Below are 144,179 nucleotides of genomic sequence, written 5' to 3'. Positions count from 1 at the left end.
TCTCTAGATTCCATGGAAGACAGAAACCAAGTACAAGCCACCAAAAAAGGTCTGCTCCCTTGAATCACAAAGGAGCCAAAGTGAACGTTTGAGTTTTATGTAAGTAATGATTTTCCATGTTTTGAGAAAACTACCTCTTATTTTCTAACCTTGATTTTTTTACCCTAAAAAATAGAAATCTCCATCCAGTAATTAAAGCTGGTTATTTTGTGTAGTGGCCCCTAACCCTTATGGTTCTTGATATCACATATCCCTATGGTTCTCAATATTACATATCCCAGACCCTATGGTTGATGCTACATATCCCTTTGAGAATCTGATGCTCTCCCCCAAGAAATCCACATTCTTGTACATCACTCCAGTGGATTGTCCAAACAGCTCATGGAAATGGGTACTGTTATTACCATTATTCAGTGGTAGAACTGAGGCTTAGTGAATTTGTGTGACCTGACCAAAGTCACAGAGCTGGTAAGCAATGAGGTTGGGACAGGATTTTTGTGTAGTAGCTGAAGGAACAGATAGTGGATTTCACCTGCCCAGGTTCAAATCCTACCTCGATCACTCACTATTTGTGTGACTTTCTGTCCCAATTTCATCATCAATAAAATGGAAATAAGAATAGTACTTCATGGATTTTTGAAGATTAAATGAAATAATGTATATACAGAACTTTGAACAGTGGCAGGCATGTAGTAAATGCTCAACAAACCTATTGTGTTATTATGATGTCTATAAACATTGTGTTCCAGATCCTATATTAGCAGTTTCAATCACAAAATGTTTTAAAGATAATGTTCAAGAAATATCCAGGAGGCACTTCCCTGGTGGTTCAGTGGTTAAAAACCTGCCTGCCAATTCAGGGTCCATGGGTGTGATCCCTGGTCTGGGAACTAAGAGTCCACCTGCTGCAGGGCAAGTAAGCTGGTGTGGAACAACTACTGAACCTGCACTCTGGAGCCTGTGAACCACAACAAGTGAAGCCACTGCAATGCAAAGCCGGTGTACCACATCTAGAAAGTAACCCCCATTCATCGCAACTAGAGAAAGCTGGCGAGCAGCGACAAAGACCCAGCACAGCCAAAAATAACTAAATAAACAAATAAATTTTAAAAATAAAACAAAGCCATATAAATTTTACAAAGAGAAATATCCAAGATATCACATACTTTTGTTTTCATAGGTTTGTTCTATTGATGTATCTTAGTAAGACTAATAGTAGTTTGTCTATGAGAGTTTTCTATGTTTAATTTTTCATTATTAAGTTTTTAGTTTGTCTACCTATGGAGTCTTTATCTGATCAAAGAATGCTTTTATGGCATGGCACTACATATAACTTGTAAGAAACAAAGCTTTCCATTTGTTAACTTCATATTAAAACTGATTTTAAACGGGAAAGTCAAAATTTCAGTGATCGGTTAACATTTGATTGTATTTTTCTTTAGTATGTAATGGAATCATACGAAATGTGTTAAAAGTCCTGAGGACTAACATTCAATAGCCAACAAAAGTTACTTCTAACAGGCAACTACAGAGTAAAAACACCATGCATGCATGCCAAGTGGCTCAGTTGTGTCCGACTCTTTGTGACCCCATGGACTATAGCCTGCCAGGCTCCTCTGTCCATGGGGATTCTCCAGGCAAGAATACTGGGCTGGGTTGCCATGCCCTTCTCCAGGGAATCTTCCCAACCCAGGGATCAAACCAGGTCTCCCGCACTGCAGGCAGATTCTTTACCATCTGAGTCATCAAGAAAGCCCCAAAACACCATAGCAGAGCTCAAATAGTAGTAGAATATCAATCAGGAGACCTAGATTCTGGTTTGGTTTTTTCTTCTAACAAGTTCTGTGATATTTGACATACATATATCACCTGTCTGGATTTCCTCATCTGCAAAATATAATCTAATACTTGGAGCTAACTTCTATAGTGGATGCTATTGAAACTCCACTATGGTGGACAATGGTCTCAAGCTTCCTCACATTTTCCCTCCGGAGGTGGAGTCTATTTCCCTGCTCCTTGAATCCATATTGGCCCTGTGACTTCCTCTGATTTGGAGAATTGAGCAGAGACATCTTTGTGCAGGTCTCAACTTGGGGCTTGTACTTTGGCTCCAAGATTGCTTCCCTCATTGCACAACCATCCTGCTGGATCAGGGATCAACAAATTTCATCTGCAAAGAGCCAGACATGCTAGTAGGGGAAAGGAAACTGAAAGTAGAGTCTTTTGAAATAAAATTAATTTTCAGGTTATTTTATTCCACTTCGTATCGTTTTCTTAAAAGTAGTGGAGTGTGGTTTTGACACAGATTTTTGCATTGTTCCCCTAAAATCTGTCCTATTAGACTTTGCCCCAGCATCATGTTTCTAGATGAACAGTGCTTCTGAATCCTGTCTCTAATTCCCCTCCTTTTCACTCACAGAGAGAAAAAAACACACTGATCCACCATCTCACAGAAAATTGATACTATTAATGAATTTATGTACATAAATTACATTGAGTCCACCTAATGAAGGATAATTTATAAATGTAATATATCTATCATCATTATTATGCAAACAGCATTCTGAGTATTTTGAGTAAAAAATAAAAAAGAAGACAGGAATATTGCCATCCACAGGTTCCCTGCAAACTGGGAACTGGGTAGCTGACAAAAGGGGACATCTGAAGGAAATCTAAAGAACAAGTAATGACAGCAGCAGGGTGTCCTTTCAAGAGAAGACATAAAGAATTGTCAGGGAGGAAACGTTAATAACTAGCAGAGTGAGGTGTGTGGAATGAATCGCTAAGAAATGTGAGAGAAACAGAAACAGCTCAAATCTAAAGGCTAGAAAGAGAAAATATAAGAACAAGAAAATATATTTATTAGAACAGATGACAATGATTCTTCTTGCTGTCTTCTGGAGATTGAAATGCTCAGAAAAATAATTCAGTGAAAAATAAAATCAAGGATGCCCTGAAAAACATTTATTGGAATGTATAGATTCTTAGATACTGCATAGTTTTTAAAAAATGAAAATTTAAGGTTAATATTTAATTTTTAAACGCTATCATTTCAAATGCTTGATTTCTTTACTTCTTCATTACCAGTCAACCAAAACCATGCTGTTGCGCTTGCTTTCTAAAAGGAATGAAGAAAGCAGAAAGAACATCCTAAAATACAGATTTCCTTTTGAAACCCTGAGCACTTCATCCAATTTTCTATATTTCAGTTTCCTCATCTCTAAATAAGAAAATCATGCGATGTTATACATTCTGTAATTCTTTGGCTAAAACTGAGTTTTTATTACATGAATGCTAACTGGAGGAAACATGCTAAATGGCATTTTAAAGTCAGATTGCTGTTTGTAACCTTAGAATACAACTTAGTAAAGCAATACTGTCTGAGTTGCCTGAAATCATAAACTAAAAGGACTCAGAAAAAGCTAATTTGGTACAGCTGGAAAGAAATCTAAGGATGCATGTTAATCTAATGACTGTTTAGGGTAGGAAATTATAGCTTAAATAATTTATATGAATTTGAATGTTCATTAAGGTTTTATAGCATTTCAAAGTGAGTTATTTTAAGACTGGGAACTAAAAATGGTGGCATTTTCCTTCACAGAAGCCAGAGCTAAGTAAATGGCAAAGCATAATTAATATACACATTACTTCATGAGTGTTTATCCAAACCAGGAATTACAGAAAATAATAAAGTATTTTGAGTAACATGTGTGTGAATATTTACAGGGAACGAACACTTGTTCATACAAGGTTGAAACAAGAATCAACTAGACACCCTTTAAAATTAGGAAAGCTTAGGGAAGTGTTTTCACAGATAGGCCTGACTTCATCATAATCAAGAGGAAGGAGGTAAACAGGAGAATGAGGATAAAGATGGCAAAAGAGACAAGAAACAGTGGTCCAGCTGTAGAAGGCAAAAACAGTGAGAACCCTGTACTCACATTGAGGGGGATCACCCTGGAAATAAATGCAGGGAAACAATTGTTCTTCAGAGACAGGAGGGAAGGGGGAAGGGAAGTACAAATAAAGTTAGTTACCAGTTGTCAAGACATTTGCTTTTTCACAGACTCCAACTGTGGTCTTTCCTCTTTGGATTTAGGGCTCCCCAGGTGGCGCTAGTGAAAAAGAACCTGTCTACCAATGCAGGAGATGAAGGAGATGCAGGTTCCATCCCTGGGTGGGGAAAATCCCCTGGAGAAGGAAATGCAACCCGCTCCAGTATGCTTGCCTGGGAAAGCCCAGGGACAGAGGAGCCCGATGGGCTACAGGCCATGGGGTCACAAAGAGTTGGGCACAACAGCAGACTTATTTATTTTTAATGTTTATTTATTTGGCTGCACAGGTCTTATGTGGGCTTAGTGGCTCAGTCGTGTCCGACTCCTTGCGACCCCATGGACTGTAACAGGGCAGGCCCCTCTGTCCATGGGGATTCTCCAGACAAGAATACTGGAGTGGGTTGCCATGCCCTCCTCCAGGGGGTCTTCCCAACCCAGGGATTGAACCTAGGGTCTCCCGCATTGCAGGCGGATTCCTTACCATCTGAGCCACCGGGGAATCACCAGGTCTTAGTTGTCTTCATTGAGGCATGTGGCATCTTTAGTTGTGGCATATAGAATATAGTTCCCAGACCAGAGGCCCCTGCACTGGGAGCTCAGAGTCAGCCACTGCACCACCAGGAAAGGCCCTCTTCTCTGGTTCTAAACCACTCCTCCTCGGCCACCAGCATGCAGAAGTGCTTTCAGGCCTCTTACATTCAACCTTGTGCCCCAAGCCCTATTTCCATTTTGATAACTACTCTCTGGACACTGGTACACATGGATCTGATTGGATTCCATGACTGATTTCTGATTCAGATTCCCCATATCACCATGGATATTCACATCTGAAATTTTCTCTATTTTTCACTTTCTTAAAACTACACACTTTTATTCCCAAGGTTGGGACTATTTAGTCATTAAAAAATGTTTGAATGGCCTAATCAATTGGCTATTTGATATATGTTACAGTCTAGAGCATTTTGATATAAAATACACATGAAGTAGTGGTATTAGCTAAGTCTTCAAATATAAATATTTGTATTTAGATTGCTTATTACTTAGGCATCAATTCCTTATGTTATATTTAATTCTGAAAAATTATGTATTATTAGATGAAAATATATGTAATTATATTAGTAACACAGGTTTAAAATAAATTAGCACATTATTAATATCAAAACTAAATATTTGAAAATTACTTTAGTGCATGGCTGAACATCTTACTCGAAGCTACTCAGTAAATTTCTACTAAATGAAAGATAACATTCTCCATCTCCTCTGATTATTTTGTTGCCAAATATTAGCCATTGTCACTTCAATAAAAAGATGAGGACTACTTTTCTAATTAATAAAATGAGTAAGTATAATTTACGAGTCCTTATTGAAACAGGTATAAAAGATTTGGGAGGGAATAAACAATAAAATGTTATTTTAGTTTCAGGAAGAGTTTGTTTCTTATTTGCTGTCCTCTGGAACAATTTAATTGCAACTGACCTTATGAAATTGAAGTTTCTGTAGCATCCACACTCTTCCTTAGGGCATCTACGAATCATTTAAAATGGATCAAAGTAGAGTGAATCCTAACTAACAAATCAGTTGCACTATTATTCATAAGTACTGTTTAAATGTTAGTGGACATTTTCTGTGAATGAAAAGAACATGGCTTAGTTAGATGATGTTATCTTTATAATTTTACTGGCAGTTTAAGTAAGAAAATGAAACACCAGCTGAAAAACAAAGGGTCATTTAATTTCCTTTGCATTGTTCAGTAATCTTTGTTTAATACTTTAATGAGAACATTCATGCCAAATTTATATAGATTTTTTCCACTTTGATCTCTCTACCTTATTAAATATACTCATTACTGGTATTAAATACAAAAATAAACTGCAAATGACCCACATATCACTTCTTTAAAAATAATTATAACTTAAAATGTTATAAATGCAGAAGAAATCTATTTGAGTCCTTGATTTTTGTGGCAAAGAGTAACATCTTTAAACTATTTGTACAAAGAAAAATGTTGATTCCTATACATATACATGGACAGTACAATGTCATACAGATGGGAATTACAACAAATGTAATAATATGTATAACCCTTATTTTTATTCAAGAACAATGATTTTTCACTTATTTAATTACATTATATTGAGTGTCTACAATATACTATAGTCACTGTACTGGGAAAAATTATTTAACACTTCAGATAACTAAAGATCTGATATGACTAAGCCTATTTATATAACTTCATTGTCTTTGAACTCCTTTTAATGAAGACAATTAATCTTCACATTTTGTATATGCATCATGGTATAGTAGACCAAGGATGGGTTTTAACACCAGATTGACTTGCTTTCAAATGATAGTTACATTACTTACTGGATATGTGATTTATGTAAGTTATTTAGAACTTTCCAAGCCTCATTTTCTCATCTGTGAATTATAAATGATAATATAGTTGGGCTTTTATAGGGTTGTGGTTTGCATGATGATTAGACACACACACACACACACACACACACACACACACACACATTGTTTATCATGAAACTGAACACATTATAAATACTCCTCAAAAGGGAGCTTTTAATAAATCTCAATGCTGTGATTCAGAAAGACCATGTACAGGGACACTGCATTAGTTTCCTCTTGTTGTAGTAACAAATTACCACAAATTTATCAGGGTAAACAACACAAATTTATGATCTTACAGTTCCATAGATCACAAATCCAACACACAGGTGTCACCAAGCTAAAATCAAAGGCACTACTACGTTGCTTATTGGAGGCTCAGGGAAGATCTGTTTATTGCCATTTCTAGCTTCACAAGGTATCTGCATTCCTTGGGTTGTTACCCCTTTAAAAAAGACAGTGACAGTGGATTGAGTCCTTCTCTCATCCATCTTTCTGTTTACAACCAGAAAAGGATCTTTGCTTTTAAGACTCACGTCATTAGATCTGTGCTGAGTTGCTTCAGTCATGTCCGACTCTGTGCGACCCTACGAACTGCAGCCCGCCAGGCTCCTCTGTCCATGGGATTCTCCAGGGAATAATGCTAGAGTGGGTTGCCATTTCCTCCTCCAGGGTTTCTTCCCTACCCAGGATCAAACCGGCGTCTCTTATATCTACCTGCTCTGGGAGGTGGGTTCTTGACCACTGACACTGCCTGCGAAGCATGATTAGATTGGACCCCCATTAGGTAATTCAAGATAACCCCCCCTAACTCAAGGTCTGTAACCTGAATCACATCTTTGAAATCCCTTTTGCCGTCTAAGGTAACAGTTTCTGGAGGTTTGAGACTGGACATCTTTAAGACCCATTACTTTGTTTATGACAGGCACGCAAGGACCAGCTGGGAGGCATCTTATTGTGGCGCAAGTGGCAAGAAGTCAGACGTAAGTGCTGCTCGTCCTGGTTATCCTTGGCAACATGTAAATTGATCATAAAGAAGCTATCGATTCTTCTTCAGCCTACATGAAAGCACACTTAGAATATCGTCTATTAAATTATAAGTGATCATTACACTCTTTGACTACCTATAAGAGAGCAGTGTACAAGTGGAATTCAGAACTAAAAGTCAGTCCATTTACAATGAAATCCTCAAGGTCTCTGGAACTACCTTCCTACCAGAATCATTATAGCCCATGAATGTAACTATCTGGAGCTTTACTGTTTAATCACTTTATGCTGTCTGAGAATATCACACTATATGTTCCTCTCATTCACTCTCAGGTATAAGTGACTAATAATATCTTAAAAACAAACAAAAAGATGCAAGATGTCATGGACTGGTTCCAGCAGCTTTGTCTGGATAAAGTAAATGGATGATTCTAAGTGGATCTACCTAAGTCGTGAGGTCATGCCACTATCTCACATTTTCTGGCTTATGAGCAAAGATGTAATCAACAATTCAAGGAAATCATTTGGCTGCTATGATTAATTCCCTTCATCTTATAAAGGAAATAAATATTTGCCATTTTAGTAAACACTAAAGTAGAGTGGGAAATCTATTTGACTTAAAGAATTGAATGCAAATTTATTAAAAGTTTACAAATAGTTTTGGTATATCTACAAAATTCCAGACACTAAGTTAGGCACCAGAGCCTCAACAGATGAAATCAACGTTGTCTCAAAGAGCCTACACAGTAATGAAGGTTGAAACCCTAGAGAATACCGTTCTAGGCCCTCATGTAAGCCACAAGAAACTGAATTCCAAAGAGATTTAACTGCAACTGGTTCAGCCTTCACATCCACTAAAGTAGAATTCATTAGCAAGATTGGATTTTTGAGATTAGCGAGATCAGGGCATTCAAGAGAATATTGACTCCAATTACCCCAGTAATCCAATAGAGCAAGGGCTCGAAAGACACCGATCACATTAGTATTAGAGAAGCATTAATAAGGACAGCTAGGATTCCCTCAAAAACTCTGGGTTTTCACTCCATCCAGCAGGTTAATTTGTGATTTTCATTGAACAGTTTGACCTTTCTAAGCTTCAGAAATTTCACCTGCAAAGAAAGGAGGCAACATGGCACAGAGGGTAGGAACCCAGAATCACATGAGTTAGAATTCTGTTTCTCCTAACCTCAAACTGAGTGACCTTAAGCACAGCACATCCTGCAATGTTAATCCCCTTACACGGGAATAATAACGCCTGCTTCAAAGGCTTGTTACAAGAAGGAAATGTAGTATGTACAGCACTTAGGACGGTGTCTGGATAACAGCAAACATTCAATTGATGGTAATTGGCATTATTATAAATTGCAGTTTGCAAATATATTGTGAAGATTAACAATAAAGGCAAACCAGTTTCTTCATAAATGGCAATATTATGCATTTCTGAATTTTAATAATGCAACACTTCAGAAGTTTTTATAACCATGGACCCTGCCCTCTTGCCCCAACATCTGTATGGTTAATTCTTCCTCAATTCACAAATTAGGAATTTGACTTTCAAAAGGTCCAAATGGTTCCGCATCATATACTAAAGTGGGAATGGACAAAGAATTCAAACTCAGTGACCCATGGCTCTCTAGTCATTGCTCTTCCTGTTAAATTATATCACCTTGGCAGTTTAACAGTGTACTGGAAACATTTTCAAGGGAGAATATTTATATACACAACTCTTGGCACCATAAATATTTGTTTGAATTTATCCTGCTCCAGGCCAATCAACACCTTATGAAACTTGTGATTTAAAAGGCTTGGACTTTTATTCATGCAATGTTAATATAATGGAAAACAATTCAGTATCTCCAGCAGGAATGAGTTTACAGGCATCAGCAGGTGGCAGACTACATAAATTTTACCTTTCCTGGCATTTTAAAGCAACTAATAGAGTTTTAAAGCATGTACATTTCGTATCATTTAAATAGTGGAACTAATGATAAACAAGGTTTATAAGAAATGTGAATTTGAAGCATTTTGTTTACATTCAGTTGGGTACATATAAACGTTGATGAATGCTAATGGGAGTTACCAACATGCATTCCATTCATAGCAATGGAAGAACACTGTGTACAATTCCAAATAACCCTTTTAACCTTGTGAAAAATGAATAAGGAACTGGTGTGTATAGAGCACTAAAGCATAATAAGAGCAGAAAGAAGTGAGTTTAAGCCAGTTCATCGTCAGTCTAGAGAGTAAGAAATAGCCCCAAACAAGTACGTTTCATGAGGGCTTGAACTTTCAAGGCCACTTTCCTCCTGGGCCAGTCAGGGGTGAATGCCTTTATTTCTTGCTAGTCATTTCTCTGTAACAGTTGTCTGACTTACTTCCTTACCTCATGTGCTTTCATAATACCATATTAAATTAGAAATATAATTAGGAAGTACCTACTAATCTATTCCACAAGTATGTATTTAACACCCAGTGCCTATAAAACTTCTGTCCCTCCTCCCCAGAAATGTAGAGTCCAGTGGGGGAAGAAGAAAATTAAGCAGGAGATTTCAGTAGAGTTTGAAAGCAGCTAACATATACAATGCAGTAAGGGCTGAGGCATGGGTGAGCAGGGTGTTTTGGAAATATGTGGAAGTAAAATGGAAATAATTCTGAAGGTTCTGATGCTAGGCAGAGAACATCCACTGAACAAGGCACCAAGTAGGGACATTATAAAATACAAATGCAGTTCCTGCTACTCAGGAACTTCACTGTAATTGAGAAGAAAGGAGCTCTTTCTCCTTTTCTCCAGAACCAAACTGCCTCCTAGACATGCCTCCACTTGAATGTTCCTCAGGCTGACGTGAGGAAATTACCTAGACTGCATCACAGAGAGATAAAGAGTTTAGGAACATGAAAGAGCATTAAAGAGCAAAGAAGACAAAATGAGAAGTTCCTATATACAGCTGGTGGAAGTTCTAGATGGTGATAACAGAAAGAACCCGGGAGATGTATGCAAAAACATTATGGTTGACATTGTTCCTTAAGTAATAAGATATTCAGAATGTAATTTATGTCCCAAAGAGCAAAAGACCCATTCAAGATTAAGAAATGAAAGATAGGTGATAGACAGATGATGACAATGATGAAAGATAACAGTAAAACTACACGGTACCCATCACAGACAAGACATTTAAAGCAACCAGGAGAAAAGACAGATTGTTTACATGGGTTCAATAATTAGGCTGAAAGCAAATTTCTAAATAATAAAAGACAGAAAATGTTAGCTTCAAAAACTTGAAGGTGGTAAACAGCCTAGATTCCTATGCTTCTGATAAGGAAAATAGCTATCTGCTATCAGAAAAAAAAAAGGTACACCCTACATTTATTTCTTTGGGGGAATTTTCAAAATGGGATATACCCTTATTTGACTATAATACTTTATGTACGATCCTTCTACAAGTCAGGAAAATGGAATTTAAAAACAAAACAAGATCCCTTGAAGCCCTATGATTCAATAATTTGGGAATTTAAAATTCAATACTTCACTTTTAAGATGCTGATTTCAAGAGTGAGTGGTATTTAACCTTGAACTCTGTTCAGTGTTAGGTCCTAGCCTAGATGGGAGGCGAGTTTGGGGAGAATGAATACATGTAAATGTATGGCTGAGTCCCTTCACTGTTCACTTGAAACTACCACAACATTGCTAACTGCTGTACCCCAATACAGAATGTTTTTGGTGCTAAAATATATATATAAAATTAAAAAATATAGTGAGTGGCATTTAAATGAAAAACTTATATTACTATTCTGTAATAAACAAACAACCCAGGGACAGAACCCAGGTCTCCAACATTGCAGGCAGATTCTTTACCATCTGAGACACCAGGGAAGCCCATGAATACTAGAGTAGGTAGCCTTATCCCTTCTCCAGGGGATCTTCCCAACCCAGGAATGGAACCGGGGTCTCCTGCATTGCAGGCAGGTTCTTTATCAGCTGAGCTACCAGGAAGCATACTACTATCCTATAACAAACAAATGTAGATTTTAAGGCGAAATGTCAGAAAAATCATTTTGGAAAAAAACAAACAAATCACAAATGGTTAGTTCAACTGAATCATACATAAATTTAAATTAGACAGAATGAGAGAAATCATCTCAGATCCTATATACACGCCAAAAGAGTGGGGGTGAGGACACTCACCATCTTCATTCACAGTTTGTCGGGGAGCCATGCTGTCTGACTTGTAAATTCCCTTCCCATTTCCTCCTGGTGAAATGGGAGTGAATATCTATCTGACTTAATTCATGAAAAATCTCATTTAAACAGAGAAAGTGATGATTACCTGTCAATCGGTTTCTCTTTTCTGAAAACATAATAAGTTTGTGAAGACATTTGTTGGGTTAATAACAGTAAGAGGAAAAATAAGAAAATAAAGGAACAGAGGTCAGAGAGATTGCTAAAGGCCAACACTAGCAAAACGCCATGGAATCTCTGCTGCTAGACAGGAAAGGCCCTGTCTGAAGCCAGGCTGGTTTCTTCCAGCCTCAGGGGCTGGATCCTCAGGGGTGTGAGGGTTGGAAGAACCAGTCTATCCAGAGATCTCACGTGTGTTGTTACCCACGTCAGCCTGTGAGAACCTCTTTTCATCACAACTTAAATGTACAACACATACTGTCTTATTTAATACTCTCTATAAGGTAGTCCCTGTTATCTCTATTTTAGAGACTAGAAAACTGAACATCAGAGAGTGTAAGTAATTTGCACTGGGTCAAATGGCTGGTAAGCAACAATGTCTGGAATTGAATCAACAATGAACCTACATAAACGTCCGTGTTCTTCTGGCATGAACGAGTCCCAGTTTATTCACTTGTAAAACATGAGGATCAGAGAAACCCACATATTCTCCTCCACCCCTAAAATGACATGGCTATCAAAAATGTCTTAAATGTTTGCTCTTCAAACTCAATGATTAAAAGTGACAGATGTAGCATATTGTACAAACATGCACTTGAAATTTTAATGCTACCTACCATACAGAATCCACTCCAGTACTCTTGCCTGGAAAATTCCATGTACCCTGATAGGCTACAGTCCATGGGGTCGCAAAGAGTCAGACATGACTGAGCGACTTCAATTCACTTCATTTCACTTCACCACACAGGATCCTCACATTTCCAGGATAGTAAAAGTAAAAAATGAAGGAACTACTGAAAACAGGACTTTTTTTACACCAATACCATTTTAAGGTAAAATGGTTATGAGTTCTAAGTCACAGTAAGTTAGAACAATAAAAAATATTTTGGTGGTAATAACATTAAGATTTGTGCTATGAAGATCCTCTGCAATTGTCTTTAGTAAATTAGCTAATCAATTTAGTCACTGAAAAATATTATTTTCCAGTTTATTAGATCACAAAGGTGAAAATACAAATTTATATTCAGAATTTTAGAATCTTGGAATTTCATACATTTAGACTTTGGAGATCAACTTATCCAGCACTTACATTTTAAAGATGAGGAAAACAGACTCAGGAAACAGACTCATGGTTATTCCATTTTTTAAATATTGTATATTCTCATAAGGTGGGGGTAGCCTCATCCAGACTCTGTAGGTCTCAAAACAAACAAATGAGAATTGCAAAAATTAGTCCACAGTTTCTCCTAGGGATGAATATTATATTTTATTTGCCCTTAAAATACATGAGTAAGATCAGTCGTTTATAGTAAACATCATCAGAGTCTCTATTATATAACTTTAGTTGGTTTGAAAATCACTAGAAACTTTATCTTGTTCTATTTATTACATGAAAGGATTGAATTTCATGCATTTCTTACATTTTGCCACCAAAAGATATGCCAGCTCTAAGTTGTTAGGAAATGCTGCCTCATTTAAAAAATGAGGCAGTTGAAATTAAAAACATTTTATTATTAAAAATTTTGAAGTGCCTGATGCTAAAGGATATTTTTATCTTCCTTTCTACAGGAACTTACAATGAAGTGGATAACCTGCTGGGGAAAAGGGTGCATTTGAAATATTGGGTCTTTGTTGTTGTTTTTTAGTCGCTAAGTCATGTCCCAACTCTTGTGCGACCCCATGGACTGTAGCCTGCCAGGCTCCTCTGTCCATGGGATTTCCCAGGCAAGAATACTGGAGTGGGTTGCCATTTCCTCTTCCAGGAGATCTTCCCGACCCAAGGATCAAACCCGAATCTCATGCATTAGCAGGCGGATTCTTTACCACTGAGCTACCTGGGAAGCCTGTGGGTCTTTATGGGGTCCTTCATTTTAAGGGGCTGCTGGGGGCACCTAGCTGAGCTCTGATGACCAGGTGATAATGTACCATATTCCCCTGCTCAAACCCAAGGCTAAATCGGTGAGAACACCATGAAAACCAGCACAGAGCACAGTCAACCTTGCAGATGAGCTTTACTCCACATACAAAGACAGCCCTATTTCTACTCGGGCTGCAGCCAAAGGGTGGGTGAGCAGCCTCGATCCACACATCTGGAATTATGGGTTTATAGATTATGAGTTTACAGTTCATGGACTGGTGAGGGTCCACTTAAGAGACTGACAAATTTAGCTATCTCATACATGTGGAATTATGCAGGAGTCTTTCTGTGACTGGTTTCTGTCACAGAAAGTCCTTAACAGAAAGTCCTCAAGGTTCATCCACATTGTCACATTGCAGGATTGCCTTCATTTTTAAGGCTGAAGAGTATTCCATTGTATGTGTAAACCACATTTTCTTTATTCATTCATCTGTTGGTGGATATTTACATTTTTCCACATCTTATGAATAATACTCCAATCAACATAGGGGCGCTAGTATCTCTGAGATCCTGATTTCCAATCTTTTAAGAAAATACTCAGAAGTGGAATTGCTGAAACATATGTTTGTTCTGTTTCATTTTTTGAGAAATTTCCATACTGTTCCACAGCGGCCGCATCATTTTATGTTCCCATCAACAGTGTGAAGAATTCTTCACACCCTTATCAATACTTGTCATTTGTTTTTTGGATAATAGCCATCCTGACAGATGTGAGATAATATCTCATGGTGGTTTTGGTTTGTGTTTTCCTTCTTCAGAGATATGTCTAGTCAAGGCTTTAGCCCATGTTTCGCTGTTGCTCTGCTCTGCTCAATCATGTCCGGCTCTTTGTGACTCATGGACTGTAACCTGCCAGGCTCCTCTGTCCATGAAACTTTTCAGGAAAGAAAACTGGAGTGGGTTGCCATTTCCTATTTCAGGATCCCAAGTTTTAATTAGGTTACTAGTTTTTTGTTTTTGTTTTCTTTTTACTATTGAGTTATAGGACTTCTCTTTTTGAAGATTAGCCCTTTATCAGATATATAGTTTGCAAATACTCTCTCCCATTCCATAGCTTGCCTTTGGTGTTCTGGTTATATACATATAATTCTGTTTATACAAAAACTTATGATATAAAATGTAGATCGTGCCATGGTAATAAAGTTTGAAAACTACTGCTATAGCCTGTGTTGTAATTTGAACAGTGAATATTCTCTTATTAACGTTTAAATTTTACTTAGTTTTTCTTATTGATGTGCTCCTTTTGATTACTTATATTTTTCTAGAATACAAAAGGCCACTTTCATATTAATGTATTAATATAGCTATTTAAACATTTACTATTTTAGTTATTCCCTAATATATTTTGTAGTAATCTAGATTCTCTGCATTTTAGTTTTCTCTTTCCTTATTAGATTTGCCAGAGGTTGGACAAACTTAGTTTTGGATTTGTTTATTATTTCTATTTATCTACTGTTTCTGCATCATCTTTTTCATTTTTATTCTCCTTTATTCCTTATTATTAACTTGTGCTTTTGTGATTTCTTGCACTGAACTTTTCATTTATTTATTTTCACTAATTTCCAATAATTGAAACATTGTGGCTATGATTTTGCTTGAATTATAAACCTGGCTACCATCTGTTTATTTCAGTATCTAAATCTATTTTCTAAATAAATTATTTTGTCTTTCTAATTTTCACTCTGTATAAAACCTAGGAGAGATTTTTTACACATGCATTTTAAACTATTTTTTAAATTGTTTAAAACTTTGTTGTAAAATTTTAGCTTCATTGTGTTTAAAACATGTGATTAGCACATTTCTTATTTTTTGAAAATGTTGAAGTTTTATTAGTGTCATTGTATGAAGTTTATTTTCTCAATGTCCCATGAACACTTGGAAAGTCTTTCTCTATTGATGGGTTCTGACCTAATCAACTATGTTACTTTCTGTCCCCACTATAAGTTTCACTTTAAAAATATTATTAGGGAGATTTAAAGTTTTTTTCCAAACCAAAAAATTGGGAAACTCTCATGAACATTATAAAATATTTCCAGTTTACATATAATAAGTATCTTCAACATCCTATATACCTTTAAACGATACCTGGAGTGTCTGATAAATAGTAACAATTTCAGTAAACGCAGTTCAATATATTTTTTTAAAAATAGAGAAATAATATTAGTTATGGTACTTCCCAGGTGGCTCAGTAGTAAAGAGTCTGCCTGCCAATGCAGGAGATGCAAGAGACATGGGTTCGATTTTTAGCTTGGGAAGACCCCTGCAGGAGGAAAGGGCAACCCACTCCCGTATTCTTGCTCAGAAAATTCCACGGACAGAGGAGCGCGATGGGCTACAGTCCATGGGATCAGAGTCAGACATGACTGAGCACAGCACAGCAGCAATATTATTTATATTGAAAAAAATCATTATGAGTTACCAACTGTATTCAAAATATATACTCTATTCCCCAAAGATCTACAGATTAACAAACTAGCTAAGTTTATAGTATGTAACTTTCTATTATTTTTCTTCATCCACTACTGTGATATATTTAATTTTTTTTAACTTTTGTCAAATCAAAGAAAACAAAGGTTTTAAAAAAGAATAGAAATAGACTGGGCCTTTAAATCCAGGATAAATACATTCCTTTGTTCAGAACTACAAACAAATACAAAAAACAGCCAAAAATTGTCATTCGCACAAGTACCTTCAGGCTATAGGGAGAGCTGAAAGTCGGCCAAAGATGTGTTTGTTTTCTGACAAGTACTCAAGTACTATAATGCTAACTTGAAACAGTATGACAGTTACTCTCACAGCATGAAGACATTTATTTCATAAACCACCTTAAACACTAAATTATTAAATGACACAAACTTGTTTTTTAAACGATGGCATTAAATAAAGTCACAGATACCAAGCAAGCAAATATATGAAAAAAAATAATAGTTGTCACATTACAAGCTCATATCTCAGAACATGGCAGAAAAATAGAAATTGAGACAGAATTGGGTAAAAAAATCATTGGATGCACAGCCAAGATTTTCAGGGGAGAAGTGTAGACTTTCAGTCATAACATTGTATTTAAAGTCTGGGTGAGTTACATGCCTCTCCTAGATCTGTGTTTCCACTCTTATCCTGGAATAAAAATCTCTCTAAAGAGAAACAAAGAAAAATAATAGTACCTAATGCTCACCGAATGACTATGGATAGGAAAAATACTTAAAGCATTTTACATATACTAACTCATTCAACCCTCATAAGAAACATGAGGTAAAAAATTCTCTCTACTTGCAAGATGAGAAAACGAAGACAGAGCAACATTGATTTACTTGCCTGAGGTTCTTCTGTCTTAAAAGTAGGCAATTTGAATACAGTCAGTCCATCTCCTAACCCAGCTGGAATTATTCCAGAAATGTAGGATCGAGTTAGTAATAAAAAATGATCAATGAAGAAAAATAAACATTATTCATTTCACTGGTAGAATTAAATAAGGAAAATCATGTTATCAACTCAATTAATTCAAAAACAGCATATGATAAAATTCAGTGTCTTTCCTAAGAAATATAAACTGACAAACAAGAAAACAGAAAGAGGAATTTCCTTAACCTGAAAAAAAAACACGTCTACAAAAAAGATCAAAACAAACATCACATATAATGGTGAAATGTTGAATGTATTCTCTTTAAGATAAAGCAAAGATAAACTTTATTATCACCTCTATTATTAGTAAGATAAAACAAAATTGCATCTATAATTAACATCATACACAGAAATCAATTTTAGGTGGACTAAAAGCTAAATTTGTTATTTTTGAAGATAATATGGGAACACATCTTTATGACTTTAGATTGGGAAGAATTTCTTAAAACTCTAAGACTTCAAAGTATAAAGAAAAATATTGATAAATCAAACCTCATTAAATTTTCCCACTTCCATTCATCACAAGTTACTGTAAGCAATAAAGTAAGAACCATAAAATAGAAAAATATTTGGTGCACGTATAACTGGCCAAGGATTAGTATCTATATCCATAATATATAAAGAACTTACACATATCAATATGAAAAAGAAAATTCAATAAAAACATGAACAAAGAGACATCTTCTTTTTACACACAATGATGAAAGAGATCACACTTTATTATGTAACTACAATGTAATCTAGTCTCCCAGCCCCTTAAAAATCTCAATGAGATCTATTCAAACTCCCATTCTATGAATTGGGGAAATTAAAAATCTTCTATTTTAATATCCAAATTTCTAGTAATGGAGCAGGTAAGGGTGTGTCTTAAATTCTCACAAACTCTTCTGCTATGATTTTCTAACTCCAGTTGAATTGTTTCCATATTCTCTGTCTCGTGGGTTTTTGTTTTTTTTTTTAAGAAATGCAGTTGACATGTAACATATTAGTTTCCGATGTACAACATTATGATTCAATATTTATATATGTTGTGAAATAATTACTACAATAAGTTTAGTTAACATTCATCACATTCACAGCTAATTTTTTTATCTTGTGATAAGAACTTTTAAGATCTACTAGTGACAGGGTAACAGGCAGGAAGGCCAGGGGTCTCCAAACGGAGGAAAGAGGCTGCACGTGCCAGACATTTTTATCTCTCTTAAGCGGCAGGAAGAAACAAACCAGCGATATGTCTTTCCTTCTCTATACAAATTTAAAAGGAGGTTTCTCTTAAAATGCTCTGTTGCCGTGACACCTGGTCTCACCTAAAGCTAACTACTCTCAAACCTTGAGTTAACCAATACATTTCTTTTTCATATGGAAACGTTGTCTTAAGCTATGTTAATGTACCCCAGACTCTATTTTCAAGTTGGTTCCGCCAAACGGCCTAACTTACTTACTCAGGTATTGGTCCCCTAATCTATGTAAACGAAACTATTTGTTGGTATTCTGCCCTTCTACAAGATTCAAGTCAATCGTTTTATGGCCAGGGATGAATTATCTGGTGGCATTCTAAATTTTATGACATTCCTTTCTTTTCATTGACAGACTGTGAGTGACTATATTACATACAGCTAAAGACTAGGAGGGGGGTACTCTTTTGCCCCCTTCTGATGCCTATGTCAGAAGCTTTCTCTATCTCCTTTATACTTTAATAAAACTTTATTACACAAAAGCTCTGAGCGATCCAGCCTCGTCTCTGGCCCCGGATTGAATTCGTCTCCTCCGGAGGCCAAGAATCCCGCGTCTTACCCTTCAGCAACAACCTTTCACTAGTTTAGTATTCTGTCTGTCTCACGGCTTTTTATATATTGGTTTTGGTGTCATCTTAAATATGAAATGAAGGTCTCTCTACTAGTCCATTTCTCAAAAGCAGCAACACAGTCAAAGGGGTTTATCACAGCAGAACTTTCACTGGAGGTCCGTGAATCTTGAGAAGCAGTTTTCTGCTCGAAGTGATTCTATCCCACCACAGTTTCTAACCTTTCTAATTTTTTTATTTCCTATTTCACCACCACCATCCTCACTTCTGTTCCTACTCTCTCTGCATCTGACTCACAGAAGTCAAACAACTCCTTCTTTATTTTTACTCCTGTCAATACTCAGACCCTCGGGGTCTTACCTGCCTCAGTAAAAGTTGCATAAACATTCCTACAAGGAATTCTGGAGCTAGCTGTTAAGATAACATATTTTCTCCCTGCTGTAGTTAAAAGAAAGAAGCACGACCAGTGCCAGGACCTGTAGCAAGTAATGATCCTTATGAAGATCTCTTATACTTTGAATTTTTTTCTCTTCAGTTTCATTGAGATATAATTGGCATACAGCACTGTATAAGTTTAAGAAGTCCAGCATAATGATTTGACTTACACACGTCATGAAATCAATCAGTAACTTTAGTGAACATCCATCATCACATATAGATAGAAAAGAAAAAGAAATGAAAATTCTCCTTGTGATGAAAATTCCTAGGATTTATTCTCTTAACTCTCACATGTAATATTCAGCACTGTTAATTACATGAATCATTTTTTACATTACATTTTTTGTACTTGAAATATTTGAGAACACTCAAAATATGTTAGAAATCAATTTGCAAGGTGAGCTATGGTAGACTACATCTCCACATGCCTAAACCTTTGGCCATACTCTGGCAAGTTGTTATTTGTCTAGACATGTTTTTTGTGTGTCTAATGTTCTATCTATTCCTTCTGTTAAACTTTATAATTCAATGTACTTATTTATCATATTACTCTAGTGACTTATTTTAAAGATCTATTTTTCTTTTTAAAATAGTTTAACATTATTTATTTTTTATGTGAACTCTATAAAGCTTTTGTGTTGTTTTTTTTTTTCCTACTGAATAACAGCTACATTTCAGGGTAGACTGATCACTGTGGTATTTTGCAAGTAATTTTAAACCTGATTTTTAAAAATTAAACACACTACATAGACATGTATCTTTGAACCATCTCCCTCACCCCCAAGCCCAAGCAGTTTTCATCAGCGTGGTATCTAGCTTGGGTGCCACCATCTGCCCTCCTCCAGATAACGGCTGGTAAGGATCGGAAGTGGTGACCAAAGTGGTTCCTTAGTCATGACTGTGATTGACAAGTTTCCTAAACCACTTCCTCTTCAGGTAATAATGTCCCTTGGTCCTGTTACTTCCTCATTCCATACACACTTAAAATTATTCTCAAAACCAAATGACATCCCATTGATAGAAAGAAGCACACACAACACACGTCAATCAAAATCTATTTTAAAATATGAGCATGATAAATACCTGGAACAAAGTGCAGAGCACTTTTAGTGTTAAAGTGGAGCTGAATTTGACCCTAAACAATGATGTTGAAATGAATGCTCTTGTTCCTTTAGGATCTCACTCCTCTTTAAATATTTTCACTGCCTTGCCTGAGGCTTCTGGACTTAACACTTGGGAATTGACAGCTAGCAAAATTCACACATATAACTATTTTTTGCCATTGTTCTCTAGGACTCTTCATAGCAGTTTTTCGATGTAATGATGTTTACAAATTGTGGCATGGACCCTTGGTTGGTGGCTCAAAGGAAAATGGTTTTCTTATTATGAGATTTTAAGGCTATGTGCAGCCTTAAATGCCATCCATATAGGAAGGGAGAAATTACCACACCCTAACAAGGTCTGTAATAGTTACTTCTGACAAAAAGCAAGACCAGCCTGTCACCTTATTTCACAACCACCAGAGTAGTCATAGCCACAAACTATTCAAGATTTAGGCTGGAAGAACAGAAAGGCTTGTCTAAAATAAGTAATTAAAAATTCAGCCTGAAGCAACCCATTTTGAAATTTTCAAGCGTTCTAAATTCCAGTAAAGCATGTGAGTTATGCCCCTGGTAAAATGCAGGATTTTCTTTCTGGACAGAAAAATGGATGAAAATAGAAGTATTTTAGTTTTATTTCTCTTTTTTCCTCAGATGTCTTATCCAGAAGTATAGAAACAGGAGGTAAGCAAATGCCATATTCAAAGAGTTAAGACAAAAAATCACCTCTTCCAGGTCCTGAAAATGGCCCCTGAACATGGATGCAGTCACCGTGCAAAAATACAATCTTCACAGTTCTTGAAATGTATAGGGTTTGTTTTTTTTTTTTCAATCTTTACAATTTTTCTAATCCTAAAAAATAACCATCAATCCAGAAATGAATCCCATGACTTGCAAATAAATATTTTCTGTTTTAAAAAGTACAGTTGCTTTGAAAAGACTACATATTGTATGATTCTGAGTGTATGATGTTTGGGGAAAGGCAACACTATGGAGACAATAAAATGATCAGTGGTTCTAAGGGATGAATAGGTGGTGCACAGAGGAATTATATTATATGATATTTTAATGGTAAATTAATGTCAGTGTACATTTGTCAAATCCATAGAATGTACAACACCAAAAGTGAACCCTAATGTAAACTGTAGACTTTGAGTGATGACAGTGGGTCCATGTAGGTTTATCAACTGCAATAAACCAATACCACTCAGGTGCAGGATATTGATAGTCGGTGAAACCGTGCATGTGTGGGGACCAGTGTCTATGGAAACTCTTTGTACTTTCAACTCCAATTTGCTGTGAACTGAAAACTGTTCTAAAAAGCAAAGTCTGTTAAAAAGAAAAAAAAAAGTATAGTTGGAACAAAGCAAGAAACGGCAGTTACTGCTCTGCAAAACTTCTCATTAAAGAATCATAAGTAATTGCAATAAATATCTTAAGAGGAACTATATATGACACCAGGCATAAAGGTTAGCCTCAAACGGAAATTCTTGTACAAAAACCCATAGCCATCTGATTGCATGCAAAACAGAAGCATTATAAAGGGTTACACGTGATTATCTACACATGTTCAGTTATAAGAGGTTACAAAAGAAGTGGGCTGGGAATGATCCATGTGTCCAGCTTGCGAACAGAACCAAACTTTAGCAATATGACCTTCTCCACTGAAAATAGAACTTTTGAGTTCAAGTTTGAATCTATTCCTTTCTTTAATGGTGTTGAATCAGTTCCTCTCTTTAATCTTGCTCTGAGAAGCCAGAATGTTAAAAACCTTAAAAAGCCTGGTATTTCAAATGTCCAAGCATCTCAGAATGTGTGTGCTAATGTCAAACTCACCTGTACTTGGAAAGGAATGGCAAACTTGATTAATGCCTTCCCATAGAATAAACTCATAATTTTTGTTCCTTTTTCTTTTTTAAACTTTCATATCCATTTTTAAACTTATTTTAACAAGACTCCTTGAGACTTCCCTGGTGGTCCAGTGGTTAAGACTCCACTCCTCCGATGCAAGGAGGTTTGATCCACAGTTAGGGAATTTAGACCCCTCATGCATTGTGGTGTGACCAAATGATTTTTAAAAAATAAAAAGAAGTGGAAACAAACCTCCTTCAATGTAGTCTTCTTCGGAATTACCATCTCTGTTGTAAGGACCAGAAAGGGATGGGCCAGCCACAAGATCACTCAGGCCCTCTACTACCAAAGGAATATACTGGAGAATAAAAATTCATGGTAAAACTAATCTTGTCACCATGTACATAGAAATACGGAAACTCTTTCTTATGTGATCAGTTTAAAACTCTGTATATTCTTTAGAGGATAAGTTTCTTCGAAGAAGTTGCCTGGTCCACAGGAATTGTTTGCTTCTAAATCCATGCTCTCATCTGTAGTGCTCCAACCCACAATCTGTCTAAACAAATCCCTCTCATAATATTGTTTAAAAATTCAAAAACTAGACATTTTATATTGTATACCTCTACCTCCACCTTCTCTTGTGCATATAAAGGTCTTTTAATACAGCTTGGGATAAAAATAATTTAAAGATACTTCTGATTTCCAATGAGATCATGATGGAGAAAGAATGAGGTCAGCACCTCCTAAGTTTCTTTAGGATGCAGGCAGGGATGGTGGCTGGGTATCTATGAATATGTTGAGATATTTAATTGATGTCAAGTTGTGGAAAACTTGTGTACCTAAAAGGTCAAGATTGGGAAAACACCATATTGTGAATGAAGGATGTGACTGGGTATAGAGAGAAGCTGCGAAATATATGAGGGTAAATCTAAAAACTATTTACAAATGACAAACAGAAAGCAATGCCAGGCTCAAGTTTGATTAAAACACCTTACAAGATTTCTAGTTATTACACATAGGCAGAAGAATGCTGAGTATGAAACATTATGCAATGGAAAAAAAAACTGTATTCTTAATAGAAAGAGCACTTTAGATATTACATAATTTTCACAAAAGCTTCATAAATATCTCAAAATGTGATTTATGGAAGTACAAAAGAATCCAATATTCTCCGGTCCAGTAGAAAGCAAACAGACTCAGGGGTTATCTTGTTATATATGTACATATGCATAACTTGTTTTCTCCATTTCTGATTGGCTAAACTTTAACCACAAGAAGTTCCAAAATCATGCAATTCTACAAAGTCTGTGCATAAAATAAAAGCATCTCAGTAGCTGAATATATTTTTATATATTCAAACCTTTTCAGAAAAATAAATAAATAATGAAAACGGATTATGTTTGTCTGAGGACACAAACATTGACAAGAATGGGAGGCGAGATTGATGATCAAGAGTCTCCTTCTATCTCCCAACATTATGATGGATGGTGGAGCTAAACCACAAATCAAAGAGATACAATGCAATTTTCAGCATTTTTAAAATCCCATTCTTTAAATCCTGGAAATGACGGAACATTTATTCTCTCATGAAAATATGTTCACAATGAATACTTCCTAAGAAAAACAGAGAGAAATGTTACTAGACACAGGTTGGTTGTTTTACCATTTCCCAGTTTTACGGCACTGAGTTTATGTACCACCCAAATCCCTACCGCCCCAAGCTCTGCTTTTTATCAAAGCCAAGTGAGACACACAGAATGCCTTCTGCCTCATTGTTTTATCATATGATAGAGAATAAAATGGGAGGATTCAACCTGCTTCAAATCCTAGGAGTTAGACCCCTCAACAGAGGTTGCCACAAAGGATGCGCGGGCCTGAGAAGACAACTCGCTCTCCTGCCCCGACTCCCACGGCACCAGCTCTGTGTTTGTCTTATTTATTGGGCTTCCACACAAGTGTTTGTGTAAAGAAGGGATTCAGATGCTTCACAGATTGAAAAGGCACTGTCTGGGACTTCCCTGGTGGTCTAGGTGTTAAGAAGCCCCCCTCCAATGTAAAGGACCTGGGTTCGATCCCTGGTTGGGGAACTAAGGTCCCACACACCGCAGGGCAACTAAGCCTGAGGGTCACAGCTACTGGGACCACGCTCCCAAATGAAACAGTCTCAGAGATCTTTAGTAAGTTAAGTGACTCCACTTAATCATTCCATAAAGAAGGCCCCAAAATAGCAGGTAGAGATGGGGGAAGCCCTGGGCATATTTATGAAATAAATTTTCCCATTTTCACTTTTGTCTGTTTATTCTTCTGTTACTCATATGCCTTTTGATGCCCAGTATCTGGCATTTTCTCTTTCTGTGTCAACATTTGTACCCTTATCTTGTTAGCTTACTTCATTTCAGTTTAAGTTGATAACTTGCTGTTTGCATTGGGAAAACCTTTTGAAAAATGTATTGTCCCATTAATTAAAATCATAAGATCATGATTTTGAGATCTAAATGAGATAAATATCTCTGAATCAAATGTCTAAGAAAGATGGACTCTGATAAACTTTGCAAAGACTCTCAAAGTATAAGATATATCTGCTTATTTTCCAACAAATATTTATTGTGCCTTGACTGAGATCCACCCGTGCGGTGATGGGCTCAGTCGCTCCGTCGTGTCCTGACTCTTTGTGACCCAGTGGACTGTGGCCTGCCAGGCTCCTCTGTCCATGGAATTCTCCAGGCAAGAATACTGGAGTGGGTTACCATTTTCTCCTCCAGGAGATCTTCCTGACCCAGGGATCAAAAATGTGTCCTACATCAGCAGGCTCATTTTTATCACTGAGCCACCTGGGAAGACAGCCACATAGGTCTTTTAAGGAACATTCCAAAGAGACTCAAAATCTCAAGGTAGAGGCCTCACTGGTGCAAGCATGGCTTTCAGTCTTAAAAACCCAGAATCGCGATATTATCCATTTACTCAGAAGCAGAGGGCTCTGTAAATGAAGAGCAAAAATCACAGGATTTGGAGTCAGAGATGTAGGTTTGCACCTTGGCTGCAACTCTTATTAGCTATTTGTGTTCTTAAGCAAAGTGACCTAATCCCCTTTAAAAAAAAAAAGGTTAAGAAAATAATACCTGCCTCACAGGATTGTTGTGAAGATCAGATGAGATGGTGCATTTAAAAGGGTTTTACGAACTGTCCTGGGCTAAACACAGGTTGGTTAGATTGGCTTCTGGAGGAAAAGAGACTCTCCAAAGAAAGGGGATTTCTACGTGCCAGCAGGCACCCAGCAGGGATTCCCTCCAGGCAGCCTTTGAAGGCTGATAAGCATCTCCAACAGCTGCGTAAGAGAATACTGGGACCCAGTGAGAGGGCAAAGGGCATGCCCTTTGCCCTCCTGCTTTCAGCTCAAAGGCCATCTGCTAAAGATTCCCTACAGGGAAATATAACTCCACGGAGGAGGTTCAGGGACTATTTCAAGGAATCCTAACCTTGAGGGCGTTAGCGTTGAATTCAAACTTATTTTACTTATTTTATATTACTATTAATTTAATTTTATCATCTATCTGCTAGAATTTAAAATGGTTTATATTTAATGCATATATGAATATCTCTAATATATACTGTTTGGCTAAGATATATTTTACCATGTTTACATTTGTTCTAAACATGCCTATATATATACCTTAGAACTATATGTATGCATCCTATAACATGTGGGTGGGAGGCATATATAGAAAAAAAAAAAAAAGTGTTAACAATGTTTATCTCCTGAAAGATGAAATTATGAATGCCTTAATTTTCTTTTCTGCTTATTTCTGTTTTTCAGGTGTTTCCTTTGAAAATAAGTTTCCTTAGAATAAAAAAGTCACAAAAAATTTTCTGATTAAAATGTATAGCTCATACTAGTTCTGTCTGTTTTATCTTTTATATATAAAACATTTGATGAATTTTCATTGTTTTTGTTTCTGTCTCAATCTACCTTTACTTCATTTTCACTTTCTTTTATTTATTTCACCTATTTCTCTTACTGCTTTTGATCTGTATTTTCTTTTGAGTCCTCTTGTCATTTTGTTTCCTGTCATCACCATTTGTTGTACTTTTCATCATCATCACTTGTATTTTGCATTTCCTATCTTTTACTGAATATGGCAAGACCAAAGCAGATGATTGCTTCCTCACGAATTGCTTGACTTCACCAAGGAGATTGAATGTTTTCCCTTCCGATTAACCCTGTAGTCACCTCCTCTGACCCCGAGTGTCTCAAAGCAGAACTGTTTAATTTTTCAAGTACTGAGCTGGGAAACTGGTGAGGTTAAAATACACACTCAGCAGGCAAACATTAAATCCATCTCCAGTATCAGTAAAGATGATTTCAAAGCAGAATGATGCTTCAACTAATGTTCTGTATCTCTGGATTGAGTCTCTCCAGCACCCAGAGCCATGAATCTACCTGTTTACAGCACAAAATCACCACACCAAAATGGAACCCATCATTCCCTCACCACTCCAGAAAAAATTGTTCCACCTTGTTCCCCTTTCTCCTAAAGAAAGAGAACTCTTTGCATGCCCCTGGCCACCCAGTAGGGATCAGTGACATTGTCATCTAAACAAAGACCCAGGTCAGAAACTTGGAAATCTCCTATACTTCCATCCCCCCAGTTTTCACACCCAAATTTTCTTTTTAATGCTTGCCCCATTCCGTGATTTTCAAGTAAAGAGATGAGGACATCCATGGTGGGCTATAGTCCATGGGATCACAAGGAGTCAAACACGACAGCAACTGAGCATGCATGGACAGTAACATTATACAGGGTAATATATGAAGGTGCAGAATAAACATAATGAATCTTCCTGGAGTACCCTTCTCTTTCTGTCATCTTCATCATAATCAGTAATGTAACATCATATTTTATGAAAAGAAATGCATGAAACATGTGGAATGCAAAATAAGCATGTATTTTAAAGACTCTGTCTAACAGTTCAAAGAAATGCAGAGCTATGGTGGGATCTCAGAACTCAGTCACTACGGCCTCAAAGGCCATGCACTTACTCCCCTGGGTTACTGGTATGCTCTGGCAGGAGTAGTTCTTACATACTTAAGGATCGCTCATGACTGGATCAGGATGTTTCCTCCTCTCCTTTCATGCTGCCACAGTCCCTCTTTTCTCACCAGGGCTACTGTGACAGCCTCCTGATTGCTCCAGCTCTCGCCTCACTCGGCTCCAGATCCCCACACTGCCCTCAGAAAGGCACGTGCAAATGCTAAATTGACCTCATCCTTTCTCTCTATGAAATCTTTCAATGGTACCTACTTCATGCAGAATAAAATGAAAGTTCCTTAGTATGACATCTGATGCTCTTCAGATCTGGCCCCTGCCTCCTCAGCTTTCTCCTCTTTCCTTCATCCCAGGAATTACTGGTAGGTCACTAACTCCACACTTTCTCCCAGACAGGAGCATCTGCACCCCAAGTGTCTCCCCTGTTTCTTCCATTCACCTGATGAGTTCAACATCCTATAATTGTTGGCACATGCATGCTCAGTCTTTCAGTTGTATCTAAATCTGTGACCCCACCAACTGGGGCCCACCAGGATTCTCTGTCCATGGAATTCTCCAAGCAAGAATACTAGAGTGGGTTCTTTTCCCTCCGCCAGGGGATCTTTTCAACCCAGGGACTGAATCCACAGCTCCTGCATCTCCTACACTGGCGGGCAGGTTCTTCACCACTGAGCCATCTGAGAAGCCCGACATCCTATAATACTTAGTTCAAACATCAGTTGTCAAAGTTCACTCTGGATTCTCCAGAATTGTTCAGGTTCCTCTCTCTTTGGTGCCTGCAGAACACTCACTCTTGGTAACCCCCAGCCACAACCCTGTTCCCTTACACAGAGCTCCATAAAGCCAGGATTGTGTGTTGTTCATCTCTGTTCTCTAAAGTCTATTTTGTTTTGTAGTTTTTCTGAGATGATTGCTAAGGATACCCTACTTTGCACCAGGAAGTCTCAAAAGTAGTCTGTAGACTAACTGCATCTCAGAATGACCTGGAATATTTTTTAAATTTAAAGATTTTTTTTGTCTCTGCAATTTTAATTCAATTATTAAGAGTCTCTAGGGAATACACTGGGGCTTTGCAGGTAGTGTTAGTGGTAAAGAACCTGCCTGCCAATGCAAGAGACGAAGGTTAGATCCCTAAGTGGAGAAGATCCCCTGAGGAAGGAAAATGGCAACCCTTTTCAGTATTCTTGTCTGGAGAATCCCATGGACAGAGAAACCTGGTGGGCTACAGTCCATGGGGTCACACAGAGTTGGACAGGACTGAAGTGACTTAGCATGCGGGCATGCAAGGACTACACTAAACATTTTAAATAACAATTTTAAAATTCCACAGATCATTCTGACACAGCTTATCCAGTTCTGGCATTGGGGCCTTCTGCATTCAACCACTGTGATCAGCTTGCTAGGGTTTGAATATTAATATAACAACAATGTAATTTGTATCATTAATATTTTTACAAACACCCATTTAAATGGGTTAATTTAATAGCATTCTTTTTATGTCAGTGTGTTGTTTCTTCAGTTGGCTATCTTCCATTATATATTGACTATTAGTTAACAATTTCATTACAAAGACCCACTTCTGATTTTGTTTCCAAATTCTTGAGAGCTTACCATAGATTCCAAATCCTTAACCAATGTGATAGTTGTATGCCATCCACTTACAAAAATAACCTAGAAATCCACTTTCAAAATAGCTGCAGAGATGTTAGAAGAGGAATGTGAGTCTATTTCTCTCAGTTAAGACTCTCTTACCAACTGCTGACTGCCTTTCTGCCAAGCTCCTAGCACGGGTAAAGTCTTTATAGGAGGGGAGGGAGATGGTTCATTGCAAGTGATAAACTCACAATAAACAAGCAAACAAACCAAAAGTCATGGGGTTCTTCTAACATCCAAAGTTAATATCCATCAATCCCATTGGCTTTGAAAACAGATAAATATATGGGGTTGGACAATCAGCAAAGTGACTTTTTAAAAACAAACCTGCCACATTCCAAAAATCTAAATAAGTGTTGTCTTTTTACAATCCTTGTTTTCATTGACGACTTTAGACATTTTCCCATTGCTGCCACTATACCCTAAGGTCATACTAAAAACTAAAAGAAAATAACTTGAAAAGTGCAGAGATGACAAACTGTGTCTGTGTTGATAACAGATTTGAATTTTGAAGACAACCAGGAGATATGTGGCTCCAACTCTGATTAAAAGTTGAAAAGAGGCAAGAAAATATGCTACGTAGTGAAGGTAAATTCTGGTCTAGTCTTAATTCATTTCTAAAGACAACTGCAAAAGCATACATCTTAAAAGTTTCAGAAAATGATAATATCAATTGAATAAGAATAAAGCTTCCTATTATGTATTCTGATTTTGAAAATATTTGTTTGGGGAACTTCCCTGGTGGTCCAGTGGTTAAGACTGCACTTCCACTGCAGAGGGCACAGGTTAGATCCCTGGTTAGGGAAATAAGACGCCATGTGGCATGGCAGAAAGAAAGAAGGAAAGCGTTTATTTGGATTTTTATATACTAGAAGATGAGTAAAGTCAACCATATTGCTTTATAAATTTCAGTATAGAAATTATTAGTTTGCTCCTGGACTTTTTAACCACTTTATACATTTATATAACTTCAAAATTAAACAAATCTTTTTTTAAAAGGAAGCTTTTCCAATTTGCACTAGGATAGCCAAATCAACAGATGGCTACTGTGTCTGTTCTTCTCTCAGTCCTGTTCTCTGCATAGACTTTCTGTAGTGTTCAAAGCAGGTTTTCACTTGATGGTAAGAATTTAGAAGGAATAGACAAAGTGTTCGCCAAAAGAATTACCTTCATAGAAAGCAGAAAGTTCTTGGCATAATAAAAATAAGCTCCATAGGAGAGTTGGGCGGAATAGCTCTGTGACTGCTGTGTATCCTTGTCGGGGACACAAACAGTACAAGAGATGAGACTAGTGGAGAACTGGGGGTGGGAAGGAACCAACACCCTCTCCAGTCCTTGGAGCTGATCCAACCTCAGGCCAAACTGAGCAGCAGACCAAGTTTGTATTGAAACCTTTCTCTTCTCCCTTTAATGATCACACTCCTTCTGATGATGATCTTTATTAAGATGTTAGCTAAGAATTACTTAAGGAATACAAAAATCAATGCAATAAATAATGCAGCAAGAGATCTAGGGACAAAAAATAGTTCCTCTTATTGTGAGAATAATTTCCCTATTTTCCCTCAGTGACCATGGCAGCCTTGAGACTGTTATTCTCTTATGCTAAGCATTACCCTGAAGGTATATTTAAAACTTCATGTAGGGTTATTAAAGAGAAAATGATGCTCAGAATCCAAGGAGAGAAAGCTCAATGTTAAACCTGTGGTCCTTTCCGAACTGGAGGAGATGCTGTGTACAGAGAGACCTCAAACATCACTATCCCAACTGGCACCAGGCTGGTGGCCAGAAATTCTGCTACTGGTACTGCTTGATCACCCTTTTCCAGGTACCCATGCTGCCTTTGAGTGTGAAAGATTTCTCAAATATGGCAGATATCTAAATAAGAAAAAAATAAAAAAACTCTTCAGCCTTGATCTTGGATGACTGAGCCAGTTTTCCTGTTTTTTTGTTTTCCCCGCCTGCCTCCTCATTTGTAGCAGTCATACAGACTGACTCTTTTTTCAGAGTTTTAGGTCTTTGCATTACTATTAAAATGATAGGAGAATCCCCAAGAAGGAAAGGAAGTCATTGTTGCAATTACTGAGTCATTTTATTTGAAAATTTTAAAGGATGATACCTCATTTGGAGATTATCACATTGCATTTGAGTTGTATCTTTGTTGGATGTACAATGCATGTATAAGGTGTGAATCATGGAGACATGAAAGTGGGAGGAGCCAAGACCGGTTTTGGCTTTTATTCTGGTGACAGAACTCCTGATCTGGTTCTTTTCTAACCAACTCTCAGTTTGAGTTTGATTCAGTAGTGTTGTTCTGTCGCTAAGTCTTGTCTGACTCTGTGCTCTCAGGGACTGCAGCACACTAGACTTCCCTGTCCTTCACCATCTCCCATAGCTTGCTCAAACTCATGTCCATTGAGTCGATGATGCCATCCAACCATCTCATCCTCTGTTGTCCCCTCTTATTCCTGCCTTCAATCTTTCCCAGCATCAGGGTCTTTTCCAATGAGTCAGTTCTTCACATCAGATGGCCAAAGTATTTGGAGCTTCAGCATCAGTCCTTCCAATGAATATTCAAGGTAGGTTTCCTTTAGAATTGACTGATTTTATCTTCCAGCAGTCCAAAGGATTCTCAAGAGCCTTCTCCAGCACCACAACGAAGGTATCAGTTCTTTGGCACTGACAAACTGATGCAGTATTTGTCACACTTTTCTCTATAAAGTGTTTCCCCCGCCAACCTCCAAAATAAGAGGAATAATAAAGTACACAATCCAAAATTGAAGGTTTCAGCTGAGGGACCACACTATGGATGCTACCCACATTTTATCTTCATCTCCCTCCCCCAGGTTAGTGTAATTTAGGAAGTTACAACTATGTTTCCTACCTATTCATATTTTGATAAAGCAGATGCATATTGTAGACTTTGAAAATAAAGCTATATACTTAGTTAAATCCATTCTTCCAACATGATCTTTTCTCCCATCTTTGGACGGAAAAGACTAAAAGTAGTATTTCTCCTAAAACAAAGCATGCAAATTTATTCATCAGAGCTAAATGGAAATAAAACTAATTTATGTCACTTTCAACATAATAAGTAAGGTAATAACATGAGAGGGTTTCATTAGTTTCTGATTCAAAAATATCTTTTACTATGGCATAATCATAAATAGTCATGGAATAATGAAAATGGTAACAATAACAACAGTAAGTGTCTGCCCTTTGCATGTGAAGATAAGTCTCCTATTACGCCTGCTGGAAGCTCTAGGAAAAAAAAATTATAAAGTCAAATTAAGCACGCTGAGGACACCATCTTGATCCCCCTTTAGGCGATCGTTCCTGGTTCCGGGAGCAGTTCCCCATTTCCGGCTCCCTCAGCTTCTTAGAGTAGCTCACAGACAGGGAACTCCAGGCGCCACAACTCCCTGCCTCCCTTCCCTTTGGCCTGACCTCACTGGTGATTCCACAGACCGCTGACTGCAGAATACACTTCACCTCCAGCTCTAAGTCACCACATTTTCAGATTTAGCCACACACCCTTGCCCCAGGAGCTAGACAGGATATATGGAAGTTGTCTGGCATCTACCGAAGGTGGGCTTCAGTTTTAAGTCACCCTCCCTATTAACTATTCACCATGAAATGCTGTCTTTTCTGTGACCCTGCCCCCCACCCCTTCTTACTCTGAATAACTTGTTTAATCACCCAGACCGAGACTCAGTGTCGCATTACTCTCACTGACTTTCAGTATTATTTCCCCAGTCAACTGACTCGTACAATGGTGATCCCTTTTTGATAACCGGGGATCGGACCTCAACCTTTCTTCACTTTCAAAACTGTAACCCAGTTTGCAAAACTGAACTTCTTTCTTCGTTCTTATTATGAGAACTGTGTTCCAGTTACTCACATAAGTTATCCTGGGATGAGCAGATAGTCTTGCTTTGTTGCTATAATCGAGAAAATTTTAATGTGCAGTTAAGAAAGAACTCCTATGGGTTCAGATTATTCAACCAATTTAGCTAAATTAGAAAGTCACTTCATTAGCCCACCCAAAATCCACACGTTCTAAGCAAAACCCATCATAGAACCTCAAATTCACGCCTCTGATTCCTCAGAGCATATTGGCATGATCTTCACTTCCATTAGCAGTTCTGGCTGGTGGTTCTGGCTTCAGTCCTTGAAATTTATGTTTTCACAAACAACTTCTCCATCCACATCACAGTTTAGACCCAATTCCAAGCTAGGCTTGTCAAGAACTGTGAAGACTCTGAAATTTTTACCCTTCTTGCAAGTTAAGATCTTGCCAGTTTCTTGAATGCTGGCAAAAAAACCAAAACACTCCTGGATCAGAGACAAAGCTGTTTATTACTCACAGAAAGAGCAGTAGTCAGAGTTTCAATTTTCTTATGCTGGCTCCTAAATCTCAACTCTCATAAGATAATGAAAAGAGGACCAGGTGAAAGCTGTACACCAAGAGGATTGCCTTGCAAACGGAAGCAACACTGAGGTTCCAAATCTTTTAAAACAGGCAGGAAGAAGCACTGTCCATTGTTCCAGAGAGAGACAATATCTTTATCTTTCAAGGCTGCTTGCTATAAGAACATCCCTTAAGAGACAGTCTTGATCAAAAGCAGTTAGTCCTTCCAGTCACAAGATGTGTAGGAAGAGAAAAAATTCTATGGTGAATTGTCTCCCAACATTGATTCCTCATTTCTGTACTGTCTTGTCTTCTGGAGAGTTTTCTCAAGCCCGCCATCTTGTCAGCCACAGTAATTAATCTAAGCCACAGAGAGTGGGACCAAATCAGTGACTGGTGTCTCCAAATGGGATCTGCATCTGTCGGGGAACACAAGGTGACAGTGCTTCCAACATGACCTCGCTGGTGACTGGTGAACCTCAGGGTCCACAGTTCAATTCACATAATTCAGTCTATTATGTCTGGAGAGACTGTCTATCTTAGTCTGTCAGACTGCTTTAATAAAATACCACATACTGGGTGACTTAAACAAAGTAAATATATATCTCATAGTTCTAGAATCAGGGTCACCTGAGATCAGGATTCCTCTTGAGAGTCTGTAGACAGCAGTGTCTTTGCTGTATTCTCATATGATGTACAGATCTCTCTCTGATCTCTTCTTATAAAGGCACTAATCCCATTCATGAGGTTGCCACTCTCATGACCTAATTACCTTCTCATAGCCTCATCTACAAATACCATCACATTATGAGTTAGAGCTTCAACACACGAATTTTGATCAGACACCAACATTCAGTCCATGGAGCTGCCTGAGGGCTATTAGCCCAACCTGCCTGTTCTTCCATGTCGCCGTAATGGCTATAGGAATGGGGCTTGAAAAGACATCACAAGATACTGACAGGTATTTTGCATGGGAAGTTCAGGATCTTGGGTCATCTTTGATGCTTCTAACAGAATCCCAGATAAGCTTTTAGGGAACAGAGATCAAATTATGACCAGTCATGTATTAGTGGGCTGCCCTGGTGGCTCAGAAGGTAAAGTGTCTGCCTGCAATATCAGGGACCTGGGTTTGATCCTTGGGTCGGGAAGATCTCCTGGAGAAGGAAGTGGCAACCCACTCCAGGATCCTCGCCTGGAGAATCCCATGGACAGAGGAGCCTGGTTGGCTACAGTCCATGGGGTTGCAAAGTGTCAGACACGACTGAATGACTTCACTTTCTTTCTTTCTTTCTTTCTTTTCTTTCATGTATTAGCAGCAAGAGATGAAAGAGTCAGCAGTTGGTTTATTTTAAAGTATTCACAACAGTTGGGAAGAAACACACCATAATGTTTTCCTGGGTGAGGAAAGCCCCAGGACTGATTCTGAAAAACAGAGATCAATAGTCTCCCTTATTCCTCTGTACATTTCAAGGTCTACCATGTTCCCTCCCAAGGCTGCTGCTCTCCTTTTACTGCAGCACCTGCCCAAGAAAAAGGAGCGTGTCCTATTTCAGTAGCTGTAACTTCAATTTTTTTCTAATCATCCGCTCCCTACATCCAGATCTTTCATCAAGAAGAATTAGGCAAGATCTTCCTTGGAGGTCCAGTGGTTAAGACTTCAAGCTTCCACTGCAGAGGACACAAGTTAGATCCCTGGTCAGGGAGCTAAGATACTCATGCTGTGCAGTATGACCAAAAAGTATCTGGCAGAAGAGGGACAACTGCATTTTTATAATTTGTCGAGAGACCTATTAAGTTATCTTTTTTGGTATAAGCCTGGGGAAATTCAGTGATTACTGTATTCAGCCAAGTGGTCACCAGCCATGTGACCTCTAACTGTGTCAATCCAAGAAAATCCATGTGACTGAAGCAAGAAAAGCTTGGTTCTCCTAGGCTAGGCTGCCACCCAAAGTGTGTATAAACCAGAGGACAGTACGGATGCCATTAAAGAGAAGAAAGAAGCATCACACCCAGGATGGTCAGGACAGAATCTAGAATTTGCCAAATGGGTATAATTCTCCTATTTGACACTTTTCCTTTCATCATAACCCAGGAAGCAGTTGAGAAGAGATAATCCCTTTCCAAAGATGGTGCATTCCATGATCAAACTTTTTTACTAAGGTGTGTAGATCAGAAGATAGTGAGGGAAGACAGTTGTTCTCGAGTTAATTTTTTAGGTGGCCATTCCAAGCTCAAAATACCCAAAGGCAGTGGATGGTTTGGAGCATAGAAAGTCTATAAATAGCCTCGATTGCTCTGAATCAACCTAGAGGGATGAGATGGGGAGGGAGATGGGAGGGAGTTTCAAAAGGGAGGGGATATATATATGTATACCCATGGATGATTCATGTTGAGGTTTGACAGAAAACAGCAAAATTATGCAAAGCAATTATCCCTCAATAAAAAATTAATTAACTTAAAAAAAAATGCCTCCAAATGGAGGCTGCCTCCCTTAGCCAGAGACTCCAATAGGGAAAACTGTCATTTACATAGACGGACATCAGTCAAAGCTTTTTGAATAGCTTCCAGAGATAATTTTGATTCAGGCCCTACTCAAAGGATGCCTCTGTACCAAGTAACTGATATAAAGGAACAAGGAGAATATCCAAGTGTGGGCCAGTAACCAAGGAATCCAATAAGTCATTTGGCCTCCTCTTTGGTGGAGAAGCCCGAAGAGACAATACTTTTGCCCAAACTCCTGGAGGGATTGTGTTGTGTGAATTTAGCTGTGTAATCTCTAAAAACATTACCTGCATACACTCTTAGCACTCTGCACTTACAAACTAATCAATAAACACTGGCTGACTTTAAGATCACTGTGTAAAGTAAACCCCAAGTAGTGGCTCTCTTCCACTGAATTAATTGCTCATTGTACGGTCCCATGCTCTTCACACTCACCCAGCCATAGCTACAGATGATATTCTTAACAAGTTGAATGTCCAATATAACAAAACATTTGTGAGAAGGCAAAACAGGACTAAAATTTAGGCCATCAGTATCTTATAGGTAAGTATTGGGACATATATGCCAAATCTGAAAAGAGGTGAAATTTTGAGTGCTGTGCTATGCTAAGTTGCTTCAGTCGTGCATGCATGGGCTGTAGCCCACGAGGTTCTTCTGTCCATGGGATTCTCCATGCAAGAGTACTGGAATGAATTGCCATGTCCTCCTCCATGGGATCTTCCTAACCCAGGGATGGAACCCGGGTCTCTTGTGCTTAGTCACTCAGTCAAGTCTGACTCTTTGCGACCTCATGGATTGTAGCCCACCAGGTTCCTCAGTCCATGGGATTCTCCAGGCAAGAATACTGGAGTGGGTTGCCATGTCCTCCTCCAAGGGATCTTCCCAACCCAGGGATAAAACCCAGATCTTCCACATTGCATGCAGATTCTTTACCAGCTGAGTCACAAGGGAAGCCCAAGAATACTGGAGTGGGTAGCCTTTCCCTTCTCCAGGAGATCTTCCCAACCCAGGGATTGAATCCAGGTCTCCAGCACTGCAGGCAGATTCTTTATCATCTGAGCCACCATAATTTGCTGAGAAACATAACACATCACTCCACTCCAAATATTTTTTTAGCAGTGTGATGAATGTTTTATTAAAAATACAATAATTTCTTTTACCAAGTCAGGCTAAGCCTCTTTAGGACTCTATTAAATAAATGAGCAAAATACAGTTAAGCTTTTTTTCTGAAAAACTTTTCAGAAAGTCAGCAGTGGTAAGAACGATAAAAATCCAAGAATATAGTGAGATAGGGCATACAGGATCTGTTGTATCTTCTTTGGTCTCAATGTAACTATTTTTAACAGGAAGAACTCAACACACGTCTCTCAGTTTCTCCTGCATGGGCAGGTGGGTTCTTTACCACAAGTGCCACCTGGGTAATCCGAAATTTTGAGAGTTTCCCAAAGAATAAGGTCAGACCTCTAGGTTGACCTAGAGTGCTTATGTCTTGGATAGTACTTGTTGTCAGAATTATCTACACAATCCAGAAACTATCAATACATAGACACAGAAGTATATTCAAGGTTGCCAGAGTCTGGCAGGGAATGAAGAGTGACTGCTTCACGGATATGAGGTTTCTTCTTAGGGTGATGAACAAGTTCTAGAACTAATGTCACTGAATTGTACAGTTTAAAATGACTAAAGTAGTGAATTTTATGTTATGTGGATCTTACTATCAAAAAAAGAGATGATTCACACAATTGAGAATGAACTTTTAAGTTGAGGACACAAAACCCATTCCAAGGATCGTGTGTGGGGGCGGGGCGGGAAGGTGATCATAAGTGAGCAAGAAGGAGACATAGGTCTAGTGTATCTAGAAGAAACAAGGAATAGATACTTAAATCACATCAAATTTCTGTTAGACTTTTGTGTTTTAGTGTGCAATCAAAATCTCACTATTTTTAAAAATATTCAAACGTATATAATTTAGTAGAAATGGCCTAAAAAGCTTGCAGCATGTAATTAAATTAGCTATCAGGTCAAGAGACTTAACAACATCTTTTCCCTGTCTTTTACAGTTCAATTTACCATGATAAGGAATAATCATCTTTCTTGTGAAATACAGAATTTATATAAGTGCATTAATTGTTTTGAATACTAAACCCAAGTGACAGCATTGGGGGCTTATTCTTAGTTGTACCTTCTATACAATAGAATAATAGCTCAGGGGCACGATCAGTAATGAATTTAAATGATTTCTTCTGATATATAATTCCACCGATAAATATTTACCCCTGTGGGATGCTCCAATGTTGCTTTTCTAACAGTGAAATTCAACAAAATTTATATAACTGGTGATTGTGCAGAGAACCCTGAGGCTGTCCCATAAATATTAATAGAATCAAAATGCAAACATGGAGACCAAGAATGCCTAGAAGGAAGAAGTCCTTGCTGAACTAGGAGCACCTCCTTCGGTGCTGCAATGTAGAAACAGTAAAGCCTAAGGAAGCTCCATTTTTTATTCAGTTCTATCAAGATACGTTAACTTGAGAAATAGTCTTGGGATATTTTCATTTTTGAGACCATCTGTCTCTTTAAATGAGCTTTATTTAAATGAATGAAGGCTAAAAAAAAAAATGGTCAGCAGCAAGGATTTTCTGGGTAACTGGCTTCTTCCTCCTCTCAGTTTCTGGAGCAATGTTTATGCTCAAATGGCCATAGTGAGGATATCATAGGGTCTTCCTCCGGAATTGGCTGTGAGATTCCCTGAGGGCAAAGGTTATGTCTTACTTGTACTAGTCATCCCAGGTTCTAACCACAGAGTCAGTTAGCATTAAATAAAGGTTTCTTGATAAAGATGGGCTGCAAGTAAGCAAAACTGTCAATCAGCGTATGTTCACAGTGGTCAGTTATGGTTTCTAAATCCAATGATAAGAAAACTGAATATATTGCATACATGCATAGGAAAGAGGACTCTCCTAAAGGGTCCTAGGGTAAAGAGAAGGCATATCAGGGGAATTTGACATCTCTTAGGAACTTTGGGATGTTTCTCAGGCTCCACAGGAGCCAGTTTGCCTGATTTCCATTGTATTCTTTAACCAAAGTTGCAACTGGGTTGCAACTCGTATCTACTTGGCAGGGAGGAATTTCCCATGTTATAAACTGGCTATAATATCTTCTCCCACACCACTCCTCTTCACCATGGTCCTTTACCATACCAAGGATCATTCATAATGAACAGTAGACAGAAAGTTTCAGCTGAGTGACACTCATAATCCTGTCTTTTTATGATCTTCCTCCTGTACGGCGTGCTAAGTCGCTTCAGTCATGTCCAGCTGTTTGCGACCCTATGGACTGTAGCACATCACACTCCTCTGTCCATGGGATTCTCCAGGCAGGGATACTGCAGTGGGTTGCCATGCTCTTCTCCTGGGGATCTTCCAGACCCAGGGATCAAACCCTTGCCTCTTACATCTACTGCATTGGCAGGCGGGTTCTTTACCACTAGTGCCACTTGGGAAGACTCCAAACCACAAAGCAGACCATTCATATTCCAGAGGTTTCTGACGATTCCAGACTTGCCCCTCCCCTTCCCCTGTCCCGCTATATACTAAGTCCAATATTATACTTGAAGACATCAAGCTTTAGAAAGCATATGTGTTAATTGGATTAAACAAGGGTAGTTTCTGATCAAGAGGGCTACAAACCCTGCTGAGAGAAAAATGCAAGCTGGCTTGGAGAGTATTCTATAGCAATTAGTTGTGAAACAATGGAAAGCAAGATAAGTTATCACATAAAATACATCTGCTCAGCACCTTTTATTTTTTTCACCTTTCTAGTCAAAACCAGAAAAATAGTAATAATAATAATAATGATGAGTAACCTCTGTTGAGGACTAAGTATGTGTCAGACACTGACAAATATTTTATGTATATGTGTGCATGCGTGCATGCCAAGTCGGTTCAGTCATGTCCGACTCTTTGTGACCTATGGACTGTAGCCCACAGGCTCCTCTGTCCATGGGATTCTCCAGGCAAGGATACTGGAGTGGGTTTCTGTGCCCTCCTCCAGGGGAACGTCCCAACCCAGGGATCGAACCTGGGTGTGTTATGTCTGCCCACATTGGCAGGCAGGTTCTTTATCACTAGCACCATCTGGGAAGCCCCATTTTGTGTATACAAATACACTTAATTTTCACTTCAAGCTCACCAGTAACCATTATCCCCATTTATGGTAGAGGATACCAAGGCAAAGAATGGTTAAATAACTTGTGCAAAGTTGATGCCAGCAGTAAATGGAATGAAGCTGCGGAAGCCCTTACTCTAGACAGCTTTTCCTGCAACTGTGTAAACTCCCTTGTTCTTCAGGAGACTTCAGTCTTATTCTGTGTGAAGATTATTCGTTCATGGTGCTTAATATTAATTTAATATATAAAGGTTCGACTTTGTGAAAGCAGAAAGAAGTCTAGAGAACTGGAAGTGGAAAACATTTCAATTGCTCTCTCTCTATTTTTTTTTTTTTCCCTGCAAAAGGTTGGGCAACCTAGAAGCTAAAAAATACTAATGTCATCTGAAAGAAATTGCTTCTTTCCTGCCCTCTTCTCCAATTTTGGGCCTCCACCAGTTGGAAACTGGTATGAATGTGCATAATGACAACCTCTGAATGATCATCATGAAATGACTTTCCCCAGTAATGCCAGATTTATCTGCTGATTTTAATACCCTTCATTCTAAAACGCTATTATCCTGAGTGCATGCAGGGGACAGTACACTTAGTCATAAGTGATGGATGAATTCATTATCTTCAGCCAATTTTAATGGGTCATCTAGAAAGAAAATCACCAGTCAGTTTTGGCTATTGAACATTGCTACCTCACGTATCTTATTAAGCCAAATATAAAAATGGGTGGTTTTTCATTTTCTTGTCAAGACAACAAAGGTCACCTATCACAGGCTTGAGAGACATTCATGTTTATTTCTCTTTGGCCTGAACAAAATGGAGAATGTCAAAGTTTTTATCTTTTTCCATTCTGAACTGAATATTTCAAAAAACCAAGCGCCCTGCAAAGAGGAAAGGTGCTTCGAAGGAATTCAGAACGAGGAGGTTTCACTGCAGGGAAATAGAACTCGACATTAACAGATTCCCTGGGTGACAGTGTTAATCTGATGACACTACTGAATTCTAGGGTTTCAGCCCCATCATTAAGAGCTGAAAGTAAATACACTGGTATGGAATATAAGAAGAGATGCCCATGAGTATCAAGGCTGTTTTCTACCCTCAGCTACCAGAAACCAAAAACACTTAATACACGTGAATGTATGATTTTCATGTCTCAACCTTTCTTTTCTATTCTTGGTTAAGAAACCCCTACTTTTTAATCTTTTAAACTATATTTTTATGTTTGACTCATCAACTTGTACTTTTTCTCTCAGATTCAGTTCTAAATATCTGCAACCATGGATTATGGGAACGGCGAACAGGCACATTTTTCAAGCTTTATGTTCAGGACATAGCAAGATGTCCTTATTCAATGACTAATACTTAAAAGATAGTCTTTTACATATAGTTGTCTGAAAAGTGAATGTGTGTTTTTCCGTATATAACTGCACTAATAACTACCTGACCTGTATATAACTACCTGACCTGAAGTTTCTTTGAGGCTTACAGTTTTCAGCTTTTAAATTTAGCTGTTTAAAATTCTTTTTAAAAGTTATTAAATGCATTCTAAAACCATGAAGTAGTCAACAAATAACCAGAATTTGAAAGTTATGACTATTATCTCAGAAAGCATATTTCTTCCTGTTCTTTGCACAGTTGTATCAATTTATTAAATGCCTATGGAAATATTTTTTCTATAAAAATTGGACTGGATGTGAATTTCATGACATTTGAAATATTTTCTTTAATAACCCAAACAATAACTTTTAAATACAAGCCTGTTCTTTTAATTAAGGTTAATTATTTAAAAATTCCTTGAGACCCTATGTGACATTTTCTGTCAATTTATTGATGTGGGTACAACATTCAAGAGTTCATTGACTATCATCAGGCAAAATCTTGCCAAGTAGTGTAAGTAAGTAAGTGTTAGTCACTCAGTTGCGCCTGACTCTTTGCAACCCCATGGACTGCAGCCCACCGGGCTCCTCTGTCCATGATATTTTCCAGGCAAGGATACTGGAGTGGGTTGCCATTTCCTTCTCCAGGGGATCTTCCAAACCCAGGGATTGAACCTGGGTCTCCTGCACTGCAGGCAGATTCTTTACAGACTGAGCTAGAAGGAAAGCCCCCACCAAGTAGAGTGGATCTGGGTAATTCCTTTTCTCAGAGTTCATAAAGCAGAGTGGACATGGATAAGTCCTCTTCTCAGAGTTCATAAAATTAGTAAAGCCAGAACAGCTTCCTTTTTGGCTCAGATGAAAAACCGCCTACTTATCAAAATAGCAAAACATAGGGAAAGAACAAAATTGGTGGTCCTAAAACGCTTTAAAAAGTGTAAAAATCTATAGAAATTATTACACAGAAAAAGAATCTTTCCATGCCTTTCTCCCATTTCCTTCATGAATTGAAGTCATCATTGAAAAATCATTCCCTTAAGAATGCTCACCAATAAGAAAACTCAAGTAAAGTCACGTTTTCTTTCTTCAAACTTGAAGTTACTTGGAAGTATTGAAATACACTTCAGACCTTATTTCTGAAGTGGATATAATATTGTCCATAATTTTAAAAAGCCTTGCCATATCATAACTTACTAAAATAAACTTTAACAGAAGTTCCCGAAGGTTGTTAAGCAGATGCAAGTTAGTTCTACCATATCCTATGTTTATGAATATGGCCCAAAAAATGCTAGAGAAGGCTTTAAGCTGTAGCAGATAAGACAAGTCCATCTGTTTATGTCATCTGCTACTCTTTATATGACACAGTAAAGATTATAAAAGGAAAATCAAATTCATATAGCATTTATCTCAGAGGTTTCTATAATTGAATTCTTAATAAGGATTCAAGAATTTCTTTTCTCTTTTTTCTTAAACCTCAAGTTACTAATTAAACTAGTAAACTGATATTTTTAATATGCTCCCTTTTGTTTAAATCAATGTAATTGTTACACACTAATCCAATTTGGGGGCTCCCCAGGTGGCACGGTAGTAAAGATCAACTGTAGCAAAGAGACTTGAGTTCAATCCCTGGAACAGGAAGATCCCCTGGAGAAGGAAATGGCAACACACTTCAGTATTCTTGCCTGGGAAATTCCATGGACAGAGGAGCCTGGTGGGCTACAGTCCATGGGATCGGACACAACTGAGCACACACACGTACAACCCAATTTGATGTCTTCAAACTAGCTTTTCAAAAAAAAAAAAAATATATATATATATATATATATATATAAAACCAATTTCTCGGCCTATCACTCTGTGGAAACACATAAGAACACACCTGTTTGAATCAGTCCTCTGTTTCTAATTGTTTTTAAGCTGTATGTTAATATTCAATAGTATACCCATGATCTAATAATATAAAGTCAGAGTTCTCACCACTATAATTTAGATCCTATCACTTTGTTCATCCATTGCAGTATCTTCTTAACTGCTGCCCTAGACTACAACCCTCAAACTCTAATCTTTCCAACCCAAACCAAAACTTCATTGTAAGGGGTATATTATGACCAGTATCAGGAAAGCAAGAATCTCTCCTCCTCCTGCCCAGACCCACCCTCAAGGAGGTGGGGTCAATATCAGAATCACTGGGTGACAACTATACTAGGAAATGAAATGTGAGACACATCCACTCCATTGGAGTCATTCCATCTTTGATGAGCTTCATCAGAGCACTTGTCACCCAAGCATTATGGATAATGCAGGGAGTAATGTGGCGCATCTTCCTGGTGGAAAGGGGACTCCCATTTATTGGAAGTCATGAGGCAACCTAGTGAAAGGACGTGTGAGATAAACACATTTGCCAAAGCCTCTCCAGGCTTAAGGTGTGCTTTTCTTCAGCACGTCCTTCTTTCTTGGTGGTCCTTTCTTCTTCCTTCTCCCTCCTCTACCCCTACTTCTCTTTCTTGACCTATTTCTCCTTCTACTCATTTATGCATTCATTCATTCATTTAACAAGTATCCATGAATGAATGTCACTGCTGTGTCAGGCACCGTATTAGGTACAAACGTAAGGTGGTTCGGGGCATCCCAAGTGGCACTAGTGGTAAACAACTCAATACAGGAGACATGAAACATGGATTCGATCCCTGGGTTGGGAAGATCCCCGGGAGGTGGGGATGGCAACCCACTCCAGTATTCTTGCCTGGAGAATTCCATGGACAGAGGAGCCTGGTGGGCCACAGTCCACAGGACTGCAAAGAGTTGTACATGACTGAAGCGACTTGGTGCATAAAGTGGTTCACAAGACACTTGTGGTTACCTCTCCCTCCTAAAGCTTTCAGTGGATCAAGGAAAATATCAAATAATATATTGCAGCTATCATGGTACAAAGAAAGAAGACAGACAAAATGTGATAGAAGCCATAATATAGTCTTAAGAAAAGGGCACTTGGAAGAGCTGACATCTAAGTTGAACTTTGACAGGAACACAGATCAACCAGATGATGTGGTGGGAGCGGGGAGGACTGTTGCAGACAGAGGAAGATGCTGAAAATCCCCTAAGAGGCAGGAACATAGAGTGAGCATGAAAAGATGGATGGATGCTAAGAACTGAAAGAAATTCCACTTCCGGAGAGCAATGAGTGAGGAGCACCCAGGAAGGAGAAAGAAGCATCAGGTATAGAGTTGAAAATAACTGAACAGCGCCAGATCCTGGTAAGGGGGAAAGGACAGTCTCCAATGTGACAAGAAAGGACATGGCCTTATCTAGTAAAGGAGCACTCTGACAGTGTGGCAGGAGGGAGGGAAGGAAGAAGGGTTTGTAGGTTTCGGGGTAGAAAGCTGAGGAAGCGTCTCTCTCAGGACTTAAACATTTTTTCTGTTGAGTCACGAGTGAGCTCATTTACCATGAGTGAGGGGGTGGAGAGTTGAAATAATTGTGTGGCACACACGAGCATGAGTCTGATTGGGAAATATATAAAGATTATCAGGCAGTACTGAGAGCCCGGGAGAGGTGATGACTCTAAGTTTATAATGGTACCAATCTTCTCAGTGATGTAATTTTCTCCAGCAAGTCTTATCAAGCAGAATAATGGCATAGACGTTGGATTCATCCAGGAATGATGACTTGCCAGGATGGTGTGATGAAAAGAACAGACACCAGAACCATTGGCAGGTGCGTTGCCGAAATGATAGTCAAGGTAATTTACCACCAAAACCACGGAGGGGAAACTAGAAGAGGCTGGAGAATAAGGAGTAAGCAAAACAACCAGCTGATCAGAGAGGCAAGGTCATTGAACAAGCAAACAATTCTTGCTCCTTCCATTCTACCAGACGAGCCACAAAAAAGGACAGATCAACAAAGCAGCCATGATGGGGGTAAGTACTATGGACAGAATTATAATATGGTGACGTGATACAGAGTGACAGGGTGACTGCTTCATATTGGTTAGTCAGGCTGCCTGGGGAGACAACATGTAGGCTGAAATCTCTATGACAAGAAACATCCAGTTTTGATAATGAAGGGAAAGAGTCATCCAGAAAGACGATCGAGCAAATGCAAATACACTAAGATGGGAATGAGCTTGAGTGGAAAGAAGGTCACCACACCGTGGTGAGTAAGGCAGGAGAAAATGCTAAAAATGAAACCCAAGTGATACAGTCTGCTCTGGCTAGGGTTTAACAGAAGAAAGAGAAGGATTTTGTTATTTTTTAAATCAAATGTTTAAGCAGGAGGGGTGATCTGCTTTATTTTTTCAAAGATGACTATGGCTACTATGAATATGTGTAGATGACAAACATGAGAGTCGGGAGATGAAGCTGTTGGTAGTTACTCCAGGGATCTAGGGAAAAGATGATAGTGCAATAGCCTAAAGGCTAATAATGAAAGGGGGAGAGCTGGAATTGGTTTCAATGGCTTGAATTTGGGGAATAAGTAAAGAAGTATACAACCTTGAGAAGGAAGCAACAGAGGGTAAGTGGGGTCATTTTCTAAGGATGGAAGGCAAAGAAGAAACAAGTTTAAGGACAGAAATAAAGAACTGAGTGTGGGCAATATTAGGTTTGAGCTGTTTATTAGGTCTCTGAATGGATATTAGTTATGCAGGAGGACACACAAATGGAAATTCTTGTCAGGAAAGAAGAGTTGGAAATAATGGCCATAGAAATGTCAGAGGAGGTGATGAGAATAGCAAGAAGAGTGGGAAGCTGAAGTGATGCTGAGTTTTGAGGACATGAACACGTTAGTGAAATAAGAGGCCGTGTTCTGGGTGTTACTATCACTTGCAGAGGCTGTCGGGCCAGCATGCTCCAGGGAGAATCAAGAGTTTAAGACCAAAAACTATGGCGACTCAGGAAGGACAAGATTGATGGAGAGTTCAGTGAGAGAGCTGAAGAAAAAAAGGCTGACTGTAGAAATATGAAGAAGCTTGCAGTTTTTAGGAGAGAATGAGAAAACCTGGAATATGGAGAGTGGTAGCTGGAGTTCTGACACTTCCTTCAATTCTTAGAGAATTTAGCTGCAGCTTTGAAGGCTGCTGACAAGTGCATCCTTTTCTTCTTTGGCAGGGTCGGCAAGTTACACTTGCTGGTCACATCCCACTCACCACTTGTTTTTATAAATAAAATCATTGCAGCATGATCATCCCTCTTTGTTGACATAATGCCTAGGGCTGCTGTTGCACTCCCATAGCAAAGGTGAATAGCTTTGACAAAGATCATCCAGCCCACAAAGGCAAACTTACAGCTTTGAAATATTTATTATCTGGCACTTTATGGAGCTGTAGCGTAGGACCAATGACCAGGGAAATAAAATGTAAGCCTTGTGGTCTGGGATGCAGAGGAGGTGGCTCCTGTGGCCTTTTAATGCATGCTTTTGGACTTTTGAAGAAAGATTATGCACGTCCTCATATAACCAAGACAAAACCTCATATAACATGATGATAACCATAGTCAAGAAGCAACCTAAGTGCCCATCAATAGACGATTGGCTTAAGAAGATGTAATGCATATATAAAATGGAATATTACTCAGCCACAAAAAGAATGAAATATTGCCATTTGTAGCAACATGGACGAACCTAGAGAACATTATGCTCAGTGAATTAAGTCAGACAGAAAAAAACAAGTACTATATGGCATCACTTATAGGTTGAATCTAAAATATAATACAAATGAACCTAAATACAAAACAGAAACAGACCCACAAACGTAGAAAACAAACTTGTGGTTTCCAAAAGAGAGAGGAGGGGAGGGATAAATTGGGAATATGGGATTAACAGATACAAGCTACTATACATTAAATAGATAAGCAACAAGGATTTACTATATAGAACAGGGGACTATATTCAATATCTTGCAATAAGCTATAACAAAAAAAGAATCTGAAAAAGAAAAAATATATATGCATATAATTGAATCACTTTGTTGTATACCGGAAACTCACACGATAATTTTTGAAAAATCATGATGATATACTGCACAGTACTTTCTATCACATACATGCTCAAATAAGCCCTGATCTTCCTCATCTCTAAAGGAGGACAGGACCTGGCTCACTCTTCAAAGCAAATGTCTGCAACCATTGCTCTCAATATCAACTGCATGAACACCCAGTTGCCTCTATTGTCAACTTGGTGCTCAGTTGAACATGGTACCCTTTCCAGGTCTTGGTCAGGTAAGGAGGATCTCAGAGCAAGGTTCTCTGAGATTCAAAGCATTTCAGCTGTTTTCATTCACATGCATAAAACTATTGCCCGAAAGCAAAAACATGCTGCCCATGTGGCTGAGACGATAGAGCTTTTCAACACTAGTGTGACAAGATCTAGAAAGTGAGGCTGAAATGTGGATGGGGTCACACACTCAAAAGGCTACAAATACTAGACAGGCCTGCAGATGAACAGCCTGGAGCAGATGCTGCACTCCGGGGAGGGGTGGGTGCTGCGGCACGCTGAAGAACCCCTGCCCTCTCCAAAGGGAGCAGTTGCTACTCAACTCCAGCTTTGTAGTCATACAAGAACGAAAATCCAGCCAAGTAAACCGATTATTCAAAAACAGTCATATATTTTGATTTTGGTGTTAAATTTCTGGTTTCCCTTAAGCACAATTGTTGCCTCGTTGCCAAACAAAGCCTGCGTTGGGGTGCCAAACAAAACTCTTCAACCCTGATTCACACACTGCCAAGGGTAACCCAATTTTTAGAAGGAGGAAGAGATAGAAGCCAATTAGCCTGTTCTTGATACAGAAGTAAGACTTAAGCTTAAAAAACAGTCTTTGTTGCCCGTATGTGTGCAATACTTAAGCTCTCCAGTAGGAAACTACTGGGGTGTCAGAATCCCAAATCCCAGGTGGTTTAGGGTTCCTCTTCATAGTTTACCTCTTGGACTTGGGCTACTGAACTCCATGCCTCTGTTCTAAGAGCCGGAAAGAGAAACATCAGCTGGTAGCCAGCATCCTCAAACCTTTGAAGCCCTTCTGCTGTCACGTTTTCAGGAGAAGGAATACAGAGGAAAAAGACAAACCAAATCCTTCAGTAAGATATTTGAGGTCCTCTATAATTGGATTTCAATAAATCTTTCAAACCCATCTTCAATTCTTCTGTACTCCACTCAATTAGAATGCTCACTGCATTCAAATATATTATGCATTCTCATTTCCATATCAGCTTCCCTTTACCTACCTGAATCAAGGACTTCGTCATTTCTGTGACCTTTTAACTGTACTGCTTGTTGCCTCTTGTTTTCTACTGCCTGAAAACATAGCTTTTAATTTTCCCCGAGTATCTGATTTAATTACTAGGCTGTGTCCTCCAAGAATAAGATGTCAAGACTAGATTAAATGTGCAAGGATTTTTTTTTATTGGGAGAAATGCCCAAGAAAGAGAACAGGGAGAAAACTGGAGAAGGCTGGGAGAACCATCCAAAAGCTGATCCCGAAGGAAAATGGGAAGAAAGTTCAGGTGAACTCATCCTAGATGACTGTGCTATCAGAGGAAGGTTCAGAAATACTCAAGAGAAGGCTATAAACCAAAGGTAGAGCTGGTCCAGGAGTCGCATGTCTCCCAGGAACAGACCTGCCTCAGAATCTCAGCAAGACTCAGCCTCTCACTCAGAGGCTCAGCCTATCTGCTCCTTGGCTGGGAGCAGCCTCTAGGAAGCAGGGACTCAGTGCAAATGAGCAGTCAATGATGCTCTGTGTAGTTGGAGAACCTGAGAGGTACATGTTTGTGACTGTCATTAAGGGAATAATAACATCATTATGGGCTTTGAAGTGGTGCCAGTGGTAAGGAATCCACCTGTCAATGCAAGAAATGCAAGAGATGCGGGTTCAGGCCCTGGGTTGGAAAGATCCCCTGGAGGAGGGCATGGCAGCCCACTCCAGTATTCTTGCCTGGAGAGTCTCATGAACAGAGGAGCCTGGAGGGCTATGGACCATAGGGTTGCAAAGAGTGAGACATGACTGAAGTGACTTAGCACACACACATGCAATCTCTTTATAGATAGAAAGAATCTCCAGCATAGTTTTTTTCTTATACAGAAATTAAAAGAGTGCTATGGTCAATAAAGGCACACATATGTACATACATACATCTCTATGTTGTAAGAAATAAAGCATCAGATAATATATAAGCATTTAGGTTCAATGTATTTGTATAGTCTTAAAATGGACAAATACTACAAGTATGGCTGCAGTCCCTCTATTTAAATAGTTGCTTTAATAATCTAAACATACCTATATTTTTCTATTTGTACTTGAGAAATCCATAAACAGGACAAGCAGCAGCAAGCATTATATCTGTAAGGGCCAAAAAGCTGCCCCAGTGGCTTGAATTATTCACATTTGTGACACCCAACATACCCCCAAGGAGCAATGATACCCCAAGGAGGCTAGCACTAATTTGAAATAATTCAGTAAAACACACAGTATGTTTTGAACATACATAATATTGTAAATCTTCCTTCTTTTAAATCTTTTTCTGGTGTTGCTTATTTTTCACTTAATCAACATGTAGAGGTCATGACAATATCACTTAGTCTTACTGCATACTTCCCACACTTTCATTAAACTAATTATCTTGAAATGTAATTAGCTAATTACTGAGAAAGGTAGATAATGATAGTGAATGGGATGTAAGATAAGCATTCATGAACAACAGGATCCAAATATTCCAGTCAGGGAGAAGACATTCAGGGTTGGCTGAGAGACAAGGAATATTCAATAACCTTTTGATCAGTTGCACTTGAATCAGAGCTAACAATGCTACACTGTGTTATTCCAACTGGGTAGAAATCCAAGGCCTCGATTTTTAAATCCTAACAAAGCGCCTTTACATTTCAGTGATACTGAATGATGTACTAAAGTACCCTAGTTCAGACTGATTGCAATTTGTCAACCGGACTCTGCAGTCTTTTTTTTTTTTTTTTTTTTTTGACGTTTTAGAAAGTATTGTGCAGAAAAGATTTGCTTTCATTTGCAGCCATTGTCAAAGCAACATAATTTATTATAATTTATCATCATAAACAGAATTTATTATAATTAAATTACAGCATGTTTCTGAAGGGCCAATATTCTAAACTTTACATTGCTCACAATACGGTAAAGGCATATGTGGTTGGAATTTTGAAAATAGATTTTTTAATTAACTGGCTCTGGACCAGAGCATCTTTCAAATGAAAATACAATAAGGCATCTAAGCAGATAGGTTATTTACTCAGAATAATTAGATCCATGCTGTAGCAAGCCCTTTAAAATGTGGCTTTGCTGTAGTATTTCCTAGTTAACTGAGTATAGTGGACTGGCTAATGCAGGGCACCAGTGTAACATGTATCGTGGTGAAATACCTGCATTATCCAATAGCCTCATCTGAGAAAAGCCACACCATCAAAACCAACCATGAGGCCCTCCCTCCTGTAATCAATGGATTGGTAATAGAAATAGTGAAACCTCCAAACTTACTATACAGTGTATTTATCATAATATCTCAGAGCCATTTACTTGCCCAAATTCCCCAAAATGTGAGCTCATTTCATAAAGACCAGACTAATGGTTGCCAAGGAAGAGGGTTTTGGGGGTGGGATGGTGGAAGGCTGGAATTAGCAGATGTAAGCTTTTATATATATAATAGATAAACAACAAGGTCCTACTGTATATCACAGAGAACTACATTCAGTGCCCTGTGATAAACCATAATGGAAAAGAATATAAAAGAAGAATATATATATATATGTATATATATATATATATATATATGTATGTATGTATGTATGTATAACTGAATCACTTTGTTGTATAGCAGAAATTAACACAGTATTGTATATCAACTATACTTCAAAAAAATGATTAAAGAATGTGAGTTTGAAACAGAAGTTTAGCCTACCACACCTTGCTGCCAGCCCCCTGCCTAATAACTAATAAGCCCTCAACAGATATTAGCAGATTTAGAATGTAAACAGTGCAGAAGAACACTAAGACTAATTTAATTCAACATATTATTTATTTATGCTATACATGAAGCAGGCTACAAATGAAAGAGAAACTCTAGGCATCATCCAGGAATGTATAATCTTCTTTGAAAGTGAAGACAGTTATCCAGTAGTTCAGAATCATCACCATCTAAATAAGGTGCCTTGTGAACTTCATGTGTTAGTGAGTGATACAAACAGTAGATGCTGACGGAATTCAGAAAGGAGAAATTTGTTTAAGTTCAAGTGATCAGCAAGCACACTCTAACTATGAAAAGCAAAGAAGAAAAGAGGGGGCATCGACTAGGTGGAATATGGTGAGTTACATATTCCAAGGGCAGTTGGAAAACAGACTGGAGTGGTTGATTCATGGTGAGAACTAAAGAGAGTAAGAGTGGAGAAGTGAGGTTGGAAATAACAGGTGAAAAGCCCTGAAACCATTCTGAGAAGTTGAAAAGTGTCATGGAAAAAGCACTGGACTAGATCAGGAGATAGTGTCTAGGTTATCTCGCCCCCTGACTGCTCTGACATTGAGTAAAGACTCTGGCTTCAGTTTCCTCCTGCATAAAGTGAAGGAAGACGAAAAACCAAAGGTCTTGGCGAGATAGAATTCTGAGAAGTTAGGTGCGCGGGAGGGACTGAGGAAAGAAAGTTTTGGGCAGGGTGTGTCTTGCCCAAAGAAACACAGAAACAGCCTTGCAGATGACCGAGTGAAGGTTTGTAGTAGAAAACAGTCACCAGAGAATGGAGCCCTGGAATAAGGGGCTAGCAAAAGAAATAGAAAAATAGAGGAAACTTAGAAGACAGTATCAGAAAGACTTGATGACCTGTAAGAAGCACTGACTCAAAAATAATGTCATTATTTTGAACTGAGGTGTTAGATATTAGAGCCTAATTAAAATAAATCTATATTAAGGGCAAAATCAATGTGAGAAAAATCAAATACAACTCTGCTTGGGTCCTGTCCACCCTAAATACCTCCAGTCCGCTGCAGGAATTGCTGTTTAGTTTCATCCTTAATTTCTACCGCAAGGAATCTAAGAGCTTGAACTTGCTAAGGACCCTTCAATATCCACTCCTAGATCTCCCAGCTCATTTGAGTGCTTCCTCCTGTGTTGATTAGGGCTTCCTTGGTGGCTCAGATGGTAAAGAATCTGCCTGCAGTGTGGGAAGGCCCTGGTTTGATCCCTGGGTTGAGAAGATCCCCTGGAGAAGGGAATGGCAACCCACTCCAGTATTCTTGCCTGGGAAATCCCATGGACAGAGGAGCCTGGTAGGCTACAGTCCATGGGGTCGCAAAGAGTCAGATATGACTGAGCAACTAACACATTTTCCTGTGTTAATCACACCTGGCCTTCTTCCAGAGTGGTTCAGCTTCCCATACCACTTGTTGTTTTGAGTCTTTTTTTCTTATATCAATTCTCCATTCTCAAGTTATTACAATCTGGCTGAAAAGGCTTTCCTTTACTGAAAAGGAAAATGATCTTAGTCTACCTGTGCATGCTCAGTTGCTCAGTCATATCCGACTCTTTGTGACCCCATGGACTATAGCCTGCCAGGCTTCTCTGTTCATGGGATCCTCCAGACAAGAAAACTGGAGTGGGTTGCCATGCCCTCCTCCAGGAGATCTTCCCCACTCAGGGACTGAACCCGAATCTTCTATGTCTCCTGCATTGGCAGGCAGGTTTTCACCACTAGAGCCCATCCAATCTCTCTCCCACTTTCAACTCCTCTGACTTTGCCTTTGACCTCTAGGCCCAGATTTAAATGAATCATATGGTTAGCTTACACTCACCTGGAAAAGCTTTCTCTCTTAAAAGCCACTGTGCCACGCAGCATAACCCTGTCATGGGAATTAAATCCTCACGTTCTCAGTCCCAGGGAATACACAGGGTACATGCGCTAGAATGGGAGCCATCTTGGAATTCAGCCCAGCACTGGCAGGTAAAAGGATTATAGACCAGTGGATGGGCCCTCGAGTTGTCTTAGACATTTTCAGATGTTTCATCCAAGGTCTGGTATTTCCATGATGTTTATTAATGAGATGACTTAATTCAGGATTTAAGAGAATGTGATCTGTAGTTTGCCTCTCCGGTAGCGTTGTGGCTTCCGCCACCCATTTGATGTGTGATCTTACTCTAGATCCTTACAGATCTTTCAATCTAGCTGCCTCATTAGCAAGATACAGGGATAAATAGTATTTGCCTCATACACATGTTATAAAGATTAAATGAAATCACTCACATAAAGCTTTAGCACGGGCGCACATATTCCTGGCTTGTGAATAGTGGCCTTTTACTTTTTTTAAATGAGGTTCAGAGATTGAACTAATATTTCTAGAATCACACAGCTACCAAGTGGAGGACCAGGGGTTCAATTTCTAGTCTTTTTGACTTTAGAACCTACACTCAGCCTGCCAGGCTAATGCTACTCTAGGTCTCTTCATAGCCTCCTTCAGTTCACTTCAGTTCAGTGGCTCAGTCGTGTCCGACTCTTTGAGACCCCATGAACTGCAGGCCTCCCTGTCCATCAGGCCTCCCTGTCCATCACCAACTCCCGGAGTCTACCCAAACCCATGTCCATCGAGTCGGTGATGCCATCCAACCATCTCATCCTCTGTCATCCTCTTCTCCTCCTGCCCCCAATCCTTCCCAGCATCAGGGTCTTTTCAAATGAGTCAGCTCTTTGCATCAGGTGGTCAAAGTTTTGAAGTTTAAGCTTCAACATCAGTCCTTCCAATGAACACTTAGGACTGATCTCCTTTAGAATGGACTGGTTGGCTCTCCTTGCAGTCCAAGGGACTCTCAAGAGTCTTCTCCAACACCACAGTTCAAAAGCTTCAACTCTTCAGCACTCAGCTTTCTTTATAGTCCAACTCTCACATCCATACACGACCACTGGAAAAACCATAGCCTTGACTGTGTGGACCTTTGTTGGCAAAGTAATGTCTCTGCTTTTTAATATGCTATCTAGGTTGGTCATAACTTTCCTTTCAAGGAATAAGCATCTTTTAATTTCATGGCTGCAATCACCATCTGCAGTGATTTTGGAGCCCAGAAAAATAAAGTCTGACACTGTTTCCACTGTTTCCCCATGTATTTGCCATGAAGTGATGGGACCAGATGCCATGATTTTAGTTTGCTGAATGTTGAGCTTTAAGCCACTTTTCACTCTCCTCTTTCACTTTCATCAAGAGGCCCTTTAGTTCTTCTTCCCTTTCTAAAGGGCGGTGTCATCTGCATATCTGAGGTTATTGATATTTCTCCTGGCAATCTTGATTCAAGCTTGTGCTTCCTCCAGCCCAGCATTTCTCATGATGTACTCTGCATATAAGTTAAATAAGCAGGGTGACAATATACAGCCTTGACGTACTCCTTTTCCTATTTGGAACCAGTCTGTTGTTCCATGTCCAGTTCTAACTGTTGCTTCCTGACCTGCATACAGGTTTCTCAAGAGGCAGGTCAGGCAGTCTTGTATTCCCATCTCTTTCAGAATTTTCCACAGTTTATTGTGATCCACATAGTCAAAGGCTTTGGCATTGTCAATAAAGCAGAAAGAGATGTTTTTCTGGACCTCTCTTGCTTTTTCAACAATCCACCGGATGTTAGCAATTGATCTCTGGTTCCTCTGCCTTTTCTAAAACCAGCTTGAACATCTGGAAGTTCACGGTTCATGTATTGCTGAAGCCTGGCTTGGAGAATTTTAAGCATTACTTTAATAGTGTGTGACATCTGGGTAACTGAAGCAGCTCAGTCAAAGGAGCACAGGTGGGGAAAAGGGGCAGACCCAAATTCAGCCTACCATATTCCTATGCTATTCAAAATACCTGCAGTTTCTGATGACTTAGTGAGTGGGCTTCCCTGATAGCTCAGTTGGTAAAGAATCCACCTGCAATGCAGGAGACCCCGGTTAAATTTCTGGGTTGGAAAGATCAACTGGAGAAGGTATAGGCTACCCACTCCAGTATTCATGGGCTTCCCTTGTGGCTCAGCTGGTAAAGAATCTGCCTGCAATGCAGGAGACCTGGGTTTGATCCCTGAGTTGGGAAGATCCCCTGGAGAAGGGAAAGGCTACCCACTCCAGCATTCTGGCCTGGAGAATTCTAATGACTGTATAGTGCATGGGGTTGCCAAGAGTTGGACACGATTGAGTGACTTTCACTTTCACTTTTAGTATTATAGTTAAATCATCTGGTTTCCACTGAAGTTAAATACAGAACCATGATAGTTCTCGGTAAACTATTTGTTGTTCCATTGGATTCTGTTAGTTTAAAAATATAGACTTGAGGGACTTCTCTGGTGGTCCAGTGGTCATCCAATGCAGGAGACGCTGGTTCCATCCCTGGTCTGGGAACTAAGATCCCACCTGTTATGGGGCAACTAAACCTGCTGAATCGACTGAGCCTGTGTGCCCTAGAGACCATGCACCACAACAAAAGAAGCCTGTGCCACAACTAGAGGAACCCTGAGCACCACAGACTCAGCACAGTCAAAAAAATAAAAATAAATAAATAAAAATATGGAGTTGAAATGTAACCACATCACGAAGACTTAACGCTACTGAATCTTTTTAGCCATTTGGAGTAATATCATATATGATACATTATTCATCTCATATTAAAAATCTACCATCTATAACTTTTCCAACCACTAACATTTATCCTCTCCACTGAGAATCTTATTTCATAGGAACAAAACAAAAAAAAGTAAGTAACTGTTAGTCGCTCAGTTGTGCCCAACTCTTTGCGACCCCATGGACTGCAGTCCACCAGGCTCCTCTGCCCATGAGATTTTCCAGGCAAGGATACTGGGGTGGGTTTCCATTCCCTTCTCCAGGGGATCTTCCCAACCCAGGGATCGAACCCAGGTCTCCTGTACTGCAGGCAGATTCTTTACCCACTCAGCTACAAGGGAAGCCCCTTAAATCCTTGCACAAGAAGTGAACTATCTAAGACAACTGCTTCACTTGTGTAGGGTTACAACCCTTTTCACCTGACTTGCCTGTTTCAAGTCAAGGAACACTCCTGAAATTGTCCCCTCACTTTCCTGCATCTTTAATTGTTCCCCCACTAGGGGAAACATTAGCTGCCCTTCCTCCTGCCTTAAAAGCAAACACCTTCCTATCCCCACGTCTGCTTGTTAACTTCCATTTCTTAATCTGTCTCACTAAATATCCGCTCTATTCTTCCAGTTGCTCTGACTAAAAGCCCTGCAGTCTTCCTTTATGCCTCCCTTTCCCTCATTGCTGTTTAGTTGCTAAGTCGTGTCCAACTCTTACAACCCCATGGACTAGAGCTCACCAGGCTCCACTGTCCATGGTGTTTCCCAGGCAAGAATACTGGAATGAGTGCCATTGCCTTCTCCTGGGGATCTTCCCAACTCAGGGATTGAACCCACATCTTCTGTGTTGGCAGGTGAATTCTTTACCACCGAGTCAGCATGGATGTCCGCCTTCCCCTCATACCCCACAGCAAAGTCTCTCCCCTCAGCAAAGTCTGAGAACTCTAACTCAAATAGAAACCAAATCTGATCACGTCTTTCTACCCTCAGCCCCATCATCCCCACCCAAAGAGAGCTCCTCTCAATGAAATCCGAGGACCTTGTTGGGTTTTACAAGATCCTTTATTATCTGATGCCAGGTTTCCTCTTCAGTTACATCTCCAACCACATCTTGTTTCTCTCGTTCACTCACACCAGTCTCCTTCGTGTTCCTGGAAAGTGCCAAGCCAGTTTCTGCTTCATGCCCTTTGCATTAACTGTCCTCTGAGAAACATGTTCTGCCATAAAAACACAGATACCTCCCCCACCTCACCTCATTGTATCTCCTCAGAAAAGCCTTCCTCAAACCACCTCAAACATTCTTTAATGCATTCGTCTGCCTCATTTTATATGTTGTATATCAATATTTATTTATTAATAGCCATAGCTATTTTTAACTATCTTTTAGCAGTTCCATGAAGGCAGGAGGATTTATCTACTACACTCACTGTTTTATCTACTGGGTTTAGCATAGTTCTTGACACATTAACACGTATCTGACATTTGTAAAGGTAATGATGTAAAGGTTTCGCTTTCATCCTTAAATCAGTTTTCCAGTTCTTGCTCACATGGTGAGCACTGTGGTCATGACACAGCAGGCTCTGTGCTGGGCGCTGGGTATGCAAGGGCCAATTAGGTATACGTGGTTCTTGCCCCTTTGAAATTTAAAGAATGATAGAAGACATTGACAAATGAACAGTGAAAATCCAAGGTATCAGCTCTAATATAGGAGGGGCAGTGTGGTCTAGGAACATAAAAGAGTAACTTCCCTCTAAAAATCAAAGAACTCTGCCTGTAAGATTTGGGAGATAAATTGAGATCTGAAGAAAGAGTGAAAACTAAGGGTTGGAGTTGGTAGGGCTGGTGATAGATTTGTTTACCATTTGCATGTAGGAAGTGAAAAATTCAAATAAATTGGTTTGGAATACCCCTAAATTTTACTCAATAACAAATTTAACCCCCACATCATTTATCTGATCAAGAAAATCTGTTTTTACTCGGTAACCTCATTGTGTACTTCAAATCAAAGACATCTAGAGGTTTTTTAAATGTTCAGTAAAAGAAGCAATTTACAAATAAGCTATTTTTTTATTGAAATGTAATTGATTTTACAATGTTGTGTTAGTTTCCGGTGTATAGCGAAGTGATTCATATACAAATATGATTTTAAATATAGTTCTCTGATCTGATATGTGCTATACAGTAGGACCTTCTTGTTCATCTACTTTATATATAGTATATATAAACTATATATCTGCTACAAATATATCTACAAATATATATATTTGTATCTGGTAATCCTAAACTCCTAATTTATCCCTCCTCCTCCCCTTTGGTAAATATCAGTTCATTTTCTATGAGAATATTTCTGTTTTGAAAGTAATTTAATTTGTACCCATTTTTTTTTTAGATTCCATCTATTAGTGATATTATATGATATTTGTCTTTCTCTGTCTGGCTTACTTCATTTAGTGTGATAATGTCTAGGTCCATCCATGTAGCCACAAGTGGCAATAACAAATGTGCTATTTTTTTCTTTGAATCAGATCACACCCATTTAATTTAAAAGACAGGAACTAAGCACATGTCATCTCCATAAAGGTAAATAAGTCAGGATGCCTTCCCCCTAGGCGTGCAAAGAAAATAATATCAGCATGCAAATAATTAAAATACAGAACAATAAATGAAAAAGGAACCTTAATAGTGGTTCGAGATGCTTTGAAAGTGGAGAAGACAAAGATAAGAGATTATTTGATTGACTAAATGAGTTTACCACCTATGCAAACGGAGCAAGATCTAATTACTAAAGACTTCAGGAATATAGAAATTCTTTAATTCCTAGAAGTCACTGGAGACTCAAGGCAAAAAATACTCTTCAAAAATGAAAGTCATGAATGTAAAAAAGAGTTAAGGAAAAGATGATACCAGTAGTTTATCTCATCCCTTCTGAGACTGAAGGTGGAATTTCAATGAGGATAAAGAATACATGTCATCTTATTTATATTTTCAGCTAAAATGAAGAGTAGGTTGTTAATCCTCACCTATAGAAATCCAAGATAAAGTCCCAGGCTATGTGAATGTTCTCACATGAGAAAACAGAGCTTTCTCAGTTTTTGTTTGTACATTTTCCAACAAAATATCTTCAGAATAATCAAAAAACTTTAATGAAAACAACCTTTTCTGATAGATTCTTTTGGTTAGCATGCTTTAGAACTCAATCCCTCTACTATCTTTCTTTATCATACAGTAATACGAAAATCACAAGCTTAGCCACATTTAGTAAAATAGAACTTTCATAGTGTTATATAAAATTTCTTGGAAGATTTTAGTAGGAAGACACTCTTCATTTCTAGAAAACAGTTATATGAAAATTGCAGTAGCAGATCTTAGGCTGATTCCTTATAACATAGTGCCATCTAGAGATTAAAGCTGATGCTGCTACAAGCTACATTAACCACAGCTAGCTTCTATTAATAAACGACATTACATTTTATAGCTGATAAGTTCAGTAGGGTACATCTATAGGGTGTACATTTGAAATAAATTAATGCGCATGTACACAAACGACGGCTTCTCAGATGGTGCTAGTGGTAAAGAATCTGCCTGCCAATGCAGGAGACGTAAGAGACGCAGGTTTGATCCCTGGGTCAGGAACATGTCCTGGAGGAGGGCATAGCAACCCACTCCAGTATTTCTGCCTGGACAACTCCATGGACAGAGGAGCCTGGCAGGCTACAGTCCATAGGGTCACAGAGTAAGACACAACCGAAGCGACTTAGCATGCACGCATGCATACACGAACAAATTTTTAGCTGGTACACTGACATCTGCTAATTGCATTGAGTGGCCTCTCCGGTGACAGTCCATTCATGTGCTAATATGTCTAATGTGTCTAGTTTAGTGACACATTGTAGCACTGAGGAAAGTTACATGGGGCTATAAGAATATGCATTTGATTAGCTGTCTCCCTGGTGGCTTAGACGGTAAAATGACTGCATAAAATGCGGGAGACCCGGGTTCGATCCCTGGGTTGAGAAGACCCCCTGGAGAAGGAAATGGCAACCCACTCCAGGACTCTTGCCTGGAAAATCCCATGGACGGAGGGAGGAGCCTGGTAGGCTATAGTCCAGGGGGTCTCAAAGAGTCAAGACATGACTGAGCGACTTCAGTTTCTTTCTTTTTTCTGTAAGAAAATATAAATGCATTTCTTCAAGGGAGCAAGACAGTTCTACCATAAATATGAAATTGTATTAAGTACTTACTGTGGGTCAGGCATTGTACTTACTATATGCATACATTTCCTGAGGCTGCTGTAGCAAATTACCACACATTCGATGGCTTGTTGTTGTTCAGCCGCTCAGTTGCGTGACACTCTTTGTGACCCCACAGACTGCAGCATACCAGGCTTCCCTTGTCCTTCATGGTTTCCCAGAATTTGCAGAAACTCATGTCCATTGAGTCGGTGATGCCATCCAACCATCTCATCCATCCTCTGTCGCCCCTTTCTCCTCCTGCCCTCAATCTTTCCCAGAATCAGGGTCTTTTCCAACTATGGCTTTAAGATAACAGAAATTAATTCTATCACAGTTGTAAAGGCCAGAAGTTTGAAATCAAGGTGTAGGGAGGCTGTGCTCCCTTTGGAGCTCTAGGGAAGCAACCTTCCTTGCCTCTAAGCTTCGGGGAGCTGTCAGTAACACCCTGGATTCCTTGGCTTGTGGCAGCATCACTACAACTTCTGACTTCATATCTGACACACACATCTTTGTGTGTCTTGCTGTGGCCTCAACACTCCCATCTCTCCAGTCTCTGCTTCGGGATTCACATTTCCTCCGCCTCTTCTGTCTGCGTGTCTTCTCTCTGTGCGTTTCTCCTGTGGGTCTATTTTAAGGACACTTTGCATGGGATTTAGGGCTCATTTCAACAATCCAGGGTGGTCCCCTCATCTCAAGACTTTTAACTCCATCTACAGAGATCCCCTTTTCTGCCAAATAGGGAAACATTCACACATTCCAGACATTTGATGTATCTTTTGGGGAACCATCATTCAACCCAATATACTATGCCTTTTAAAGAAAGGAAAGGAAATAGAGAGGTAAATGGCTTCTACTTCAATAAGCTTATAGCACAATCAGAAAAAGGCTTGTGTGCATAGATAAACAATCTCCCAGATCAGGGCTTCTCAGTATTGACATCTGGGACTAGATAACCGTTTGTTGTGGGGGGTTGTCCAATGCATTTTTCAAATGTTTAGCATTCCTAGCTTCTACCCATTAGATGCCAGTAGCACTGTCTTAGTCATGACTACTATAAATGGACATTGTCTCCAGACACTGCTAACTGCTCTGTGTGGAGTGAAACAGCCCTGGTTAAGAACAAGTCATCTAGGGAATTCCTTGGAAGTTCAGTGATTAGGACTTGGCACTTTCACGGCCGGGGTCTGTGTTCAGTCCTGGTTGGGGAACTAAGATCCTGCATGCCACACGTGCTTCTGCGTTCAGCCGCTCAGGTCACGTATGACTCCTTGCAACCCTATGGGCCATAGCCTGCCAGGCTGTCTGTCCATGGGATTTCCCAGCCAAGAATACTGGAGTAGGTTGCCATTTCCTCCTCTAGGAGATCTTCCCAACACAGGGATGGAAAAACATTTGCAAAGCATATATCAGATTAAGGGTTGATAGTCAAAACATATGCAGAACTCATACAACTCAATAGCAATAAAACAAATAATCTAACCAAAAATGGACAGAGAACCTGAATAAACGTTTCTTTCAGAGGAGATACACAAACAGCCAACAGTTTGTACAGGGTGCACATCTGAAAGGAATGAAGTCATTATCTTGAAAATCTATCTGTACCCCATGTTCACTGCAGCACTATTCACAGTAGACAAGATATGGAAACAACCTCAGTGGATGAATGGATGAAGAAATGTGGCTATAAATACAATGGAATATTATTCAGACATGAGAGAAATGAAATCCTACCATTTGCAACAACATGGATGGACCTTGAGAGCATTAAGCTAAGTGAATTAAGTCAGACAGAGAAAGACAAATGCTGCATGATCTCACTTGCATTTGGAATCTACCAAAAAAAAAAAAGCCAAATTCATAGAAAGAGAGTAGAATGGTGATTGCCAGGGCTGGGGATACATACTTCTAATTATCAGATGAATACAGTCTGGGCATCTGTTATTCAGAATGGTGACTGTAGTTAACAATATATTATTTACTTGAAAGTTTCTAAGAAAGTAGATCTTAAATATTCTCGCCACACATATAAGAAAAAGCATAATTATGTGAGGAGATGGATGTCTTAACTAACCTTATTATTAGCGACCTTACTAAATCATTTTGCAATATATACATGTGTCAAGTCATCACATTGTACACCGTAAACTTACGTAATGTTACATGTCAGTTATCTCTCAATAAAGCTGAGGCAGAGGGACCAGCAAGTCCTCTACATTATCATAAACAAGTCTGATGGCACAGACGTTCCTGATGGCGTCATCAGACAAATCTGATGGTACAGAGGAGAAAGAAACCAAAATGGACTGGGATGGTTAAATAAGTTTTCATGGAGGAAATAAAAAGTCACTAGATGAGAATATAGCACTTGGAATTGTGGAGGAGGCCATGGAAAGCGTTACTAATGTCCTCTTACTGAGAAGCACTGTGAGCTTGTGAAAACCAAGAACCACACTTAATTTATCCTTTTTATTTTTTTTTTAAGTTTGCTTAGTTAGGCCACACTTTGCGGTATATGAAACCTTAGTTCTCTGACCAGGGATCAAACCTGCAACCCTAGAGTGGAAGCAAGCTGTCTTAACCACTGGACTGGCAGGGAAGTCCTAATACACCTTGTTCATCTTTATGTGTCAACCTCCTAAGCACAGTCCTTGGCACAGAGTAACTCTCAAAAATGTCTGTTAAATGAGTCCATGTTATTCACTCAGTCGTGACTGACTCTTTGTGATCCCATGGACTGTGGCCCTCCAGGATCCTCTGTCCATGGAATTCTCCAGGCAAGAATATGGGTGTGGGTAGCCATTCCCTTCTCCGGGGGTCTTCCCGATCCAGGGCTGGAACCTGAGTCTCCTGCATTGTAGGGAGATTCTTTACTGTCGGAGGCACGAGGGAAGCACAAATGAGTACATGAGGTTAGATAAATAGATTGGAGTCAGAAGCGAAGGGTCTGAGATCATAGACAAGGGAATTTTAAAGTTATTTTGTTGGTGAAGGGGAAGTCTTGAAGGATTTTGAGGATCAAAGATAAACTGCATAAAGAAAGCAGTGGTATATAAAAAATATTGAAGAGGCCAGAAATACAATCAAGAAAGATCAGCTAAGAGATTATTAAAACAGTCTCACTGTGAAGTAATGAGTTCTGGGACCAAGATAATGACAGTGGGAATTAAAATGAGGTATCAATGACAAGAAGAAATAATTGTCAGCTTCTTATTACTGGATTTGGAGAAGATGGAGAAAAAAGGCATAAAGGAAAAATTTCAAGACAGGTTGACTAAGGGAATAGAGTTTGTTCATTTGAGAAATATAAAGTCCAGAGTGGGAGAAAGATGATAAGGTTGTGATGAGTAGCTGTTCATGGAGATGCAGGGCATGCTTTTTTTTTTCTAGGTAACCTCCAAAAAAGTGATTGTAGTTGAGAATGGAGCTAAATAAATATGAGATACTTTGTGATCAATTTTAGGACTTTGCTTGCTAGATACTACTCTCAAAGAAATTCATAAGACTTTTTGGATCACTAAAAAAAGTTCTTTTTGCAGAGATTTTGGAAGCAGTTTGTCTGAACTCAAAATCTTGAATTCTATTTCTACTCAATGACTCTCATCTTGGACTGAAAGGGCAGACAGTTACGGATTAATGCATTATTCATACTTTAACATGCCAGCCACTATTTCCACTGGAAATTCTGACATTCAGGACAAGAAAAAAAAAATTTAAATCAACAGCTATTTTAACATGACAAACAAGTTTTATTTTTTAAACAGTTTATGTAGTAAAAGAGAAAAAGGACAGAAAAGACTAAATATTTTAAAAATCTGTTAAACAACTGTATTATTTTTCATTATCAATAGTTTACACAAACTGGTTATTAACAACTTGCAAAAATAATATACTTAAGCTATCATATTTTTTGAGAGTGGACTGTTGTATGGTTAATTAAGAAAATAACTTGATTTAAAAAAATGTTCACTAGGCTAGGAATTAGTGAATGAAGAATAGAGGCAACTCAAACTCCAAATGTGTCCTTAAAGAAAAAGGGGTCTTTTGTCAACTATGTGGGTCGTTATCTAATTACCTTATTATTTGTGTAGGAAAAACTTCACAATCATTATTTGGTATTCCTCTAATTAATATGCAGGTATATACACACTGAATTGTGGTGTTCAGTCCTGGAGAATAATTAAAAATAATAATTAACTCGCAAAATCAGAACTAAAGCCGTCGATTTTGGTGGACTTTATGATTAATTTGCCTTCTGCTTATTTTGCTAAAATCAGTCCCATGTAGCAGTACAAAATAACATGAGAAGTTGACTCAAAATAGTTTTACTTTTAAATCCAAAAATTTAAATAAATACAAAGTTTTTTCTAAAAGAAAAAAAAAAAGAATTCAGTGTTTCTTATAAAACCTCCCTTAGCTGCATAATAAAGAGCTTTTCCCTCAAGAGCTACCCACTAGCCCAATTAATTAAATTAACTAATAGACAAATCATTGAAATTAAAATTTCATTATTATCACCACCTTCTTCTAGAATTTATCTGAACTTCAAGTATCACAAACAGACCCTGTTCCTGAAGACAAGCTTCACTGGGAACTCAAATATGTATAGGGAGGTAAGAGGGGCAGCCCTTGAGGTCTTGCAGTGCGTTGGTTAATCATTACAGGAGCCTTGTATTGTGTTTCAAGTGCCCTGGGTTTTATGTTCCAAAGCATTACTCCACGGTTAGCTTTACTCCATGGGTGAGGAGAAGGTATTCCAGTAACCTGGGTTATTGTGAACTCGACTTCCCATTTGGTTCAGTGGGTAAAGAATCCATCTGCAACGCAGGAGACACAGGAGATGAGGGTTGGGTCCCTGGGTAGGGAAGATCTCCTAGAGGAGGAAATGGCAACCCACTCCAGTATTCTTGCCTGGGAAATTCCATGGACAGAAGAGCCTGGTGGGCTACGTCCATGAAATCGCAAAGAGTTGGACATGACTAAGCAACTGAACACATACATACACATCACCTCTTGATAAAAAGTTTAATTTTTGTGAGTCAGTTATAAACAGAATTAATGAAAATTCTGAATAAATCTTGGCAGCTGACATTGAGGACATTCATTCATTTTATTCACCAGACATTTACTGAATGTCTGTTGTTTGCAGGTACATTTTAGGTATCCTCAAAATACAAGTAAGAAAAATGCACTTCCAAGTTAATATTGGGCTTCCCTGGTGGCTCAGCTGGTAAAGAATTCGCCTGCAATGCAGGAGACCTGGGTTCGATCCCTGGGTTGCGAAGAGCCCCTGGAGAAGGAAAAGGCTACCCACTCCAGTATTGTGGCCCAGAGAATTCCATGGACTGTATAGTCCATGGGGTCGTAAAGAGTCGGACACGACTGAGCGACTTTCATTTCACTCCACTTCAAGTTAATATTAAGAGAAAGCCTGCAAATGTGTAACAATGATGTAAATGAATGCACCCTGGGAGTTAGAAAGACATTTTAAAGCACGAGTGTGGACTCAAAGAAAAATATACAATTGATTCAACCAATATATATTATTCATTAAAAGACTCTTTGGGGACTTCCCTGGTGGTCCAGTGGTTAAGAATCTGCCTTTTAATACAGGGGATATGGTGCAATTAAGCCCACCCCCACAACTACGAGCCTGCACATGGCACTAAGATGCAATGCAGCCAGATAAATAATAAATTTTTTCTTTAAAAAAATTAACTTCTGCTCTAAAAATGGATTTATTTGGATCTCCAACAATGTTAGATTATGAACATTAAATATTCAATGCACAATATTTACACAAAGAACTCTAGTAATAAGAGAAAACAATTGCTTTGAGTCTTAAAAACATTAAAAATTTTTTCTAACATATATTTTATAAGGTATGGAAATAAACTTTTTAAATCCAATAGAAAATCTGACATTTTTTACACACTAAAATATGAATCCTACTTTATAAACATACCCTTTCATAAAAAACCAGGCTAATAAAAGACAATGGTAGCATATATAAAATGTCCACTGCCTTTCAAGTTGCAGGCACCCCAAAATATTAAGTAACAGCAAACTGAGAAATAGAAAAATAATCTCAAGCTTTCAATTTTGCAGAGAGAAAGAAAGAACTGGCAATGTTTACATTTTTTTGAGATTATATATGACATGATAATGCTTAAAAGCAAAGAGTTTATAATCAGACAGACATTTTATAAGCTGGCTGTGTTTTAATCCAGGGTTTAATTCTCAAGTCTCAATCCAGGGTTTAATTTTATCTAAGGGTTAGGCTTTAAAGTCAGTCAAGGAGATGAAAATAAGGTAATTTACCTTTGAAAACCCTGTGAGAATTGGGACCCCTTGGAAAACAACATATCTTCTCTTTATAAATCATAACCACCAGTTTTCTTTGTGCTTTTTTTCATTCAGTTCAGTTGAGTTGCTCAGTTGTGTCTGACTCTTTGCAACCCCATGGACTGCAGCACGCCAGCTTCCCTGTCCATCACCAACTCCCGGAGCTTGCTCAAACTCATGTCCATCTATTCAGTGATGCCATTCAACCATCTCATCTACTGTCATCCCCTTCTTATCCTGACTTCAGTCTTTCCCAGCATCAGGGTCATTTCTAAAGAGTCACTTCTTCACATCAGGTAGCCAAAGTATTGGAGCTTCAGCTTTAGCATCAGTCCTTCCAATGGATATTCAGGACCAATTTCCTTTAGGATTGATTGGTTTGATCTCCTTGCAATCCAAGGAACTCTCAAGAGTCTTCTCCATCACCACAGTTCAAAAGCATCAATACTTTGGCACTCAGCTTTCTTCATGATCCAATTCTCACATCCATACATGACTACTGGGAAAACCACAGCTTTAACTAGACAGACCCTTTGTTGACAAAGAAATGTCTCTGCTTTTTAATATGCTGTCTAGGTTGGTCATAGTTTTCCTTCCAAGGAGCAAGCATCTTTTAGTTTCATGGCTGCAGTCACCATCTGCAGTGATTTTGGAGCCCAAGAAAATAAAGTCTGTCACTGTTTCCATTGTTTCCCCATCTATTTGCCATGAAGTGATGGAACCCAATGCCACGATCTTCATTTTTTGAATACTGAGTTTTAAGCCAGCTTTTTCACTCTCCTCTTTCACTTTCATCAAGAGGCTCTTTAGTTCCTCTTCACTTTCTGCCATAGGGTGGTGTCATCTGCATATCTGAGGTTATGATATTTCTCCCGGCAATCTTGATTCCAGCTTGTTCTTCATCCAGGCAAGCATTTTGCATGACATGCTCTGCTTATAGGGCAAATTAGCAGGCTGACAATATACAGCCTTGACATACTCCTTTCTCAATTTGGAACCAGTCTGTGTTCCATGTCCAGTTCTAACTGTTGCTTCTTGACCTGCACACAGATTTCTCAGGAGGCAGGTAAGGATATCTTTAAGAATTTTCCACAGTTTATTGTGATCCACACAGTCAAATGCTTTGGCATAGTCAATACAGCAGAAATAGATGTTTTTCTGGAACTCTCTTGCTCTTTCTATGATCCAACAAATGTTGGTAATTTTATCTCTGGTTCCTCTGCCTTTTCTAAATCCAGCCTGAACATCTGGAAGTTCATGGTTCATGTACTGTTGAAGCCTAGTTTGGAGAATTTTGAGCATTACTTTGCAAGTGTGTGAGATGAGTGCAATTGTGTGATATTTTAAACATTTTTTGGCATTGCCTTTCTTTGGGATTGGAATGAAAACTCACATTTTCCAGTCCTGTGGCCACTGCTGAATTTTCCAAATCTGCTGGCATATTGAACATAATACTTTAACAGCATCATCTTTTAGGACTTAAAATAGCTCAGCTGGAGTTCCATCACCTCCACTAGCTTTGTTCATAGTGCTGCTTCCTATAAGCCAGGACCACCTGACTTCACAGTAAAGGATGTGTAGGTAAGTGATCACACCATCGTGGCTATCTAGGTCATTAAGATATTTTTGTATAGTTCTTATTTGTATTCTTGCCACCTCTTCTTAATAACTTCTGCTTCTGTTAGGTCCATACCATTTCTGTCCTTTACTGTGTCCAATGAAATGTTCCCTTGGTATCTCTAATTTTCTTGAAGAGATCTCTAGTCTTTCCCATTCTACTGTTTTCCTCTATTTCTTTGCATTGAGTATTCCTCTATGCATTCCTCTTTCATTAAGTACCCGATAAACTAGCCGGTGTGTGCTTAAGGACCATATTGTACAAAAGGAGTGAACTCTGCTACTGCTAAGTCGCTTCAGTCGTGTCCGACTCTGTGCGACCCCATAGACGGCAGCCCACCAGGCTCCCCCATCCCTGGGATTCTCCAGGCAAGAACACTGGAGTGGGTTGCCATTTCCTTCTCCAATGCATGAAAGTGAAAAGTGAAAGTGAAGTCGCTCAGTCGTGTCCGACTCTTCGTGACCCCATGGACCGTAGCCCACCAGGCTCCTCCGTCCATGGGATTTTCCAGGCAAGAGTTCTGGAGTGGGTTGCCATTTCCTTCTCCAAGGAAACTCTAGACTCTCGCTAACGTTAACTGGACTAGCAGGTGGGTTCATCCATATTATTTAAATTGTCATTTTGCTTCCTATCTTCTTCCCTATAAGTATTAGGGAATTCACATAAGATTTTTCAGTATGTGTATATAATGTGATGGCATTGTAAACACTGATATGCTTCAATATTATTAAGACAATGAAACTAACATCTTTCTCAGAGATAATGAGGGAAGTAAATGAGATTACAGGCTTCCCCAGTGCCTCAGGGGTAATGAATCTGCCTGCACTGCAGGAGCCTCAGGAGATGTGGGTTCTGACCTTTGGGTTGGAAAGACTCCCTGGGGCAGGGAATGGCTACCCACTTCAGTATTCTTGCCTGGAGAATCCCATAGACAGAGGAGCCTGGTTCATAAGGTCACAAGAGTCGGACATGACTGAAGTAACTTAGCACACATGCATGCAAATGAGGTAATATATGTAAAGTACTTAGGGCCCTGCCAATCACATGTAATAAATTACAGTATCTTTTATTCAGCAAATACATGAGCAAAGTATTACTTTTCAACTTTGAAGGTAGGGGCAAAGGTCTTCCAACCGCCAAACACAAATAGCCCCCGAAATTGCTATTTTCTTAAGGGAACAGTGTGATCCATCTCATGTTTTAGAAGGATGTGCTAATATAGTTGCTGTTGGTGTTTTCAGATCTATTCTTTCCCTTCTCCACACTGCTCTGTGCCCTGAAAGGCCAACCATTATGGACTACATCCACTGGGCTCCCTGACTTTCCGTTTGACCAGTAAAAGTCATGGGCACGGAAGGGAAGAGGGTATGAAGTCAGCAGCTGTTTCCCTCCAGGCTGTGGATCCACAATGACTGTATTTCTCAGCTGCTATTGTTTAGCGCTTCACCATGGGATCTTACCTACCCAGGGACTGAACCCGTGTCTCCTGCATTGGTAGGCGGATTCTCTACCACTGAGCCACCTGGGAATTTCATGTTTCTCTACCAAAGGCCATAACTCTTGTGATCTGACTTCCTACCATAGAACCACTGGGGAAGCCTTTCTCCTGCTTTTGGGAGATGATTCTTTCCCTGGCCCCTACAGGTAATGGCTCCCTGTTGTTGCATGGAGGATGGATTGGAAGGGAAGAACATGGGGGTGAGGAGATTACTAGAAAGTACTTGCAGACAGGAAATAATGAGGATCTGATCGAATCGGTGGAAGGTGGGCCAGAGAAAACAAGACAGAAATAATATGCACTTAGAATATATCTAGTATAGGGTAAAAGAAATTGTACCTCACTGGATGAAAAAGCAGCGGAGAGAGTCAGTCCAGGAGGATGCCCAGGGATCTTGCTTCAGCAAACATATGAAGATTGATGCCATTCACAGAGATGGGAAGTGATACTTTCTGATTTGCTTTTTTCCCTTAATTTCTCTTACCACTCACTGGGAAATGGATTGCTTGCTTCTTTGAGGTGTCTCATATTTTATTCAGCACTTACTAGGATCCCACCTACTCTCCTTTATGGGACTGTGAAAACTATTTGGGTATATGGCTTTATTTTTGGGTAGTCAAAAATTGTTGTTGTTGTTTAGTCACTAAGTCGTGTCCGATCCTTTTGTGACCCATGAACTATAGCCGACCAGGCTCCTTTTCCCATGGGATTTTCCAGGCAAGAGCACTGAAGTGGTTGACATTTCCTTCTCCGGGGGATCTTCCCAGACCAGGCATCAAACCTGTGTCTCTTGCATGGGCAGTCAGATTCTTTACCACTGAGCCACCTGGGAAGCCTAGTCAAAAATTAGAGCACTGTATTTTAATTAAAAAGAATTTTAAACAGCTCTATTGAAATAAAATTGACATAAACTATGTTTTTTCAAGCGTACAAGATGTTAAGCTTTGACATATGTATACTTGTGAACCATCACTACAAGCAAAATAATTAACATGTACACAACCACTCAAAGTTTCCTGTCGGCTTTTTGTAATCCCTCCTCACACACCCCTTCCCGCAGCCCTCCCTACTCCAGACCCAGGCAACAACTATCTGCTTTCTGTCACTATACAGTAGGGTATAATTTGAAGAAATGTATATAATCTTTATACATTCATATTTACAAATAAATACATGTATGGATTTATATAAACAGTCCATGTGTTGTTTTTCTGGTTTCTTTCACTCGGCCTAAGTATTCTGAGATTGATCCCTACTGTGGTATGTATTCCTTTAGTTCGTGTAGTGTATCATTGTATGGACATACCACGATTGTTCATATACTCACCTGTTGATGGACACCGTTGTCCTCTCCAGGATTTCATATATAGATTTATCAATTTTTTTTTGAGCATGTGTGCAGCATGTGGGATCTCAGTTCTCTGACCAGGGGTTGAACCCGCATCTCCTGCATTCGAAACACAGGAGCCTTAACTACTGGACCACCAGGGAAGTCCCCTAGATATATCAGTTTAATGAAAGTGATTATATTTCTGCATAAACTTCTAATTCTGCCACAGAAACAAGCAAATGCATATACCTCAAGAATCTAAAAATAAAACTATAAGAATAAATAAAACTTGGCCTCCAAAAACGCTGCTACTATTTTGTGTTTTTATGGCTTTTTGTTTTTAAACAAATTGAATTTGTGTACATCCAGCACTGATTCATTCTAAATAAAAACTAAAAAAAAAAAAAAAGAACATGCCATCATCCATTTGCCTTAAGGACACAATAAACTAAATTAAAAAAATCCTGATCATGGTTTATATTACTTTTAATCCTATATCTAGCACTTTATCCACACTGAGTACTATACTTAATAGAAAATTCACTGCTTTCTTTTAATCCAGTGACAAGGAAAGGGTGAACAAAAACATAAGGACATCATCAAAATACAGAGAAAGTAAGAATGAGAAATGTGTTTAATCAAATTTGTAGGCTTTGTAAGTTTTTGTGGGCCTAAAGATTGAGAAATCGTTTCAATACTAATATTGAATTTTGGTGTAACTTTGCAGTATCTTGTCCCTCAGTGTCTAGACTGCTCTTGATTTTTCTGAAGTTTTATTCAGGTTTCCAACTCCTTTTGCTGTAATATTTATCTTGAGATTATTCTATACAGAGTCATATATCTGGGGAAAGTCATACTTGTTTTAAACAAGCATTTTCTTCTGTATGGTTTTCAGAGTGATTTTCATGTGTTCCTGAAGGGGAATGAAAAACAGTTATCCCTCCAACAGGAAGCCTGGAGAAACATCCAGCTCAGCTCTGTGGTCATGCACAGCTTCCTGTTACATTCCAGGAATTGCTCTTGGGTGTAAACAATCATCTTCCAGGGACAGGCCTTGGGTATCACTCTCAACTGTAGAGCATAATCTGGCTATCGCTGTTAAATTCATTCTATAGAGTAGGACGTCTCCAGCTGCTGAATATGTCAAACCCTTGTCAGGCTCATTCTAGTGATCATTACTTTTAGGAAAGCAGAATGTATTATTGATAGGAGTCTATGCATCTTTTCCTCCAAATAAAACACTCTTTGATTGATTGTTTCACCATATTGTTTCACCATTTCCACAAGAGTTTTAGGCTTTCTAGCATCTGCCAACAATAAACATAATAATAAACAAGGACCTGCCTATAAAAATGCCCACACCATCATCAGAATATGAGGATATTTGAGAAATTGCTCAAAAATGAAGCACGACTTTCTGAATAATATATTACGCTAGTCAGGACTTAGGACTGTACTGCATAATGACCTAAAAATCTATACTCAATGACTAGATAGAAATGCACATGAGACACAGATTTAATCCCAAAGTTGATTAAGAGTGTCAGGTGAGCTGTCCAATATGAGGGCTACCAGACATGTGTGGCCATGTCAATGTGAATGTAAATTAATTGAAACAAAATAAATACTTCAATTGCTCGGTCTCACCAATCACACATTTCAAATGCTTAATAACCACATATGGCTAATGGTTGTAACAGTATACAGCAAACATATAGAGCATTTCTAGCATCACAGAAAGTTCTATCGGCCAGGGACAGTGTACAAAATATGATACATAAAGAAAGATGAAAGGAACTCAGATTTTTGCTCTCAGAAAAAAAAAAGGAATGGGTGACTTGGACCACACAAATTTTTCTGCTGTTTCTAAACGTTTAAAAAATTTGAGTGAGTCAGCTTTTTTAAACTAAATTGATTAGAAGTTTTAACTATCATTACATAGCAAAACTAGATTTTATGGATTTTAACCATATTTAATTTGGGGCATATTTTTTTTAAATAGGTACTTAGAATATTTTTACAGAACAATAAAAGAAATCACAGCAAATTACAGTTTTAAAAAGCTGACAAACAACAGAAACTCAAAACTAGCATTTTTAGTCACTGTCTAGCACATCTTTATATCCCCTGGATTTTGTTTCTTCATATGACAATATTCTAATAACATTTTATAGAGAGAGAATAGAGAGACAATTACAGTGTGGTTAACTGTCAGTTAAAATTTGTTTTTTATCACTGAAGTTAGGATGCATAAAAACATGTGACTTCACACAGACACACACTTTTTCCTGTAGTCTTGCAAGTGTGTGCCCTACAAATAGATATTCTATAAATTCTCCATTGTGTAATTACCAATAGAAAGGAGAATTATAGGTGATAAATTGATAATTCTATTTTCTTACATTTTATTTTTTGTTGGGAGTATAGCCAATTAACAATATTGTGATAATTTCAGGTGAACGCAAAGGGATTCATATATACATATTCATATATTCATATATTCATACATATACATGTATCCATTCTACTCAAACTCCCCTCTCATCCAGGCTGCCACATAACATTGAGCAGAGTTCCCCGTGCTATCCAGTAGGACCGGGTTTGTTATCCATTATAAATATAGCAGTGTGTACATGTCCAAACTCCCTAAGTATCCCATTCCTCCCATCCTATCTGCAGAAATCACAAGTTCATTCTTTCAAGTCTGTGAGTCTCTTTCTGTTTTGTAAGTTCATTTGTATCATTTCTTTTTAGATGCCACATATAAGGGATGCCATATACTGGTTCCCCTTTGGTCTGACTTCCTTCGCTCAGTATGACACTCTCTAGGTCCATCAATATTGCTGCAAATGGCATTACTTCATTCTTTTCAATACCTGAGTAATACTCCATTGCACATATGTACCACATCTTTATCCATTTCTCTGTCAATGGACACTTAGGTTGCTGCTTCCATGTCTTGGCTATTGTAAACAGTGCTGCAATGAATACTGAGGTGCATATATCCTTTCAGAGCATGGTTTTCTCTGGATATATGCCAAGTGGGATTGCAGAGTCTGCTTTTTAAGGAACCTCCATATTGTTCTCCATAGCGGCTGTACAATTTACTGTGTAGGAGGGTTCCCTTCTCTCCACACCCTCTTATTATTCGTGGATTTTTTGATGAAAGCCACTCTGGCCAGTGTGAAATGATATCTCATTTTAGTTTTGATTTGCCTTTCTCTAATAATTAGCAATGCTGAACATCTTCTCATGTGCCTCTTGGCCCTCTGTATGTTTTCTTTGGAGAAATGTCTATTTGGTCTTCTGACCATCTGTTGATTGGGTTGTTTGTTTTGATGCTGTTAAGCATGATGAGCTGTTTGTAAATTTTGGAGACAAATCCCTTGTGGGTCACATCATTTTCAAATATTTTCTCCCAACCTGTGGGTTGTCCTTTTGTTTTGTTTATTGTTCCCTTTGCTGTGCAAACCTTTTGAATTTAATTCGGTTCCATTTGTTTATTTTTGTTCTTATTTCCATTATTCTGGGAGATATCCCATTATTGCTATGATTTATGTCTGAGAGTGTTCTGCCTATGTTTTCCTCTAGAAGTTTTATACGGTCTGGTCTCACGTTTAGGTCTTTAACTCATTTTGAGTTTATTTTTGTGGATGGTGTTAAAGAATTACCTAATTTCATTTTCTTACATGTAGCTGTCCAGTTTTCCCAGCACCAGCACTTTATTGAAGAGACTGTCTTTCCAACGTTGGATAATTTTATATGCAACATTATCAAGTATCCCTGATAAAGGAGAATTTCCATTTTGATTAGATGGTGAGAACCAATTCCTTGCTTATAATTTTACAGGCCTAAAAAATAGACGCATTTCCCACAAATTAGATTTGGCTCCATACACTTCAATTCTTAATTTTCCTCAGCTCTCACGTAAATCCAAGGAAAAGGCTCATATTATTCTACAATATCTGGTCCTAAATCTTCATTTCTCAGCACTAGTTAAGGCATCTGGGAAACATGCAGGAATAACCTTAGAAAACAATTCTTAAGGGTAACTAGCAACAACTGAACTACATTTAGACATGATTACAAACCACGAAGAAAGTATGTTCCCTACATTCAAAATAATGTATCCAACACTCAACCTCCCTTCAGTTGAATCCCCCAAATGCCCCTGGCCATTCTACCACCATTTATCACCAAAGGGAAGCAGGACAAGGGAGTACATATGAATATAAAGTGATGGCAGTTTAACTAAGTACAATTAAAATATCTTTTTTCAAATTTCACAAAAAAATATATGATCATGTGACACAATGCTAGAATCCCTTCCAGGACTTCAGAAGGGATCTATGCAAGTAAGAAACCATGAAGCTAAACTTGACTAGTTTCACGGTAAATCCCACTACAACAAAGGGTACATTCTTTACCGACAGACTGAGAAATGAAAGTTGAAATATAAGGCTTCTGGTTAAATATAAGATAGATTTCCTGACATGGCTGCTCAGCTTCGACATTATGACTTAATAAATATGGACACTTGAATTCAATATTCAAGAAGCTGTTTATTTCTTTTTAGCTACTTTGCCTCTGTTTAAAATATACTGCCATGAGATAAGTGGTAGCTTCTAAAATCTTCAAGATCTAATATCCATATTTCTGTAACGTAAAGTAACAGAGAGAGGGTGAAAGTGATCTATGTCTACGTTCAATAATCCTTTATAATGTCAGAGAAATGTAGCCATTACTGAGTGAAGTATATTTTAAAGAAGTAATTTTAAAAGAAACAGGAGGTAACACTAGCCATCCGTTATACTTAGCCTTGATTATTATTGATGCTTTACTGAATTCTTGTTCTATCCTTTGCTAAGGACAGGACAGTTTTTTCTATTCTCTCTCTGTTATCAGGTTACATAGAGAACTCTGGCTACAAAAGCAGTGTGTTTGTTGTTTTTTTTTTTTTTTTTTCCTTCTCAAAAGCGATAGCCAATGTTTTCCCATTTCCTTTTTCTTTCCCAGTCCTGCATAATACAAACAAAAACAGCTCCTCATGGAGAACAGTTAGTTGATACCAAAAAAAGAACCTCATCTGCAGGCCCCTCTCTACAGCCTGCCTCCACTGGCCAGAAGATAAAGATCATGAATGTCAACAATAGTTCTCCTTCAATCAAATTTTCCCTTGTGAAAGTGCTGTTCTATATTTACATTATATAGAATATTCTCACTCTAAAGGTCTTCATTCTTTCACCTTAAAAATCACCAAATTAATAATTTAGCCCCACTCATTTGTTTCTGTGGCAACCATCACACTGTGAAACAGACATATCTGTTCCCTGATAAACTCACCTTGTGAACCAACATACAGTTTAAATTTTTAAGTTGATGTTAGAATAGAACATCAAACAGATGCATTTGATCGGAGCACATCAAGTTTCCTGAAAAGTAACTTGAAGTGGTTTCTCCATAATTGGAAAAGATTACAAGCTAAGACTGAACTTTTACAAAGTGTGATTTGGAAAGGTTTTAAAGTCAACACATATTTCCCTAGTAACCAAAAGCATCACATATAAGAGTCTACACAAAAGTAACTAGACTCTTCTATAGAAGACTGAAGTCTAGTTTAAAAAAAAAAAAATTAAAGGTCCTTTAACAATAGCATTCAACTCATAATGACTATGAAAGTAAGAAAAAAATCACACAAAATATATGATTGTTATAGGACTGTTCACAGATCTAGAAGAATGATCCAAGGAAAAGAGTGTGAGTTACAGTTTTGGGGGTGGATGGTATTAATGGCAAGAGGGACTTAAGCAGTGGTGCCAATGCAGGAGTTGTTGGTTTGATCCCTGTGTCAGGAAGATCCCCTGAAGAGGGCAAGATAAGCCACTTGAATATTCTTGCCTGGAGAATTCCATGGACAGAAGAGCCTGAAGCTACAGTCCATAGGGTCACAAAGAGTCAGACATGGCTGAAGTGACTTAAGATGCTCACATGCACAGTATGACATGAACAAAAGAAAGAGACTAAGCATGAGACATTTGGAAAGAGAAGGGTGGACTCACTCTATTTCTAGCCTAATGTTAGCAAGGGGCTATATCAGAAGAAAAACGTAAATGATGAGGACCAGACTTTATATAGATTTAGGGTTTGAATACAAGTTAAGCATTTTATTCTATAGATAATGCAAATCGACTGGGAAAAAAATCCTTACAGATTAATGAAACAAATAAGTACTATGTTTTAGAAGTAATCTGGTAGTTCTACCAACAGTGTATCAAATATAGAAGAAAGATCAGAAGCAAAAAAATTTGTTCTATTATTAGAATCCCATATGTTGAGGCATTCTTTAGTTCTGGGAACATTTTATTTGGTCATAAGAAAATATTTTTACTTACTAAATCATATGAAGTAGCATTTTATTTAAAATATCTTATGTCTATGTGTATTGATGAGATTCATCTATGGTTTTCACTATGTGCTGTGCCATGCTTCACTGCTCAATTGTGTCCAACTTTTTGAGACCCCATGGACTGTAACCCGCCAGGCCCCTCTGTCCATAGTGATTCTCCAGGCAAGAATACTGGAGTGGGTTGCCATGCCCTCCTCCAGGGGATCTTTCCAACCCAGGGATCGAACCCAGGTCTCCAGCATTGCAGGCGGAGTCTTTACCATCTGGGCCACCAGGGAAGCCTGGTTTTCTCTATGGTGGAATCCTAATCATTTTATTAATGATATAATTTATTGAGAGTTTGCTATATTGACTATGCCAATTGTTTTCTGTCCACTTGTATGTCATTTCATACTCATAGCAACCCCTTCTCATTTTATAGAAGATGAAATATAAGCCTATAGGTGACCACTGGTTCAAAGCTACACAAGTAACAAGAGGCAGAGCAACAATTTCAAGTCAGGCTGACTCATTCAGAAGACCACTACACTAGGCTGTCTTATAGGATAAGATTTATTGTAGAATAAATCAAGAAATTCATGATATTTCTGTTTATTCTAAAACTAATTCCATATAACAGAAAGTATCCATTTCTCTAAATGGCATAAACATCTCCTAGAGGATCTACTCTGTCTAGCTGTGGCTACACAGTATTGGGATACAACCTTCTTCACCTTAATTGATTTAAATGTAACAAAATACTTACTACCTTCTAGACAGCAAATGCTAGAGACAAGTGATCCAGCCACATCCCTTCTCTTAGAGAGCTCACATTTTGGTGGAGAAAATCTACTTGTAAATAAGTACATTCTTTATAAGAACCTCAACAAAGGCACAGGAGGACAGACTCTAAGACCCACACCTACCATACACAATCACAACTGAATTGTCAAAAGACTGAGACTTCCAAATGAGATCTGTTCACAATTCACATTCTACCAAATCTTTAAGTAAGAATTAATGACCATACTTCACAAAGTTATCTCTATTTTTGCTTCTTAAGATAACTTTTCAAATAAACAATCTGTATACTGTAGATTAAGTTCTGCTCTCAGGGGATCTCAAGCTAAGAATTGCCACTAGGAATTTCCACAGCAGCATTATCTGTAATGGCAAAAAAAAAAAAAAAGCGTTTTATATATATGTGTGTATGTGTGTATAAATCAGAAAAGTCAACTGACACATGAATGGAATGATAAATTGTGGTACATTCAGAATAGAATTGAATACTAGAGTTAAAATGATATAAGTCAGAAAAGAATATACAGTATAATTCCATTTATATAGAGCTCAAAAACAGACAGAACTCAACAATATTTTGTTTTTGTATAAGGAATATATTCATATCTGGTAAGGCTATAAATGGAGTCAAAGAAATGATAAATACATCGTTCAGTGGTTACTCCTGGTGATGAAGAAAGAGAGCTTCAAAAATACTGGTAGTGTATTCCTTAAACTGGGCTGTTGGTACACTGGTGTTAGTTTTATTATTTTGTTATGTCATACATTTGTCTTTATACCACACATATATCATAGATGTAGTTTTAACATGAATGAATGATAAATTTATTGGACATTTCAACAAACGTAGTTAATTTTTAAATTAAAAAAACATTACTTTTTAACAGGAAAAGTGGGTTTTTAAAATATAAGCTTTATTAAATGATAGATTTATTTAACTCAAAAAAATAACAAAGTTTCTCTTTCACCAACAGCATTTTCAAAGTCTCCTAGGGAAAATCCTAGAAGAAAATGTGCTTCTTCCGTAGGCAGTACACATTTTGAAATCTACCAATGAGGAAACACCTGCCAAAAATGAATTTCACTAGGAAATAAATTTTGTAATTTACCATCTCCATGGCTGCCAACATTCAGTGACTGAAGCTCTAAACCAAGAGGTAGCCAAATTAAGGTGCTTTTTTTCTTCCCCTTCACATTCCAGTTTGCTTACTGGATACAAGCCAAGACTTTTAGATGACTCAATTTTTCACTCTATAAGATGAAGACAGTACTTGCTATCTCCCAAACAGAGGTTATGAGGATTAATCTGTCCATAAAGCATTTGAAGGTCCTTGCAATAAAGATTAAAACCGTATATAAAATTGTTGTGTTTTATAGGTGTGAGTTTGCAAGACCAGTTACCTTGAAAGAATTTATTTTCGAAGAATTAGCTGTAGTTTAAGATTCTATGACACCAAGTATGTGGTTTGGTCTTATAGATTTATGGTCTTGAATAACTAGGCTTCTCATTGATGTGGTTATTTAAGAAAGACAACGGTAATTTTCCAGTTTCTATTTTTGTATGCATTTACTCTTCCTGAAATATGGTTGAAACTATAAATATCAAAGCTGGTTACTATTAATACTTAGTCCTGGACACCATCCTACAAGTGGCATTGGATGAGTAGCGTTGCTGGCTTACAATCCAGAAATCTAAATGCAAAATTAAAGGTAGGCATAAAATTTATATCAAAATATGTGTGTGACCTAGCCAAGGATATTTTTTCTTCATTAAAAATCATGTCATTAACATTATATAGCTTACTGTTAAATACTGCTTACTCACTATTTACATATTATACTGGCATGAGGAAGTAAATACCTTTTAGCAATTCATGTCTGTCTCTAAACTTGTTAACAATATCAATCTATCATACGTAAAGGTATTTTTTTTTTCCAAGATTTAAGACACTGAAAAATAACTCTGGGTCTCAAGTTACTGCAGCCTCAGGGTCAGGAGGCATTAGCCTAGCTTTTAGAGAGATTGAAGTCTTTTCTATTCTGTTTGTGATTTAACAGTGTCTCAGGATGCATTTAACAAGCTCACTTTTCTTTCCATACAACTTCCCCTGTTCATTTTTTTTCATTCACTTATTCATCATCCAACAGATACCTATTAAATGCCTATCTACCATGTGAAAGCTTTGCTAAGTGATGAGATGCCAATGAAACAGCACCCCTGTCCTCAAAAAAATCCATAGTCTACCAGGCAAAACAGAAGAAATACTTGATTACAATTCAAAATTCAGTACTTTTTAAAAAAAATTAACAGTTCAGAAGAAAGCACTGTGATAGGTAATAGGGTCAAAGATGAGTAAGACAGTGACGCTTTCAAGGACTGAATAAGGGTACCAGGGGAAATCACTTAAAAGGGAAAGATAAATGTTATGAAATACGCACACAAACCCATGGGAGCAGAAAGGAGAGGTACCTAAATAAAACTGAAGGAACTGGAAGATGGCTTTCCAGGTAAGACTCCTAAGTTCAGACCTAAAGACAAAGAATTACCTAGCAAAAATGGATGTACAAGCACGCACGCCAAGCAGAGTATAAATGGATAAAATGGCGTGTGTGAATGATCATGTCAAACCCGTATTTCAAACCTCTCCATGGCTTTCATAGGCTTGGACTTGAACTTGGTACCCAGGACAGCCCTGAACATCCTTTGCTCACCGTCTCCAGGACAACCCCCTCCTGCAGTCACACTGAGCTCTCACAGCCCCTCTCTTCCTTTGCCTACACCGTGCCCTCTGCTTGGCACGGGTGCCTGTGCATCCTGTTTTGCTAGATAGTTCTTCATCTTCAGGTCTGAACTTAGGAGTCTTTCCGGGAAAGCCACCTCCAATTCGTTCAGTTTTATTTAGATACCTCTCCTCTCTGCTCTCATGGATTTGTGTGCATATTTTATACCCTTTATCTTTCCCTTGTAAGTGATTTCCCCTGGTACCCTTATTCAGTCCTTGAAAGCATCACTATCTTACTCATCTTTGACCCTGTTACCTATCACAGTGCTTTCTTTCATAGTATCTACTCAATAAATCCTGTTTCTTAGTGCTCTACAAAAATGAATAAATAATTCTTGCCTGGGAAATCCCAAGGACAGAGGAGCCTGGGGGGCTACAGTCCATGAGGTTGCAAAGAGTCAGACATGACTTAGTGGTTAAACAACAACAACAACTACGTGTTAATTTGAAAAACAACTTGCATTCCCTAGTTTTTTCAGTGCTCTGACTGCAAATTTTTGTGCTAGATGAAAACCTTTCTTTCTAAAAAACTACCAATCAAATATTTTCTTTAAAGAAATTTAAAAATGAGTAATTACACCTGTATATAAACGTACATCTGATAGAACACATAGGAAGTATAAGAGCACACAGAAACAACACATCAGTCAAGATATGTTTAAATTTGGGAAATGGGCAAAAAGGTCAAAAGCAGAGATATTTCCTATGTTAACTTAGGAAGGGTGACTGGAAATAAGCCAGGCACCGTGATGGAAATAGGAGTGCTTTGATACAAACTAGTGTCTTCCTGCTGCGGGAACATCACATAGCACGTCGCAGAAATGAAAGCCAATGTATCCCAGTCTCCCAGGGGAACTGACCTTTCACTGTTGCTTTACAAACAAGACAGAACTAATCGCTTTGCCACAGCCAAAAGTGGAGTACGGTAATTATGTGTTCCCTGGGTTCTACTTTCTCTTAGGTTGTAACTGTCTGCCTGAGCAGGTTAGACATTCTCCACACCCACCTTTCTCTCCTCCCTTCCCTGTCTCTTCTCTGTGGCTTTCTCCTTTCATTCCCACCTGCCTTTTCTTATATTCCTCCTTTCTGTTAAAACAATGGCTGATTACAAGCTTTTTGCTCCCCCTGACAATTCAGGATACTTTGGGACCTTAAAGATCATTCTGACCAGCTCCATTTTACAGATGGAAACACGGGGATTAAAAAAAAAAAAAAAAAAAAGATTCTTACAGCAGTTATTCTTAGTGTCACAGCAAAGAAGCAGGACTCAGTCTCCCAACTCCTAATGAAATAGCTTCAGATTCTGCATTATCATGCTGCTACAACCCTATTGAATTTTAACCATTTATTTAAGTTCAGAAGAACAGTTTAGAAACACTGGTTTCTCCCAGCAGTTTCTCTCTACCTGGGCTGTGATATTGACTTCCTGGAGATTGCAATTGTGTGAAGGTGGAAAACAGAATTATTTTGACAATATAAATGTAGAGCATGAATGTTTTCTTCTTGTTACAATACGTATTTTTCCATCAAAGCATCACGTATGCAGCAGAGTGGGAAACTACTGTATTAATGGCTGGCACAGGCATGCGTCTTAGGAATTCTGCATTGATGGCCAGACCAGTTCATACGAAATGAGGAGCAAAAAAACAGTAACAGGTGGAGCCTGCGAGACACTTGAGAAACTGCACCATTCCCAGCAATGTCTCAGCTTTTCAGGAAAGTCCTTAAACTCCTGAAAAGACTTGCTATGGAGTGACCCTTGGTAGGAATTGATGAGTAGCAGGGCTATTTGCTTTATAAGGGCTTCCCAAGTGGTGCTAATGGTAAAAACAAAACAAAATCTGCCTGTCGGTGCAGGAGATGTAAGAGATACAAGTTCAATCCCTGGGTCAGGATCGAAGAGCCTGCAAGTGGCACTAGATGAGTAGTGTTGCTCGTTTACAATCTAGAAACCCCTAATCTAGGAAGATCCTCAGGAGGAGGGCATAGCAACCCACTCCAGTATTCTTGCCTGGAGAATTTCCATATACAGAGGAGCCTGGTGGGCTACAGTCCACGGGGTCGCACAGAGTCAGATACAACGGAAGCGACTTAGCACACAGGACACACTCACTGTGGCAGCCACTGCTAATACCTGTCCAATAACTCCTACCCTTGTTGTTCGTAATTAATTAACAGAGCTTCTTTATTTTGTTGTTCCTTTTTCAGATGAATGTGTCCAGGTACACAGTTCTCACCACTGAAATGCAGCTGGATGACAACTGGGAATTTGGGTCTCCTTATGAAGGTGCCTCTCTGACTCCTCATTTTCCTTTTTCCTGCTGGAAGTGTGTTCAGGGGAATGATGGTAAGAGTCCGGCCCTGCACTGAGCATGGAGCAACAGAAAGAAGGAAAGAGCCCAGGGCAATGAGGATGTTGTAAAGTCAGACTGAGAAAAATAACCACCTATTTGTTTGAGCCATTGTTGTTGTTTTCCTGTTACACTGCTGCTGAAAGGAAATTCGAACTGATAATTATGCAAACATAGAAAAGCAGGGCTCTCCAGGCGGTACAGTGGTAAAAAATTTGCCTGCCAATGCAGGAGGCTCAAGAGTAGCAGGTTGGATCCCTGAGTTGGGAAGATGCCGTGGAGTAGGAAATGGCAACCTGCTCTAGTATTCTCACCTGGAAAATCCCATGGACAGAGGAGCCTGGCAGGCTATAGTCCATGGGGTCACAAAGAGTCGGATATGACTGAGCACACACACACACACACACACACACAGAGAAAGGGGAAACAGGATCATGAGGAAGTATGCTGGAGGGGAGTGTGTGGAAACCATAGTGAAGGGTTTGAATTCTCACAGACCACGAACCTGAGGAGTCTGAACAAATTATACCCCAAACCTAAGGAAAATGGCGATTCCAGTGTACATTTTTGCAGCATGATCTAGCAAGAATTTCAGTTTTAACCTAATCTATCTTTATCTTAAGACTTGGGCATATCTGGACAAACCTATAGGTCCTAACAGGTAGGAAGAACAGGAGTCTATTTCAATGAGAATCCAAGTATCTTTCTGGAGAAGAATTCATTCTTAGGGGAGAAAAGGTAGGTGTGTGTGAGACTGTTTCAAGGCTTAAAATCTGTCAGCAGAAAGAAAGACTTTTGCCTGTGTCCTAGGACAAGGAGGCTACAAATGAAAGAGCGATGCAAAAATGAGCTTTCTCTGAACACCTTCCTATGACAAGAGTAATGGTGCCAAAGTTAATTGTTGCAGTACAATTGCTGGCAAAAAGAAAAAAAAAATTGGTATTAAGAGTTCTAAATGTACCTTACAGGTAACATGATCACAGACACTGTCTCTAAGGATGTTCCCTCCCAAGATTCCCCTCATCAGGTTATTCATTCACTATTCTAGGTTCTGCTGTGAAGCAATGCTGCAGACGGAATTAAGGTTACTAATCAGCTGACTTTAAGACAGAGTGAGCCCAAAGATAATCACTTCTGAGATTTTAAAAGCCAAAGGAAAATAAAAGGGAAAAGAAGAACCAGGAGAGATGAAACAGAAAGGTCAGAGGAAATCAAAGTGTGAGAAGGACCTGACCTGGCTTTTACAGTGAAGTGGACCGTGAGACGGGGCATTCATATGGTCTCTAGAAGCTGAGAATGGCCCCCACTGCTAGTCAACAAGGAAAAGAATTTCAGTCGTCTGGCCACGTAGAACTGAATATTCTCAACAACTGTAATCAGTTTGGAAGCAAATTCTTTCCCAGAGTCTCCAGTAAGGAATGCAGCTTCCCAAAGTCTTGATTTTAGTCTAGTGAATTCCACACTGGACTTCTGACCTTTCAAACTGTGAGATAATAAATTTTCTTTTAAGCTGCTAAGCTTGTGGTAACTTGTTATGGCAACAACAGAATATTAATATACTATTCTACTGTATTATAATTAATTCTTTATACTTGCCTCCTCTAGTTAATTCCCATCACTTAAGGAAAGAAGGATATCTTTGTCATTTTCTTAGTTTCTTATTTGTCTATTTCTTTTACCCCTCCTAAAGTTTCTCATCTATGTTTTTCTCAATTTTGGTATAGAAATTCTAGTACGTTTCCTTGAAAATACTTGCAATTTCTTTTCAAATACCTTTGCAAGATGTATGGTTCAAATATATTTATAAAAACGATGATGTTTAATTACTGCTGAGGTCTTTTTGCGATAGGGACATGTATTAGTCTGTTCAGTATGACATAACAGAATACCACAGACTGATGGTTTGAACAGACATTTGTTCTCACACAATTCTAAAGGTGAGAAGTCCAAGACTAAGGTACATCAAGCTTGGTTTCTGGTGAGATCCTTCTTACTGGCTTACAGATAACTGTCTTCTCACTGCGTCCTCCTCACATGGCCTTTTCTATGTCCATCAGCTCAAAGAAAAGAGAGATCTTTGGTGTCTCTTCCTCCACTTGTAAAGACACCAGCTGTGTCAGATTAGGAGCCTACTTTTATGATCTAATTTAACTTTAATCTCCTTAAAAACCCTGTATCTAAGTGCAATTATATTTGAAGTTAAGGTTGCAACATATAAATTTTGAGGTGACACCATTCAGTCCATAACAGGGCAATAAGGTCTAGCCTTATTTTCATCTCAAATAATAAGAGTTATGCTTCAAGACATGAGAAACGTGGGTTCAATCCCTGGGTCGGGAAGGTCCCCTGGAGAAGGAAATGGCAACCCACTCCAGTATTCTAGCCTGGAGAATCTAATGGACTGAGGAGCCTAGCAGGCTACAGTCTGCAGGGTCGCAAAGAGTCAGGCATGACTGAAGCGACTTAGCACGAAGGCATACGTCAAATAGGCATGCGTATATTGGGCTCATTTACAGTTCTGATACTATTCACCATCAGGTTCACTGGGGAGAACTGTGTAGACAGTCTGACATCTCTTTCAGTTCTTAGTGATCAGTTCTATTGATGCCATTTTTTATCTCATTTTATCGCTTTCAATTCGCATTTATGTTCCAGTGGAAAATCTACTGAAAAACTGTTTTGAAAAAATAAGCAAAAAGTGACATTTTAAAATGATTTTTAAAAGGATATTCCTTTCCTAATTTACAATAAAATAAATTTTGTTAGTAAATAAAATGAACATATTCACTATGGGAACCAAAATTAGAATAAAAATTAGGTCTGGTCTCCAAACTAATTTGCTCTTTTAACTGCAGTTTGTTCTCTCTTTCTTACTGGCATAGTCACACTCTGGGGGAGTGGAAAGGAATTTCTACTTTACTTTTCAGTCCACACTTTCTGGTACCTGTTTATAGGACATACCATAAAAAATCTCTAAGCAAATAATTCTTGCTTTGGATTTGTGCTTATTAAGATAATGTTCAACTAAAAATCACAGGAATAGTGTCAAATTAGAATCCTAGACAATAATACAGTGATCCTTTAAATCAGAGTTCGGCATTTTCAGTATTTTTCCTGTAAAAGGTCAGATAATAAATATTTTAGACTTTGCAGGTCACAGACTTCTCACAGTTATGCAACACTACACAGAAGCACAAGAATAACTGTACACAATTGCTGTGGATGTGGCTGTGTTTCAATAAAACTTTATTTGTAAAAATAAATCCAAGTGGTGACTGTATTTAGTTTATGCCTTTAGTTTATGAGGCCTTGATTTAAATCAAAGTGTGTTTCTGGTACCAGCAGCACCAGCAGTATCTAGGAACTTGTTTGAACCACAGTCTTAGATCTCGCCCCAGAAACACTGAATCGGAAACTCTGGGTATAGACAATTTGTGTTTTAACAAAGCCTTGTGTATGTTAATACAGATTTTCACCAACATATCACAGCTTTACTTATGAAACATTATAAGCTATTAAAAACAGTGGTGATTTCCAAATTTATAAGAACCATATAGCGTTTTTCTAGTATTAAGATACAAATTGAGACAGGAAGTTGCATTTACAGATAATGAACTCTTATATACAAAGAGTTTAGCTTTTTCCTCTTTCTGTCCTCTACTCCAAGCAGCAAATAGTGGGCTCTCTGGAAAGATTTTTTGTATAAACGAAGTCAAAAATAAGAAAAGATGAAAAATGATGTACTGACTTTCCTCATAGGGACAGATTGACAAGGAAACTGATTAACTGTGCTGACTGCTTTCTAAACACTGAATGAATGAATGAGTGAGTGATCCAAACAGGAACTAAATGATCTGACTTCTGTGAATATTAAGTTAATGTTCTCTATGCCTAAATAATTTATAAGTAGCAGAAATAGAAATATGCAAACTTTTACACACTGATGGAAACTTTTGATCACAGGTTCACATTCTTCCAATTCAGTTTGAAATGTCTCACTATTCTCTATCTCCAGAAAGTGAAAACAAAGTATTCAGAAGTTAGAAAAATTTACAACATCTAAGTGTGATTTGGGGATAAAGTTACAGAGAAACAATGTAAATGGTTCCTAAAAAAACTGCTTCTTTCTGCCTTTGTCATACCCAACCTCACCTGCCACCCTAAACTGCATCCTCCCCAAGTCAAACCTCAGCACTGAAGAGTGCCCTATGGAAACAGGCCAGACTTAGTCCAGACATGGTGAGCCTACATCCTCCATTAGAGGGCATTTCTGTTTGTTTAGGTCAATCTATCAAACATTGACGTGTGTGTGTGTGTGTATGTTTAACGGGTTCACACACACACACATATATCTCAATGTTTTACATGCAATAACTACATTATATTAGATGCTGTAATAAAATAATATCTATTTATCTTTGGGACTTTTAGCACCTATCTAGTGTTTACAACATTACTCAGCAGTGACTTCAGTGAGATGGCAGAGGAGGTTATATTAGCCTTCATCCTCTCTCTCTCAAAAAAAAGAAAAAACTTAAATATCTATCCACAAACAAAAATAATTCTGGGAAGGAGCAGCTAAGGACCTACTGCAACACAGTGGGGGCAAAAAGAATGAAGAATAACTACAAAGAACGGATCAGATCTCAGACGAGATTAATCCAAACAGTCAAAGAAATCTTGAAAAAGAACAAAACTGTAGGCATCATATTTGCAGATTTCAAACTATACTACAATGCCATAGTAATCCAAACAGTATGGTAATGGCATAAAAATTGACAGATAGACCAATGGAGGAGAACAGAGAGCCGAGAACTATTAGTAAATTTACACATTATATGGTCAACTAATTTTGAAAAGGGTGCAAGAACACAAAATGAGGAAAGGACAGTCTCTTCAAAATGAAACTGGGAAAACTGGGTATCCACATGCAAAAAAGTAAAACTGGACCCCTATCTTACACCATTTAAAAAAAATTAATGTGATATAAAGAATCTGCCTACCAATGCAGGGGATACCAGTTTGAATCTGGTCTTGGACGATTCCACACGCTTCTAAGCAACTAAGCCTGTGTACCACAACTCCTAAGCCTGTGTTCTACAATGAGAGAAACCATAACAGTGAGAAGCCCACACCCAGTAACTAGAGAGTAGATCCCACTCTTCGCAACTAGAGAAAGCTCTTGCACAGTAACAAAGACCCAGGGAAACCAAAAGTAAGTAAATTTTTTTAAAGGGGAAAAAATAAACATGATATAGGTTAAAGAATTATGTAAGACCTGAAACCATAAAACTCCTAGAAGAAAATGTAGGGGGAAATTTCCTTAATGTTGTCTTGCAGGGTTTTTTTTTTTGGATATGACACCAAAAGCGTAAGCAACAAAATAAAACTCCAGCAAGTGGGAATACATCTCACTTAAAAGCTTCTTTACTGCAAAAGAAACAACAAAATGAAAAGTCAATCTAAAGAACAGAAAAAATATTTGCAAATTATTTATAAGAGGTTGATGTCTAACCCCTTTTGAGGAACTTATATGACTCAGCAGCAAAACAAAATAATAATCTGATTGAAAATAGGCAGAGGACCTGAATAGACATTTTTCAAAAAAGATAAGTAAATGGCTAACAGGTACGCAGAAAGATGCTCAAAATAATTACTCACCAGGGAAGTAAAAATCAAAACCACAGTGATATATCACCTCACACCTGTGAGGATGGTTGTTAGCAAAAAGTCAAGGAAACAAATATTGACAAGGATGTGCAAAAAAAGGGAACCCTTGTGCACTGTTGGTGAAAATGTAAACTGGTATGGTCACTGTGCAGACAGCATGGAGAATCTTCAAAAAACTAAAAAAGAACTATCACAGGATACAGCAATCCCACTTCTGGAGAGATATATATATATATATGAAGGAAATAAAATCAGTATATCAAAAAAATACCTTCACTATGCTCAATGCAGCATTATTCACAATAACCATGACATGGAAACAACCTAAGCTTATTGGCAGATAAATGGATAAAGAAAATATGATACATATATCACATTGAAGTGAAGTGAAGTAAAAGTCACTGGTGTCCGACTCTCTGTGTGGCCCCCTGGACTATACAGTCCATGGAATTCTCTGGGCCAGAATATTGGAGTGAGCAGCCTTTCCCTTCTCCAGGGGATTTTCCCAACCCATGGATCGGACTCAGCCCTCCCACATTGCAGGCAGATTCTTTACCAGGTGAGCTACAAGGGAAGCCCAAGAATACTGGAGTAAGTAGACTATCCCTTCTCCAGGGGATCTTCCCAACCCAGGAATCGAACCAGGTTGTCCTGCATTGCAGGCGGATTCTTTACCAACTGAGCTATGAGGAAAGCCCATATATCACATCATATTTCATCACATATGTAATGAAGCATTTTTCAGCCATAAAAAAGAAAGAAATCCTGCCATTTGTGCCTGGAAGGCATTAGGCTAATTGAGATAAGCCATACAGAAAAGCAGTATTGCTTATATTTGAAACCTAAAAAAAAAAAAAACTGTCAAACTCATAGAAACAGAGAGGAGAATGGTGGTTGCCAACAAGTGGAAGGAAGAGAAAATGGGTAGATGTTGATCAAAGAGCACAAACACTCAATTATAAGATGAGAAGATCTGACAATCTAATGTACTGAAGAAAATTGAAAATGACTGTCAATTATTCAAATATTTATAAATACTGACTCTAGTTGTTTAGAACAAAGCAAACAGCAATTTATATACCTGAGTTATTTATTGAAGTATCTGACTCTTTGGATTATACAGAAGCAACTTCAGATTTCAGCTATCCAAGGCAGATCTGGTCTCAAGATATATTCAAGGAATCAGTTACTAAGTAACTTCAACCATTTCTAGTTTATGATAATCTAATTAAACACAATGAGTAATTTTGCACGAAGTTCACTATGTGTATGTACAGTGTTAAGGGTCTTTTCATTATATAATTCCATAAATACAAAGGTATTGGTTACTACAAATATGTGCTAATTGCTTTTGTTAACAGATTTCAGATTGATGACAACTGGAAATAAATAATACAAAGTTATGAATCCATTATTTTGCTTATCAATTATACAGTCAGATGGCTGCCCTTTAAAACATGATTTGGGGGAAATAGGCTAACTTAAAATTTAAAGGACTCATCCACTCATACACTGTTAATATAGTTTCAAGAATCTCACTGCTAACAATACTTTAGATGTCTGCTGAAAATGAAATGGAAATATTTTAGAATTGCTCATCATTTTTTACATTCTTCAAGCAAGAACAACATCAAGACTTTCATCTTTGGTTCAGCACAGTGTGTTATTTAGCTAAGTCAACTGAAATCTTCTTATGTAAATTATGGAAGAGAAACATTCACTTATTAACTTAATATCAATGAACAGAAGAGGTATTTGTTACAACAGATAAGGGAATCTTGTGTCTATGGCAGAAAAAGGTTGTGTTTCAATATCTTTATAACTATCAGCCCTGTGTTTGGTTAAGATAAGAGCTGTTATATTAACTATATTCATCAGAGGCAACAGTAAATAACTTGAAAAGGTGAAAAAAATAGTGAAATACTAAAATAAAAGTGGAGCTTTTATTGATTTCTTAAATTATCTTTAAAAATATCATCTTATTACTAGTTCTCCAAGAGAAACTATAATTATTTTATGAATTTCCTTAAAATAGTAAATATCAATTAAACTATTGATCCATTTATTCTTAAATCAGTGTTTTCCAGACAACATGTAAATACACAATAATATTAAAACATATAATAGCATTATGTGTCTACATACTATTAAAAATAACATTTTTAAAGCAATAAAGTTTAATCCTTTCTAAGAAGAATGTTACTTGCTATTTTAAAATTTTGAATTATTTAATATAGGAAGCTTCACTTTTGTCTCAACTTTAATATCACTGAAATAATTTTTCACACTTTAACTTTTAAAATAACTTTATGATATAAATAGATTTTTAGCTTCTCATTTGGAAATAATTTTAAACTTATGAAAAGTTCAAAAATGAGAATAGTAAAAAAGCCTACATACCTTTACAAATATTGCTAAAATTTTATCCCATTTGCTTAATAATTAGATTTGTATATGCATATATTTAAGAATCTGTGTGTGTGTATGTTTTCTGAAATATTTGAGGGTAAGTAATATACTTCATGACACTTTCCCTTAAATGTTTCAGTATGTATACCTACACTGAATAGGGTATTGTCTTACTGAACCCCAGTATAATTATTAACTTCAGCAATTAACAGATAAGTTATTTTGTATAACCAACCATCATTCTTTCAGTTTTGGTGACACAATAATGCCCTTTATAATAGTCTCTTCTTTAGTATAGTAGTATCCAAACTAGTGTTAGATACAGTGTTTAGTTGTTAAGCCTCATTTGTCTTCTTTAGGAAGGCTAGGAATGGAACATTTCCTTAGCTTTCCTTTGTTTTTATGACATTGACACTTTTAAAGAATTAGATTAGAGTCTTCTTTTTTCCAACAGATCATTTCTCATTTTAGATTTGTCTGCTATTTTCTCATGATCAGACTCAGGGTATGCATTTCCAGATAGAATACTACATTGGTGATGTTGTGTCCTCTTAGGGAGGCATTCAATGTCCATCTGCTCCTCACTGGTGATAATAATTCTGGTCACTAGCCAAGGTGTCCTCTGATTTTCTGACTGAATAATTACTATTTTTTCTCTTGTAAGTAAGAACAATTCTGGGGGAAACTCCTTAGGACTATGCAACTATACTGATTCTCTAGACTTAGAATTCGCTTAAAATTCTTTCCTCTTCAGATCTTTACTATAATGGTCACAAAGGCCAATTTTCCAACTCCATCATTCCCTCCACATTTACAACTCAATCCTCAGTATTCTACTGTAAGAACCTCCCTTCTCTAGCATTCATTCATTCATTCATCAGCTGATCATCTGGGTATACTTGTAGATTCTATTGCTTTTTTCACTGGATTAGAATTATTCACTCTAATTATTCTGGTGCTCAAATTTTCCCATATTTAGCCAGTAAGAGCCCTTTCAAACAGGATCCTATGTCCTGTAACACATGTATTTCTTTTTTCGGTGTTATGTATTTTATTATTTTATTACAGTAGCACAAAATAAGCACATTGAACATATCTTCCAGTAAAAAGAACTCGCAGTACTTTTCAGTTCAGTTCAGTTCAGTTCAGTCTCTCGGTCATGTCCGACTCTTTGCGACCCCATGAATCGCAGCACACCAGGCCTCCCTGTCCACCACAAACTCCCGGAGTTTACTCAAACTCATGCCCATCGAGTCGGTGATGCCATCCAGCCATCTCATCCTCTGTCGTCCCCTTCTCCTCCTGCCCCTAATCCCTCCCAGCATCAGGGTCTTTTCCAATGAGTCAACTCTTCGCAGGAGGTGGCCAAAGTATTGGAGTTTCAGCTTCAGCATCAGCCCTTCCAATGAACACCCAGGACTGATCTCCTTTAGGGTGGACTGGTTGGATCTTCTTGCAGTCCAAGGGACTCTCAAGAGTCTTCTCCATCATAGGTAAAAAGCATCAATTTTTCGGCGCTCAGCTTTCTTCACAGTCCAACTCACATCCATACATGACCACTGGAAAAACCATAGCCTTGACCAGACAGACTTTGTTGGCAAAGTAATGTCTCTGCTTTCTAACATGCTATCTAGGTTGGTCATCACTTCCATCCAAGGAGTAAGCGTCTTTTAATTTCATGGCTGCAGTCACCATCTGCAGTGATTTTGGAGCCCCCAAAAATAAAGTCTGACCCTGTTTCCACTGTCTCCCCATCTATTTCCTATGAGGTGATGGGACCAGATGCCATGATCTTAGTTTTCTGAATGTTAAGCTTTAAGCCAACTTTTTCACTCTCCTCTTTCACTTTCATTAAGAGGCTTTTTAGTTCCTCTTCGCTTTCTGCCATAAGGGTGGTGTCATCTGCATATCTGAGGTGATTGATATTTCTCCCGGCAGTCTTGATTCCAGCTTGTGCTTCTTCCAGCCCAGCGTTTCTCATGATGTACTCTGCATATAAGTTAAATAAGCAGGGTGACAATATACAGCCTTGACATACTCCTTTTCTTATTTGGAACCAGTCTGTTGTTCCATGTCCAGTTCTAACTGTTGCTTCCTGACCTGCATACAGGTTTCTCAAGTACTTTTAGCTATTTAAAAAACATTTTCTTCTATTTTTATTGAGATGTAATTGACATATAACACTGCATAAACTTAAGCATAATTATTTGACTTTGATATTTATATACATTTCAAAATGATCACAAGGATCAGTCTAGTTGCAATATGTCACTATCCAAAGATATTACACAGTTATTGACTGTCATCCCCAGCCTGTACATTCATACCCATGAATCATTTATTTTGCAACTGGAAATTTGTACTGTTTAATCTCTCTCACCTATTTCTTTGCTCCCCATTGTAACACATGCATATTTTTCCCTCCTCCCTCCCTCTATCCATCCCTCCTTCCTCTTCTTGTTCCCTCTTTTTTTTTTTTCTTCTTTCTTACCTTACAGCATAAAGACTTTATTACACTTACCTGTTTCCTTCTTGGAATCAGCCATTTCTCCAAAGAGCCATTATGGTGGGGAAAAGTATTAAGAGGTCAATATATGGATTCTGGGTGTGGTCTCCAAATGCATTGTGACAAGGGTTAAGAACTAGTAAAATCCTATCAGACAGTTGAATCAGTTCTTTGACTAAATTAGATCTGGTTTATGTCTAGTTCTATTTTATTATACTATATCTTGAGATTTCATACAGATAATAAAAATAGTGTGGTGATTTTCTGACTCCCTTAAAAAAACTTTTAAAGATATTTATGCAGATTTGTGGTTACCAGAGGCGGAGGTGGGGGGAAGGTGAACTAGATGAAAGCAATCACTTTCAGTTACAAGATAAATAAGTACTAGAGATGTTATGTACAATATGATAAGTATAACTGATACCACAGTATGTTATATATGAACGTTAAGACAGTAAATCCTAAGAGCTCTCGTCACAAAGTTTTTTTTCTTTCTCTTTAATTTTGTTTCTACGCAAGATGATGAATATTCATTAAACTTAATGTAATAAACATTTTATTATATATTTACATAAAATCATTGTGCTATACACCTTAAACTTACACAGCACTAGATGTCAATTATATCTCAATAAAACTGGAGGATAAAAACATAAAGATATTTATGCTGACACCATGTGGCACTCTTCAAAGGTACATGGAAATCATTAGACTTTTCACAGTATCTCTTTACAGAGTTCAGATCAATCCAAAAGGAAAATGCGTTCTTTGACAGAATGGGAAATTCCTGTAACTCTTCTGATGAAGGAATAAATTATTCAATATTTTCATGCCCTAAATTTCCCCTAATGCCCCAACCCACCTCAAAAAGAAATTGAAACTCCACATTTACATATCTACACATATCAATACGAGTTTCACTGTAATCTGTCTCATCAAGGTGTGCAATTAAATACAAGAATCTGTTGCATTCTCTCCAAGGTGAGCTATTTAGCAGTGAGGCTTCATTACAAATTGTTTCATTTTCTTGAGAAAACCTGCTTTTCTTAACAAATGTGACCCCCACTTTTGTCAAGACTAGAATATGGCTCCATTTTAATACTCATTAGATTTGTGATTTCTTGACTGATAACCACTTTCCCTATTAGAGAGGAGACTCTTGAGTTCAGAGGCCAGCATGTCACCAGGGCTATTATACTGCAGAACTCAAAGAAAGATTTGCTAACTTTCTAAAGGGACCGTGATCCAACATGGAATATGTAGACAGCATTATTATAAATTGTGAGTGTGTAGGTGGACGTCTCAGCCAAAGACCAAAGATCATGTTGGAATTTCAGTGGAAGAGTTGGGGAAACTAAAGAAAATTTTGTAGGGTAAATTATAAGTTACTTCAACTTAGTGTTTTATTACTTCATAGGTTTCCAGCATTTTGACAGGTGAAGTTTTTGATTTGCTCAAAAATTCATCCTTGTCTCAGACTCCTTTCTACTCACAACTAACAGACAATGCCATGCAGCACAAGCCTTATCATACCCACACCCACCTAGGGGATGCATGTAATAAAGGGCTGGAGATTAGAGTAAATATCCAAATTTACACTATTTGGAGTATAAATCCAATGGGATTTAAAATTTGTTTGAGAGATGAGTGAAAGTTGCTCAGTAGTGTCTGACTCTTTGGGACCCCATGGACTATAACCTGCCAGGCTCCTCTGTCCATGGAATTCTCCAGGCAAGAATACTGGAGTGGGTAACCATTCCCTTCTCCAGGGGATCTTCCCAACCCAGGGGATCTTCCCAACGCAGGGACTGAAGCCAGATGTCCCGCACTGCAGGCAGATTCTTTACCATCTGAGCCACCAGGGAAGCCCCAAATTTAAAATGTTTAAATCCCAGTTAATAAAGCAGTTTTGTTTTTTAGTAATTAGATAATAACATAATCTGGTATTGTAACGACTTTTTGCTCTTTGTGGTGGAATTAGCATGGTCTTGCTAGGAATGCGATTTCAAATTCAAAACACAAACCTCTCTCGCTTAGATTTTGGAAAACACTGTGCAGATTGACTCTGAGTTCTTGATTTTGAATAGCATGTCACCTTTTCTACTTGTTTAAAAAGAGAACTGAGTCAGGAACCAAAGGACTAAGGAGCAGATGTTAAAGAAAAGTCAGTAGAGACCATTATAAGGTAAAACTTCTGGTAATCAGCATCATCATTTTATGGAAGTAATGAGGAATTATTTTCTCCTTTCTCTTCATTATCTTCTCTACTATCTGCTGATAGTAGGTACAGCAAAAATCAAGAACATGAGATATCAGAGATATATTTTAAAAATCCAATGACTGTTTATGAAGGATAGATATATACAGAGAATTCATGCAGTGTATCTGGACAGACCAGATGGTAACAACAGTATTAACAATGACTATGCAATAACACCAACAACATTTTAGCACATACCACATACACAGTGATATGCAAACATGCACATAGTCTTATTTAAATGGACTTTTCAGTTTTATGATGGTGAAGCAGCTAATACTCTCCCCATGTTATAGAGGATGGTACTGAGGCAAGTGAAGAAAAGACAGTAAGTGAAAGAAACAACATTTAAACGTGTTACTCCAAAGCTAATGGACTCCTCCCAATTAACAGTGTAGATTCTAGATAGAGAAGCAATTTACAACTTATATTTCTACAATGAAGAATTTCTCCCATGTCATGCTCTATATCAAACTCTGGTTATTCTTTTAAAATCAATTATTTACTGAATATTTACTCAGGTGAGTGAATAATGTCTTCCAAATAATAATAATCATATATCTAAGAGTTAAATGGTGCTTGCAATATATCAAACACTGTTCCAATGTGTTCAGTTCAGGTCAGTTCAGTCAGTCATGTCCGACTCTTTGAGACCCCATGGACTGTAGCACACCAGGCCTCCCTGTCCATCACCAACTCCTGGAGTTTACTCAAACTCACGCCCATTGAGTTGGTGATGCCATCCAACCATCTCATCCTCTGTCATTCCCTTTTTCTCCTGCCTTCAATCTTTCCCAGCATCAGGGTCTTTTCAAACGAGTCAGCTCTTCACATCAGGTGGCCAAAGTATTGGAGTTTCAGCTTCAGCATCAGTCCTTCCAATGAATATTCAGGACTGATTTCCTTTAGGATTGACTGGTTGGATCTCCTTTCAGTCCAAGGGACTCTCAAGAGTCTTCTCCAACACCATAGATCAAAAGCATCAATTTTTCGGCGCTCAGCTTTCTTTACAGTCCTACTCTCACATCCATACGTGACTCTGGATAAACCATAGCCTTGACCAGACGGACCTTTGTTGGCAAAGTAACATCTCTGCTTTTTAACATGCTGTCTAGGTTGGTCATAACTTTTCTCTCAAGGAATAAGCCTTTTTAAGTTTCATTGTGTAGCCTTACTCAAATTTCATGATTATCCATGGTAAATATTTATTTCAATATTAAAAATATGTGTACTTTTATCACATACGGATATAGATTCAGAAAGGTTTTTTGGTTTTTGTATTTTTTTTTTTACTGTATTAAGTCCACTTGACTAATTAAATAACCCTGGGAAAAACAGGAAATAATATCATCAAAATAAATTTATAAGAGTTCCCATATGATACACTATTCCCTGCTTATAGAGATTTCCCAGAGGGAAATTGAGTTTTTCTATTGTGATTTCATAAGTATTTGGAGAAATATCTGCCTTGCAATCTATATATATTGCAATTATAAAATATTTCTATTTAGAATTCTTTGTACTTATATCCTGCCTATTAAAAAACATTGTATTTTTAATATCACCCCCTAATACACATTTTAGCATTAAAATTACAAGCTAATTATAAGCCAAAAATGACAGACAGAGGCATGAAATAGCATAGCATTTCTTATTTTATAGACATGAATCTGTGGAGAAAAGAAAGAGCATCAGGTTTTTTAACCTTCTCTGCCTTCTCATCACTGTGCTGTACCATATATTTTCCTTCATCAGATTATAAATGCTCCTTAGAACATTCATTCACTCATCCATTCTTTTATTTAATACTTCCTATGCATCATGCAATATTTCAGACACTTTGGGGACTCAGTTACAAAAATCCCTTGTCCCAACAGAATAACATCCCAGTGCAATCATAAACACAACAACACACATAAAAATATGGACTTTAATGCCAAGTGGACTTTTTATAAAGTACACTAAGAAAAAGAAATCAATATAATTATTTTCCTCACAATTTTAATGTAAAACTGAATTGCAACAGGGAAGACAGTGGTAAGGCCATACCATTACTCTGCTGTCAAGAGAAGTAGGATGTGATTATATACTCCCGAGTCCTTCTCTGTAGTATAGTTTTCTAAATTTCATTTGCTGAAAGAAAGGAAACACTTTGTATGGTTTATGGTTCCATTTAAATTACAGACTTGTGAAATCACTTTTGTGAAAACTCTTGTTAATCAAGTTTTTTGTAAGGAGAAGGATTAACTCATTCAGCCTCTATATCCTATAAATGCCTGGCTTCCCAGGATACTCCCTCTGTACTCAGAAATAGCTTGCCAGGAGAACTTAACTGTATGTCAATGAATATAAATATATACTTTTTTCTTAAGTGGGTTAAGGTAAGCAGCAGGTATATTTTCACTGCCATAAAATATTAATTTCAGAGAGGCAAAATGCTACTGTCAGACAGGCCTTGTTCTGTTACTTTTAGGTGTTGCTAACAGCTGTCGTTCAGTCACTAAGTCATGTCCGACTCTTTGCAACTCCCAGACTGCATCATGCCAGGCTCCTCTGTCCTTCACTGTCTCCCAGCTTTGCTCAAATTCATGTCCATTGAGTCAGTGATGCTATCCAACCATCTCATCCTCTGCTGCCCCCTTCTCCTGCTGCCTTCAATCTCTCCCAGCATCAGGATCTTTTTCAACAAGTCGGCTCTTCGCATCAGGTAGTCAAAGTATTAGAGCTTCAGCTTCACCATCAGTCCTTCCAATGAATATTCAGGGGTGATTTCCTTTAGGATTGACTAGTTTGATCTCCTTGCTGTCCAAGGGACTCTCAAGAGTCTTCTCCAGTCCTACAATTCAAAAGCATAAATTCTTCCGTGCTCACTCAGCCTTCTTTATGGCCCAGCTCTCACATTTGCACATGGCTACTGGAAACACCATAGCTTTGACTATACAGACCTCTGTTGGCAAAGTGATGTCTCTGGTTTTTAATACGCCATCTAGGTTTGTCTTCACTTTACTTCCAAGGAGTAAGCGTCTTTTATTTCATGATGGCAGTCACCGTGCACAATGATTCTGGAGCCCAGGAAAATAAAATTTGACACTGCTTCCAATTTTTCCCCTTACAGAGATTTTGTTAACTGCAGGACTGCCCCCCAAATTTTTCTTTTATGAGACTTCACTCAATTATGTTATTTATTTTTTAAGAATTTTGTGATGCAGATGATTTTTAAAGCCTTTATTGAATATGTTACAATATTGCTTCTGTTTTATGTTTGGCTTTTTGGCCACAAGACGTGTGAGATTTTAGCTCCCTGACCAGGAAGGGAACCTCTACCCCCTGCAATGAAAGTTCAATTCAGTCACTCAGTCATGTCTAACTCTTTGCGACCCCATGGACTGCAGCATGCCAGGCTTTGCTGTCCATCACCAACTCCCAGAGCTTGTTCAAACTCGTGTCCATCAAGTCGGTGATGCCATCCAACCATCTCATCCTCTGTCATCCCCTTCTCCTCCTGCCTTCAATTTTTCCCAGCATCAGGGTCTTTTCCAATAAGTCAGTTCTTCACATCAGATGATCAAAGTATTGGAACTTCAGTATCAGTCCTTCCAATGAATATTCAGGACTGATTTCCTTTAGGATGGACTGGTTGGTTCTCCTTGCAGTCCAAGGGACTCTCAAGAGTCTTCAACACCACAGTTCAAAAGCAAAGCATCAATTCTTTGGCACTCAGCTTTCTTTAAGGTCCAACTCTTACATCCTTATGTAACTACTGGAAAAACCACAGCTTTGACTAGGCGGACCTTTGTCGGCAAAGTCTTAACTACCAGACCACCAGGTAAGTCCCCATACCCAAGTATTTTAGATTTGTTCTCACAATTAGTCTACTTGCCAATACATTCTCTTTACTCTTGTGAATAATCTTATCCTATGTTTACTCCCAGACTTGAGATTTATTAGATTTCCAGTGCCCTGAAAATTAGCCAAATCCCTCAGCTTAGGTCCTCACAAAGGAAGAATACTCAGGACAGTCCTGAAGTTGGATAGTTTGAGTTTTCATGAAGAAGGATCTTTTGTTCTCCTCCCAGGAACTAAATAAAATGTGTCACTAGGCCAGCTCCTGGAGCCAAAGTTAGGAGTCAAGTCAAGGCCACTTAAATGAGAAATAGGTAAGTTTTTAAAAGAGAAAAAAGAAAACAAGTAACTGTCTCTGACTATTATTCTTGAATCATAATCATTTTGATGCTACTTGTGTTTTCTATGATAATTTCATCTTTTCTCATTTTGTAGAAATATGGTGAAGTCACTCTACTTCAAATATACTAATTATTCAGCCCACATATTTCCTGACTTATTCGTGTTTTGTCCCATAGTTGAATTAATTGGATGCCTGCTTCTAGATTACACCCCAGCTCAAGATTCTGAGGATCTAGTAGATATCTGTGACAGTGGATATTAATTCAGCCCCAGCCATACTTTCTGAGACTCATGATTGTGGGCACTAGTCTAGTGCCAACATGGCACCCGAGGTCTGAGAGACAAGGACCTGCCTTGCCTCTGTTTCTGAGTTTTTGTTCTACTGAATACACAGTGTCCCCTAGAACTAAAACCCTTCCAAGCTCCTACCAATTCCTGTTCCAGCACCTGGAAATTTCTCCCTAAATTTCTTACCAGTGTCTGGATCACTGCTGCCCATAGAATAGTTAATACATTTTGGTAGGCATCTGGAGAATTGTATGATTATAACATTATACTTCTAAAACTAGCCTCATCACCAGTGTTTGCTTTCTGGAAGTTTTGTATTTTTGACTTAAGAGAGTACATTTTAAAATCAAAACATCTCATAAATGTTTTACTCTAGGAGTCAAACACCTCATTATATATTTTTTCTTTAAAGTTGAAGTACTTGTTCTTTAAAGGATGTAATCAGAAAGGAAGACTATAATAGTATTCTTAAAAGGATACGAAGTTTTGACTTTGTTTATATTTATTGGAATAATACTTTGACTTGTTCAAGTTAAAATCAATGGAGAAGTATTTTTACTCAGAAGAAGGGAACCAAACAATTTGAAATCTCAGCATCTTAAAGAAAGTGAGGTAGAAATATTGTCCTGTAAAGGATGTTAAGAAATACTCAAGCATCTCTAAGAAATATTCCTATTTCTAGGAAATACTGCAAGGAAAAAAAGTGAAAGTATGTTCTATTGCTTGAAACTATGAAGAGCCAAGATTTTTCATAACTGAAAATATGAAGACATTTCACCAAGTCAAGAAGCTAGTACATTATCTAGTACTTCACAAAGGTTTTTATCATCATCATCAGACAGAAAAGTCTCACAAGTAGATGAGAAAAAGAATAAATGAAGAATGAACACTGCTGAATAGTACTATAAAAGCAGGCAAATTTACAGGAGTATTCATGTTAATACAATGATTTTAAAATATCTGACTTTAATAAAATGGTAAAAGCTTAAGAAACAGGCATGCATCTTAAAAATTTATATCCTAAAAATAGTCATAAATTATGAGTTGTTATTCAGATAATAGTAACACTTGACAATTCTTGATACTGAGACACAAGAGAAATTTTTCCTATGGATAATTGTTAAGAGGGTATAATATAAGAACATTCTTAAATACAATAACAAATATAACATTTCTTTTAATACTTTTAACATCCCTCAATGTAAAGCAATGTCTATTCAATAAAAACAAAAACGGTTCCATAAAAGAGACACTGTGGAGATTAGTGGGTTTAAAACAATATAGTTGAGGCATACATTTCTGTTGGTCTTGTTTAATCTATAAAGCGAAGTCGCTCAGTCGTGTCTGACTCTTTGCAACCCCATGGTCTGTAGCCCACCAGGCTCCTCCACCCATGGGATTTTCAGGCAAGAATACTGGAGTGGGTTGCCATTTCTTTCTCCAGGGGATCTTCCTGACTCAGGGATGGAACCCGTGTCTCCCACATTGTAGGCAGACGCTTTACAGTCTGAGCCACCAGGAAAGGTTAATCTATGGACACATATTAGAGCAAATTTTCTAGATTTTTTTGAAAATCAGATTGATGAGAATGGGGAGAGGGGAGGGAGTGATAGAACAACTCCAAAGAGAGATACACACTAGCACAGTCATTTACACACAGGTACAGTATTTCAATAAATTCCATGATACACAGCCACAGACTACACAGACTATTGCTTTTCAAATGACAGATCTCCGCCCATCAGAAGCTTACTAATTAACTTAATGGGCTGGAAATTGCAATTTAAATAAAGCAGTGGGAGGTGGGGGGGAGCAGATATGGTAAAGTTCTGACACTGGTATTATAGTTTTGGAATAGTGGATGAATCTACCTTAATTTATCCATAATTCAGACAGGAAAATAAAAAGAGCAAACTCAAAAACCTCTGGACAGTTATAAAAACACACCCCACAGACCTCACCATGTGGGCATACAGGGACAGCCATAAAGACTTGCAGGATCCAGAGAGAATTAGCATCAGAGTGACAGGAAGTGGAGGGAAAAGGAATGGGCTTTGTTGACCTGAGACAGACAGACTGCCAGATATGTCTCCTGCAAAGGCAGATTTATTGGGGATCAACAAAGAATTGCAGTTTAAGGTCTGAGACCATGGCCAGTCACTGGCAAGTCTTCCCCACACCAAGGGAAGGAACATTTTTATTGAGAGGAAAAGGAAATTGGGAGTCTTGCAGTAAACAGAGTCCACGGCTTTTCATTGGTCGAGTCCTTGCCAGCAAAGGAAAGTCGTCTTGATTTCTTCCTGTTGGGCTCTACCATTGTCCCAGGGTGTGAGAGCGCCCCCTTCTGGTCTCTCAACTCTATTTAATTGAGGTTTCTATTTATTAATTTTATACAGATTGATGGCCCTAAGAATAAACAAAATGCTGGAAACTGTGGCAGGCCAATATGAGTGTAGAAGCTGAAACCAGCCAAAGTTTCTTCAAGACCCAACTTACAAATAAGGGCAGCGTGTTCAAATGTGATGTGATCTGATGGTGTCTGAACCAGCCTGAACCTATAGGTTATTAAATGAACATACCAAACCACCTCCCAATTTTAGAAGTACAATGTTATAATCATACAAAGAAAAAAGCTTTTCATTTAACTTAAAATTTTGACAATTATGGCAGGGCAGCCATACCAAGACTATTCGGGACTAATAAGAATTAACTAGAATTCTATCACATTTCATCAATTTTAAAGAGGTATATATATTTTTTTCATATTTTAACATCTCTAAATCATCATGGTTCTCACATTTTACAGTCTTACAATTAATTCCAGCACTTTTCCTTTGTTCATACATTAAATGAATAATTAAATTATGTGTCTTACAAACAGTGGCATCTTAGATATGAAGGCTGATAGCATTTTCTTATCGGCATGATTCATCATATGCTTTACCAATTAAGAGTCATTATTTTCTACTCAAAGTAAAGATGTCTGACCAGTACAGTAGAATTCAATGCTACTTTGACCAATAGACAGTAAAAATAATACACTTACTGTTCGGGATAAAGAAAATCTCCTAGTTATGGAAAATATTTGATCACTTGAATTGTACTTTTTATTTCCAAATATTTTAAGAATGCAATAGCTGAGATAGAAAATGTCTATGATTATGATATATCGATTGCTCTATAAATGTTGGTCTTAGAGAAATGTGGGGGAAGGTAGAAATTTGAATAAAATTGAAAACAAGATTCACAGTGCTAATATCATTTACATGACTGGTGCCTGCTGCCATTATATGAATTTTTTTCTTTGATGCTAATAAACAATAGAAAGCATGATGACTTATTTTAAGTTAATACATTAAGTACAAATAATATAAATAGAAATTGTAACTTATGGTACTTTTATGACTGTCATTATTTTTTATATAATTATGTGATATTTTATCAGCCAATGTATTAGTCTGGAACTAATCAAGAAACAAAAGTCACATAGTAATATACATTCGTTGTTGTTGATTAGTCTTTAAGCCATGTCTGACTCTTTTTGGACCCCATGGACCCCAGGCCTCTCTGTCCACGGGATTTCCCAGGCTAGAACACTGAAGTGGGTTGCCATTTCCTTCTCTGTGGGAACTTCATAACCCAGGGATTGAACCCCAGTCTCCTGCATTAGCAAGCGGGTTCTTTACCACTGATCCATCAGGAAAGCCCACAAATACTGTTGTTTAGTCACTAAGTTGTAATTTAAATAGGAAGTGTTTAATATAAAGAATTACCACGGTATGACATACTAAAAGGTATGCTGAGACTGAGCGGATGTACTTAAGGAAGGACAGGCTTGGAAGAATGGCCCCCTTCTGAGGCTGAGGTTCAGACCTAAGTCAAAAAGGTATGATGCGAGCCAGCGTAGGGCAGAGACTGGCTGCAGGCCTGTCCTAAGGTGTCCACTGTTGCCAGAGATGCAAGACAGAGCCCCTCAGCGGGCAGGAGAGCCACAGCCATGGGAGAGCGTGCAATGGGAGTTAAGGACGCTGTTGCAGGAGAGAAACCTGGAGTGCCGGTGCGAACATGGGGAGGAGGGCAGAAGGATGCCCACCTTGCCCAGGCTGGGGACACAAGCCTCTCAGGAACTTGCTTCAGGGTGCAGGGTGGGGCGAGTTGCACTGCATGACCTCACAAACCCACAACACTTGAGTACCCCTGCAGCCCGAGCAAGCGAAGGAAAACCACCCACACAGGAACCACAGAGAGTTACTCCCTTCCTTGGCAGGGTCCCTCCCACTCCCTCTACGGACAAAACTGGCATCATGTTCGCTGAAAACAAAAAATGCTTGCAGAGTTCAGTATGGGCTCTCAGAACAGGTAGTGAAGGGTGCTGAAAGGCGATACATTGATAACTGGTAGCCCTGAAGTGTCTGCTCTAGGAAAGGTGTTGTATCCCTGAGTTAGATACTGGGGAAAGCACTATCATTAGGAAGCTGCATGGTGTACCAGAAAGAGGAGAATCAAAAGGAGAGAAACAGACAGAAATTGTGCACTGGGAGAACAGTCCTAGAAATCCAGGGCCCCAGGTAGTTAGAGTACAAATACCTTTCATTTGTTTAATATTTTAAGAATTTTATAAAATGCAACATATTATTTCATTTTGATCCCCAAAATCATCCTTGAGATTAGTTGTGTTAGTACTGTTGTTATTTAGTCCCTAAATCATGCCCGACTCTTTCTGTGACCCCATGGACTGTATGTAGCCCTCCAGGCTGCTCTGTCCATAGGATTTCCCAGGCAAGAATACTGGGGTGGATTGCCATTTCCTTCTCCAGGGAGATCTCAACTCAGGGATCGAAACCAAGTCTCTTGCACTGGCAGGACAGTTCTTTACCACTGTGCCGCCAGGGAAGCCCGTATTTTTATTACCAATTTTTAAATGAGAAAACTATGGCCCAGAGTCATTAACAGACTCACCAAAGTACCAAAGCTAGTGAATAGCAGAGGATTTTATCTTAAATTCTGAAAAAACACCTGTATAGCACTGTGGGCTTTGATAGTGAAATTAGGCTAGACTGCCCCAGGGTCCAAGTACCCAGAAAAATGCTGCAAATTACAAAGGAGTCTATCAGCAAACAATTAAGACTGTACTCTACTAGTCTAGCCATCTTTACAAGAGAGCAGATACTTCTCTCCTCTGCAGTTGTTCTGGGTAATCCTCATCTTCTTTCAGCACCCCGACTACACACAGACACACACACAAACACAAATACACCCCACACACTCGTGGGCACAATGATAATGCTTATCCTGGCAACTTTCAAACATCTAGCATTAAACCTTATCAAAATAATCCTCGGCTGCCTTTAGTTTTGGTTTTTCAAAAAAAAAAAATTAAAGTGTATCCATTCTGGGAAGAAGGAACAGATTACACAAAGGTAAAAGTCAACTCACAAATGTTCATTAGATCTGCTAGGTATTAAAATGCCCGCTATTTTCCTTGACTCAGTGAGTTCTTTCCTTATTTATGTAATTGTAATGTCATGTAATTCACATCAGTTTCAATCCATATAGCCTTCAACTTCACTCACATCTTTAGTACTACTACACCCTGCTCTAAGTATTGAAATTATATCTGAGGGTTGAACATATCAGTGTTAAGGGCAAAAAAGCCCCAAATTTGTCTCTTGTCTAAAATATCCAGATACTAAAAAGGAAAACTCTACTGTTTGAATAACACAGATAACTTCCTGTACCTTCCAAATCCCTTTATTTATTTTCTAAATGAATACCATCAACTGTACGGTTGTTCTTTTTTTCCCCCTTTCTTCGGGTATTTATGGTACAATTAAACTGTAACTCTTATGGCACTCACTGCCCACTGGTGTTTTCCGGAGCTTTCTCATTCTTTGGTTTCCTCCATAGGCATTTCATTATTACTAAATACCACTACCAGAGAGTTAGGCAGGATGAAGGTAAGTCAGTGAAACTAAAAACCGGCTGTGGTAAAAATTTCTAAAAATAGCTGAAGCCATCGACTAATTTATAAATAGAGTTCTGATTATCTAGTGATCAACAGCAGAAATAATTTAAAATGTGTAGTCTTCAGAATCTTTGAGTGAGTGAACACAGTTATGATAATGAAGAGAAAGGAGCAAAGAGGATCTCTTTGGGTTGCTCCCCTCTCTTCTGCATAACTTTTTCACATCCGCATAAATCTCATACTTAAAGCAATTTACAAAATACCAAAATTCGATATAAAACCTAAGTATTCTAAATTATTTGAAATAAAATAGCTCTTTTTTTTTTAATTGGGGAATTGTAACATGGGGCTTTGGGGACAGGATTTTTTAAAAATAGTGTTATGTTCTTTTTTTAAAAGCTGTTTTAACATTAGAAGGAGAATTTCCTGATGTGTCTGTAAAGCTGCAAAAGCTACACTGGTAACAGCAAGGAGAGCCAAATTGTGTTCTACGGAATGAATGGTACAGGTTAGAAACGATAGAATGAAAACAGCTCTGTCAGGGAATATTAAATTTATTTTTAGAAACATATTTAGTACAACAAAGGTTATTATTACTCAGTGGAAGAAAATAACTCCACGTACTCAGTCTAAAAACAAAAGGTATTTGAAAATATAAAGTTTACAAGAGTAATCTAATCCCAGGACACAGATGGATCTATACAAAGAAAGCTTTTCAATCATCATCTATTCTGTTTTTTTCAGATGCTTCTCCACCCAACCTGACAAGTAGGGGAATTTGCCCCACTCTCCTCTGAAGAGCAACATACATTTTCAGGTAAAAAAAAAAAAAGTGTTGACATATTTATTACTGTTGGATGATATCTTATTTTTTTTTTTTACTATTTTAAAAACTTTCCAAAAAATTAATAAATAAATAAAAACTTTCCATTCCAAATATTTAACATTGGAAAATATGATTTTGTTGAAACAATATTTTCTCATCTTAAATTATGAAATCTATAGGATTTTACTTAACTGTTTTTCCTGGTTTCAGGTAAACCCCCAATATTTGCTACTGACACAAAATGACAACAAATAACACAGTCCCTCAGCTATTTGTAAAGCAGTTTTCTAAGGTATCTAGAATTTTTAAATGGCTGTATTTAGTGCCATGTGCTATATCTGATGTGAACCACACCTTGAAACTAAAAAGTTTTTTTTAACTTTTTAGTTACCTAGACATCAGAATTAATAGTTAATTCTGAATAAATCAGTTCTGACTATTCTGGGCAAACAAACTTTTGGACTATATGTTTTCATTAGCATTACTTAAGAAATGTTGGCAGAATTTTTTCATCAAAAATCGTTAGGATTATAATTCCTATGCATAGGGATAGAATGATTCTGTTAAAAGCTAGCATCCTTTCCCGGTGAGTAATGGAATTGTCACCTTTGTTTTTATGTGCCTACTACTAAATATTTTAAAGTGTGTACATTTAAAATAATTACTTTAAAGTATGTATATTGTGGGTCATTGTGAGAGATGAATTAGGACACACATGGAGATTCAGATATGAATAGTTCAGATCACGGAGAAAACGCAATTTTAAAGGCTTTTGCTTGTGCAACCCGATTCAGAAAAAAACATTTAGGTACAGTTTATATGCACAACATGCTTCTCCCTCTCCTTGACTATTAAAACCGCTAATTAGCAGCTGTTCAATTACTTAAAATAGTCAAACTGTGCATGCTGTAGCTAAGGGCAGAATGCAAAAGTAAAAGAAAATTAGTAGTAAATCCATTGTTCCCTTTTGAAGGACAGTCGTTAAATAGGATCTTATGTCTTGATTCATTGTCACAATGTGAGCCTGATTCTTACTAAGAAACTGTAAATTCAAAACACTTGTTAAACAAAAATATGTTTTCTTTATACCATCAAAGATGGTATAAAGAACAAAACTTAATTACTAAAATAACATTTATTGACAGATTGTGTACAAATTAATAAATATTAGAGTACAGCAATTTCTTTTCTCTTTCATTATTACCATCACTCTTGCAAAATTCAGCAGCAAACACAAATTCATGTTGAATTTTAGATTTACACATGTAGATGAAATATTTGGAGGGAACAGCTGAATTGCTTAAATCATCTTTTCATAGTTAGTAATTAATACTTATTTTCAAATTAAGTATGATTTGCTAAATACTTTTTTCAAGGGCTATTTTTAGAAAGAACATCATTTAATTATGTATGGCAGAAACAATTAGGATATGTTTCTAAGAGAATACATTTTGTTAGCTTCAACTTTGCCACATAAAATATTTTCTCATTTTCTTGTAGTTTCTGAATTTCTTGAAAAAATCCATGTTTGCTAGCTTGGAAATTAGATGAAAATGGTATATACTTAAAATATTTTGGAAATTTGAAATTAGAAGCATTTGAGAGGGCAATTAAATACAGACTATTTTGAACAGTTTCTTTTTCACAATTGACAAATAGGTCACTTTGCCTCAAACCCTTTCAAAAATATTTCATTAATGTAACTTGGAATAATCAGGAAATAAAAACTGTTCAGTGTTTAAAAACGTAAAACATATACATTTTCATTTCTTAAAGCCCAAAACATCAAAAGCAATTCCTTAGGATAGAGGGTATATATTATTTCAACACACTTTTAAATTAGAAAATGTTTGATGGTCTTATAGCATCAAAGAAAAATACTAATGAAATTAACAAAAAGATTTCCCCCCAAAATCTGCAGTCAACTGTCACTTCGATGCTACTACAGTTCTTATAAAATCAGGACAAAATGACTTTGGGATGTTTTCCCACATCTGGTGTACAATATATGCTGAAGTACCTTCACACTAAGCAATTAAGTTCAAAGATTTAATTAACAGGAAGAAGAAAATGTTCTCCTTTCTTTTTCAGGTCTACTACTTAATTTTTCCTTATTTAACCAACATATCTTAGATTAGCATAAACAGAATCATATGTATTCCCTGGCTCTTCTCTTCCTCCAGAGCATGTAAGATTTAAAGGAAATGAACACCAAGCTGCTTCTTTCTTCCAACTGTAGTAGCTATTCCACAACAATTCAGGATATAGATAAATCCACACATGTCTGCCTTGTATTGAAAAGTTGAATTTAAACATCCATATACAGCTGGTGCAAGTGTAAACTACTAAAACACGGAAAAATCATTTTACTTTACTTGGTAAAGTTTAATATATGCATACCGTATGGCCACTCCTGTGTACAATACCATATAGACTAGAAAAACTTCTCCTCCTCCCTGGGAGGCATGTCCAAGTTCATAGCTCTGTTGTTCACAATAGCAGATTGTGAACAATTGTAAATAATTCAAAAGACCACAGTGGATACGATAAACCACTCGTGGGGTACTTATATACTGGAACATTTTATTAGATGGAAAAATCAATGAACTACACTAATTGTCATCAACAAGGAAGATTTTCTAAAAACAAATATTAAATGAAAAAGATGATTCTTCCCAGATTTCAATTTCAAAAACAGGCAAACTAAACATACATTGCTTAGGAATACAGCCAAATGTAGTAAATTTATAAAGAAAAACCAAAGCAATTATTAGCCCCAAACTCAGGGGAGAAACTGTTTTGAATGAGGGGAGAGGGTACAAGATAGCATAATGTGAAATTCAAAGGTGCCTGAAATGTTTTGTTTCTCAAGTTGGATAATGGGCACACACATGCTCAAGTTTTTGGTGGATTTTGTTTTTGCTTTACAGCAGCTCTCACTTTTTGAAATTATATGTGAAATTTATATTATATCTCACAATAAAACAAATAAAATAGAGAGAAAGAAAACTGAATTGAACCATATAACTGATTAGCAAATTGCTAGTAACAATTCTGATTGGTCTCAGAGTAGCCTATGGACTGTCTTCCCTTAACCAATAAACTAGCAGACAAATGTGCAAAAGAGTGTGTGTGTTAAAGTGCAGAGTAAACCAGAAGCAGTATCATTTCTAATGTGCAAAAGAGTGTGTGTGTTAAAGTGCAGAGTAAACCAGAAGCAGTATCATTTCTAATGTGCATTTCTATCATTTCTAATCATTTCAAATTGTACCAAATTTGTCAGAGCTATGTTACAATACAGACAAGAGTTTCAGCAGTGGTTCTCAACAAAACTGCAGTGGATTTTAGCCAAGAAAAGGAAGGACAATGCAGCAGGTGGACAATACACTCAGAGAATAAGTGTCAGAATGGTGGTGTGGAGAGTATGAAAAAGCTTCCCGTCCCCACTCCTGACCCCCACCAGTTGTATTAGTTCCTTAAAAGAGCAAGACTGTCTTCCTCCATCTCGCCTTCAGCTCCACCAATCCCCCACTCTCACTCCCTAGGACAATACAAGACCACCTTAAATATATACACGTTTACACTTTTTTGAAGAGTCCAGTCATCATAATTCACTCACCCCTTGAACAACTTATTTTTTGAGCACCTACAATGTGGCAGGCACTAACTCTCCAATAGAGGGGTGCACAAAACAAAAATCCGAAGTTCAAAAAATTCAAAAATATCTAAATAAAACAAAAGCCACTTACCTGATAGGATTCAATACCATGGTTAGCCTGCTCCTGGAAAAACAAATTTATTTGTTTTAAATTAAAATGCCTGAAGTTTGTGCATATACATACAGATCCATGTTTCATTCACCCATCATTTCATGTAGAGTTTGGTCTATTTCTTTACCTAAGAGCCCAATGATTGAAATTCTACATTATCTTCCTTCTTTACACATAATGAATTGTGTACCATTTCCAGGTTTAGTTTCTTTCAAGTAGAACAAGATTCAAGACAGGCTAAAAGCTATAGTTAAAGACACTTCAGCTGAGAGTAAACTTTTGGGGATTTTGTAATTTTTTTTCTCCCATCCTCAATTTCCCACAATTTAACTTTTATTTTGTCTTATAGACATTTTTGGTGTGGACCTTTTTTAAAGTCTTTGTTGAATTTGTTACAATATTGCTTCTGTTCTATGTTTTGTTTTTTTGACTACTAGGCATGTGAGATCTTAATTTGCCCACCGGGGATCAAACCTGCACCCCCTGCATAGGAAGCTGAAGTCTAAACCACTGGAACACTAAGGAAGTCCCGTAACAGTAGTTTCTATCACTTGTCTTTGGTGAAGCATTCTAAAACATTCAATTTAGTTGTCTTTGGTGAAGCATTCTAAAACATTCAATTTAGTTTCTCTAGAAATAGTTTCTTTGCAAACTTATCTGATATCTCTTTATGAAATGTTTAATTGTTACATCATTAAAATAATAACTGCAACTGACATAAGTTTCAGAACTGACATCTTTTGGGTTTTAACTCTCAGATTGCTGATAAGCACATAACTCGGGATTAGGACAACAAAGAGTCGGACACGATTTAGTGACTAAACCACCACCACATAACTCAGCTGCTGGAAGCAAAGATGAGCTGACTTACTTATCAGAGAGGAACCCACTAGCCTTAAACACCATTGTCTTTGGCATCAGTCATGAAAGAAAGGGAGTTCTGTTCACCCAGCGTCAGTTAGTGGGAGGCTGGTTGAGAGAAGTTACAAAATCAAATCCACAACAACAAGGGGTGATGAGCAAGGGAACTTGCTGCCTGAAAAATACTGCGGAAAGAAGGCTCCTAAGGGGAAGATTTTAACCTATAATATCAAATTGATATGCAGTTTGGGGGGGACTTAAATTCTGCCCTAAAACACATGGGGGTTTTAGTCTATGAATCGGGTAACAGGTGCAAAATAAATACCCAGGACCTTCTTATCCTCCCACTACCACTTATTACAATGTAAAAATATACAGAGAGAAATGATAATAATACAGAAAGTACTGATTACAATTAGCAAGAAGAATGCTGTGTTTCTGATGATGAGTCCCCAAAGAGCAGACAACTCAGATTAGTGGCTGACTGAAACCTATTGGCACCACCCTATCAAAGCCTGTTTATAAGAGTGAAAACCTACATGGCCCTAGATCTCACTCTGCAAGCTGAATGAAATAAACAGCTGACAGCTCTCTGAGTTTTCCAACACCCCTCCAGAGAGGAAAAGGCAAGACTGCAGCATAACGGGGCCCCAGCAACCCAGCAGAAGCCGGAGGGGAAGGGCTCTGGACTCTCCTCTTTGGGGAAAACACCCTCTCCTAGTTATAGGATAAGCAGGGCCAGAAGCCTTGCAAGCGTGCTGCAAGCCAAAGCTGGAGGCTATGTATGGACCTGTGCCCATCACGGCCTTGATGTCTCCGTAAGGAAGTCACTTTGAAAGGAGTGAAAGAACAAAAACATAAACATGCAAGAACAAAATAACAGAAACGAATACATTGTAATTAAATTTAAAAATACACCTATGAAATTTGAAAAATAAAGCAAGCCTGATACGTGAATCCCGTCCACCCCCTTCACTGGCTCCCTTGTACCCTCCCCCACCTATTGGTGGTCTGGAGTCTAGAGGCCAAGTTAGAGGAGGCGCAGGATTGCGCCCACCTCGAGGTTTAGTCTTTCCCTCTAAGGAACTTTGGCCCAGAAGTGAAAGCTGCAAGCCTGTCCTCCTTTCATTCCTGCGGAAGGAAAGGGACCCTGCTGGTGTCACTGCGTTCAGGCTGCCCGATTTCCAGCAAGGTGGGAGCAGGCAGCCTCTCCAACCCCGCTCCACTCCTCCCTGCCCGCTGAACCCCCTCTCGTGGACCTACTTTAGGTTGTTGGAATATTATTCCAGTAGCTCCTGAACCCAGATTTTTTTTTTTTTTAAGCGTGTAGCTTCCTCTCACTATTCCTCTCCTTCTAGTCCATTCCAGCCACCTCGTGTAGCACATGGTGGTATTCACACACCCCGCCTTGCAGGCTGACTCCCTCTGGGGTTTGTATACCTCTACCAAAGCTCACCTTCATTTTGCTTCCCTGCTCCCACCCCCGTGCCCCCAGGAGTTTGCGATACCCTGGTTCTCACCAGCGATGGAAGAAGAGACACGACTCTGGGCAGGACGACCTGCCAACCTGCGCATGCCCAGTTGGAAACGAGGCGCTCTCGCCCACCGAGACAGCAGTGCGCAGGCTCGGATTTGACATGGACCCTCGCCCACCACACGCCTGCCGTGAGAAACGTGCAGCGGGATACCTTCGTCCGGCTGATCCAGTGATTTCCTCCCCTGAACTTTTACACAGGTTGCTTGGCATAGACTTCGGTTTTCTTTTGAAATAAACTTTAATAATAATTGAGCTTTGAGAATGTCACAGCATTCAGTGGGACAACTAGGGAAATATTTGTGTTGAGGTAAAAATCAAGGTTTGGAGGGAAAAAACCCAACAGACAAGATTTAGAATCACTGTTCTTCACAGTCCAGGCATGTGGATTTCACAGTCTTGTTTTTTAGTTGTGTTTTTAATTTGTATTTTAATTCTATTCATTTAATAGAAATAAAGGCCACTCCCTGAACACCGCCATTACTAGCCTTTCAAAAAGGGCGTTTCAATCCGACCGAAATGAGAAGACTATAAAAAACACTGAATTGCTTGAATTTAAACCTTGCCAAAAACGTACTGTGGTTGTGCTCTCTGAAGCTGTTCAGAGTGCCCTTGATGTTTCTATTTTTGTAGACTGTAGAACAATGTTAATCAAGCTTTGCCTATGGGCCCATATCCATATTTTTTATAAAACTAGTGTAAATAAATAAAACAGGTTATGTGCAATTCCAAGCAAGCTATAGTTTCTCTACCTTTTGTGTCTAACACTAAGTACTAACTACTCCTCACAGATAAAAGGAAGAGTCCAACTTAGGATATTCAGAGTATCCAAAATTTTATTTTGTCCATTAAGGACATTAACCCTAAATTTCCTATTATCTTAATTTCTTTTAAAAAATAAAATTTTAACACAAAACGATAAAGTAGAACATTAAAGAGTAAATGGCATTCCTTAATATAGAATGCCTTTAGGATTATAAAAATAACTACATTGTCCTTATTTTCCTTTTTTCATCATAGGTTAGAGAACCTTGTATCATCTGTTGAGAGACCACTGTGAGAGATACTGCTGTGGATCACATTATATGTAATACAGTCGTCTCAGTCCGTTCAGGCGGTTTTAACAAAAGTACCCTAGACTGAGAGGCTTAAACAGCATTCACTTCTCACAGTTCTGGAGCCTGAGAAGTCCAAGATCAAGGTGCCGGCAGGTTTGATATGTGGTGAGAGCCCGCTTCCTGATTCTTAGCCATCTTCTTGCCGGGTCCTTACATGGAGGAAGGGATGAGAGAGCTCTGTGAGGTTTCTTTTCTAAGGGCACCAATCCCACTCATGGGGGCTTCACCCTCATTATCTAACCATCTCCCCAAACCCTGTCTCCTAAGATCTTCACATTAGGGTTAGGATTTTAACACATGAAGTTTGTGAGGACACAAACATTCAGTCCATAACAATAGTTTCAGCACACAAAGTTCCATACTTTGTAAGCAGTCTGTCTTCAGCCCTTCAAACTGAGGTATGTACTAGGTCTTATAAATAGACCTTGATTTTACGAAATGTATAGGGAATGGGCTTCCCTGGTGGCTCAGCAGTGAAGAATCCACCTGCCAATGCAGGAGCCACGAATTCGATCCCTGGGTCGGGAAGATCCCCTGGAGAAGGAAGTGGCAACTCACTCCAGTATTCTTGGAAAATTCCAGGGAATAGAGGAGCCTGGCAGGCTGCAGTCCATGATATCACAGAGAGGTGGACATGACTTAGCCACTAAACAACAACAAAACACAAGGAATTACTTTATGTTGTTTTATAAACCCAAGTCAATCTAGCTCCCTCTAAAACACCACATATCAAAACTAAAGCTGCTAAATGCTACAGTAATCAGTGTTTTACACTGCATGTTTAGAATTAGGCTTCATAAAAATTGTGACATGTAAATTGCAACGTGACACAAATAGTTGCATTAATATACAAACGAATGGAAAATAGTTAACCAGCATTCTAATTGTGTTAACATTACATACTATAAACAAATTAACATAGCATCTAAGTGTACCTTTTATTCTGAAATCTCCTCCAAGTATAGCCCAGGTCTTTTCTCTTAAGTACAAATTCGCTAGTTAGAATTTTATTGATTAGATCATGTCCTTCGAATATAACCTATATTTCTGTACATCTGAGATTTCTAATATTGGTTTAATAAAAAAGAAAAAAATCCCAAAACATCAACAAAATAATAGGATCTTTTAGGATTTTGGCTTATTTTCTTCATAACCTTTTATAGTTTTTCATGCATATGAAAGCTAACAGTATTTTTTTTTAAATCATGTTGTCAATAGGGAGTCTTTCTAAAGTATTCAACTAGATTTTCTTAGAAACAATTTTCCCATCCAACTCCTATTTCATTAATTTGTGTAACATTTAATGCAATTACATAATTATAATAACAACCAGCATAAATCAGTTTAGAAACAAACACAACTGATTTTTGGCAAACCCCCAACTGTGACTAGTGGAAGCAGAAACCTGTAACTTACTGAAAGGAAGCCTGCTAGCTCCAATGAATGCTAGTGGCCTTGAGTCGGTATGTTTTACAGAAGAAAGAGAGAGTTTTGATTAATGTATTAAATATAAAAAACAAAACATATGTTTGAGTTAACTATTTTCTCATTTAATTTCCGTTGACTACTATAAAAGATAGTAGTTAATCATGAATAGAATACTAACATTTTAGCATTGCCACATTATTAAATGAAATAGGGAAAGTTATAATAATGATATTCTTTGCAATTTTTTAAAAGCAAAATTGTATCTGGAATATCTTGGCTTTGAATAAGAGAGACTATGATCTGGGGCAGCAATATTAGATCTACCCTGTTTCCTACTTAAATTTTCAAGCTGACCATAGATAAACCAGAACATAGACAAACATTGTTTCCATCTGCATGTCCTTTTTCAAACATTCTCTATCTGTTTCACTCTTTTCACTTACTGCTTCTTCCAATCCCATATTAAGTATTTTTAGCTGGTCAAATACCCTCCATTTTTGAAATCCATAATCCTCTTCCTTCAAAATTCTTCCACATCTTAGCTCTTCCCTATGGCAGTCCATCAGATTCTGTTTTTGCTAGGTTGATGGGTTAACAGTTAATAAGTTAAACCAACATGAACATATTAATGGGGTTTAATAACATGAATATCTAACATATGTCCATGAGTTACTGTGTCACCCTACTGAGATGGCTTATGGGTTTTAATAGAAATCTTACGGAGATAATCTCTTACTCTAGAAGATGTAGTTAAGGGTAAGATTTTAATAGGTGTTATGGAAGACTTAGGAATTGGGAGAGAATTTTCAGTGACTGTTCTTCCTAACCCTCTTTAAAAATTAATACTATGGAAATCACTTTATTTTACTAATCACTAGGGCTTACTCTTAATTCTTTGCTCCAAAGACGTACAACTATCTTTACCAAAGAAGGGCAAATTCAAAGTTGCATCTAAACTCAAAAATACCTTTATTTTGTTTTGATCCAGAAAGTCAGTCTTTGTGTGTCAATCTTTGTGTGTGTGTATTTTGGGTATACTTGTTAAAGTGTAAATTTCCAATGGAAAAAGAACATGCTATATATAATTCCTAGAGGAATACTGACATCACTTTAGAGGGGTTACTCCTAGTAATATAGCTAGAGCCACATCCTTATTAACAGGCATCTAGTCAACTGTAAGACACGACTGAGCAACTTCACTTTCGCTTTCATGCATTGGAGAAGGAAATGGCAACCCACTCCAGTGTTCTTGCCTGGAGAATCCCAGGGACGGGGAGGCCTGGTGGGCTGCTGTCTATGGGGTCGCACGGGGTCGGACACGACTGAAGTGACTTAGCAGCAGCAGTCAACTGTAAAACACAAGCCATTGGTGCCAAGTTTTCCCCAAAACTTAGAGGCAAAAATTAAAGCAAACAACCCCTCCGCTCAAATGCAAAGCTCTCCACTCTGGCACAGCTTGGCAGAATCTCTTCCCGCAGGCTCTTTCTTTCCCCCAAACTCCATAAATTGGGAATAACAAATCTTGTCTCAGACCATTCCAATTTAGAGCAAGCACAGTTAAATCTTTGTTATTTTGGAGATAAAGTATAGGTTAATGGACAGTGGTACACTTCTCATCTCATTTTCCATAATTCACAACCATTTCTGAAGATTTCTGTCTTCAGATCTGAGTGAGATCTGAAGATCTGAGTGAAACAATGGTACTTATACAAGTTTATCACTATCTCCTTAAAGTGGAATTATTTTTTAAAAATTCTCTTCTGTTGTTCAGTGTTTTTCATAACATAATTTACTACAACTTCTTGCATTATCAAACCTGGTTTATTTTTAACATATGTGTTATTTGTCCTTACTCATCTCAGAGTTATAATTTAACAAGCATGCCCGAAATATGCATATGTGTATATATACAGGCTTTTTAGATCAAAATAAAATAAAGATTTTTCCTAGTTTTAAATGTAATTCCTGAATTTGCCCTGCTTTTTGGTGGGATAGTTTTGTGGTCTGTCTTCCATGCAAGCAATTAGGAGTCAGCACTAATGATTAGGTGTCTACCAAAGTATGCTTCTGAACTATCTTCGTTTCTACGGTTTTGAAGCCTTAGAGAAAGATTACATGTTTCTTTCAGGGTAAACCACTAAAGGGAATTATAAAACTAGTGTTTTTCTAAAGCCTCTTTGAAAATGTATTGACACTGAGGTTGATAGCCTGCATTACTAATGGTTTGTAAGCAAGGTTTGCAAAGAGAACTGACTATATACACAGTTCATTTTAGAAGACTATTTAAAGGCTTTGGGTTGGTAAAAGTGGTTTATTTCTAAAAATATTTAATAAGAGAGTCTATCAATACAAAAAGCTAAGTTAAAGAGTTTCACTGATCTAGATTCCTGCATCCTATCAGGATTGGCCTGTCTCTCATTGTTTGCTTGCATAAATAGATGAATCCTTGGAAAACTGGAGAATCTCAGTCAATGGGACAACATGGTATGTAATTATGCCAATTAACTGAGATGTTGCCATTTTTCTGTAACCAGTATGAGTAATAGCAAATTAACATCTCTCAGATTGAGGCTAGAATCTTAGAAATAGTAGAGTCTTTTTTATGCACACACATACCCCATTAAAATAATTGCATTTAAGAGTTAACAAATAACATTTAGAATTTTGGTTCTCTGTTACTGTTCTCTTATGTCCTTTTCTCTGTTCCCAATCTGGCAAAGCGACTTTCCTTGTGGCTCAGCTGGTAAAGAATTCGCCTGCAATGCAGGAGACCTGGGTTCGATTCCTGGGTTGGGAAGATCCTCTGGAGAAGGGAAAGGCTACCCACTCCAGTACTGTGGCCTGGAGAATTCCATGGACTGTATAGTCTATGGGGTCGCAAAGAATCAGACCCACTGAGCGACTTTCACTTTAATCTGGCAGAGGGAAGGACAGGTATAAAGGGTGTTGGGAGGACTGGATGGAAATGATTTTGAGTATCACAGAATAACAATTAAGAAAAAGATAGATCAAAGAAACAAAATCTCTGGGTTGTGAAGAAACTGAAAAAAAAAAAAAAGATGTCCTTATAGACCTTTTATTTGAGCAGGGAGAGGCAAAAAGTAAACAATAAATGTAATAAGGAAATAAATAGAATATTTTCTTTAAGATGAGAAGTGCTGAAAAAAGTAGAGCAAGGAAAATGTTAGGGAGCCTTGTGATTTTAAATGCATTCAACAAAGTAAAGGGAAAAATATTTAGCTCTAATTCTTGGGGTGAGGTGGGGGGTTAGGAGATAGCCCTGGCAGAAAGGCTATAGAGATTTTTGGATGAGCTCTTGCTTTTAAATAAATAAGGAGAGAAATCACAAAGCCCTGCCCTCCACCTGCTTTCTCTTCACCCATCCAGCAAATGCTGGCAATATTCTTAATCTCACTTCTCCAAACAATACTGAAATGGTGCAGGCGTTTCAGTGAAGATCCGCTTTTTGTATACTTATTTTTAAAACGTATAGACACATACAAAGAAACTCTGTGTCCAGCATCTTCTCACTGCGAGGCATTGTGCTGGCTATTCCCCCATACAATACTTATACACATGTCCATCCTACAGATATTTCTCCTTGAAAACAAGCTCTCTGTGTTATACACTTCTGTATCTTACTCAAGGATTATTTGTTGACTGAATAAATGAATTCATTCATTCATTCATTCATTACTGAACACTGGATTTGACCAAAACGGGGGTGGGTGATGGGGGGGGTGGGAAAGGTTAGTTTTACCATGTACCAAAGGAGGCAATTGTTAAGTTCCATTTAGAGCACATGTATCAATTTAGAGGTAATTTAAAAGTTATTTTTCATTCCCATTAATCTTAAACTATGGACAGCAGATTTTGGAAGAAAATGTTTTTCCTCCCCTTAGTACTAAATGCATGAGTAGGTTCAAATGTATTATTTATCTTACTTCTTGAACACACAACCAACCTATCCAATTCAGCATGTCCTGCATATGTCAATATGTGTGTGCGTATAGCAGAGTCTATGTAGAGCTATTTTTGGATACTATGAGAGTAAAATGGACATTTTCTTGGTGAAAAATTACTACAACATTTTCAATTATAATTTAATCTTTTAGAATAGAATGCTTTGAGAAACTGGCTCAATATGTAGAGTATTATAATTTAGTATCTTTTCAATAATAAAAAGAACCTAGATAGATGTTGGCAAATAGTCTTATATTTTAACTTTAGATTATTGTTAATAATAGTTAATATTTATTATCTTTGTATACTATTTATGACCTTCAACCATTTATATAGATTATTTCATTAAATTCTTAACAGCAATGAAGTAGATACTATTAATATTCTTATTTTAAAGATGAAGAAATTGAGAGGTAGAAAGTTATCCATGATTAAATGCTAGTGAATGAAACAAGTTGGAACCCCCACACAAATCCTGATTGCTCTAAATTCCATTCTTTAAATATTGGTGTATGTCATTCCTACTTTAATAAATAGCCATGGAAATGCCAGATGCTTTATGAACAACCTGAGAGGGTTTTGAGATGCCCTTGAGACTTCAGGAGAAGTTGAAAGGGATTATGTTAATCTATATCACCTAATCTCAATTTTCTATTAGCCTACCAGGCTCCTCTGTCCATGGGATTTTCCAGGCAAGAGTATTGGAGTGGGTTGCCATTTCCTTCTCCAGGGGATCTTCCCGACCCAGGGATCGAACCTGGGTCTCCAGCTTTGCAGACAGACTCTTTACCATCTGAGCCACCAGGGAAGCTAACCATACAAGAATAATTCTTGACTTTTATTTCTTCTAGCCTTCAGAACAATGGCAGCTTTGCTCTTCACTGAATGTCTGTGGGAGCTAAAGAAAGTGAGATTTTTTTTTTTTTTTTAAAGAGTCACTTCTCTTATTTCCTTTAAAGATTTCCTGAAGAAGGATTTGATGTCTTGGAAACATTCAGATTCAAATTCTTTAATTGTCTTCAAAACATTCATGCTAATTCGTGATGACTAGTAATGCTAAATGGGCTTCCCAGGTGACTCAGTGGTAAAGAATCTGCCTGCAATGCAAGATACGTGCAGGAGACACTAGTTCAATCCCTGGGTCCTTAAAGAATCCCATGGACAGAGGAGTCTGGCAGGCTGCAGTCCATGGGTTCGCAGAGCCTGACACGACTTGGCAACTAAACAACAAGTAATGCCATATAAAATGAGCAATACTGTTCTATTTATGTAGTTTTAGGAAAGAAAGACAAAGGCTATTCTTTAGGATTCAAAACAAAAATGAAAAATGCATGGAGTGTTTTAAACCTCTAAATCTAGTTTAGTTGATATTGTTTGAGTGTGCTCTGAAATTTATCAAATGTGATAGCATAGCTATGAAGAACCGCAAAACTGCAGCAGCTAATCTTGTCTAAGGGCTTCCCTGGTAACTCAGGCAGTAAAGAATCCACCCACAATGTGAGACACTTGGGTTCAGTCCCTGGGTTGGGAAGAACCCCTGGAGGAGGGCATGGCAACAAACCCCAGTATTCTTACCCTGGAGAATCCCCATGGACAGAGGAGCCTGGCAGGCTACAGTCTATGGGGTCGCAAAGAATCGTACACAACTGAGTGACTAAGCACAGTCTTGTCTAAGATGATAAGAAGCCAGAGAGGGTCCTGCCTTCAGGAACAGGGACAGGGGCAGGACATAGAGGAGAGATCTATAGATGGTGGCTGTTGGTGACCTGTCTTAGCATCCACCTACACTTAGTTTTTTGTTGCTCTGGCAGTCTAACCTTTATTTACCTGTTCTCTCCTATTGATTCAGGACCGCCAGTGGTTTGTATACTCTCTGAAAAGGAAGTGTTTAAAAACCCCAGCTGGGATAGAGTTTTGTTGCCATTTCAGATTTCCCAGGTAGTGTGACTGTTGCTGTTACTTTGCATTGACTCTCTTGCTGTAGTTCTCACCTGCTCTCCACAGTTCCACAGGCAACTGCAGACTCTGGAGGAAGAGCAGGAAGCCCTTCTAATCCTAATACAGTCATACCCCAGAAATGTTGCAGGTTCGGTTCCAGAGCACTGCAGTAAAGAAAATAATGCAAAAAAGCGAGTCACGCACATTTTTTGATTTCCCTGTGCATATATGAAGGTTACGTTTACACTATACTGAAGTCTATTAAGTGTGCAGTAGTATTATGTCTTAAAAAATGTACATACCTTAATTAAAAAATATTGCTAAAAATCCTGATCATCTGAGCTTACATTGAGTCACAATTTATTCCAATAGTAATGTCAAATATCACTCATCACTATGATATATTTAACATTAATGAAAAATTTTGAAATATTACAAGAATGACCACAATGTAACACAGAGACATGAACTCAGCAAATGTTGTTGGAAAAAAGGCTCCCAATAGACTTGCTCATTGAGGGTTGCCACTAACCTTCAATTTCTAAAGAATGCAATATTTGTGAAGGGCAACAGAGAGAAGCATGATAAAAGGGGGTCTGCCTGTATTTTCTTTGCCTTTCCCTTGTCCCTAGCTGGGTGAGCTAGAGATCATATTCATGGATAACGATTACCGATCATTTGACTGTTCTCGTGTAGGAAAATCCGTGTGTCAATTTGTTATCACTGTCAAACTAATTGTATCAGTTTTCCCAAATAGAGAATTTAATCACTTCCCTTCACACACACACACCAAGGAATGAGTGGTTATACCAATATTATATTCAGTTTATTAATAGAATACAATCTGCTATAATCTATCACAATTCTTTCAGAGTTCCAGTCAAAACTTGTTCTATTAGGAACACCCATTTCTGTCCCATGTCTACTTTGGTTTTATGTCAGGGATATGTGATACAGTATGTAGTTCCCATGAAACTGGACATATCTGGGCTTCCTTCATAGCTCAGTCAGTAAAGAACCTTCTTGCAGTGCAGGAGACCTAAGTTTGACTCCTGGGTTGGGAAGATCCCCTGGAGAAGGAAATGGCAACCCACTACAGCATTCTTGCCTAGAGAATCCCATGGACAGAGGAGCCTGGCAGGCTGCAGTGCATGGGATTGCAAGCGTTCGATACGACTTAGCAATTAAATCACCACCAACCTATATCTAGCTCACTGCTGAACTTCCCCATGTGTTCACTTACCAAGAATTAATGTTGACATTAGAGAATGATATCAAACAATATCTAGTGACTCCTGGACAGTGGAAGAAGGCAGTGCTCAGTACGATTTAAGACAGAGAGAGAACTTTCATTTGGGGGCCACAGACACTCTGGGAATCATTGAGCCATCTCAGACAAAAGATGTCTTCCCAAGATCCATTCATAATACCAGCAGCTGATTCCGTGCCTCTCCTGTTTCTGCTTCTCTGAGTCAGCTGTTTAACCATGATCAGCTTTCCTCTTCTTATCAGTCTGCCTCCCTGACCTTTTGATGACACCCAAATGCCATAGCCATTATCAAAATTTTATCCCTTAGTTCCAACTTGCTTCTGATTTCATAGTTGAGAAGTTTAATAATCTTGTCAGATTCTAGTATCAGCATCTCCCCTCTTTCTTAATTCTGGCCTCGTCCAGTCTCTAGCCTCCCACCAGTTCCTCCAGACTTCAACTGTCTCTTTGTATAATACTATATGCATGCATGCTGGCTCAGTCGATTCAGTCCTGTCCAACTCTTTGTGACTCTATGGACTATAATCCACCAGGCTCCTCTGTGTGGGATTTTCCAGGCAAGAATACTGGAGTGGGTTGCTGCCCTACTCCAGGGGATTGAACCCACATCTTCTGCATTGCAAGCGGATTCTCTACCGCCGAGCCTCTGGGTAAGCCCTATAGTACTGTTACTGCTGCATGCTGTCACATACGGATGTTATATATATACATACATACATACTGTTACAACGGATGCATGCATGCTAAGTCGCTTCAGTCGTGTCCGACTCAGTGCCACCCCATGGACAGCAGCCCACCAGGCTCCTCTGTCCCTGGGATTCTCCAGGCAAGAACACTGGAGTGGGTTGCCATTTCCTTTTCCAACGGATGCATGCATGCTAAGTCGCTTCAGTCGTGTCCGACTCTGTGCGACCCCATGGACAGCAGCCCACCAGGCTCCTCTGTCCCTGGGATTCTCCAGGCAAGAACACTGGAGTGGGCTGCCATTTCCATATAGTACTACGTACATAAAAATAAAACCAAAAAAATGTCAGTCTCTTTTCAGATAGAACTACAAGATTTACCCATTAAATATGTCTCTAAAATACTTTCATAAAACAAGAATTACATTCTTGATTTTGTAGATAGGACTTTCAAGTTCACTGATTAATAACAAAAAAATTTTGAGCACATACTCTGTGGCAATTATTTTAGATGAACATACATTAAACTTCAAAATACCTCATTTGTTTGCCAAAGTGTGTGTATGTGTTCAGTCGCTCAGTTGTAGCCAATTCTTTGGGACCCCATGGACTGTAGTCTGCCAGGCTCCTCTGTCTATGGAAGTTTTCAGGCAAGAATACTGGAGTGGGCTGCTGTTTCCTATTCCAGGTAAGCATTAATCTTGAACACTGGATTTTGAAATAACCAGTTTCTATAGCTAATGTGAGATGTGAATATAATAGTGCCTACTGGAACAGCCGGAGAAGGCAATGGCACCCCACTCCAGTACTCTTGCCTGGAGAATCCCATGGATGGAGGAGCCTGGTAGGCTGCAGTCCGTGGGGTCGCTAAGAGTCAGACACGACTGAGCGACTTCACTTTCACCTTTCACTTGCATGCATTGGAGAAGGAAATGGCAACCCACTCCAGTGTTCTTGCCTGGAGAATCCCAGGGATGGGGGAGCCTGGTGGGCTGTGGTCTGTGGGGTCGCACAGAGTCGGACACGACTGAAGTGACTTAGCAGCAGCTTAGCAGCAACTGGAACAGCAAGCCCATTTAGACAATGTAAAATGTTAGTCATCTCTTAAACATATCATATTGAAAAACAGTCATGTCTTAAACATTTCATATTGAAAAACAGAATTCTCTTGGCTAATGTTAGTCTTTTTTGGATTATCTGATATCATCTGGCTACTGTTAGGCAATGATAGTTTCTTAAATATTACCTGTTACTGATTTATCTGTCCTCCCCATAATTCTTTCCTTGCCACTAGCTCATCCATACATGATCATTTAGAGAACACACAACAGCCAGCAACAGACAATATGCAGGTATTTAACTGCACCATCCTTCTACATATGTCATTAATCCATGCTTTTGTTTGTCTTGAGTTTTTACACCGATTCCATCCTCCTTGTTGTTGTTCTTGCTCTCTGTATTGTTGTTTTGAAATTGAAAGATAATATACAGAGAACAAAGAACATGAAATACCCTAATTGTAAGTTTGCAATGATGGCTATTTTTACATCCATGTAACCACCCTTAGATCAAAAACGTAGAACATTTCCAGCACCCACTTCCTAGGCTACTTTCCACACCCTGTTCCCATCCTCTAAGCTCTGCTTTATTCTTATTTTGCTATCCTTGGTGGACTTTTATGGCTCATAAACATCAGCTTCCTACATCCCTTCCTATCTTGACTTGGCTTTAAACATTCTTTTAGATTAATTTTATTTGCAGCTCCCTGTAAACTTACAGCTACCATGATTTCCCAGCCAGAGAAGGAAAGCAATTTGATCTAAACATTTTGCAAGCAAGTTTAACACTAGGCAAATCTAAGTATGTATGGCTAAATCTAATATCATTTGCTTTTAAATGTATTCCCACATAATTTGGGGAAATCCCTAAAAGCAGATATGTCAGACATAGCCGTTCCTCCGACTACCACAATGCCATCAGGCACGTATCCCCAGAAAACAAAGAAAGTCATTCAGATTCCCAAGACAATTCCTGAGGCTCCATCGGGTTCTGACTTTGAATGATAGTAGTGCAGAGCTCCAAGCCCTGCTCCACAATGTTTTTAACTGGCCCTCACACTTTTATAATTTTGGATCTAGAAATGTCAGCTTTTCTTCCAATTCAGTTTTGGTTTGACTTAGTCCAAACTTTGTCATATACCTCTTGAATACTGGTATATGAAAAATAAGCTACTATACTGAAGCTTACCACCTGTGTTTGGAAAAGACTTAATTTAAAGGAGCAAGGGTGCATTGGTTTGTAGGATTTTTCAAAAATGTGCCCACTTTATTGGAAGTTTCATGTAAAGCATATTTCTGTGTATTTATACTTGTATAAGTGTAATTATTTGATGGACGCTTATAGAACTACGGCAATTGAACTACCACAAATCTTCAATCTGAACACAGTCATCCAACCTTTAAAGTCTTTTCAGAAAAAAAAGTTATTTGCAATTATAATTCACATTACCAAATACAGTTTACAGAAAATAAAAACAATATTTATCACCTTGCATACATAGAATGTATTAGGCCTGAATGTTAAGGTCAATATATAAGTACTCAAGTATAGTTTTGTGAAATAATGTAACAATTATGAAATCTGTGTTATTTTAACTAATCTAAAAGAGGTAATTAGGTAAACAACACCTTGTTTCTGGAACTACTAACTAGCAAAATAGACCTAGATGACAGGCTGAATCAATGTGTTTCCTCTAACATAAATTGAAGTTAAAGCCTATATTTAGAAAGTAAAACCATAAAGGAAACCTAAGAGGCTTTTAGGAAATTCAATAACATTGATGAAAAGCATCAGAATTTGGTAATTACTCCTACTTGGGACCTGTCTTCTTGCTGTGTGTCTTTTAGGATTTTAAAAATTGTAACATGTGTACCCCTTTCTCACAGATAAGTGATTGAGAAAAAAACAAATTCAGCTTAAACCTACACGTCTGCTACATTGAATTTTTTCAAATACAGCACAATCCATGTTTGGAATGATTTTCTGTCATTAAGCAGATTGTTAGTTGCATTAAACTGTGAACCCCAGATAGCGAAAATACAACAGTACACTGTTGTTCTGAAGTGTCTCATAAACAGAGGTTGCTACAATTAACATACACACATTTTTCAAAATGATTTCTGCAAGTTTCGTCTTTTGTGTGGGGGTGGTACTTTTATGCCCATAAATCTTTGGTGAAGGATGTGAAATATCCTGGGTCAGTTTCTGATGGTTTCTCTGTGTAAATAAATAATACACATATGCAGTGCCGATGGATACTGGCAAAGCACCAATCAAGATTAAGCAGATAAAGTCTTACCAAGTACTTCATGCAAGAACTAAGTACCTGAGCTGGTCAATACGGATTTAACATAAGCTAAGGTTCTTTCAAAAAACGACATTCAGGTACCTCTTCTAAATACCTAAATAAGAATATCTGCAAAATAAGGGCCAGACGTTTGCATGTTTTAAAGCCTCCTTGGGTGATTATAAAGTACAGCCCAATTGAGAACCTGGCTTAAGTTAAGAACATGAAATTTAAAATAAGCTTCTAATTTTCATGTTACACTCTTCTGGTAAAAGCAAATGAAACACTTTACTCTCATGTACTATCGTGATACACACCCTTAAATGTTTAATTAAAAATGTACTAAATTTGTTTTCTAAAAGCCATACAATTTCACATATATTGATAAACATCAATGTATACTGAATTTCTTTGAAGATGGAGATTATCTCATTATTGTGACAAATAGTACCTGATACATCTAACTTTCTTAATTAATAATTGTCAGTGACCCTCATCTGGTTCTGCAGAGTACCACAGGGACAATTTCAAAGATAGAAGAAAAGAATGGAAAGAACTTTCTTCAAATTGCTTCTTTATTCAAAACCACAGACATGTTTCCCTTTATAATTTATATTTTCTTAATCTCAAAACCACAGATGAGATTATTAGGTTAAATGAGCAAGGCATTTGTGTTCCCTACAAATTTATTGTCATTAATAGTACCTTGGAATGCATTTGTAGCAAATAATCCATACATTCATGTTATGCATGATTATCAAATAACACACATGAAATGTAAATGTTTGAAATTCTTAACCAAGAAAATAAAATAATTTGACATTGGGGGGATTATTTTATTAGACATTGGAAGGAATAAATAAAATAAAAACTTGAGGAAGGACCTGATGTGTTTGATTTATTCATGAAACATTCACAATAATCCATAATATTCTGTAACTCTTAAACTTTTCAAAAGCACAGGCTCTGTTTTATTCTTGTTTTAACTTCCACCAGTGCCAGAAGAATAGCAGGCGCTGACTGTTAATTTGATTGAAAGCGCAAATCATATGGTAAGACTAGGTTATGCATTTTCAGACATTTACAAATATAATTTATAGAAAATTCAAAATATCATCATTGAATATGTCTCATTGATCCTTGTTTGCTACATTACAAAAAAAAAAAGAGTTCAAAATGTTCTAGATTTATAACCAGTTAGCTTTCCAAAGTCAAAGTGCTGTTTAAATTTATTTTTCTTTCCCATAAAATTCAAATAAGTGTGAGAAAATAATAAATTGCTATAGAAATCCATGTTAACAATGCCAATTGTCAAAATATGAAATATACTTAATACCAACAGCCAACTTGTAGGTTATCTCTGAGTTAGTATTCAAATTATACATAGATACAGTTTTAAAATTACACTGATGATTGTATTCTCTTATATTCTTTCACTGTCCTTAAGCTTTCCAATCTACAACGTGGACGTGATTATTGCTTCACTAGCTTCTTAAAATCTGTAATGATACTACAAAACAAGAATACTTCAAGCGAATTTATCTTTCAAAATTTCAATACAATTAAGTCAATGGATACTGACATATCAATTAAGTCAATTGATACAGTCAAACAGCCCAATCTAGAGAATAAAATTCTAAATTTTATTAATAAGGGCAGAAATTTTTACACTCTCAATTCATAACATTTGTGTCTATTAGACTGAAACATTTGGGTGAAAAGTAAAAAATACAGAGAGTTCTCTAGTACTTGTTATATATAATGTAAACAGTTATATGCAACTGTTCTGATATTGAACTGAGCTTTTCATTTTATCTGAAATGTTCTGGATTGTGTAAAACAGTACCGTGTGTTTTAGCTAACTTGAGAAGGCTGTGTGTCTACTTTGGCATTTCAGATAGCTTTATTTTTACATTCCTTGGTTGCAGAAAGCATTTGTTAGCAGTTTAGATATTTTCCTGATCTTCCAAATCATAACCACAAAATCTTTACTTTACTTTTAAAGTACACATAGCTGTGACCCTGAAATTGAGGAGATGAGTTTCTAGTTAGTTAGTAGTGACTTCAAAAATTATATAAGTTGGCTAATCTTTAAACTCATTGGGATGGGAAAGTTTTCAATTATTCTAATTATACTTACAACAATTTGTTTATTAAGTCTGAAAGGAAGTGTGAGTGAACCCTTAAGAATAAAATGTAATCTACTAATTATGAAACTTTCTGGGATTTCCAAGTAAGTAGGTTTAAGTGAATTTACATATTCCAAAATCTTGATTACGGTAAAAAAAAATGTATACATTAACAACTAAATCTCAAACTGTAGTCATAGAAAACAGTTGATTACATGTTAGGTTTCTGCAGAAATACTGTTAGGTGTCAAAAAACACCTCTTCCAACCTAGGAGTACTGCAGTGTTGACTTTCATTGGAAATAAGCTATGCGATAACTCTCCTGCTAAGAAACCTGTACATAGGTGGGATTTCCCATGATTCAGAGTGTGTGATGAACACTTACTCATTGCACCCCTCCTCCTAGTCTTTCTACTTTACAGCAGAAGATAAAGTTTTAATGAAAGGAATTTGACCTATCAATGCTGGCCAAAAGTAATGTAAACTAGACTTTTAATAAAATTAGCAGTTTTCCCCTTTGAAAGACTCATAAATGACTGTATTAGCAAGATTAAATATTGTAAAATTTCAGATTTGGCCATCTATTTTGATTTGTAAAGCAGAAATATCGAGAAGACAGATCCTTGATATAAAAGTAGCAAAAATAACTTTTTATTTCATCACTAATTTGGCAGTTGAACTTAACCAAAGCATGATAAAAAGGAGTCAGAAAGATAGTAAACAGCAGTATCATCAAGATGTGAAGGTCGAAAATTTTCACATTTGGACATTATAGGCGTCTTCTGGTAATATGAGGGTTTTTTGTTTTTTTTTTCCTATTGTGTTGACTTGTAAAATCATGAACTAGTGGCATGTGCTTTCCAATAAATACTTACTGTATTATTTAAAACCAATTTAAAATTACTGTATTTGTAGTCAGTGCTACGAATCCTCACTTCTTTTAATAATTATGTTTCTGAGAATTCTGGAATTTCCTAAACCACAGCATGTAGAAGGAGGTGCACTCCTGAGTGGGCTCTTTTTCTCAGCTTTGCTTTGTGGTTGTTTATGAGGTTCTTTCCGAGACCTACTGTTTGTACACGAGAGCTAAGAGTTCTTACTAAATGCATCGGGGTATGGGAGGAAGGCCAGGTACTGCAGCTGTGAAACCTCTGCTTCAGGCATGCGTTTTGCTTTACACACGGCCGGGTTAAGGAAACACACTGCAGTAATCTGTGCATTCACAAGTCTCGGGTGTTAGGCATTTACCTCTGTGTCTAAAACGATCTTTGCACTGAGGAAGCCCGTTTCGACGTGAGTGTGTAAGTCACTGGCTTTTACTTATCTTTGGTTCACGGTGTTATGAAGCAGGCCCCTAATTACCACCGAGACCCGACTCTGGCAGGAAAAGTAAGAAACAGTAACCACATCGCGTATACGTCGAACGCCAGCGGGAGCAGAGCCCCCAGGAAGCCGAGCCCCCAGGAAGCCGCAGGAAGCGTGCGCTTCCAGGAGTGTGTGCGCCGCGCGGGGGTCTGCACGCGCGCGGAGCTAGTTAACGGAGGGCGTGCCGAAGGCGTGGCGCGAGGTGTCCGGGCGAGGCGCTCGGCGAGGCGGGCGGCAGTGGGCGGGCGGCGGGGGGAGCGCGGCCGGGGGAAAGCAGCGCGGCGCCGCGAGCGGCTCCCGGCTCCCGCTTTCCCGGCCGCCGAGCCCGAGCCGCCGTGGGCGGGGCCTGCGGTGATTGGCGGGCGGGCGGGGAGGTCGGAAGTACTTTGTTTTTTATGCTAATGAGGGAGTGGGGCTTGTCCGTATTTACGTTGAGGCGGGAGCCGCCGCCCTTCATTCACCCACATGGTCCTTCGAGGTGCTGCTGCGGCTGCCTGACCTGCGCCTTCGCGCCACTTCGCGCCCTCGGGCGAGGCCGAGGGGGTGGGGACGACCCCCGCCGCGCTGCCGCGGCTCGCGCCCCCTCGTGAAGCCCCCTCCGCGGGGCGGGCCGGCCGGCTGGCCGCACCCCCGGCCTGGGGCCTCCGGTCGTAGTAAAGCGGAGGCGGGTGGGGAGGCGGGAGCGAGAGCCCGCGGCGGGCGAGGCGAAGATGGTGGCGGCTACTCCTCCTGGTGAGTCTGCCCGCCCCTCCGCCGAGTGAGTGAAACCTGTTGTGTGCGGCCCGGGTCCGGAGGGCGGCGGGCGGGTGGGGCGGGATGGCCCCGGGGCAGCGTGGCGGCCGCGGCGTGGCCGGGGACCGGGGCGGGTCTCGGGCCGTTGGCCGCCCCGGCGTGTGGCAGCGGCCACTCGCTGCTGCCTCGCTCGCACGCGGGCTGGCGGAGGGGCAGGGCCGGGCCGCGGACGGGAGGGCGGGAGGGGGCGGTGTGCGCGCGGCGGCCGCGCCCGGGACCCGCGCGGACCCTGCCTGGGCCGGCCGGCGGGGCAGGCGGGCGGGCGCGCGGCGCACACAATGGCCCCTCGGGGAAGGGACGCGCGAGGCCTGCGCCCCCCCGCCTCCAAGGCTCCGGGCGCACGCGGGCCGCGGGGTCCCCGGGCAAGGAAAGTTTCTCTCGGGGGCGAGAGTTAAAGCGCCGCCAGAACAAAGCGGCGGCGGCAGCGGCACATGGGGCAGGCCGCGGACCGGGAGGGGGCGCGCCCACGAGGTACCTGCGAGCCGGCGGGCGGCGTGGCCCGGCCCGGAGCCCGCGGGCCCCCAAACTTTGTGCGCGCGAGGGTGGGCGGAGGGCGCGGGTGCTCGGGGCGGCGCGGCCTGGACGCCACCCCCACTCCGTGTGGGCTTTGTTAACCCGCGTGGGCAGCCCCCGGGCGGGGCTCTCAACTTCCCGGGTCGTGGCCGGCGGAGCAGGCCCGGGCCGGCCTTGGTGGCGGCGTGGAACCCTCTTCGGTCGCCCGTTGGCAGGGGAACGCGGCGCGGGAGGCCAACCCGGCTCGGCGGGAGCGGCGGCCGCGCCGCCATGTTCCTGCGGGGCGGGCTGCGCGGGGGTGAGGGCGGGGGACATGGCGGCGACTGCGCGCCGCCGCCGATTGTTCCTGGCTTAGGCCTCGGGCCGCGTGCGACGGGCACCGCAGTCGCGGAGCCCCCGCCCCTCTGGGCCGGGCTCGGGGGGGAGGGCTGGGGGACACAAAGGAGGGGCGGCGCGTCCGCGTCCCCGCCGCGCTCGGGCCTCGGCGCCGCCGGTCGCCGCGCGGCTGCCGCCGGGAAACGGGTGGGGGGGGGGGTTGCCGTGTCCGGCAGGCCCCGACTCTGACCCGCCGCCCCCTGGCGGCCGCGCGGAGAATCGCAGGGCCGCGCGCCCTCTTGTGCGACATGTGCTGCCGGCCCGGGCTCCATGAGCGTGGCGGGCAGTTTGCAGTCCGGGGTGCTCCTGCCTCCTTTTTTATTCCTAAGCTGGACTAAAGGGGACAGGAACTGGGGTAAAGCAGGCTTATTTTTGCAATATCACCGAGAGGAAAAATTAGTATAGTGCTATCTGCACCACATCAGTTGGGGAAACAACTCTTTATCCCGGCTTGCAGCCACGAGGTCTTGATTGGGGGAGGGGTGGTGAAGAATAGTCTCTTTACTGCCTTTCCGTCTCACTGGAGCCGTGCAGTAGTTAACGATTGCTGTTGATCATCCTCGGGTATTTCGATAAAACATGAATCTAATGCATGTGAGTTTTCAACTTTTACACCTTTTCACCCATATATCGTTGGGTCTTTTAAACCCCGGCAGTATTGCCTGACTACCCTGTCCTTGGTTTTACTAATGGATGTGGTTGATAAAAGGGGGAGTGGGAAAGAACAAGTTTTCAAACATGGATTTGGAGGGTGGCAGTAATTTTGAGCAAATGTTTGTCTTTTTTTCCCTATCCACCCCCCCCCCCCCCCCAGTCATCCACGTGGACCTAACTGCACCAAAAGCTTTTCTAAGGATATTTGCTGAGAAGGAAGTTTTCCTGAGTGGGTAAGTGTATATTTGAATTTTACTTGTTAACTTTTTAAAAACAGTTTTCTCTTGACTTTATTCTGTCATTTGAAGAAATATGGGATTGGGTTTTCAAATAGTGAAGTAGGTATTTTGTTCTCTGTTTATTGTCTTTTTGTTTTGTTTTTCGAAAACTTAGTTTGGATTATAGCTCATGTGTAAGTTAGTAAAAATATAATGCAAATACCTTATAAATCTTTGCAAACTGATACAAAAAATTTAGAACTGCTTTAAATTGACAAAATGGATCTACACTGGAGTAAGTTTTCAAGCTTAAATTATCTGAGACGTTCAACTTCTAAAACTAGCTGATATACTTGAAATGTAGTCTGAACGGTAATTTTATTAATCAGTTTACCAAGTAATTACTAATTGGAAGCCAGAAGAAAAGAAAAATGTTTTGCCACGTGGATGCGAAGATTTCCTCTGAAAGGTATATGACTCAAATTACCCTGGTACACAGTATGATTTTGATTTTTCTTTTTAAGTATGCCTTTGGGAATGGCAGAGGAAAAGAAGAGCTACCGTGTTCTTAAAAGTACTAGGATGATGATTAATTATAAGTGTCTTATTAAACCTTTTCTAGTTTTGAGGTCTAAATTTGCTTTTAAATGAAACTGGAAGGTTTGAGATGATTTAACTCATTTTCTCTTCCCTATTTAGGGTTTATGCTCAATGTTTTGTGTTTTATATAAATGTTAGAGTTTGAGCTGTTCTTTCATCTATTTATTTATTTCAAATTTAGCAGGAATAAAGAGAACATCATCTTGTAAAACTGAAGATTGTGACGAGTCAGAATAATGTCAAAGTGCTTACAGTGCAGGTAGTGATATGTGCATCTACTGCAGTGAAGGCACTTGTAGCATTATGGTGACAGCTGCCTCGGGGAGCCAAGGTGGGCTGGAAAGCGCAGGGCCTGCTGGTGTTGAGTGCTTTTTGTTCTAAGGTGCATCTAGTGCAGATAGTGAAGTAGATTAGCATCTACTGCCCTAAGTGCTCCTTCTGGCATAAGAAGTTATGCTTTCATCCAATGAGCCAAGCCAAGCAAGTATAGAGGTGTGTTAATACTTTGTGTTTGCAGTCCTCTGTTAGTTTTGCATAGTTGCACTACAAGAAGAATGTAGTTGTGCAAATCTATGCAAAACTGATGGTGGCCTGCTATTTCCTTCAAGTGGTCCTTAACTAATTTTGTGTACTTTTATTGTGTCGATGTAGAATCCGCCTGGTGTCTGTGACTGACAGCTCCTGTAGCACTAAAGTGCTTATAGTGCAGGTAGTGTTTAGTTATCTACTGCATTATGAGCACTTAAAGTACTGCTAGCTGTAGAACTCCAGCTTCGGCCTGCCGCCCAGTCAAACTGTCCAGTTTACTGAACACTGTTCTATGGTTAGTTTTGCAGGTTTGCATCCAGCTGTGTGATATTCTGCTGTGCAAATCCATGCAAAACTGACTGTGGTAGTGAAAAGTCTGTAGAAAAGTAAGGGAAAATCAAACCCCTTTCTACACAGGTTGGGATCGGTTGCAATGCTGTGTTTCTGTATGGTATTGCACTTGTCCCGGCCTGTTGAGTTTGGTGGGGATTGTGACCAGAAGATTTTGAAAATTAAATATTGCTGAAGATTCAACTTCCACTTTTAACCGTTCCAGAAATAGAGAAAGTATCAAAAAAGAAGATGTGTAATCATTCTGTGTAAAAGTTCACATATATATCTGTGTATATGTATTAACCACATACAGCTTTTCCTTGAAGTCGTTTTGTCATATTTTTGTACTAAAACATTCTTCTAAGATTGCATGTTGTATGTGATTTTTGGTCAAATTTGATTTACCTGGTTATCAAATATTCCATTAACAATTTGTAAGGTAAATTTATTTTGATAATCTGTAAAGTGAGGATATATGCCTTTTGATTACTTTGGACATGGAATTCAGGACATTTTACTTAACCTCTAAAAGGCAATAACTTGTTGCTTAACATTCAAATATTTAAATTTGGTGAAAATGCCATTCTGTTTAAAGCATTGTGTAAAGAAAGTTCTGTTATTTTTTCAAAATGAAATTTAAATTTGGGAGGGGTGGGTTGTCTTTTGTTGCTAGTAAACAAATACTATTTTATCAGTACTGGTGTTCTTCATGTGTAACTGTTAACTGGTTATTTGCAAGTTTTTTAGTAATTGTTAATGATGTATAAACTTGGCAGTGATCCTTAGATTGTTCTTAACTTTCTGGAATTTAAACAGTAGTTGAAAAGAAAACAAGATGTGCTAATGCTGAATGGAGTTGACAAGTATGTGTGTCTGTGTCTGTAGGTCTTAATGCCAAGAGTGTGAGTGGGAATCTGAAATTAGTTTTTGTTTAAAGTCTGTTAGTTAACCTTTCTGTTCCCTACTCCCTTCATAAAGCAGATTTTGGCAACAGTGACAGTTGACAAGTGGAACCTAAGTAGAGGCAGTCAGAGCAACATCCCTGCTTCTTCTGTGTTTTTTGTCTCTAGCCTGGGTTTCATAGGTGGTAGAAAAATGTGGGTTAACTTAAGAATGATTGTATTTTAAATGATCGGTTGTTGAAACTGGACCAAAGTTAAATTTTGTAAGAAGGATGCCATTTTAGTAATATGGAATAAATTAACATGTAACCTCAATGTGCCACCCAATACATTTTGAGAACATTCTTTTAAAATGCATTGTGTGAAGTTGAACAAAACTTGCATGTCCCTTCTTTAAGAAATACAAAGAGCTTAATTAAGGATCCCTGAATAGAAAAGGTAAGAATTTCACAGTTCTGGAGTTCAGTAAAAGGTAAATAATTTCCAGAATGAGAGAATACTACTCAGAATGATGTGCTTACAAAATGGAAATCGAACTGTCCATTCGTTTGAGTTCTTAAACCTTTTGAATTGGAAACCTAAAAATTGTTTTGGTGTTTAATGACAAACACTGCTTTAAACTATGCTTTAAAAGTCCCATAATATTAGCATGGCTTACAGTACTCTACAAAAGGGTGTGCTATAGGTTAAAAGGGAAAAAAGGAATGTTTGCATATACCAGATCATATAATTTTATTTTTAAAGCTTTTAAAAATTTTATTTTTATAGCATTGTTCAGAGTGAAACAATGATAAGCCTGTCAGATGATTCTTAAACGTGCTAAACCATAAGTCAAGTAACTAAAAGAATTGTTAGGTTTAAGATAATTCTTCTTAGATGCTGAATTTGTGATGTTCAGAATTTAGTTGAGCTGTTAATCAGTGAGAACGTTTTATGTGGGCATTGGTGGTGGGGCTGCGGTTGTGTAGGGTTTAGTAAGATTTAGTAGGAATTGCATCTGATGCTAGGTAAAATGCATGGCAAATTTTGTATGCTTATGTCTAAAGATTTCTTAGGCTTGGACAACATACTCTTCAAGTAACACTAAAGAAAAGACATGCAAATAACAAAGGTTAACATTCAGCCATTTTGAGATATCAGTAAGGGAACAAGCTGATTATAGCTAATGATTGCCTCACGTATAATTAACCTGGGGAAAACCGCTCTGGCCATTTTTTCTCAGTGTTTTAACCCTGAAATTCCTTTAAGTTTCAAATTTGATAGCCTTAAGACTATTTTCAGAAAAAATTAATAATATTCTTTTGCATGTTATTCATATCTAATTCTTCAGTTTGTGTGTAAAAAAAGCAAAGTACTTACGGTTTTACAAGTTATTCTTTGTCAAAGCTGCTTGCGAAGTAGTGGTGATTTTACTAAAACCTTTTGAGATCTTCATTTTACAGGCAAACCTATCTAAGCAGAGCAAACCAGACTTGAGGGTTTTCCCTGTATTTTGAAGAGCCCTACAAATGATTGAGCCCTACAGAATGATTCGTGATAAAAAGCAACCTACAACTGCCTGGAGAAAAATTTGGTGTCACGTTATAAAGCTTGCTGTATATGAATGAATGAAGTACTGTTCTGAATTGATAACCTGGGTAGTTTGTCTAGCGTCAGAATTCGGAGCCTCTGAGCTGAGCAGTAAAGGTAAGGAGGGCTCGCTGTGCAAGGTCAGTTTTTGTCCCGCTGGAAGTCCTACCATGCCTGCTTGAAGACAGCACATTCCTCTCTGCCTTGGAGGTTGTTGAGCTTTCATTGTGCTTAAAGTCTGAATACCGTTTTCTGTTTTGTTAAGTTAAATTCAGGATGTAATATTCTTACTGAGTTTTAAAGGATGATGAAGTTGGGCATATCCTGTGAATTTTAAGGCCATAGAAAAATCCGTGAAGGCTTAGTTTCCTTCTAATTTAGTGTATACAGCATTCAGAGATGCTTATGTATTTGCAACTAAATCATGCTGTTGGAATTGTTTTGATGCTTTTAATGTAAGTAAATTTATGCATTTTAAAACTACTTGTTAAATTGACCAGAATGAGAATTTTGAAATAAAAGTTTAAAGGTTATTCTTGGTTGTAATTTTTCTGGTGTTTTTTGTTACTGTAAAACATCCAAACACTTTTCCTTATTAATTGAGGTAACGGGGTGGGGGGGGGGAGTGGGAACAGGTGTACTTAACTTTGGTATCAGTGGCATCTGTGTTTGTATCCTGATTTTACAGATAAGGGAATGAGATAAGCAAAGTTTATTTGCAAGGATATGAAGATGGTAAGTAGGCTCTGAATTCAAACCCATGTTGATGAACTATGAAAAAGACAGTAAACAATTCCAGTCACATGTGGTTTTGAATACTTATTAAAAAATAAGTAATTGCCAGCAGATTTCCTCCTTAATGAGGTTAAGTAAAGTGGTATGGAGGTAAAGAACAACACATTGAGTGTAGTATCCCCATTGTTAATAACTGTGATTAACTTGTACTTATTTTACGTTTGCTTGTAAGAAGTGTATGTACTATGAAGATTGTTAAAAATAATGCTGACTTTAACTTATGTAGACTAAGACATTGAAAGTTCTTCTGAAATTTCATTGGTTAAAAGGAACCATTCTCTACATAATTCAGATGTAAGTAGTTGTATAGGATTACTACTCTTCAGCAGATTTGGGTGAGCTGGGCCTTCAGAACCTTGCGAGGCTAGATAAAAATGATCTGTGCTTATTCAAGTATGTGAAGCCCTTAACCAACTAAGTGGCCTTAGGCTAGGCCAAGGCCACCTCAAGATCACTGCTGGAATTGTAGTCCAGATGCATCAGAATCTCCAGGGGGAGTTAAGTAGGGTTGGTTGCTAGCAGGACAAATGAGAAATCTGTTGATCTTATGTTTAAGAATTAACCATTTCCCTGAATTGTCTGAAATGATGAGCCAGAGGAATGCAGAACAGCAAAGCAGCACCTCTGTATGAAGGTAAGAGACTACTTTTAAGACTAGGAGATCACTATTTTATGTTTTGTGTACTTAGTTTTATAGCTGACTGTTTGGCACGCCTTTCAGCTAGCACCAGCCTTAAACTTTGCTTCTGAATCCACAAGCTTTTCCTTTCCCAACTTGAAGTAATAGTGTGTCTTCTCCAGTGATGCTTGTTTTTTGGTAACAGCATGCACCACGTGTATAATAGCAGCTTTTGTGCTGGACTGGATTTCCTTGAGGTTTGACTCTTCACCCTGTTCTGCAGGGTCATTGTAAAGGCAAGTGATTTTCTAGCCTTCTTTTCCTCTAGAAAATTGTCAGACTTGAACCTTCTCACATCTTTTGATTTCTAAAATTCTAGTTTTTGCCGTGTTCTGAATATTTCTGATACCTGATTCTGCTCTTGACTATGTACTGTTAGTCATAATGTTGCTTGAGCCTCCAGCTCACCCACTGTCTTTATACACTGACCTTTTATTCTGCGTCTCCTCATCACCACCATTTACTCTCCAGGCATTTTCTCCACAGACTTTGTGCTTGGTTTTCCCTGAAATTGGGAAAGTTTTTCTCTGATAACTGATTTAATCCTCTTTGCTTCTAGTCTTTGCACAGATGTCAAACTTGCTCTCTTATTGTACCCTCTCCCTGGGTTGTTTTTCTTAGTAGACTACTAATGGTGTCTTAAGGGATCTTGTTAGAAATGCAGATCTGAGGCCTTTTCCCAAGCCAGAATTGGGGTCTTCGTGTAAAAGACCCTTCTTCACTCCCTTTTAGGGTTCTCCTCCATGAGGTCAGGGGTTTGAAGATGTTCACTGATGCATATTCAACAAGTAAAATGGTTCCCAGTATGTAGAGGGTACCTGGTAGTTTCTGCGTAAGTGAGTGCAAGTTCTCAGGGGTGAATGTGGCTGTCAAACTCAATGGAAGTTCGTGGCAAACATGAAAATACCAGTTGGAACTTAAAGGTGTAATTGTAAAATGTGTTACTGGTGGTCTTAGCAGGTGCTTGGTGGATTAGAGTAGTGTTGGGACAGTTGGTGAGTAAAAATTTACGGTACCTAGTAATCCCCTGGGGAAAAAATGAAAACCTAAGCAAAGATTACCCTTGCCTTCTGTGTTCCAGTTGTGTGGCCCTGTGATGGAGAATGTAGATGCTGAGCTTCATTATTGAGTCACAAAAATAAGCAGCTTGATCTTTAGACATCCAGGTTGGAGGAGAGCCCTTGCCAAACCACCGAGGAAGAGGAGGTCGGTTGTGGGATGTGGCCGTCGCTGCCTGGGTGAAGTTGGCCTAATCACAGGTGTGGCTTGTCTTCTAGAGCCTTTAATTGCATTTTGCTTATCAAACCACTTGGTGTTCTTAGAACAGTGTTGGCATACTATATGGCACTCTCACTTTTGACTTGACTCCTAGCAGGTTTCAGGGATAATCCTATATCGGTGTGGGGTCGGTCAGTTCAGTTGCTCAGTCGTGTCCAACTCTGCGACCCCATGGACAGCAGCATGCCAGACTCCTCTGTCCTTCAACTCCCAGAGCTTGCTCAGACTTGTGTCGATCGAGTCAGTGATGCCATCCAACCATCTCATCCTCTGTCGTCTCCTCTTCCTGCCTTCAATCTTTCCCAACATCAGGGTCATTTCCAAGGAGTCAGTTCTTCTCATCAGGTGGCCAAATACTGGAGTTTCAGCATCAGTTCTTGCAATGAATATTCAGAACTGATTTCCTTTAGAATGGACTGGTTTGATCTTGCAGTCCAAGGGACTCTCAAGAGTCTCCTCCAACACCATAGTTCGAAAGCATCAATTCTTCAGCACTCTGCTTTCTTTATAGTCCAACTCTCACATCCATACATGACTACTAGAAAAACCATAGCTTTGGACTAGATGGACCTTTGTTGGCAAAGTAATGCCTCTCCTTTTAATATACTGTCTAGGTTGGTCATAGCTTTTATTCCAAGGAGCAAACGTCTTTTAATGTGGTGTGGAGTACCTTGATTAAATTTTGAGTAGTCTCCAGCACCTTGAGACAAAGCAGTATGCTTGAGTACTCTATGATATATAAGGGGAATTGAAGGGGTATCAATAAGGAAGGGGAATTGAAAACCAGGTATCAGATTAATTTGGGGAAACAACATACAGAACTTTATATGGCAATTAATTTCCTCAAAACTACTCATGGCTTCGTGTCAGTTTATCTGAATGTGTAAGCTCCAGTTGGAAGACTGCTATTTTAAGTCACCACGTGATACTTGGCTACTTGGTTGAGAAGTTTAAAGAACTACTTGAGTTTTCTTGTGTAATGTTTTAAGAGGGAAACGGCTGATTTCAACTTTTTCCTCATTAGCCTAGGCAAGTTACTGTCTCTTGCTCAGCAAGATAGATACCTGCCTTAGCTATGCTAGTTCTCTTCCAGCCAAAAACAAGCCTCCATTCACCGTGCCTTCAAGATAAAGGAGCTTCAGCTTCACTCAAGTTGGACACTCAAGTTGGACTCAAGTTGTTAAAGTCTCAACCCAGCTGAACTAACCTGAGGATTCAGAGCCTGTTCAGGCCTGAGTCTGCACAATCTCTTGCCAGTGGCTGCGTAGGCTACCCCTTGCAGAAGCACAGAATGCCTGCACAGGGCAAAGGGTTGGGGGACACATCTTGGCTGGCACCAAACAACTTGATTTCAGTAAGGAGAGGGGTAGGCAGATGGAACGGAGGATTTTCAGGTACTACTGCTCAACTCAGGTCTTTATCTCTGCCGTTCGTTTCATGCACAGGATAGATGGTGTTATGTTGCAGTTCTGTAGGTCAGGAGTCTTGACAGGTCTCACAGGCTGGGGTTCAAGTGTTGGAAAGCAGTGTTTCTGGAGGCTTTAAGGGCACCCTTTGCCGCCTCTGCTTCTAGAGACTTAAGCATTCCCCAGTTCACTACCTCTTTCTCCATCAATGGGTCCAAGGACAGTGAGTGGAGTCTGCACACGTCATTACTCTTGAGTTCTTGTCTCCCTTTTCCACTTTCAAGGGCCCTTGTGATGACAGTGAGCTCACCCAGATATTTCCAAGTAATCTTACTATAAGGTCAGTTTGATTCCCTCAGCCACCTAACTCCCCTTTACTGTGTGAACTGTTGGGGGTTCAAGGGATTAAGATGCAGGTACTCCTGAGATGGGGAGCATTATTGTGTCTCCCATGTCTCCCCTCTTCTCACAGAACTATGTCAGGCGCAGACATTGTGAGAGGTCCAGGTAGGCCTTCATAAACAGACTTTTTCAGAAAATAATGAATTAAGGGAAATAATTTTTTATAACCATTTAGGGAAAAATGTACTCAAAATCTTAAAAGATTCTTCTCTGCACTATTTAGATGCCAGCTTACAGAGGTTGAAAAAGAAAATGGGTACTCACTGATTCAGTAACAACCCAGTTGTCATTCTTTTCTGAGTAAGACAGCAAGGGCTGGTAGTACACTTTAACTCGTTTTAGAAAAAGTACAGAACCACATCAGTCAGTTACCAAGTTAAAGACCTCCAGAATGGGGAAGCCATTGAATAAATATTTGCCGTGTTAGCTAATACAACGTTAACATTAAGGACCTGCATTAAGAAGTGCAGATGGAGACTGAGTGTCTAAAACCTCAAACAAAAACTGGGAAATTGGCCTTTGGTGATGCATAGAAAGTAAATGGGCTTCCTAGGTGGTGCTCTTGATAACCCATTTGACAATGCAGGAGACCTGAGATTTGAGTTTGATACTGGGTTAGGAGGTTCCCCTGGAGGAGAGCATGGAAACCATGGACCGTGGAGTCTGATGGGCTGTGGTCCATAGGGGTGCAAAGAGTCGGACACAGCTGAAGTGACTTAGCATGCAACAACCAGAAGGTAAATATGCAGTCTGACTTGCTTTATTACTTAGGATACAGAGATAGTTTAAATGTTATTTTTATTTCAAATAAGCAACCACTAGCAGAATAAAACATTTAAACAGGAATTACTAGAAAAAGCTGAGAAAACATGCTAAGCAAAAGACAAAAGTAAGAATTATGGAAGTTTAGCACAGAAAATAAGTATTTTGTGTTGTAACTCTTACAGTTTTATAATCTGCAAGTCTTGGTTATTTTTTGTAGCCATCAATATAGGCCAGTGATAATTTGGCCAGGCTCAAACTTAAGTCCTAGCTCCTACCTTGGTGCTATCGGCCCAGCAATGAAACATGATTGCCCCAGGTCCTTGAAAACAACAAACAGATCTTAGTTTATTGTATTCCTTCAAATGACTGCAAAATAAGCATTCAATAAATATCTGTTGAGTGAGTTGAAAATCACTCACATCCAAAATATAATTTTACAATTAGTGTATTCTCTGGTGCACTACAGCATATTTCCACACTGTTCTTAAAGTTTCTTATCTGATGCCAAATTTTGTCCAGAGGTCAAGGCTAAAGGTTATGCTTACTCTGATGGAAAGGATAGAAAAGGATCGTGAATGGTAGGGGGTCGTGGGCACAGGATATAAACTTCATCTGCGCACATCTGTTTGTGATTTGCAGAGATGACAGTGTTGACTGGATGGTATGGAATACTGATCCTGCTGGATTCTGGTAGCATTACTAGTTTGTCAGTATGATAGAAAGGGTTCAGAACAGATCTTGCAGAAGTAAGTCAACCAGTTTTCCATTAGTGTAATAGGAAATGGGAACCAAGTGGATGACCTCAGGACCACTGTTTCTTTGATTTTTACTTTTTGGCCGTTGCTCTTCATGAAATCACTGTTGTCCTTGGGAAGTAAGCTGTTCAATAAACTGGCAAATATAACTTTATACAAAAGACTGTGTGTGTTTAAAGTGACTGTAGGTGGTTTGGTGGTCAATCTCATGTTCATGAATCAGGATTAGTAAAAGAAGTGGTAACTAACAATAAAAGGCTAGAAAGTAAGTGCTCCTGGGGTTCAGAGGGGAAATGACTAACAGTGTGTGCATTTGGCACACATAAGTGGGAAGACCCAGAGGGATCGGGTGGGAAGGGAGGTGGGAGGGGGGACCGGGATGGGGAATACATGTAAATCCGTGGCTAACTCATTTTCAATGTATGACAAAAACTACTGTAATGATGTAAAGTAATTAGCCTCCAACTAATAAAAATAAATGGAAAAAAAAATAACATCGATGAATACAGTAGTCAAATTTTTTTTTTCATGATTTAGTTGTTGATCTTTGTTTAATATGAAGAGTTTAATATTTCACAAGTTTTTTTTTTCAGTCAAAAGTGGAATGTGCAGTTTAACACCAAGTGAAACCATTCGATCATAGTTGATTGATGCTAGTTGTCAGAAAATAAATTCCTGGTTTTTTTGCTTACAGTGAATGTGAGACATCTCAC

General features: G+C 38.6%; 2 long non-coding RNA genes across 2 annotated transcripts; both read left to right on the top strand.

Moving 5' to 3' along the window:
• The first annotated feature begins 45,016 nt into the window (after positions 1-45,016).
• LOC139036242 (uncharacterized) lies at positions 45,017-107,489 on the top strand. The gene is made up of 3 exons (XR_011488948.1): positions 45,017-45,410; positions 83,246-83,384; positions 107,416-107,489. It is a non-coding gene; the product is annotated as an uncharacterized lncRNA (long non-coding RNA).
• A 23,877-nt stretch (positions 107,490-131,366) lies between these two features.
• Positions 131,367-137,919, top strand: LOC139036332 (uncharacterized). Its single transcript, XR_011489065.1, has 2 exons — positions 131,367-131,634; positions 133,397-137,919. It is a non-coding gene; the product is annotated as an uncharacterized lncRNA (long non-coding RNA).
• Positions 137,920-144,179: the final 6,260 nt, after the last annotated feature.

This window comes from Odocoileus virginianus, chromosome 8 (genome assembly GCF_023699985.2).
Source record: "Odocoileus virginianus isolate 20LAN1187 ecotype Illinois chromosome 8, Ovbor_1.2, whole genome shotgun sequence".
Lineage (NCBI taxonomy): Eukaryota > Metazoa > Chordata > Mammalia > Artiodactyla > Cervidae > Odocoileus > Odocoileus virginianus.
This window is presented reverse-complemented; position numbering and strand designations above follow the sequence as displayed.